Genomic DNA, 105,203 nt, shown 5'->3' with positions numbered 1-105,203 from the left:
ATTATTCTGACCCATGTTCAGTGATTTCCAGAGGGGTTTACACGCTTGAAGGATTTATGTTAGTATTTTCGCTGCGGCACAGCTGAGGTTACTTTAAATTTATTGCTAGCAATTTTTGTTTGTGTGAGCAACTCTCACTTAGCGAGCAACTTCTCGCTTAACGAGCAACTTCTCGTAAAACAACAGGCAACTTCCTGTGTCTTTCTGCTTTTAATGGACTACTTGCACTAACACTTCCGCGTTCTATGTAGTCCTGCCCCAGTGCTTCCGGTGCGGTTAAACCATGGCGACGTTCTACACTCGCTGCCTACAAGAGCTCCCAAAATTGAACATCACCGATGTTCATCGGATTTGCAGAGTGACGACTACCCCCGCCAGCAAATTAGATAAAGGATTTAAGTTATATGCTGCATCATATATACACAACTACGAAGGTAAGAAAACGTAAATTAACCGACAAAGAAACGCTAGCTAACGTCAAATGCAAACACTACGTTACTCCGCTATGTCCTTCATTTGATGTCAGTTCTCTACATTACATGTTTTCTTAAACGGTGTTTTATGTCGTCCTAAACTATAGTTGAGGTTTTCTTAACTAATGTCACTTTTGTAGTTAGACACTGTTATAATGGCGTTAGGTAGTTGGCTAACTATGGAGGTAGTTAACTACCTAATGCTACTCTTGCTAAGTGTAAAATATATATGTTTAAGACATGCTGAAATGAGTAATACAGAAATAATGCTAATGGTACTTGTGTGGAGGTATGTAACAACGACAGGAGAGGTCTCAGTGTCTCACTCCAACAACTTTATTAACTGACAGTACTTCACATATAGTCAGCGCCAAAATCTCCACCCCCACACTTCCCTTCAACTTGTGTGTGAGTGGAGCCACCTGGTGGTCCGCCACACATACCCCCCCTTGAACACACAGTCAGGTCTCCATTCAGTCCAGGACCCTGGGTCTAAGCAAACGACCCGCACGACTGAACCTGGGAGGGAGAGAACAGGCAGAGGAAGGTCCATCCTGTGAACGAGGCTGGTGAAGGCGAGCAGGAAAGGCAGGAGGAGGCTCAAACGTTGGTGGTCCGGGGGTAGTCCTGGGGGGAAAACCAGAGACTGTCAACCCCAGCGCAGGAGGTCGGCCACGGCGAGGGGCCTGGGCCGGCACTACATCACTGTCCGGAAGAACATGTGCTGGTTTAAGTCTGTCAACACACACAGTCTCCCTTCGACCCCCAAAATCCAAAACAAAATGTTTCTGGCCCGGTTCAATAACCCTGAACGGGCCGTCATACAGCGGCCGCAGCGATGTCCTGTGGGCATCGTGCCTGACAAAAACAAACTTAGCAGTCTCTAAAGTCTTTGGAACAAAGGTGTCAGGCACGCAATGGTGCACCGGACCAGGAACCCGAAGCGAGTGCAAAAGCGGGGTGAGAGAGAGCACCGATGGATCGAAGCAGGGAGGAGGATTTTCAGGCAAGAATTCTCCAGGCACGCGGAGGGGCTGACCAAACACTAGCTCAGCTGGGGAAGCGCCGAGATCCTCCTTAACCGCAGAGCGCAGCCCAAGCAAAACCCACGGGAGGCGGTCAACCCAATTGCCATCCTTTAAGGAGGCGCGAAAGGCAGCCTTCAGCGACCGGTGGAACCGTTCACACATCCCATTAGCCTGCGGGTTGTATGCAGTTGTGCGGTGGACTTTAGCCCCCAGTCCATCAGCCATGGCCGACCAAAGCTCGGAAATGAACTGGGGGCCTCTGTCTGACGTAATGTCCGCGGGTGGGCCGAAACGCGAGACCCAGGTCGACAAAAACGCCTTGGCCACCACTGCTGCGGTAGTGGACGCCAGGGGGACCGCCTCCGGCCACCTGGTGGTCCGGTCAACAACAGTCAAAAGGTGCGTAAAACCTTGTGACTGCGGCAAGGGACCCACCAGATCGACATGCACATGATCGAAACGTTTGCCGGGTATGAAGAACGGCTCCAGGGGCGCCTTGGTGTGTTTATGAACCTTCGCGCGCTGGCAGGGAATGCACGCCGACGCCCATTCCTTAACAGATTTGCGAAGGCCTGGCCAAACAAATTTAGAGCTGACCAGTTTAACAGAGGCCCGGACCCCTGGATGAGAGAGAGCATGTACCGAGTCAAAAACTTGACGACGCCAGGAAGCGGGAACCACAGGGCGAGGGCGGCCGGTGGAAACGTCACAGACGAGGAGGGGACCACCGTCCTGCACGGGTCTGTCCTCCAGTATGAGGCCCGTCTGGGTGGATTTAAGCGCGAGGATGTCAGGGTCACCGCTCTGATCGGCAGCCATGGCGGAGTAGTCTATGCCGAGAAAGACGGGAGAAACCAGCGCACGGGACAAACAGTCAGCCACATGATTGGATTTACCAGCCACGTGCCGAATGTCCGTGGTAAACTCAGAAATGGCTGCCAACTGGCGCTGCTGGCGTGCACTCCATGGATCGGAAACCTTGGACATGGCAAACGTCAAGGGTTTGTGGTCCACGTATGCGGTAAAGTGACGACCCTCGAGAAAAAACCGGAAATGACGAGACGCCAGGTGGAGCGCCAGTAGCTCCCTGTCAAAAACGCTGTAATTGCGTTCGCTGTCACGTAGCGTACGGCTGAAAAAGGCGAGCGGTTGCCAGACACCCGAGATTCGCTGTTCCAGCACCGCACCCACCGCTATGTCCGACGCATCAGTGGTCAACGCAATCGGCGCTGAGGGGGATGGGTGGGCCAGAAGGGCAGCATTAGCTAACGCTGACTTAGCATCAGAAAACGCTTGGATGCTGTCCGGAAACCAGTCAACGGGGTCATTAGCTTTTTTACCCTTTAACGCCCCATAAAGGGGCTTCAGCAGATGTGCCGCTCTGGGGAGAAAACGGTTGTAAAAATTCACCATCCCCAAAAATTCCTGCAATGCCTTAACAGTCGTGGGACGCGGAAATTCCGAAACAGCTCGGACTTTGTCAGGCAACGGAACCGCGCCCTCGGCGGAAACACGGTGCCCAAGGAAATCGAGAACGGGCAACCCAAACTGGCATTTAGACGGATTAATAATCAGTCCATGCTCCGCCAAACGCTGAAAAACCTGACGCAGATGGAACATGTGCTGCTCCTTCGAGCTGCTGGCCACCAGTATATCATCAAGATATACAAAAACAAAGGGCAGCCCGCGCAAGACCGAGTCCATCAACCGCTGGAAGGTTTGGGCGGCACCTTTCAGGCCAAACGGCATGCGCAGAAACTCGAAAAGGCCGAAAGGTGTAATTACGGCGGTTTTGGGGACATCCTCCGCGCGCACGGGAACCTGGTGATATCCCCGTACCAAATCGATCTTAGAAAAAACCGAGGTCCCCGCAAGATGGGCGGAAAAATCTTGGATGTGGGGAATGGGATAACGATCGTTCTCCGTGACATTATTAAGACGGCGGAAATCCCCACAAGGTCGCCACCGACCATCAGATTTAGGCACCATGTGTAACGGAGAAGCCCAGGCACTGTTCGAACGCTGCACGATGCCCAGACGCTCCATGGTAGCAAATTCTTCCCTAGCGACAGCCAGTTTGGCGGGGTCGAGGCGGCGCGCGCGCGCGAACACCGGGGGCCCTACTGTAGTTATGTAATGCTCTACCCCATGCTTCGTCACCGTGCTCGAGAAAGTGGGGACAGTGAGTGAGGGAAACTCAGAAAGCAAACACTGAAAAACGTCACCCGAATCTACTGAGTTAGCATGCACCACGGGCTGAGCACCCCGAGTCAAACAGGGTAATGAGGAAAAGGACACAGCATCAATTAAACGTCTGTTAGCCACATCAACCAGTAGTCCGTGAGCACAAAGAAAATCAGCGCCTATTATAGGCACAGAGCTAGCAGCAACAACAAAGTTCCACTGAAAGTCACGGTCGTGAAAGCAAACAGTCACCAACCTTTCACCGAAGGTTTTAATGGGAGAGCCATTAGCCGCTGTTAGCAATGGCCCGCAACCCTCAGCTAGCCTGTCCGAGCCAGCCGGGGGAAGAAGGCTCTTCTGTGAGCCGGAGTCCACCAGGAAACGCCTCCCCGAGCGTGAGTCCTCTAAGAAAAGCAGCCTTTCCTTGTTGCCAGCGGTCGCGGCTGCTACAGAGCGCTGACATGCCCGTTTCCCTGGGTCTGGAAACTGCAAGGCGGGAGGCAGCGCCGTGCCTTCGCTCCAAAACGCTGGTGATAAAAACAAAGCCCCTTTCCGCGGTGCCGCCGTGCAGCGATTCCGGCCACAGTGGACGAGTCGGAGGGCCCGTGGAGCATCGGTGAGGGGGAGGGGGAAAACGCTGGTGGGTCCTGAATAACCGTCTGGACGCCGAAAGTCCTGGTAGCCAGGAGGATGCGATCCGCCTCTTCCGCAAGGGAGCGGTAATCCTTCGTGGCCAATAGCGGGGAGTTGGCAAGGCCAGCGCGCACTGGAGCCGGCAGCTGTCGAAGAAAGAGGTGGGTGAAGAGAAATCCTCCGTCCTCCGCGCCCAGCAAGGACAGCATGCTCTCCATGAGCTCGAGGGCGGTGCCGTCGCCCAGGCCCGCGATGGAAAGGAGTTTCTCGGCCCGCTCAGCATCAGAGAGGGAGTAACGCCGCAGCAGCAGCTCCTTGAGGGCGGCGTACTTGCCCTGGGCTGGGGGATCCCGGAGGAGAGTCATCACACGGCGGGTTGACAGCGGGTCAAGTGAGGCCACCACATGGTGGTATTTAGTGTCGTCGGCTGAAACTCCACGAAGAGCAAACTGAGCTTCTACGTGCATGAACCATGAAGGAGGATCGTGAAGCCAAAAATCCGGCAATTTAAGCGCCACAGCAAACGCAGCCATCGGCGGAGGTGAAGGTCCGGCGGCCGCCGATGCTTCCAGGCCAGAGCTGGCTTCGTCGTCGAGCCTTAGCATGTTCACTACAGGGGTCACCAATGTGGAGGTATGTAACAACGACAGGAGAGGTCTCAGTGTCTCACTCCAACAACTTTATTAACTGACAGTACTTCACATATAGTCAGCGCCAAAATCTCCACCCCCACACTTCCCTTCAACTTGTGTGTGAGTGGAGCCACCTGGTGGTCCGCCACACTTGTATCTTTATTCAGTGTCCAATAAAGACAGGTTGTCAGGGGAGGTCGGTGTGAGAGCCCTGTGCTACAGGTCGATGAGGAAGAGTGAGGCACCACACAGACTAAGTGTAGGCAGGAAGCTGTGTAAAGTTGTTAATCCCCGTTCAGTGGGGTTCAGTTCATTTAAGCATTAGTTAAGTTCATTCCTAAAGGCCCATCAACTTGAATGTTTTCCTTGTCTCCCTGCTTTATCACTCCTAATTTGACTAGTCAGATAGTTAAATCAACGTGTGTTTGGGTGATCAGAAACATTTGACAACAAGTTAATACTGCAAATATACACAATCTAAGTTATTACAGTTATCAAGCATGGTTAAGTTGTTTTAATAGGGAGAGAAGGAAACACTAAGCATTCAGGAGGGTACGTAACCATAACACTGAACTATGTTCCTGTTCGGCTCTTCCATGAAGATGTTACATTTTTAATTTTCGTTCTTTCTTCTTAGATTAAGCTTCTGGATTCATCGCCGGTGATACTGACACATAGCCAGTGCTCCTGTGTGGCAGGCGCTGTTATGTGCAATCACACAGTGGCACTGCTCTTCCAAACAGCACACTACTCACAACTCAGAGTGCCGGTTGTCCCCCCTGTGCATAGCTGCACGGAATCTGAACAGCAATGGCACAAGCCACGGACAGTGGTAATTTAAATGAGGTTAAAGTTTTTGAATTAGTCCATGTTTACATATGAACAGCAACACCATCCATAGTAAATGTGTCTTCTGTTAGGGTGTGAGGCCAGGACCCATCAACTCCATGATCTTCACTAAGCCAGTACCAAATAGGATGGCCCAGACTGGAGTACGGTAATTACATTTGTAAAATTTGGTTTCACGTGTTACAAATGTATGTTGCTATTTTTTTCATACATACATGTGTCAGAATAGGTATTAATTTACATACAACATTACACTTTCTGAAGACGGCTAACTCAGTCATGTACATATACATCCCAGTCTCTAACTTATGCACCACTGTTTTACACCTTTTAGTTTAGTTGTTGTTCAGTATAACAACCTTCTTCCTTACATTATTGTCATTGATGTTTTCTTTAGGAGTGGCTTCTACAGAGGCATGGTGGGTCCGTTACCAGATCCCTGCTTGTTCAGAATAACGGAGGCATATGCAAAATTTAATATTGAGGACAGGCCACTTGTGACCACAATGAACATGAGACCTGACAAGCCCCTTGTGGAAAGTGCCTTTGGGCTGGTGCAGGAGGGCAGTGTTCTGTCATATCAGCAGCCGGTTTTGACAACCCGGTACATCACACTACACCGCAATGCACCACCAACACCGCACTTGCCTCTGGAGGGGTATGACATCTTGCCATCAGATTGTGTGTTTGTGTGCTCAGAAGAAGAGCTTCTGCATCTGAAAAGCTTGTCTGTAACTCTGGAAATGGCTCACAAAATAGAGGAAGCTACACGTGAGCAAAGCTCTTCGTCTGAGTGGCATCAGCTCCGCAGGCCCAGAGTGACTGCCTCTAGGTTTCGGGAGGTGTGTCACGTCAGAGGCCAGAGCTCGGCCGAGTCACTAGCAGAGCGTATATTGAAGGGAACAAGGCAGACAGCAGACATGAGGAGAGGAACTGAGATGGAGCCTGCAATAGCAGCAGAGTATAGTAGGCTAATGAATGTTAACTACTCACCCTGTGGTCTGGTCATTCACCCCATTGCTTGCTGCATGTCCTGATGGTGTTGTTTTTGACCCCAATGAATACCCCCAGTTTGGCTTCGTCGAATTCAAATGTCCCAATGTACAAAACTTTATTGACTGCAAATATGTGCAGATGGAATGTGGTACCCCTAAACTAAAAAAGAGCCACGCATATTACTGGCAAGTGCAAGGACAACTGCTCATCAGTGGGATGCAGTGGTGTGACTTTGTTGTGTGGGCACAAGAGGACTACCTAGTGCAAAGAATATACATGGATACAGATGTGCACAATGCAATCAGAGAAAAGGCAGACTATTTCTTTTTTTACATATATATGCCAAGATACCTGTGTTTGAAAAAATGAACAGTGAAAACATAGCAAAAAGAAAAACAGATCCTTCAGGCTGGCTGGAACAAAATAACTGATGTTTTATTTTCAATATATTTCATGAATTCTTTTGTTGTTACATGTTACCTTTATGTGACATCAATAAACTGTTATTTAAGCAATGGCATCAATTTAATTTTTAAAAACACACATTAAAACGTTGAATTTGTGCAGAACTTATTTACATGGTAAGTATTTAAAACTCCATGCCTAGCATACTGATATACATTTAGACAATAACACAACTGAACTGTAGAAAATGACAAATGGTATTTTTGATGTTCCAAAAGCTCAATGTCACTTATGATTTTAAAACGATTTAGTGATTTACTTTATAATTTTGATAAACAGTTTTGTTGAATCTGAATAGTAATAATAGTAGTATAATTAAACAGTATTATTAACATTAAACATTTGCAATGAATTTGAATTATCAATAACTGAAACTCAACTATCAGCACTCAAGTACCAGTTCTGTAATCAAGTATTGTCAGCTGAGAAGGAAGAAATGCAACTGTAGTGGCCTCAGCTGCAGGTCATTTTCCATAAGTTACTGGCACTGGTGTCTTGGGAAAAATCCATCTTGTCTCACTTAACCCATTTTTTAACTAATGCTGTGTTCTGGTAATTTGACAGCATACATGCCACTGCAAACAGTTGGTTGATATTATAAACATGTGACATGGTAATGATGCTATCAAAAAGTTTGTTCTGTTTGATCCTCCTAATGACTCGCTCCACATGTACCCTGAGTCTGGCTATGGCCTGCGTCTCCTTAACCTGGTATGCTGGCATCTGCTTCTGCTTAGATAGAAAAGGTGGGCAGCACACTTTGCATTTACAACAATCAGTGATTAGGAAGCCCTTATCTACCATCACTGCCATGTCTTCAGTCAACTTCTCAGCAATGCCTGATTGTTTGAATAGTTCCTTGTCACTAACCGAACCAGCATACAGATTAGAGATGAAAAGTAAATATCTATTTTGTTTTCATTAAGACTGGAAAAACTTTCGAAATTTAACTGATGGTGACCTTGGTATATTTTAAACAGTTAGCTTGAATAGAACTTAGGTGTACCTGGTATAGAATCGGATGTCAGTGTCGGAGCCAGCAAAACGCTGTAACCCAAATTCTCGCTGGACACGTAACTCCTGTATTTCCTTCCTCAGAGTCTCCACGTCTTTGGACAGGTCTTCTGCAGCTGATGCAGATATGTCCAATGCAGACGGCTCAGGGACTGAGCAGTAGTCATGATCTCTTGTAAGACTTTGCTCTTCTTGATCGTCAGGAGGAACTAGTTCAGGGCGTCGCTCCGTTCTCTCCCAAACACTACGCCGCGGTGGTTCAACTTTATAGCCATTCCACTCAAAAAGTGTTGGTACAGCACCTTTAATAAGCCTCCTTCGACCATCGAGGGTTGTTGGCTCTATGAGTTGATCACTGGCAAAGTGTCTGCAGCAGACCCTGGTGTGAGAGGTGATCGTGAAATGATCCCGGCGTATGTTTACCGGCCATTGTCTTCTCAAGTCGGAATGGGTCGGAAAGGCATGAAAACTTAGTATGCCGTTAAATTTGGCTGAAGCTGAACAAAGTGGGACACAGCAATGCTCGGAGTATTTCTTCTCCTGTTTTTGAAAATGTTCTGTTTTAAATACTTTCCTTTTTATACTCATTCTGAAGCGACATTAGCATAGCTACCGATAGATAAGCAAACGTACCGGAAACGCACAAGCGGTACTATTTGGAAACGGAAATACGTCACATGCCCTAGTGCAAGTAGTCTATTTACTGCTTTTAACCCTTGTATGGTAATCGGGTCTGTGAGACCCGTTTTCAGTTTTCTTTCGTTTTTTTTTTTTTTTTTTTTTTTAACAAAATTAAATTTAATTATTTACTAGCTTTCTGTGAGTGAGCAACTTCTCACTTTTTAACGTACGTTTCAAGATAACAGGCAACTTCCTGTGTCACTCTTTGGTGAGCAACTTCTCACTTAACGAGAAGTATTTAAGACAACAGGCAACTTCCTGTGTCACTTTTTCTGAGTGAGCAACTTCTCACTTTTTAACGTACGTTTAATTAAACAATTAATTATTATTATTATTTTTTTTTTTAAACAAAATTAAAATATTCAAGACAACAGGCAACTTCCTGTGTCCACCAACACCACACAAGGGTTAATTTACTTTATTCGGGGACTGAGGAAGTCGTCAGTGTATCTCTCTGGATCACTAAGTGAAACTTCGTCAGCATATCCCGTTTCTTTATGGATCGATCACTGAGAGAGGTATAATACGGTCTCTATATAAATATGAAAGACGCATATTTACCTTCTGTCAGTCATCCCACTTCTGACACCAAAATTGAAGGAAATTGCCGTCCCGGGTTTCCTCCGTGGCGTGAGCGATAAGCAGAGTTCTGTCCTTTCCTTCTAAGATTCCTAATTATTTAAAGTAACACTCAGGTATGCCATTCAGCGTGTTAGTACGAGCTCGGGAGCAGCTTGGGAGAACAAGAAAACAGAGACTGCTTTAGGTTGCCTTCCCAATCGACTCAAAGGTTTATTTAGTACATAACAGCTTATATAGAGGAAAAAAAGGTTCGTGTGTCAGCAAGTTCTCAGTTCAAACCAGTACAGACCAAATAAGGAAACGTCTTCCTGCCTTGTGAGCAAAGAAGTATCCTGTGTGTAGTTTATCAGTTCAGCTACAATTTATGATCATCCCAGCAAAATACACAGAATACAGAGTTCTTTCATTAGTGAATTCTGAAACAAACCACCTGGCCTTTAACGAGCCTTTTTCTAAGAGATAAGGAAGGGAGGATGGGAGTAAGGAAGTGGTCTCGTCTCTGTGGTGTTTTCGACCTTGGGGTACCAGCCTGTGAGTCTTACACATTAATTCTTGGGTCAGAGAGAAAGAGAAAAACAACTAGTAGATGGACCTTATTGAGTAACAGTTTTCCTGTATAAAACAATCTTCTGTAAATGCTAACCGTGGTATCAAAATATCATAACAATGACCTTTCTGCTTCCTAAATAACAAAACATGTAGTGAACTGAATCAAGCCGTACATGAACTGTTAATTAAACACAACATATATTCCGAAAATATTTTTAATTATGTTTCCTTAATATACGCAACATATTTGTCAATAGAACTTTCCTCTTGTATGTTTTCATTTGCCCTGATGTCATTTGCGTTGTTTTTTAACCGTATAAGATGATTTTCTGACAGATGTTTTCTGCATGACTCTGCTGCCCTCTAGTGAGCAAGAACAATAACGCAGGTGTAATGATAAAATTTAAACTCAGACCAGAATTCAAATCTTTTTTTTGTTGTTGTTGCTGTTTGTGTCTTTATATTTGTTGTTGCACTGAATTTTGTGAGATCTGTAATAAGACATTTATCGCCAAATTTATCAGTTAACCAAATTTGCAACTTTTGAAATGCTATACCGAACACAAATATTTACAATAGTCTCTTAACTGGTGCCCTTAACTTGTTTTATTTTACATTACTGTCTTAAGTAAAAGTCATAATCTCCCTGTAGCAATCGAGCAACAGTTGTATCCTAAAATCATCCTTAAAGTATTTAAGTTGAAATACTCAATATGCAGAATGGAACATTTGTGAACATATTTTATTATTGGATCATAATTGCTGAATTTTTTAATCTCACAGCTCGATATGAATTTATTATTTAGCTTAAGCTTTGTCAGTAGTGATAAAGTATAGTATATGGCCATTTTATTGTGTACATCTTGCTAATACTGTGTTGGACCCCTTTTTGCCTTAAGAACTGCCTTAATTCTTCATGTCGCAGATTAAAAAAGGTTCTGCGAGCATACTTCAGATATTTTTGGTCCATGTTAACAGGATGGCATGACATACTTGCTGGAGATTTGTCAGCTGCACATTCATGATGAGACACTCCTGCTCTACCAGATCCCAGAAGTGCTCTATCATTGAAATCTGGTAACTGTGGAGGCCATCTGAGCACAGTTAACTCATTGTCACGTTCAAGAAAACAGTATAAGATGATATGACACATTTCCCTGTAGGAAGCAGCCATCAGAAGATGGGTACTCTGGTCACAAAAGGATGGACATGGTCAGCAACAGTAGTCAAGTCAGCTGCGAAGCTTACATGATGCTAAATTGTCGAATTTCCCAGAGGAACCCACCCGAGGGATTAATAAAGTTCTATCTTATCTTAAATTGATACTAAGGTGTCCAAAGAGTGCCAAGAAAATATCCCCACACCATGACACTACCGCCGGCCTGAATAATGTTGTTTATACCACATTGTGACTATCTGAATGTTGCATCAGAATCAGTTTTACAATCTTGTCTTTTCCAGTTTTGATAAGCAGTAACTGTATCCTCCGTTTGTATTCTTAGCTGAGGAACGTAGCACACCGTGTGGTTTTCTTCTGATTCTTCTGCTTCAAGGTCCAACATGTTGTGCACTGAGTGGTGCTGTTCTACATAACTCAGTTGTGTTTATTTGAGTTACTGTTGCCTTCAGCTCCATGCAGTCTGGCTATTCTGCGCTGGCATGAACAAGACCTTTTCACGCAAAGCTCGCTGGATATTTTGTCTTTTTGTACCACTCTCTACAAACCTGAGGTAGTTGTGCAGGAAAATCCCAGCAAATCATCAGTCTCTAAACTAACACTATTCTGATTTTCACTTTGAAGGTCACCGGCAGGTTGTCTTTACAATCTTTCAAATCTAAATACACCAAGGTTCTGCCATTTACTGGATAATTAGATATTTGCATTGATGAGCAGTTTTCCAATGAAGTGGCAGTATAAGAAGGTTTATGTTTTAAAGTCCACAAAATAAAGAGTAAAGTTTTCAAATAAAACAGTATGGAGTACAAAGTACAATGCTGGCATAAAGAAATAACAGGTTAGAGGCAGATAAACACCTTCAGTAATTACTTGATTAACTCTAATAATTAATTGCTCAACAGGTGCTATTCATGCTCATCAAAGGTGTTGGGCACCATTAGATTACTAGGGGTCAACCCACACTTCTCCTAACTTTTTAGTTTTTAGTTTAGTTTCAACCTTGCGCCAGTTAGTTGCACTTCCGCTTCCTTCCAGCAGATGGTGCCATTGACTCACAACTAACGCTCCACTCTCGACGTCAAAGAAGAGCTGCAGCCTCTCAGCAACCAGCAGAGACGTCTCTCTCTCCTCTCTCCTCTCCTCTGCTCAGCTCTCCTCTTCTCCATCCACTGCGGAACATCGGCCTGTTTTCCTCCCGTCCCTCCTCCAGCGGCAGACACCCAGCTCGTCATGGACAACTCCGGGAAAGAGAAGGAGGCCATGCAGCTGATGGCTGAAGCCGACAAGAAGGTCAAAGCGTCCGGATCCTTCCTCGGAGGGATGTTCGGGTAAAGGATGCTCTGATTCTCTGCCTCTGTTTACCAGCTCGTCGTGGTGGTGGTGGGGAGGGGAGGGGGCTCTCTGCACACAGGGCCCATCTTCTCCACGGACAGGCCGCTTTATTATGTCTATATTAAGCCTGTGATATACAAATAACGCGCCTGACGCTCAGAAGCGAGCGGCACATGAGCCTGCATTGCACGCTTTTGTATTTTATCATCACCCTTTAATTTATTCCTTATAAATCCCACCGGGTGCGCCTAACTTTCACTATGACATTGTGTCCTTTTTTAAACGTTTATAAACGAATCATGGAGTCGGCTTCATGCCAGAAACACTGGCTGGCACCGCAGATTGTGCATCTTGGCAAATGTAAATGTGGCACATCTCTGGATGGTGCTGATGCTGAGGATGCTGGAGGTGAGCGAGTTTGGATGAAGCGTGAGACCGAGGCAAAGATGCAGGGAGGCGGGGAGAGCAGCGCAGGCAGGCCGGTGGTGATGCGGTGTTTGCGGGGGATGGTTTTCTTTTTGGTTTTTTATTTGCTCTGTGTGTGTGTGTGTGTGTGTGTGTGTGTGTGTGTGTGTGTGTGTGTGTGTGTGTGTGTGTGTGTGTGTGTGGGAATGGGAGTGAGTTAGCTTATTTCACGCGTGTGGGAGGGGCGGATGTTTAGCCATCATTTTTGATATGATGTAACCATTGATAACAAACAGCCGGTTTGCTTGAGGCAACTTATTAACTGAGGGCTCTTTGTGTAATAAAGAAAAAAAAAAATAGAAAAACATGTATTCTGTGCAAAGCAGGCCTCTCCAAATTCAAACTGACCCGATGGCCTCTGAGATTAGTCTCTCCAAATCTGACTGTTTACTATCTGAATCTGATAAATTTGGGTCAGATGATTGCAGCCAGCTTCAACTCAAACAGATATGTTTGAGGTTGGTATAAGGAAACACTGTGAACATGTGCATTTACCCTAATTATCTTTAAGGTTTAGATTCTAAAATCAATTAATCTGCATGTCCTGAGTATCTGTTAGAGTCATGTCGGTTTTATAAAGTTATACATAAAGTGTATTTTCAAGTGATTTTTAGGAATTTATCGTTATTTAAGAAATAAGAAAAGAAAAATAATGCTGGCTAATATAACTTAATATAACTAACTTAAAAGAGAAATCATCTGAGTTGTTTTGAACAGGATCAATGAAAACCTTTCTTACTACACAACGGAGACGGATAATAATTTTATTTGTTTGGGTTTTTTTGTTTTTTCAACTAATGGACTACTCTGAATATTTCAATTTTTGGTCCATTCAACTGACAGCTTGCATATTTAGAGATATAACATGGGGTTTTAGGATTTTATGATTTATGATCAGCCATTTTTTAAGGAACATCTAATTAACTAAAATCAAACATAAGATTAAGCAAGTAATATGAACCTAGAAGCCAATAAAATAGATCACACAGAACAATAAGTGGGCTGTCCAACAAAGCAGAACTGGTTATTATTAAATAACCATGAAAGAATAAGGAGGAGTAGCCACGATCAGACACTAAATCCCATATAGTCTTTTATGGTTAATACCAGAGTACCAAGTCTGGCATACAGTATCAGAAAATACAGTTATATTATAGGTCCTAAATCTTTGTTTATATATGCATATTTATAAAAGAATAGATAGATAGATAGATAGATAGATAGATAGATAGATAGATAGATAGATAGATAGATAGATAGATAGATAGATAGATAGATAGATAGATAGATAGATAGTGATTGTGACACAGTGTTAATAATTTTCCTTCTAACTCTACAACAGTTGTGTCCACACCTCATTGGACTATAAACTGAGACAAAGCTCTTCTAAAAGCAAATCATCCTGATAATGCATAAAAACACTTTTTCTGGCAAATATTTTGAAGCATTATCCTAATTAACTTTCATTTTATTGACCACTAGGACATTAAAAACTGCATGTCAGAGATCAAAGTTTTCTCATCTCTCCCAAAATAAGGTTTTAAAATGTGTGTTTTTTTCTGGCACCATCTTTACTTTTAAAAAAGTTTCCCATAGTTTCTGCTTCAGGATACTTTGAGTGTCATGTACCTCTCGAATAGTGTCTCTGATTGAGTTTGATTTGTCATGTAGTAACAGTTAAACCCATCAGTCCTTTTTGAACCTAATAGTTTTTGAGTCATTAAAATGAAGAAACCATATAAAATTTGAGCAATTTCTAGATAGTTAATGCACTAACACTTCAGACACATACAGATTGCTTCATTTCAAATTCATTTTGGTATTGTACAGTGACAAAATGTCAAAAATTACATTGCTGACAAAAAACTGAGGACTTGACACAGAGCTATTTATTTGGTGTGCTAAAATTGAGAGCTAGGTCACTCAATAAGCTATACCATGATTATTTGATGAGTTTCTCCCCTGCGTTGAAAGATGAGACGAGTTAAGCTGTGGCTGTTTTGTGACCAGAGGTAGGTTGTAGATTTGTGATGCCATATCATATCATACATCTAATTAGTGTTGATGTATAATTTAAAAGCTGCATTTATTTTCCTACAGAAAGGTGCAGATGTTGTTGCTGAACAAAGCCCCTTCTTTTTTTTCATGATTTAGAGCTACTTGCCTTTTATTTGAAATCTTTTGTGAAAGATTTTCTTCAAGACTCTTGTATAAATATTGAGGGAAGTAGCAAAGCCACGAAATGTCAAATGCTGAACAAAATCTACAGTTTTTATTTATCATTGAGCTTGAGAAGGATCCTTGTTGGGTTTTAACTTTGTCTGTTTGTTGTGGTTTGCACGCAAAGAACACCGTGCGATATCGCTTTCATTTTTGCTCCCTAACACTGTTTTCCACATTGTTTTTGCATTTTTTTACAGAAAATAAATCATTGAGTTGTTTTTTAAGATAAAAATGTTTGCAAAATTGAGGAAATGGTCCTTATTTAAATCACATTTAACAGATTACATTTCTCATTGCAAGAGAAATACGCATCTTTTATCCATATCTAATCAGCAAATTAGCAGCCTGCCTCTCTCGTTTTTATGGTTGCTTGGTTTATTGTCCTCCTTTTTTTCTAGATGCAAACCAGTCCTCTGTCCTGTGGAGTGTGACGTAAATACTTTGTGATCTAGTTCAGGCTTCATGTAGTAAACCAGAAAGAAATATGATGCACAGATGAGCACGGTTATCGAACAGGAACGAAAAATATAGTTTGAGTTGTGCAGCAAGTATCTGTGTGCACAGCAATACAATATGCAAGAGAAAAAGGATTTGATTTGAGACTTGAGAGTGTGTCAGCTGGAGGGGTTTCTGTCCTCTCAGCACGTATGTCCTTAAACTGGAAGAGCTGTAGTAATAACTTGTAGTGTTGAAGTAAATTTACATTAAAAAATAACATTTATGTCAGGTTCAAAAATGAGGTTGATGAAAACAGACAAAAGAAATTATACATTTTGTTTGACTTTGCTTTTTATGTGCATCCTTGTTGTGTGTTTTAGGGGGAACCATAAGGTGGAGGACGCCTGCGAAATGTACGCCAGAGCAGCCAATATGTTTAAGATGGCAAAGAACTGGAGTGGTGGGTGACACACACTTATCTACACACACACAAACACACTATCTACACACAAGTACATGCGTCACATTCATTAGACAGTAAAAAAAAATGCTTTACAAAAAAAAGATAAACTCCCACACAAACACCCACATGCAGACACGCACATGTATCTGAATGCTTTTACCCTCTGCATTTTAGTAACATATGAATGATTCAACAGCCTGTAGAAAACATCATGTTACCACATACAGCAATGAGATCTTTAAACATGGACTGATCAGTGAGATTTTGTCTGCAGGAGCCACCCTGTGCTCTACATATGCCAGATGTGCCAATAATAGCTCACGCTGTGCAGAATTTAGCTGTTTGGATGTGTGTTTTGATGCAGCCTGATGTGTGTCCGTCCACACAGTCAGTCGTGAGCATGGTCGTGTAGTGCAGCAGGAGTAAAAAAATGAAACTTGGATGAAGTTTTTCTCATTCAAGATGTGACACTGTGTGTGTGTGTGTGTGTGTGTGTGTGTGTGTGTGTGTGTGTGTGTGTGTGTGTGTGTGGTTTGTGTGCGTGTGTGTGGTTTGTGTGCGTGTGTGTGTGTTTTTAGCTGCTGGGAACGCGTTCTGTCAGGCCGCTCGGCTCCACATGCAGCTTCAGAACAAACTGGATTCTGCCACCAGCTTCGTCGATGCAGGAAACGCCTACAAGAAGGCCGACCCACAGGGTGAGTGCTTCTGTCACACAGACACACACATCTGGCTGAGTGACCACTACAAACTTACATTTAGGCCGTGCATTATGTCTCCTTTAAGTGTTGCACCACAGATTTACACATTTGCCTAATAACAGGACGATGGTTGGTTGCTGAGAGGAGACACAGGTCTGTTTGGGGCTGTGTCGGAAAGGTCTGCTGACATAAAACATGACTTTTGTTATGTAAGAACAACATTGTGGTGCACCGATGTTTGGCTAGAAGCTGCTTGGTTGATACGCAGATAATTGCCTTGATTTTAATCAGACCAAACTCACTCCTCTGAGATGAGCCGAGTGAGATCCAATTTTAATAGGTGCTGTTGACGTTCAGGAGATAAAACCATCCATTTATGTCAGCCCGGAGATAAAATCAGTGTGTTGTTGTTTTTTTTGTTCAAGGACTCTTATCATTTACCTCCTGATCTGGCTTTATTCAGATTTCTGTACTTCAAACCTGTCGCTTTAACAAGTGGAGAAGGGAGGAGCAACAGAAAAGGCACTAGAATTAAACTGACCATCTAAACTGTCCCCCTCTAGCCACAATTATACCCAAATTTGTCAATTTTCTTGGATTTCTTCACCCTTTATTCACAAAGTGCAACATAAGTAAAATGTTTAATGAGAAGTATCCAAATGTGCCTCAAGGTGCTTTATGTTTGTGAGGTAAAGACCCTACAGTAGGGGTGCCCAATCCCGGTCCTCGAGAGCTACCGTCCTGCAGCTTTTAGATGCATCCTTGTTCCCACACACCCGAATCAAATGAATGGCTTGTTATCAGGCCTTTGCCAAACATGATGGCATGCTGAAGAGGTAATCAAACCATTTGATTCAGCTGTGTTGGAGTAGGGATGCATCTAAAAGCTGCAGGATAGTAGCTCTCGAGGACTGGGATTGGGCAGCCCTGCCCTACAGTAATACAGAGAAAACCCTAACAATCACATGACCCCCTATGAGCAAACACTTGGTGACAGTGGGGAGGAAAAACTCCCTTTTAGATGGAAGAAAGTTCCAGTAGAAGCAGGCTTAGGCAGACGGGACTGAATATGGGTGTGTCAGAACTTTAATCTACGTTCATTATGCTGATTTTCTTAAGCTGGTTGTAGAATATGTGGTAATCAGTCTTCGTAGCGTTTGTGCTGGAAACCAACATTTGATTAGATTAGAAAAGCATTATATGAATGCCGGTGCTCTGTTGTTGTGGCCCATGCAGAAAAAACTTTCCACATCCCGTCAGAGGAGTGAGTTTGGAGTTTTAGAGAAGGTTGAAAGTGCATCATTGTAATGGAAAGACATTGCAGTGACATTACAACAAGATATGCTTGTTTTTATAATCAGTGGAAGCCATAATGGTAATTAGATTAAGATTGGATTAGCTGAGCTGCCCTAACTGTTTACTGTCCTTCTTTATCCATTTTTTCTTACTTGTTTGTGGGTTTACATGTTTAAAGCTTCTCTGAACATTGGGCAGCAAATTCTGCTGTTTAAACATAGCACAGGGTCCATTTAAACCAGCCTGGCTCCATAAAAACATTCATTCAACACTTTTTAAAGTAGTAAAAAGAAGATTTTAAAGAATTTAAAGAAACAGGAAAAACAGGAGCCTCTGAACACTGTAGCTGAAAGGGCTCTACAATGGAGCTCAATGAGGCAGGATGCATAAAATGTCTTGACAATTTAACCAAAAGAATAGTGTTTGCTGTGTTTAGGTAAAGAAAAATACATGTAAAAACTGGTTAAACAGTTACTATTTGACAGCACTGGTTCATTTCTTTGCCTCTATGTAAGATGTTCAAAGCAGGAAAATCCTGTTTCTGGTGGTTGCTGCTTCCCATTCCCCCCAAAATGCAGTAACAGTTTTATCAAATTGCAACAGTTTTAACTGAGATATTAAAGAGGTTAAAGCTGACTCCACAGATGTGCTAAATAAATGTGCTGTGTTTACACTTCCTCAGTTTCCTCAGAACAACTACAAAAAAGTGTAAAGCTACACGGTGAAAGGGGAAGCCTCTGCATCACTGCATTTCTCCGACTGGTTCGGGCCCAGGGGTGGGATTGTTGGAAGATTAAAATGGGTCCCTGGTTTGCTCTAGGAAAATTAATATCTGGGTTGTGTTGTGACAGACTTCCTGCTTCCTGGTGATGAGCTTAATAAAATACAGCGGGTTATCAGGTTAACAGTCACATAGGGAGGAAACTGAAATTGGAGATTATTAATTTGACTTCGGGGCTTCAGCACACTTTCCATTTTCTTTGTATTTATAAAAGCCCTCCTTACCCTCTCATCTGTCTCTTTCCAGAGGCTATCAACTGTTTAAATCAGGCCATTGACATCTACACTGACATGGTAAGACCTCTGCCAGCCATTAGATCTCACTCTCTGACAATGATCTCAGTCTTTCCTTTGATTAATGTCCTGTACTGCCTCTTCTATCTATGTGTGTGTGTGTGCTGACTACAGGGTCGGTTTACCATTGCAGCCAAACATCACATCACTATAGCAGAGATTTATGAGTCAGAGCTGGTGGACATTGAGAAGGTAAAGTGGGGAGTAAAAGGACTTCCTCCCTTTCTTTGGGATGAAAAGATTTTGGATCTATGTGCGACGCTCTGAATGTCCTCGTCTGTGTGTGTGTTTTCAGGCCATTGCCCACTACGAGCAGGCAGCAGACTACTACAAGGGAGAAGAATCTAACAGGTAAATGAGCTGTTTAGCTAAAAGCTAAATAACTATATAGTACATACATAATGCTAAAACCGACATTTATTTATAGAGTCAGGTTTGTTTATTATTTTTGCAATCAAGCAGTGGGGCAATTTAAAAAACAGATATAAGAGCAAAACATTTACGATTATTGGATGTTGCTGAGCTGTGACTCAGCATTGAAAATGGCCACTAGAGATTTGTCTCACATCTTTCAATCTTAGACACATTTTTCATGAACTCAAGTCAATTTTAAACATATTTGAGAAACTAAACAATGCACAAAATATTTTTTTTGTTTTAAGTAAAATCAAGATGTGATTTAAAGCTGATGTGATCACAGTAAATGATCGAGGGAGTACACAGAAACAGCAGAAAGTCTCTGTGTGGGATTACACAAATCTTCTGACTTGGTAGATCACAATTACTGGAATTTTTGACATAATAATGGGTTAAAAACAACACATTACCATTTGCAGGTTGATAAATTAGAATATTAATAAAAAAAACTGTTCTAATAAACAATTATTTCTATTACTAAAAGTAGAAAGACCATTTTTTTCAGGTTACTCAAATGGACTCAGGCGCAGACCAGGAATCCTTTGCAAAGCAGTGATTTTATTTACAGTAAACACCAACTGCAAATATGTACAACTTGCAGGGGTTGGGGGGGCGCGGGGACCAGGGCTCCAGGGTCCGTGGGAAAGGGAGAGATCCACACACACGCCACACTGTTCGGAATTCCACTCCACTCTCTTCTGTAGGCACTCGCGCTTCTAAGCACTTTGCCACTCAAACGCTCTCAGGTCCCTTGGGTTTACAGGGACGGGTCCAGGAAGATCTATTCACACAAAGGACTCGGTTAGAAACAGACTAAGATAAATACACAGGTTCAGATCAGAAATTGCCAGCCAGACTAACATAGAATACTCAACAACCCAGTGACAATCTTAAATAGTGCTCAGGATTGCAGGAGATGAGCAGCAGGTGTTGTGATTGGAGACAGGTGCGTGGGCCAGAGGCAGGAGCCTGTGATGAGCTCACCGCAGATAGAGGAGAGAGAGCGAAAGACAGAGCGCATAAAACAACAAAAAAACATGTTGCCTAACACAGAGCCAGCCAGGGAGACACGGGGACCATGACAGTTTCTGTCTTCTCTACCCCTGTTTGTTGTCTCCTGGAGGTGCTCTCTCTTAAACTAACTGTGGATGTTAATGCTATTTTTATACATTTTTTTGCAGACCTATTGTGTTCAACTACTAAATTTACCCCATATTCATCAGCATACTTATGAGACTAGTATATGTCATGGTCCTGGGTCGGTGACCCAGCGCTTTTAGTTTGTTATCATTTTCTAGATGCTGATTGTTTAGGTTCTGTGTTATATTCGGTCTGCCTCTGTGTCTGCGTCTGTATCTGTCTGTCTATGGTGTCACCCCATCTGTTTGTGAATCTGTCTGTTTAGTTCAATGTCTTGTCTGGTTCCATGTGTCTGAGTTTCCTGTTTTATTGTGAAGGTCCGTGTCGTGTGTGAGTGTGATCAGTTTACGTTTCCCCTGTCCCGTCAGCCCAGATTCCTCCCAGCTGTGTTGCCCTCCTGTCTGTCATCCCCTGATTACTGGTGTGTGTATTTAAGCCCTGTGTGTTTTCCTGCCTGTTACTCGGTGTCCTGCTCGTCTCGCTGCCTCTCATCCCTTTTTGTATCCTCTCAGGTTTGTCATTTAGCTTTCCCAGTTCAGGTCTTTAGTTTTGTCTTCCCTCTTGCCTGTTTTGCCTTCTCACCACTGTGTAAATAAATCATCACCAGCGTTATCATCTACTGCCTGCGTTTTGGGTAGTGATGGGCAGATGAAGCCCCATGAAGCACTGAAGCTTTTCATCCAATTGGTTCACCCCAACGCGAAGCTTCATGAAGCTTCATTTGCTCTAGCAGGACACCTACTGGACGTAAAAATAATAGCTGGCATGAATTTGAAGAGTGTGGCATTTTGCACACAGCCTGTAAATGTCAACAACAAAAGGAGTGTGTAAAACATGTATATTGTAGTGATGGCAGTACACTGTGTATATTTATAGTGGCAGTATGGAAAATGATTATTTGGAAATGCTTGAAATGGAAATGATCATTTACTGTGAGGTGAGGTGTGGACAGTAGTTGTGCTTTTGTAACGTTGAGGTATGGACAGCTACACACTGAGCCTCAGTCCTGCCTGTTCACATTTTATTCTGTAAAAACTAAATTTTCACTGCTTTTATGACCTTTAGTGGGGAGAACATAGCTAGGATTTAATGATTTAACAAATCTTATAAATCCTTTGTCCTCCACAATGCTAAATGGCTGGGAGTCCTCAATCACCATGCTGACCAGGTCTTCATCTATTTGAGATTGTTCTCCTGAGGAAAGACAACAAAAACAAAGCACAAATATAAATATCACACACGTAACTTATAACAGTTGTATAATATTGTTATATCATTTAGTAACATTACTGCATGCTATATTATCATTGCATTTGATGGCTCACCTGGTCTTGCTCCACAATCGGTGTTCCCCTTATTCTCATGCAAAGCTCTGTAGTGCCTAAGCATGGATGAGGTGTTGTTGTTATATCCCAGCTCCCTGGCACATAGCAAACACTTCACCTTGTACAAAAGTACAGACAGCTTAACATAGGTTTTATTGCACCATCAGTATCATGACAATACATCTTCTTTAGAAATTTACATACCTTGTTGGGAGGAATAAGATCAAAATGTTCCCACACAGCGGAGGACATCCTCTTCTTCTTAGCTGGCTCCATTCTCTCCTGACTTTCTCTCCTCACTCTCATAAACCTCCAAACTCTCTCCAACTCTCACTAACCGCAACTCTCCATCAAACACCCACATTTTGATTGAAGTCTGAGGGGTTTATATCGCTGTCATATCTCGCAGCAAAGTTCGAACCACTTCATGAACCAGTCACGTGGTACAGCCGGGCAGCCAGGCTTCGGACGTCATCATTTTCAGCTCCTCCCATAAATGAAGCAAGCCTCGATACGCGCTTCGCGGAAACGCCCCCTCCAGTACTCGACACACGCTCCGAAGCCTCGATACAGAACGTCACATCACTAGTTTTGGGTCCTTTTTCCCCTTCAATACCACACGGCTCGTCTCAGCAGCCGTGACAGTATATCATTTTGTGAAAACTTGGAAGGAACCAACCAGATTATGATTACAGACAACTGAACAAAGGACAAAGGAAAACATAAGAGTTTACACAGAGGGTTAATCTGGAAGTGGGGTTGCTGATTTTATTGCTTATTTGGTATTTTTGTGTTATGGACTCTCTTATTTCTTTTGATTTGGGGAAAGTTGTGTTTCTTGGAGTTTGATGGATCACTCTTTAGTCTGATTAGTGAGAAAAAACTGAGAACCTGATCTGTAATTAAAATATAAGCAGTGGTTCTAGCCCTTGTAGGGGAAAATGTATAACTATACATGTATAAATGTGACTGTGATATTGTTGACACTGGTGGAGTGTTTCATGATAAAGCTGCCACTCGTACAATATGATGAAGTGGTCATTGAGTGATGCTCACTCAGCCAAGCCTGATGGTCTTTACAGCTGGATAATACGCTTTGTATACAGTCTGTGGGTAAAAAACTGTCAGTCATCTGTAGGAAGATTCAGTATGAAAGAAACAGCAGATGTTAAAGTAAAATTTCTTGTTTGTGTCTTTTCAGCTCAGCTAACAAATGTCTTCTGAAGGTCGGACACTACAGCGCTCAGCTGGAACAGTACCAGAAAGCGATTGAAATCTATGAGCAGGTAACAACTGATTGTTATACCCATTTTGCTTTTATAAATGCAATAATGTTAAGTTTTTATTGTATTTGAAAAGAACCCTTTTTTATAATGTTTCATCCCATTTCAAAATTTATTGGTTTATAAGTGACCAAAAATGTAAAAATGTATCAAGTTAAAGAGAGGGTTTTAAAAACTGGTCGTTTATGACATTTGCCCACTTCGGTTAATGTTTGTGCCTCCATGTGTGTTTTAGGTTGCAATGAGCACCATGGACAATCCCCTACTCAAGTACAACGCAAAAGAGTATTTCTTTAAGGCATCGCTCTGTCATTTCATTGTGGATGAGCTCAATGCCAAGGTAACACAACAAACAACAACTATAGCCAGCCACTGAGTCCGCACAGACACATGCACACTGAATCTGATGTATTTGTGGGTCGGGTTTCATGCTTAATTGTTCATTGCAGAAATCAGTTTACACGTACCGTTAACACTAACGCCTGTGTGTTTCAGTTGGCCATCGAGAAGTATGAAGAGATGTTTCCAGCCTTCTCAGACTCCAGAGAGCTCAAACTGTTAAAGGTAAATTACCTTTTCTTGTTTTTTTCAACGTAACTTTCTAAGTTTGCATAAATATTTTATTAAAGGTTTTAACGGTTTATAAAATCTGTTACGCTGAAACAATAATTTTATGAAAAATAATATAAACACTCTTTACAACAAGCAGGCAGTGATTTATGAAAGAAATTCCTGGAAAATTTAAATGTAATTTGTGTTTTTAACCTCTGCAAAGGTTTAGACTAAACTTTTCACCGAAAGTGAGGAGCTGTTTATTAGTGGATGCATTGAAATGTTTTCAAATGTTTGTTGTATATTTTTGTAGCTCTCCATCTTTGACTTACGTGATTAAATAACAATTGCATTGACTTAGTGCACCATCTTGTGGTTCAAACTGGCATTACACAAAGGTACAGCCCAGCCTTACCCCAACTTCAGTTGATATGTCTTCAGATATTGCACCTTTAGTTAAGTTTAGACACTGAAATCAAACATGTAGATTTCTTTCAATAGTATTTAATGTAAATAGTCATAAGAACATTATGATGTAAAGGAAAGCCCACAGAATATGATCATTAAAACACTGCTGCTACTAATCAGAGCTTAATTGTGCCATTTGTGTGTTTTTTCCCATGAACATTTTTGCCTATTCGCCACTCCTCTGTGCAACAGAAACTGCTAGAAGCCCACGAGGAGCAGAACAGCGAGGCGTTCACGGAGGCCGTGAAGGAGTTTGATTCTGTGTCTCGCCTGGACCAGTGGCTGACCACGATGTTGCTACGCATCAAGAAAACCATCCAGGGGGACGCTGGGGACCTGAAATAGACACACTTAGAAGGGGGAGAGAACAAAGGGGGGGGAATAGGGAAAGGGGCCATTGAAGAGAGAAGGAAGATGACAGTGGAGGGGATTAAATGATGGGACAAGAGACAGGCATGTATCTTAATGGATGTGCAAAAGTAGAATAAAGTAAAGGCAGAAAGATGAAAGAGGGTGGGAGGTGAAGGAGTTTACAGTTGTACATATCAGTCTGCATGTGACCTGCCCCCCAATGAGCTAAGCATCACCTTTAAATCACCTTAAGATCACCCTGTGTCTCCCGGTCCTGCAGTATTGCTCTCGTAACACTGGACAGAATTGTACTTAAAAAGTAAGAGTGGAAAGAAAATGTGTGTGTGTGTGTGTGTGTGTGTGAGAAAGAGTGTGTGTGTGTGTGTGTGTGAGAAAGAGTGTGTGTGTGTGTGTGTGAGAAAGAGTGTGTGTGTGTGTGTGTGAGAAAGAGTGTGTGTGTGTGTGTGTGAGAAAGAGTGTGTGTCCACACCAGAAAGGTAAATGAAACTGTCTGATGGGAAAGTTTGCAGCTTACATGAGATATTATTTATGAGATTTCTGATATTTATTGTCAATACTGAACATATGTATTGTTTATTATGGTGCTCAGTGTTATGATTTGTCTTACTATTTTAGGTATTAGCCCCTCAGCTCTCTCTCCTTCTCCTTTCTCCTTTACTTCTTCTCTTCCTCCTCCTCTTTCTCACTGTCCTCTCCGCATCCCCACACCCTGTCAAATCAGAGAAATCACCCATTGTGATTGGTTGGCTCTTTGTGTTCAGGCCAGTGGTGGTTCGGCACAGTAAGCCACCAGTGGTGACTCCTGTCACTGCCTTGTTTTGTGCATGTCTACTGTCATGTTGTTGTAAGTGTTTTCCGTGTTGTGCTAATGTGTGAAGAACATACATGTAGCCTCGTATCATTTGTGTGAAATCGGTAAATATGTACTTCAGAGACCGAGTTGAATAAAAACATCAGCGCTCCAAGTATCTGGGTGTTTATTTAGAATATGGAAACAGACCACAGGCCAGAAGATGAGAACACTGAGAAAGTAGAATATCTCATGAAAAGAAATATAAATAAAGGAAAATAAATACACTACATTCACTTTAATAACATAACGTAGACGCATTCCTAAATAGAACTGGTGTCTCTGTGGTAGTTATTGCTGCAGTTACAGATTTTGGAAGCTAGGATCTGAAATGGATTTTAGTCATAGGTGAGAGTGAGTCAATCAGGTTTCTCCCAAAGGCAGGTGGATACACCAAGATGAATTCTGCAACACTCAACACAGCTCAACAAGGAATGGTGAGGAGGTTCATATTTAGCTTTTGTGTTCAGAGAATATTTGTTTCATGTATATATACAGAACAGGAAAAGGAACTGCCATAGAATACCAAGCTTTTACATGTGATGTGCTGTTGACTGATAGAGGAAATGCCTGAAGCCAAGAAGTGGCTTGAAAAGGCCTGCTTAAAGCACAGCACAGAAATTCTGATCATGGCAGCAGAAGAAGAGGCCATAAGTACTGCTTCCAAAGAGGCATGAGTCTACCATACATGACAGGACCCAAGTTGCAAACTGTGCAAAGTGTGCCCTGCAGACTATCAAACACATGTTGCCAGACTGTAAGATGCAAACTGAGACCGCATGCACTGAGAGGCACAACCAAGTGGTGAGGAACATCTGTGCCTTTGTGACTATGGGAGACACCACCACAGGTGACTGACAACAACAGAGGTAAAGTCCTGTGGGACTTTGAGTTCCAGACAGCAAGCAGCTCTGTATTTATTCATCCACTCACCTAGTCAGCAGGACACTGCATCAGACCTTGTGTCTCAGCTGTACTCTGCTGACCATCCTGCACATTTCTTTTGATTGCCTGATAACCTTGAATGACATAATGACAGATGCCATCTAGTGTTGGTGTTTTAAAGTTAAAATGGTTAAAACCCTTCCTTAATAGTAGATCATTATTTTTGGTTTAACAAACTTTATTTGTTTTTTTATTTCAAAATTTAGGAGGAATAGACTTTTTATTCTGATTTAATTCAGGAACTTACATATCAATGGTTCCTATCTAGCCCTGCGACAGACTAGCGACCTGTCCAGGGTGTACCCCGCCTCTCGCCCTATGACAGCTGGGATGGGCTCCAGCGCCCCCCGCGACCCTGAAAAGGATAAGCGGAAGCAAATGGATGGATGGATGGATGGATGGATGGTTCCTATCTATTCGAAACTGGTTGAGAAACATATTTTCACGCTACATGTAACGCCAATATGGAATAATAGATATGCTCTCGTTAAATGAAAATGTGTATACACAGAGGATGTGTTTTCCAACGGTGTTTTTTAAAATGAATTATTTTTTCCGACAAGTTATTTATGTTTAAATGTTCAGATGTATCTCATGTTATTTTTTAACATGTATTAATGCTATGGTGTGTGCTTTTCATAGACTTTGTCTGTTTAATCAAGTTCCGAAAGAGGGGGACGGGGTAGGAGGGGTAAAGGAAACTGTCATCGATTTTCGTCATTACTCGTCGACGACATTACCCACAATTCAGTTGGTGGACCCGTTCTGAGTTTCCGGTATGGTGCATGTCGCCTTTTCCCTCGCAGCGCTTGTTCTGTAGTTGGATTTTTGTTTTGTTTGAATCTTAAGCTACAAAACACCACAACTGGATAAGAATCACTTATAGCATTTCACTGAAGGAGGAGATACAACGAAGCCGCCAAGATGCCGCGAATTATGATTAAAGGAGGCGTCTGGCGCAACACTGAGGTACGTGTTTACATGGCTAGCTTGGTTAGCATGATGCTAACCTCCGAAAGCAAACCTGTGGTCTCGAGTTAGCATAAAGCTAGCTACTCACTTAACAAATTTATCCCGTGTGACATTTTAAGTTCATTTAAATTATCACCAGCTGTGTTTAATACTTTATTTCGTGCTTGTGTTGAGTTGCATGAACGCAGCTTTTTAATTTGCACTTAAACATATATGTTTACAGTTAGCGAATATTTGGCAGTCTAGATGGCCAAAATAATAAACCACAAGACTTCATAAAAGTTTATAAGTGAGCAAAAGATAGGGGATAATATAATTGTAGTTCAGCACTGGGATGAAAATTAATCAGCCCTCTGCGGATTGAGGATAAAAGATTTTGACATGTTTAGTCTTTATAAATCATTTGTCATTCAGTACATCCATTTAATTTATGGACGTCTGTTCCTTTTTAAAAAAATTTTTTATTCAGGATGAGATCCTCAAGGCAGCTGTAATGAAATATGGGAAAAACCAGTGGTCCCGTATCGCCTCCCTGCTGCACCGAAAGTCTGCCAAACAGTGTAAAGCCCGATGGTGAGTTTTGAGTCAGAGATGTGTGATGTGTCAAAAACATGAGATTAATTAAACGTCTATATACATTGATGGTTGTTTCTTCTGTCTGTGATTTTTTTTTTAGCTTTCAAATCTCTCTTTATGAAGAGTGAAATAAAGACCTTCTCCTCTGGCTTTGTTTCTGTCTGTAGGTACGAGTGGTTGGACCCCAGTATCAAGAAAACAGAATGGTCCAGAGAAGAGGAGGAGAAGCTGCTTCACTTGGCCAAGCTGATGCCCACCCAGTGGAGGACCATTGCTCCTATCATAGGAAGGACTGCTGCTCAGTGTCTGGAACACTACGAATACCTGCTGTATGTTTATCTCTAAGGACACATTTATTCACTATGATTTGTAATTCTGTGGCTTTTCACCTTGTATGTTCAGGAGCATTCATTGTTGCTAATCACTGTCGATTTGTAATTGAGATGTATTTTGTGTTTTATTCAGGGACAAAGCAGCTCAAAGAGACAATGAGGAGGAAGTGGGAGATGACCCCAGAAAGTTGAAACCAGGAGAAATTGATCCCAATCCTGAAACAAAACCTGCCAGACCTGACCCTGTGGATATGGATGAAGGTACAAAAACACACTGTCAGATGCTGTCAGATTTATTTGAGCCAACAAAAGAATGTATCCTGATATTAAGAATGGATTTGCTTCCTAGTTGTCTTGTACATTTTTATATTTAATTATTTAAAAAATTTCCTTTCTACTTTGTACTTTCAGTCGAGTCATGTGAGAGTTTAAAAATAAGTTTAATCATAACACAGTCACATGTGGTAACTAACCAATGTGTTGTGTGTCTGTCTCTCTTCATCGGTCTCTAGATGAGTTGGAGATGCTTTCAGAGGCCAGGGCTCGTTTGGCCAACACTCAGGGCAAGAAAGCCAAGAGGAAGGCCAGAGAGAAACAGCTGGAGGAAGCCAGGTTCAGCTAATAATGTTTTTACAATTGCTCTAAGACAAGCTGTCTTAGAGGTCCATAACTGGACCTCTTACAGAGCAGTTGACATGTAATAATAAAATGATCATATTTGACTATTTTTTCCTGATGTCATACTGTAGACGGCTGGCTGCTCTGCAGAAACGCAGAGAGCTGAGAGCAGCAGGAATCGATGTTCAGAAGAAGAGAAAGAAGAAGAGAGGAGTAGACTATAATGCTGAAATCCCTTTTGAAAAGAAACCTGCACCGGTAACCACAGCTTTATGTGTTGTATCCTTAAAAATAACCCACAACATCAGCAGTGAGATTAACTTAATCTTACAGTACTAATTGTTGTCTTTTGTTTACTTTAAGGGTTTCTATGACACCAGCATGGAGCAGTATGATGCTCAGGAGCCTAATTTCAAGAGGCTCAGACAGCAGCATTTGGATGGAGAATTACGCAAGTTAGTATAACTTTAAACTTCTGGTGCTTTTCTGTATGCTAACAAGCTCCTTGTTTATGTCACTTGAATATTTTCCTTGGTTCTTGGCTTCTCCCAGCGAAGGCGTGAGATTGTCACGCTAATGTTATATAATATAAATAATAAGGATCAAAATGTGTTCGACATTTTTTTTTTGTCTTCATCCATTCATAAGCCCTATTGTGTTTTTTTTTTTTTTTTTTATAGTGAGACTGAAGAGAGGGAGAGGAAGAAAGATAAACAGAAGATAAAGAAGAAGAAGGAGAGTGACTTGCCATCTGCCATCCTGCAGACCAGCGGAGTAGCTGAGTTTACCAAAAAACGTTCCAAACTAGTGTTACCCGCACCACAGGTAACCACTTTGTTTTGTTTCTTTTGTTATTACTTCTTGATTTTATATATCAATATAATGTACTTGTTATATTGATAACAGGTAGTACATTCAGTTTTTTAATTTGCCTTTCTTCACAGATCAGTGATGCTGAGTTGGAGGAAGTTGTCAAATTGGGTGTCGCCAGTGAGGTCGCCCGTCAAGCTGCCGAGGAGAGTGAAAGCGCTAACTCCGCCTCCTCCACCCTCCTCTCAGAATACAGTGTCACCAATACCATGGCAACAGGGCTACGGACCCCACGAACCCCTGCTGCTCAGGACAGAATCATGCAGGTAATAAAGACACTCAAAAGCAAAATGTCTCACATATGTTTTGTTTAATCTCATATGTGTGATTTCTGCATATCTGTGATATTTTATATTAATTGATCCATGTAATTACAGCGATGCTAAGCTAAATTGTCCCTCATGAATAAAGAATAAAGTCAATCAAAATTAGAGGGCCAATGTGAAATCACAGTCCTGTCTGCACATTTGAATGTCATAAGATAAGATAAGATAAGATAAGATAACCTTTATTAGTCCCACACGTGGGAAATTTGTTTTGTCATACAAGTTACATCAGAAAAATACCTTATAGTCTGCTGTTTGATCAGTTATTGCCAATCCAGATAATAATAAACTTAAGTTAGTAGAGACAGGATAGTGCTTAAAAATGCATGTACATATTATGTGTTGATCACTTGGCCACCAATCGTTTTGCATCATTTATGTATTTGCATTTATGTATACATTAAGGAATATCGTTGTCAGTAAAAATGTAACTTTACAAAGTTGATACCAATTTCCTGCTTCTAAATTCAGATGAAAGAGGTAATTGTACTTGGCTCTAAAAATCTAGAAATATGGTGGGTAACTAGATTCTTACTCTGGATGGCATAACTTTGTCCTCCAGCAACACTGTGAGGAACCTTGAAGTCATTTTTGACCAGGAAATGTCCTTCAATGCACATATAACACAAATATGTAGGACTCCTTTCGTCCACTTGCCTAATGTCTTAATGTATTTAGAAATATCCTGTCTCAGAGTGACGCTGAATAACTAGGTAATGCATTTATTACTTCCAGGCTGGACTGCTGTGATTCATTATTATCAGGATGTCCTAAAAACTCCCTGAAAAGCCTTCAGTTAATCCCAAATGCTGCAGCAAAAGTACTGACTAGAAAGAGAGAGCATGTTTCTCCTATACTAATGTAAAATTAAATTAAATTGAAATTATACTAAATTCCTTTCTTTTTGTTTTTAGTATTTATCTGTAAATTAATTTTTACCATCTGTGTGTGTGTGTGTCTGTATTTTCAGGAAGCTCAGAACCTGATGGCTCTGACTAACATCGACACCCCTCTGAAGGGAGGCCTCAACACCCCGCTGCATGAGAGCGATTTCAGTGGAGTGACGCCTCAGCGCCAACAGATACAAACGCCCAACACTGTTCTCAGTACACCATTCAGGTAAGAAACCTTTAATCCGTCACATAGCATAAGGTTTACTCTCTGTCACGTAAATAGAGTTCTGAATTCTTTTTTTAAATTTACTCTCTGCATCAAGTTAAGATGTAATAAACACAAAAGTGGTCTTTGTCAAGGCTCTAACAAAAAACCAGATGCTATTATCCTTTTACATTTTGTAAACAGTGTGAACAAAGAATCTTAAAGAGACATGTGTTACCATTTAGTACTCAAGCCTCAAATGCTGTGTCAGATTTGTTGAGCTGCATTTGTTGAATGTGTGGTGCACTATTCCATGTCACAACTCAACCATTTTCACCAAAGAGAAAGGATTTCCTAGACTTGTTTCTATACTTGTTCCTATACAGTTTACTAATTCCAATAATTTTGTGTATTTCAACTACAACAGAACTCCTGGTCCAGGTCAGGGGTCAGATGGCATGACACCTCAAGTCGGAGGTGCGATGACTCCACGTGTGGGAGGGACTCCAGGTTTAACTCCCGGCCGTACACCACTGAGAGACAAACTGAATATTAACACAGAGGAACAACTGGCTGACCCTGCATATGCTAAACACACGGTAAAATAAAAAACACTAATACATATGTGAATGCACAACAAACAGATTTGTAATGATCGGTTAAGAATCTGTGTAACGTGCCACAAATCCTGAATGTTGCAGAAAAGTTCCAAGTTTTCTGTTTTTGTGTCTTGAATAAAAATTAAATACAATGAAAAAAATCACAACTTTAAACAATTAGTTTTATGTTTTGGCAGCAGATGCACAGTTTGTGTGTTAAGAAACAAACAACACACCACAGAATGAATTACCTGCTGTTCTTCTCTTCACAGCAAAGGGAAAGCTTGCAGCACCTGCGACAGGGTCTGATGTCACTTCCTGTTCCTAAGAACGACTTTGAGATCGTTCTTCCTGAAAACGCTGAGAAAGAACTCGAAGAAACCGAGGCTGAGACGGGATTCATAGAAGACTCTGCAGATGTAGAAGCACGCAAGCAGGTGCGTGTACACACACACACACACACACACACACACACGTAGTTTGAATAAGATATATCCATTATGCCATTTTCCAGGCTCAACGAGACGCTGAAAGAGAGAAGGAGTTGAAATTGCGGCACACTCCTGTTCAGAGGAGTCTCCCCAGACCTACTGAGGTAAAATTACAACATTAAAATAATTTAAATAAAATGCAGGAAAATGTGTATTTGAATGTAATCACCAAATCTTTCAGAAATCAAAGCGAGCAAAGAAAAAACTAATTTCGTCTACTTTAGCTGGCATTAAAAGGATCCAGTTGTGCTTATGATCCTCCGTGTCTGCAGGTAAACGAGTCTGTTCTCCGTCCCGCCTCCATGGAGCCACTCTCTGACCTCCAGCAGGCCGAAGAGCTCATCAAACAGGAAATGATCACCATGCTGCATTTTGACTGCTTGCATCACCCTTCAGCCAATGCTGCCAATCAGCTGCAGCGCGGCAAAATCCGAGGCCCCACGTCTACGTCTAACAACGCGTCACATATTGCTTACCTGGAAAAAACCTCCTACAAGCCAATTAGCACAGAGGAGATGGAACAGGTAACCCGGCAGCACTGATGTCTCTGCTTTAAAAAAAGAAGTCCCTTACACTGTTTACACTCAGTAATTCTGTTTACCTGTGTGTCAACAAACAGGCAAAGTTAGTCCTGGCAGCAGAAATGGAGGTGGTGAAGGGAGGTATGGGTCACGGTGACCTCAGCATGGAGGCTTACAGCCAGGTGTGGGAGGAATGCTACGGACAGGTGAGCACCCATGGACCAAAAATGAGAAGTCAGAGAAGCATAAACAGGTGTAGAGATTTGTTACCACCTTTTGGTCAGTATATTTGTCATATTTCTAAATTAGAAGCTTCTAGTGTGTAGAAATACACATGGATGGAGTGTAGTGCAGTCTAACCCAACTACCGTATTTTCACGACCATAAGGCGCACTTAAAAGTCTTAGATTTTCTTCAAAAAGTACGGCGCGCCCTATAGCGCAGTGCGCCCTGTGTGTTGTAAGGAGGACGTAGTAGAGAACACCATGAGAACGCTAAAGGGTGAAGTGTGGGCGCAACCCTGAAAATGGCAAGGAGACACGCTTATGAAGCACAGTTTAAACTGAAGGCCATCAGCTACGCGGAGGAACATGGAAATCGAGCAGCGGCGAGAGAATTTAAGATTAACGAATCGATGGTTCGCAAATGGAGGAAGCTGGAAAACAAGCTCCGGCAGGTCAAGAAAACGCAGCTGAGTTTCCGCGGACATAAGGCGAGGTGGCCCGAGTTGGAGGAAAGACTCGAGCGGTGGATCATCGAGCAAAGAACGAGCGGGAGAAGCGTTTCGACGGTCACCATTCGGCTAAAAGCAGTTTCACTTTCACTTTTTATGAAACGGTGCCATTTTTCCATCCGGACCAGGACTACGGTAGCGCAGCAACTTCCAGCGGATTATAAGGAAAAGCTGGCCATCTTCCGCTCCTACTGCAGCAAACACATCGGCGACAAAAACATCCAGCCCAGCCACATCACAAACATGGACGAGGTCCCGCTCACTTTTGACATCCCGGTGAGTCACACTGTGGAGAAGAAGGGGACCAGCACGGTAGCGATACGCACAACGGGGCACGAAAAGTCTTCTTTTACTGTTGTGCTTGACTGCCATGCTAATGGACAGAAGCTGCCGCCTATGGTGATTTTTAAGAGAAAGACTTTGCCTAAAGAGAAGTTTCCAGCAGGAATCATCATTAAGGCAAATGAAAAGGGCTGGATGGATGAGGAAATGATGAAAGAGTGGCTGAGGGAGGTGTATGTAAGGAGACCAGGTGGTTTTTTCCACGCATCACCATCGCTCTTAATCTGTGACTCTATGCGTGCCCATCTCACAGCCGATGTGAAAAAACTAATGAAACAAATTAACTGTGAGCTTGCTGTCATTCCGGGAGGCCTGACAAAGGAACTCCAACCGCTGGACATCGGTGTGAACCGCCCGTTCAAAGTAAGGCTGCGAGCGGCCTGGGAGCGATGGATGACCGATGGAGACCACAGTTTCACTAAGAGTGGAAGGCAGCGCCGGGCGAGTTACGCCACAATTTGCGAATGGATTGTAGATGCTTGGGCTAACATGTCTGCTGGCACTGTTGTTCGAGCTTTCGCAAAAGCCGGCATCATTTCCGAGGAGCCGCACGGCACGGAAAGTGACTCTGACAGTGAAGAAAGTGAACCTGGCATGTTTGATGGAGATTTAGCGCAGCTGTTCAATTCAGACACAGAGGATGAGGACTTCGATGGGTTTGATTGATGATAAAAATGTGAGTACCAAACTTTGTTTTGCTCCTGCTTTATTGTTAAATATGCACACTTGTATGCTTGTGTGTTGTTGATGATGACGATTACTGGTAATAAAAATGTGAGTAAGGTACCGAACTCAGGTTTGCTCCCGCTTTATTTTTAAATACGCATACGGTACTTGTATGCGCCCTATGGTCCAGTGCGCCTTATGTGTGTGTTAAATACAGTAAGGGCACACATAACTGAGACTGCGCCTTTTAGCACAGTGCGCCTTATGGTCGTGAAAATACGGTAGTTATTACACACCCAGTCTGCCTTTGATGGCACACAGCTGAGGTGTTGACTCTCGATCATTCTCCCCGAAGCTTAAGTGTTTTGAAGTGAGTTTCCTGAGGTGTGCAAGTTCACTGTGATCTAAAACACTAGTCTGGGCCTTGTGTGATTCTGTATCTTCTGTTTTTCACCCCCCCCACCTCCCCACTGGAATAATATGCGTTTTAGCAAATTGGGGTAATAACAATTTGTTTTCATGCTATACTTGAGCAGTCCAAGCTCTACTAAAGTAACACCCTCACCTAAACCAAAGGAAGAATATACAGCAGTGAGGATTAGGGCTGGGCCATATTATACCGTTCACGGTAATACCGGTATAATGTTAGGCAACGATAGGAAAATGAAATATCGCGATAGAATGGGAGTAAAACGCGCATGCGCAGTGCCTTTGTTTTCATACGCACATGGCCGATTGTTGAGTGAAACAGATGAACCAGAATTGGTTTGTAAAAATGGTGCAACTTCCGTGATGTGGAACTGGTTTGGTGTTTGTCCGTCAGATACACAACAAAGCACATTTTTTTGCAGAACATGCAAGCGGCCGTTATTGTCGTATTTGTCGGACTAAGATGCTCTTAAATCTGGGAGTAATCTGGGTCCTAAACTCCGTATACTTCAGGTCAAACAACACTGCAGCATCACTTAGAGTTAAAAACTGGCTAAATTCTTTCATCTTTAATAAAACGATCAGCATTGCTGCTTTACCAGGTGTAACTATAAAGTTTAACTTCCAGGCATCCATGAAAACAAAAGTAATTACATTTAACGGAGTTAGAAGTTAGCAGGAAGCTAGCGGAAGTTAGCTCGCTAGTTTCGCTAGTTACCTAAGCACGATATTGCATGTTCTGACTGAGAGATTTCTGAAAAAAAATCAAACGTACAGCTCTGCTATCACTTCCAACATAAATGAAGACAGGAAACTAAACAGCAGTGACGTTTGTAGGGTTACTGAAGTTGGGCTAGCTGGTATATAATGATGTGCTACGTGATCGCTAGCGACACAGCTATGTTAGCATAACATAAACAGTGAAGCTGGAAGACGAACACTAACACTTTTCCACTTATAAAAGTTAACGTGAAGGTTCTTCATGGTTAGAAACAAATGCAATCGCATGGCAGGATGCTGTAAACGGACCAAACTTCAGTCAGGAGAACAACTGAGATAATCCATCCACAATACGAGGTTAGTCATTAATATACTGCAACAACATGGGAATAGAGCAGCTGCCAGAGAATTCAACATTAATGAATCAATGGTACAGAAGTGGAGGAAGCAAGAAGAATGAGTTTAATAAAGTTTGATTTATCTGACTGCTTTGTTTCGCTTAATGTGCCTTATAATCCCGTGCACCTTATGGTCCGAAAAATGCGTACTGCACACTGCAGTTTAATGTTGCAAAGCACCTCTTTTTAACTTCAGTGGATATTATACATGGTTATGCTCAGGATATGTCAGCCCATTTCTACTGGAAATGCCTTTTGGTTAAACTTTCAGCAAGGAATTTGCATTTGCACTGTTACATTTTTATAAAGCTTTAATGTACATAAAAACCAGCTTCTTGTTTAAGTGAAAATAAATGGAAGGTTGTCTTTTTGCGCTAGTAATGTTGTGGAGTTGTATTTTGTCTCACATCAATTATATCGTCGGTTATATCGTTATCGCAAATTTTCAAATATATATCGTGATAAATATTTTTGGCCATATCGCCCTGCTCTAGTGAGGATGCATCTAAAGCAGAGTAGGCTTGCTGTGTGCCACCTTTAACAATATGCATTACATACACTTCTTTACGGTATGTGGGGAAACTGTTGTACTCGTGATCTCACGATATTGGTACCAATTAAATTTTTGTCTGTTGTTGAAACTGTTCATATTATCTGCGTCTGCACAGGTGCTGTATCTGCCTACTCAGAACAGGTACACCAGAGCAAACCTGGCATCAAAGAAAGACCGTATTGAAAGCCTGGAGAAAAAGCTAGATGTGAGAATGCACACAAAAAAAAGCTCTCAAACTTGACTCTTTCATCTTTTTGAGCTCTGGTCTAAACACTGACATCTCTGTATTTGTGGACCCTATAGGTGAACCGTGGTCACATGACAGCAGAGGCCAGGAGAGCAGCTAAACTGGAGAAGAAACTGAAAATCCTGCTTGGAGGATTTCAGTCCAGAGCGCTGGGTCTCCTGAAGCAGCACAGCGAACTCTGGGAACAGGTACTGAACACATTTTCATTGGACTGACAGGTTGTGTTGTCACAGGCTGTAAATTATTATGGCGCCTGAAACAGTGTGCAAGTCAGTGTCATAGTTTCTATAACAATCATGTTATTCATAATGTGTCCACCAGGTGGAGCAGGCAGCCACAGAGCTCCAGACCTTCACTCAACTGAAGAAACAAGAAGACACAGCCATTCCCAGGCGCCAAGAGGTAAGACATTACACACACAAACCTGTGTATCACATTGCAAGGTGTCTCCTTGCTTTTGTTCCATTGGTCACACAAAGTTAGTAACTTTAACACTTTGAATGTTAGAAATTCAATCACAGACCACTTACAGCACTACACGCCCACCCAAATAAAAAGTGGGGTTAAAATTATCCAGTTTAAAAGCAGCGGTGTAACTGAGGTTATTAAAAAAAAAAGCTAGTTAACACATCTCGCTGGTGTTTACAAGTGTTCAACTTGTGTTTCAGGCTCTGCGGGAGGACGTGGAGAGGCAGATGGAGAGAGAGAAAGAACTTCAGCAGAGATATGGAGAGCTGCTGATGGAGAGGGAGTCGCTGCTCAACAGTGCTCAGAAATACTGAGCAAACTCATCACAGAGACATCGACGTCGAACTGACCGCTGCCGCGAGTGTTGAACCTTTTAATTTCCCGCAGCAAATCCTACAGATAAGCCCTCCATGTGCTCATGTTGTTAAGATGTCACAGGCTGAGTTTTCAGCATGCTCAGTGGTCCTTTGTGTTTCTGTATTAGTGACCAATAAAGTTTCTTTTCAACATAACTTAGTATCACTGGGGTAGATTTTTATCAAGTGCAGCAAACAGTAAAGTTTAATGTATTTTAAGAAAACTACCTTGGGTCTGTAAAAATCAATAAACCATGAATCTGACACCGGCTTACTGAAAAGTTTTTATTACAATAGAAATTGAAAAAAAAATGTATAGAACAAAATCCAAGAATGTGCCTAAAATAATTGATGCGTCCTCAGCAGGTGAGGAAGGTCATCCCACTCCTGGAATAGGCACTCTGCCAGAGAGAGAAGATGGACGGCATGTTGTTCAGTAGGAAAAAACACATTTAAATTCCTGTCCAGAGTGTATTTCTGACACAAGGTACAGAGAGATTTGCTTCAAATAACTTTTTTTTTTTCTGGGGGGGTCTGGTAATAACTGGTTTGGTAGCAGAGTAATTGTTCTTTTCCTGCAACAAAACAGCGATTCACAGACGCTTTCTTGTGACAACCAAAATCACAAACATGACTAGTTACTCAGTACCAAAAAAGACCTAATGGTTTGTTTAAAATAATATAAAAATACCTCCCCACAACCCACATTTGTGCACAAAAAAACGACGGCTGTGGGAAAATCCTACCTTTGTTAACTTTTTTTAAATGTCACATTTGCATTCAACTGAACTTTGAATCCTATTTCACAAAAAGCAAGGAATGCTCGTTTTGACTCCGATCTGGATCGGTGAGCATGAAGGACAAATTAAAGTTATTGATTCAGCAATCACTAACTTTAATCTTACAGGTTAAGACATGTACAGAAAAAGTAAAACATCTAAACCAACACTTTAAATTAAGAGTATTTTATGCATTAGTTATACGACTTTTAACCCATGAATTTTTAAAAAAAAAAAAAAAGAAAATAATCAGCTGTGGAAAAGTTGTGTAAGTTTCTCATTGTGTACATACTGTGTGTCTGTAGTTGTATCTTCTAATAGCCTCTCGGATGTGACAGGGCTGGATCGCTCCGCTGGGAGGCTCCACTGTAGCCGGACAGCTCTGAAGCACAATCATGAGTAATAAGTATTAACACAAATACAACAGAGGACGCAATGGAATGTTTTGGATGTTTCCTTTAGGAACGTGGAGTTTTCCATGAGCTGAAAATGGTCACCTTGTCTTGTGTGTTCAGAGACTTACATTTAGCAATTAGCAATAACATCAGTTATTATGTACATTAAGAAAATTAACAGAGGAGTTCATACTCTACATCTGCACAGAAGACTTTCTCCTAAAAAGACACATTAAAGTCTGACTCGTCAAAAATTAGTACAATCAAGAGATTAATACAGCAAAATGTTTGTTATTGTCAGAGCATTTATTCATTATTTATCATAAGTCCTTCTAAAAATATGATCAAGCAAATAAATGTACAATAAATCACAACAATTATTGGCTACTTTAGTTGTACCTGGGGTCCAAACTTTAGACCCATTTAACCCAGACACTCCTGCTTAGATTCAGGACTATTAACATGTGTTTTGATCTCTAGAGTTATACTGAATCTCAATGCGTTTCATTTAAAATGAAAACCACTGGTTTGGAATCATACCTGCAGTGACTTCTCTGACAACATTCATCATACAAAACAAACATTTATGCACCAGATACTTAATAATAATTTACAAGTTAAAAAGGATGTTTTACAGGGTGTATTTGTGCAGCCAAAAGCCCCTTAATCCCCCTACTCTGCGGCATCCTTTATTCCACGGTCGTGTCGATGACGATCTTTTGTTAAGCACACTTTATATAGATCTCATGTAAGGTTGTGATTCCATTCTGTTGACAAAACCTATCCAGAGGCAGACAAACGCCTTTGCTGAAACCTGCCGCCATAATTAAACTGCCTTTGTAATTTCTCCTGTGCCTTCATGATACACACAGACATTAAACTCATAGGAAACTGCAGCTGGGACTCACCTTTTTACGTTTCCTCTGCCTCGCCCTGCCATCCACACTGCCGTTACCTTGTAGGACGGGCTTTGACGAGTGTGAGGACCCTGGGGTGGAGGGAGGGGTGGCTTCAGGTGAGTCTGGATCCTTCTTCACCTGCTGGGGAGGAAGACGAAAGACAGATGATATTTACTCAGTAATATTATGACGGTAGCTTTAGCGATTGATAGGTCTCAATGTGTGATGAAGTGTGTGTATGCACCTCAGCATGTGTGTTGTAGTGGATGTAGCTGGCAGAGATCACATGACTGACTGGATTAGTCTTTGCTGTCATTTCCTGCTTCACCAAGAGCGACAAATCCACGATCTGAATGAAGGAAAAGCATTTTAAAACAGGGGAAAGCTTTTAAATTACACGCACATATGTGAAGTAATGAGTAAGTTACCTGGGCAACAGTCTCATAAGCGAGGTATGACAGGATCTCCATGGCCATGCTGTTGGGTTTCAGCTCCAGGCTGCTGCAGTCGAGCCAGTCCCGAAACTTTGAAGCTTTCTTAGCTTGGAGTGAGCACAAGTAAGCACACACGACAAGAGGTCAGACGGGCTTAAAATGCTGAAACTGATCCTGAATCAGGTTTTTACCGTACGTACCTTACGTTTTTAAATTTAGAAGTGAAATAATCAGCTGATTATTCAATTGGTGAACTAACAGGATAAAAACACAGTCCACAGCTTTATTTGCTTATTTATAAGATGCCCATAAACCATGATTTAGAGCACAGGTAGAGTCCGCATTAAAAAAATATACGCAACATCAAACCGACATGAAAGCAAACATTAGCAATAAAATGTAATCCTTTACTCCTTTTGTACCTATGACAGAATCAACTTCCTGAGACAGATACTAAGTGGGCCGTTTAAAATCTTACCAAAGCTGAGCTGTCGACTCTCACAGAACTCGGCGTACTGAGCCGGGTCCATATTCCGAGTCTGACGCTCCAAACGCTGAAGATTCAAATACACATAAAAACACTTAAAGTTAAATCTATAATCCCAAAAAGTTTCTCCCACTGAAAACATCCAGATGAGCAGAATCAACTTTTTGGGAAATCTTTATCCGGATGATTGAGCATGCGTCAAGGCGTTTTAAATCTATAAGTTCATATATGTGTCATTTACTTTCAAAACAGCCCTACTAATCAATCATTTTCATGCAGACATCGATGGGCTCTGACCTCCATCCTCTCCTGTTTGATGGGGTCTATTTCCTGACGTTCTGCTAATGACAGGAGTTCACCGGTCTGATCCATCCACACCAGGAAGTCCTGGGCCAGTCGCTGCCTCCGCTGGTTAGCACCAGCAGGACCTACAGCACCCCATTTGTTCACAAAAGACAAAAAAAGAAAGAAACACTTAAGATGAAAACCAGAGCTCAGTATTCACTTGGGTTTTGACTGTAGCATTTGAAGCTTTTTTTTGTACAGTGGTTTCTGAAAACGTTTGGATGCTGTAAAAATATATTTTTTTAAAGATCTGCAAATTATTTAAAACCTATATGTAATTTAAGGTATTGCAAAAACAACATATCAAATGTGGGAACTAAGGTGAATTTTGTATTGTGCAATGTGCAATATGATAATGTTAAATTTCGCCTCTGTCAGTGCGCCCCAGGGCGGCTGTGGCTACAATGTAGCTTGCCATCACCAGTGTGTGAATGTGTGTGTGAATGGGTGGATGACTGGTTGTGTAAAGCGCTTTGGGGTCCTTAGGGACTAGTAAAAGCGCTATACAAATACAGACCATTTACCATTTAAGCCAACAAGACGGGACAAGACCATGTTTTCCAGTGTGTTGCATCACTTTTTTAAACAGAAACGTTTGGGAGCTGACGAGACCCTTATGTCTGACACATAATTGAAGTTCTTCAACTTAAAATTGGCTTTTTTTTTTTGTTCCATAATGTGACACAAGTGTACACAAGCTTAACACCCGGACTTTTTAACTATAGTGCAATGCTGATACGATTTGACATCGCCTTGCAAATGTTAGTAGTAGCAAATGTTAAGCATCAATGGTGCCATTACAGATGTGAAGCCAAACCATCACATATATCACTCAGCCTGTGTAAGAGGAGAGCGACCACATTCATAATGAGCTTTAAATTTTAACCAATCAGGCCACAGCACAATTCTGCATCAGTCCATGTGAAAGAAGTGTGAGCCAAGGAAAAAAAACAAACAAGTTTTTTCTTATTTAAACTATTTAAATGCTCTTTTCAAGAGTTTTAAATTCTATTTGTGGATGCAACAACAAGCTGAATGACTCAGAAGTGCTCTTGAGCCCACGCATTGATTTCCACTCCAAAACAGGGTCACAGGGGTTTTATAATAACATTTAAAAGGTCACTGTGTGTGTGTGAGGCTCTGTGTATACCTGATTCTGCCTGTGTGTCTTCATCCTCAAGAGTCTTGAGTATTTTGGATTTATAATCTCTAAACTGGAGATATTTTAATAATCTCGCCAACTTCCTCTGGTCAGTAGATTTTGAGGCATGAAGATAAAGAACAGAAAAAGGGGAGAAGAATTAGTTATTTCAAACCTTAAAAAACAATAAAGGAAGAAAAGATTCATGGACATACAGTTTTGAATATTTAATGTTTTTTTGTTCACGTGTGCATTTTGTACCTTGTCTCGCCTCATCAGGAATAAAATGTCCTCAGGTGAAATAACCCTCGAGCCACGCAGAGCCGCTCCCTCGCAGGCCTGATGCAGCTGAGAAATAAACCAATTGCTTCAGTAAAGTCAGAAATGAATTGCACTTATGCTTTAATATAATTACATTTAGGTTTTTTTGCTATTCAGAGGCTCCGAAATGAGACAGAATCGTGGATTTTTACAGCCACATCAGTTATACATGTAAGGGTTTTATTTGTCTGATGTGCTTTACTATTGTTCAGCCTGTAATTACCTCTTCAGGTGGTTTAGGCTTTGATCTTGAAGTTTGAACAGATAACTGTTACAGCGTTATATTTGTTATGTTGTATGTTACCATAGTAATGAGTTGTGTGTGTACAATATCCTCCACCAGCGCTGCAGTCTCTTGCAAAGGCCTGCGAGCGTCTCCCAGAGCAAACCTGAAAATCAAACACAACTATAATCATAGTTGTGCAGAGCCTTGCAGAGCTTCCAGTGCGTCAGTCGAATCTAATTACACTGCCACGTGCTAAAGAGCTGCTAATTGTTAAAGTCTAAAGTCATAACTCATTAACGTTTCTTAAACATAGCGCCGGTTGTGCTAACAGCACTCATTTTAAACTGCTGCTCTGAAAGATCACTTCTAACGGGTTACTTCTATCATTTTCCATTAATGAAGCCTGCCTCTTACCACCTTCACAAAATTAAAATTACTGTATTTATACACTGTTATTTAAAAGGTAAATATATTACATAATTAATCATAATAAGTAACAAAAAAGCTAAATATATGGTATGGATTTTTTTAAAGAGTGGATTTCCTGCAGAGAAACATACTTATATATTCTAAGTATATATTTTGTACATTATAACAGCTATAAGAATAGTTTTACAGCAGTTATATTTATTCTATCATCCATCCCTTTTTAAAAACCATTTATTCACCAAAGGTTTCAGGGAGGCTGAAGCCTCTTCCAGTTGGACAAGAAGCAAAGTACTTTATTTACCAAACAAGAAAGAAATGCCTTATAAAAACACAGAAATTTACCCAAAATAAATAAATTATGAATAACACATCGTTACTAACTATACAACAGCTAAAACCTGTGAATGGTGAGATATTTTATTAGTAATTTAAAGAGGCATACAAAGATGCTCACATTCAACACTGTCATTACAGGACATTACCTTCATTTTTATTCTCACCATAAACCACTAACACTTGCAAATAATTAGAAACAGACTGGCTTGTTTGGAAGGGTTACCAGGAGAAAGCCCCTTCTCAAAAAAGAGAACATGGCAGTCAAACCACAAGACTGGAACAATCCCGTTTGGACAGACAAGACCAAAGTGAAGATGTTTGGCAATGACGCACAGCACCACGTTTGGAGAAAGCCAAACAAATCAAGTACGGGGGTACCTGGGCACCTTGCAGCCATTGAGTTGACTGTGAACTATTTCAAAGTATTCTGGGGTTAAGTGTAAGGTCATGTCAGATGGCTAAAACCCGACTGAAACTGGGTCATGCAACAGGACAATGATTCCAAGCACAGCAGCAAAACTACAGCACAATGGCTGAAAGAGACGAGAATCAAACTGCTGTAATGGATCAGACCTCAACTCAAGTGAAATGCTGTGAAGAATATGACAGACGGAGGAAGTCATACAGAAATCAATTAAATCAAGTTATTGCTGCTAAAAGTGGGGCGTACTTACTTTTTTACAGGTACTGTAAAACGCGCTGTCTCAGATGACTTTAGTCCTTTAAAGGATGCGTCTCACACATTACTTTAAATACCTTTAATTGCATCCAAATTAAATGTAGCTGGATATTAAAACTTGTTTTGGTACTAACTAAAACATAGCAGGAGAAAAATTAGCAGATACTTTAAGTTGGTAGTGAGATTCAGTTCAGCTCAGATTTGTTAAAAATCTGGTGTGACTGCTTGTTTATAAACATTTTACATAAGTAAAGGAATCTTCATAAGATGAAAAGCAGTTCTTAATCTGTACGGTATTAAAGTTTTAAAATTTTTAACTATTAACTGTTACTAAACTAAACAAAAACATGATTTATTGTCTAAAAACAAGGCAGAGCTGAAGTTTTGGTTACTTTCCAAATAAACATGCAGCTAGTAAATGTGTCTGTGTATGTCTCTGTTTCTCTCTCACACACACACACACACACACACACACACACACTAAGGTCAACAGGCCACACATACACCTTGACCACAATTTGGTCAAAACCTCAATTTGCATCCAGAAAGCCACTTCCATGATGGCAGACTAACGTAAACCCACATCCTGGAGCGCTTTCCTTCTCTCATTTCTTCTCTTTCCCACTCTCTCCTTTTATTTCTCTATGAAATACAAACACCTGATCGCCACCCCCACCATTCCCCTTGCTTAATCTCTGCCCCCCGGCCCTTTAACCTGCTCCCTGATTGGTTGTTTGTTGCTCTGTCATACAGGTGAGAGAGGTTTTGGTTTGGGGTTGTGGGCAGGTTGGCCTCAGGTTCGGAGGTTGGCTTCAGACTTTAGGTTGATTTTAGGTTTTGGGGTTTAGTCTGGTTTTAGCCTCTCTGACCACCAGCATCACCTCTCTGCAGCCCACACAAGGTGAGTACAGCAAAAGACACACAACACAAAGGAGGCTGCAGCAGGCATGTGGCTTCTTTAGAAAAAAAATCCTTCAGTAAGAATTTAAATATGACAGTTTTACGTGTAGTACTTCTAAAAAACCTAAGCAGAAAAAGTGACTTCATATTAGAAACTAAGTCAAAAAGTAATTTGTTATGGTACCGGAGTTGTCCAGTTGTTTTTAACTTTAACTTTAACTAACAGTTTTAACTAACAGTTGCTTTTAACAGTTGTTTTTAACTACATTTTTATTTTTAAAGATCTTTTTCCACTTTCACTGATTTATCCACTAATTATTTCCTCGACAGGATGATTTCAGAAAATGGTGAAAAATGCCGATTATTTATTAATGCTGAACCTTCCTGATTATTTCTTCTTTTCTAACTAAAAGGTCCAAAATCTAAATATATGGAGTTTCTTGTCACTTAATACAAGAAAATGTGATTATTTTAACCTAAAAATAAACTAATAATGAAAGAGTTGCTAATAAAAACTGATAAAACATTACATTCTGTATATACTGACCTACTGTCACTTACTGTGAATTTGTAGGAATGTTAATTAGATTTCTTTTTTTTTTTTCTTTTGTGCAGAGCAGTACTTTTTTCCATCAGTCATATTGACTGGTTGTGAATGTAAAGGTTAACTAAATGTCTAGAGACTTCAAGTCTGAACTGATTATCACTCGTGGCTCATGCCTCTGGATATGAGCCATTTAATTTCATACTTTTATGTTTTTCGTTTGTTTTGCTTGACATAAAACCAAATGTTACTTAAAGTTATACTTTAGCAATTTAAAAAATTAATTTCTTGAAATTCTTCTGAACTCTTTGTACAAATGTGTTATATAAAATATTGAAATGAAGGGCTATGTGCTGTTTTCAGGCATCTGTTTTGGATTTGCAAAGTGTCATTAACCACAATGCTAATATTGTGGCTCTCTCCTTTAAAAAACAGGTTTCCATGGCTTCAAACAGTCTGTTCAGCAGCCCCAGCCCAATGCTGTACTGGGGTGAGACTCCTTCTCTTTGTTTGTTTGCGTGTGTGTGTGTGTGTGCGTGTGTGTGTGTCTTACATCATGCTCTGTAGCTCTGGGATAAAATTGATCCTGGAAGCTGGACGGTCTTTAGAGCTGGAGGGGGCGGAGCCAGCCATGGGACTGCTCATAACCACACCCACCTGATGAGAAAACCAAGACAGAACCACATTAAACTAGAGAGCAAAATTAATTTACAATCTTTTGAGTGAAGAAAAGATCTAACAATATTTTAACTTTTGTTCTCTCTTTAAATATACTTTATTGACTATAAGGTATACTTTGACTATATATAGTCAAAATATACTATATCTTCTTATATCATCTATTGACTGTACAAGAAGAGAACACCCCCAATATAAATGTCTGTGTAGGTTCTCAGTCATCAATGTCATCATAAAAGGCAGCTGGACCTCTTTAGGATTTAAAAGCAGTTTCGCCTCTCAGCCTCCTGAATGATTTCTGATAGCAGTGTTGAATATTCTACTAAAATCAGAGCGTGTTATAGTTTTCTTCTTTCCCCCCCTCCTTAATAAGGAATGAAATAAGGAATCTCGGTTAATTCTGAAAGCCTGCTTTGGGTCATTACTGCAGACTGAAAAGTCATTCTGTAAGCTAGTGTTCTGGTGTATCCACAGGCATGCTAACATTCATGCAGCTCCAAACACTCTGTCTGTTAATGCCGATGTTCCAGATCTACTGGCGTTTAGATCAACTGGCGTTGGTCGAACAGATGTGTGGCAGACTTGCGTTTCAGGAGCTGCTACCGACAAACCAGCAAAAAAACGCCAAATGTGTCACCTGTGACACTTGTGAGGTTGTCTCAAACACACTCCGTCAGTCTTGATGCTGTTGAACAACAAAATGTTTAAAAATGTGGCGAGTTCACCTGGTGATATCCTCATGCGCGACGCGATCGCGAAAACAGCAAACAAGTAACACCACGCCGTTGTTGTTCACAGGACACAAAGAGTAAACGATCGGGAGACTCTTGTCGTCGTTATCGTTCCCCTCGCACGGTTTATTCCTCCGAATTCAGCGTTTTTGCTTCACAACTACAGCGTGCTGTTTACTTTGTGCACTAACATGGAGTCGAGTCAACCAGCGCCACCTCTGGCCAAGTGCCACAGCCTACAGCCAGATCAACCTGTGACACACATCTGCACCACGTTTGAATTCGTGTCATGCACATTTGTACCTTTCAATTGTGTCTGTTTGTGCGTCATGCAAATAAACCTTTGAAATGAATGAAATGATATCATATATTTATTATCAGCCTACATTTGTACAAAATGCCAAATGACATACACATAAGAATCACCATCCTGATATCAATACTTTTGCCCATACGAAAAATGTCGTGAACACACTAATATTTCACCAGTGTTGTAACATCACATGTCGTTAGCGTAGTCTGTCTGTGTCTGCCCTCTGCAAACAAACATGTTAGAGTTGGTTGTGATATACAGTCTGCATAAGTGTGGTCAATCTAATAAACATTTGTAAGGAGATGGCAGTTACTGTGAATGTACAGCAGGTGATTAGTAATAAACAGCCAGACAATGACTCTGACAATCTCATTCAATCTTGCAGATTGCACCTTCTGTGGAAAGTGGTACCACACGGTGTGTGTGGACTTCCCTTGTGCAGAAGGCGACTACAAATGTTGTGGGTGCTAAATAAACAGAAAAAAGTGATCCCTGTTGTCTTTGCTTACTGATTGTTTTTAGTGTTGACAATCCACATTGCTGGCATTGCATCTTTCAACATGTTTGTGGGCAGATTTGGATGTACCAGGGGTAAGTGCAGCCACTCAGCCTCTACTCAATGTGATCATAGCAGCAGGTGCAGATGTGTCACAAGTTAATCTAGTAGTGGGCTATGGTCATGTGTTAGTGGTGGGAACAGTCATATCCACTCACTCTCACTGGCTGTTTATTACTAATCACTGTGTAACTGCTGTGAATTCACAGTAACTGCCGTCTCCTTACAAATGTTCATTAGATTAACCACACTTATACAGACTGTATATAACTCCAGCCATGTTGATGAATTGCCTATATTGGCTGGAAATATTCATTTTCAGGGAAAAGACACAGACAGACTATGCTAGCGACATGTGATGTTACAACACTAATGAAATATTGATGTGTCATATTTGTCCAAGGCGTATTTCATTGTTATGGAAAAAGAGAATATCAAAATCATGATGACCAATTGGAGTGGTGATTTCTATGACTTTGTGTATATAATTTGGAATTTTGTACAAATGTAGGCTGATAATAAATATATGATATCATTTCATTCATTTCAAAGGTTTATTTGCATGACGCACAAACAGACACAATTGAAAGGTACAAATGTGCATGACACGAATTCAAACGTGGTGCAGATGTGTGTCACAGGTTGATCTGGCTGTAGGCTGTGGCACTTGGCCAGAGGTGGCGCTGGTTGACTCGACTCCATGTTAGTGCACAAAGTAAACAGCACGCTGTAGTTGTGAAGCAAAAACGCTGAATTCGGAGAAATAAACCGTGCGAGGGGAACGATGACGACGACAAGAGTCTCCCGATCGTTTACTCTTTGTGTCCTGTGAACAACAACGGCGTGGTGTTACTTGTTTGCTGTTTTCGCGATCGCGTCGCGCATGAGGATATCACCAGGTAAACTCGCCACATTTTTAAGCATTTTGTTGTTCAACAGCATCAAGACTGACGGAGTGTGTTTGAGACAACCTCACAAATGTCACAGATGACACATTTGGCGTTTTTTTGCTGGTTTGTCGGTAGCAGCTCCTGAAACGCAAGTCTGCCACACATCTGTTCGACCAACGCCAGTTGATCTAAACGCCAGTAGATCTGGAACACCGGCCAAGTTAATGCCAATAAAGTCCCAAGCTGAACAAAGTAACATTCATCTCATCTGCTTGAAACTTCTGAAAAGTTTCATCTTCAAGTTTAGTGGCAACGACCATAACTTCATTCACGCATGTGGATGTTATGTGCCGTCCTTTTCACTGTCTGAATAGAGACAGAAACTCAGGTACCCTCAGTATAGAACAGCTAAAGCAGCTCCAATTAGAAATACTGCAGCTTTTTTAGCTTCTTTTTTTATCCTGATCGTTGCTGCATCTGAGATTGATCCTCCTGCATCATGTTTTTATCTATGTGAAGGAACCTGCTGGTTCATGTTACGGCTTTGTTGCACTTAGTCTCTACTTTGACAGATGTGTATGTGTGTCTTCTTTATACAGTGTGTGTGTGTGTGTGTGTGTGTGTGTGTGTGTGTGTGTTTCAAATGAAATAAATCACAATGCTGCACTTGTAGTTCACTTTCATGTGGTTTTAGTATTTTGGGATCACTTCATCTAAACAAATCAGAGCACAACAGAAGCCGAGCCAAGAGCCTAAAACAACAAAATAGCAGAACAGAGCTCGGGAGAATAAACACAACGTCCTAACACACGTTCACACACATACATAAATATAAAAACACACATACACACTCCTACAGTTGGACAGGTGGTGTGACCGCAGTAACTTCCCCTCCGGCAGTAAAATATGAATAATAATACAGCGCAGTTCCCTCATATTCAAACACTGCGGCGGCTGAAACACAATGCAGAAAAGAAACAAAGGAGGGAAAGAGGAGGGGAGGCGAAGAGGAGAACCAAAGACACATAGAAAAGCATAAAACAAGTAAAAACTCTCACCAGAGTCTGTCAGAGAGACGCTATTACTGTTAATGTTCTGGTTTTCTTCTGTTTTCGGCGCGATTTGATGACGCAAGGGACCGCGAGGGTGTGGTAGTTGTAGTTTTCTACATGTCCTGGTCGAAAGGCGCTACACTCCAGCTATGAGCTGTTAAATACAAGGTTAGCAGCTGAGATTACAGTTGAAGAAGATACACAGCTTAAGGGGGAAGTGTTTATACTCTAATCAGTACTCAGAATTTTAACATATCCACCATAGCGACACAGCTTTAACAAAATATGCTGTATATCTTTGAGCGCTCTCCTGCGGCAATCTCACTTGTATGGAGGACCAAACGGTCCAAAATTAAAAAGAAAATAAATGTATATAATTAGTAATGATTTTACAATACACATTTATGTATACAAATATAACTGGTGTTGGAGTGCTTTAGATTGAGGCAGTAGCTACAATAGCTAACCCTTTATTTAAATTGCCATCTAATATGACTCTTAATAAAGTCTGAATCTAAGACTGACTTCAGGAAATAAAAATATATTCAAGTCTAAAATGCATGTAATCTCAGAGAAAAGAACAAAAAATGAAAGACAAAATGGGATAAAAATGGACTTCTTTATTCCTATCGTTAAGATCCTGTGGTGAAGTGCCGCCTGTCACCATCAGCCAGCACTCGTCAACTGGATGAACAGGAGCTGAGGTGTCTCCACCAGTGCAGTACAGCTCCACCCAGAGGACTGGTCCCGACCGACAGCCCAAATTTCCTCTGCAGCAGCCTGCCTCAGCACTGGAGGTGTAATAAGACACTACCAAGAGCCTTTACTGTGAGTAATCTACATATACACTGGTGGTCTTTTTAAACCAAAATACAGTTTATTCATACTGAAAGAGTAAAAATCCTCTGTTCACAAAGATAAAAGACCTGTTACAATGTTTTTTCATGTCTCAGGTTGTTGCCCTGGGGAACGATGTGCCTGATGGCGTGGTTGTGACAGTGATGGCTGGCAATGATGAAAATGTTAGCGCCGAGCTACGTAATGCCACAGCCACCATGAAGCAAGGCTGTGCCCACTTCAACGACCTCCGCTTCATCGGCCGCAGCGGCAGAGGTATACAAACAGATACATGCAGCACTGTTACAAGTTATTCATACTTGTTTGTCAATAAACAAGAGGAAAGACTGCAGCCTGCCATCTTTACCACCTCTGTCTACACCAGTGTTGGGACTAACGCGTTATTAAGTAACGCGTTACAGTAACTACGTTATTATTGTGGTAACGAGCACGGTAACTAGTTATTATGCCAAAATCAGGAACGCGTTAGTCGTTACTGGGATTTAGATAGGGTCGTTACTCGTTACTTCGTGTGGTGGCTATCGCGGAGCTTCCACAGATTCAGTAACATTAGCAAGTGGTGGAGGCCAGCAGGTGGATGAAGGAAAAGGGACGCAGAAGGAAAAGAGACCCGAGGCGGCCGCCGGTCCAAGTGTGAACTGAACTTCAGGTAAGAAGTTATGACCTGCAGTCTCTCTGGGTCAGATATAAACCAAGTTTAGGTGGAGTTTATTTTCGTTATTCTGACTTTTTCCGTACTGCATGCTAGCTAGCATGATGGAGTTTCTATACAGCTGGGTGGGTGCTATGAAGTTAATGATGTTGAACTTTATTTTGTTCATAAGTTATTAGAGTTGCCAACCGTCCCGTCTGGTATTCAGAGAAAATATTACGCGTTTCTTATTGAGGTGAAAAGGAACAGTTTGTCCCGTAATTCAGCTACAATGGAAAAGGCACAAAGCTGGAGTTATTCTGTGTCTTTGCTGCACAGCTGCCTCTTCTTCTTTCATTCTCCCCCCTCCCTCTCCCGTTTCTACTTCAATCATGAACCTGATCAATGATCAGCTGATCGGCTCTCTTGTTTGTTTATCGCTCACTTTGCGCCGAAAGAGGAAACCAGCGGATGTCGCACTAAACAACAGCAGCACTTTAAGCTTGATCAGCTGTTAAAATTTATTTAATATTAATTTCTAGTATCAGCTGATGTTTGCTGGAGCCACAGCTGTAAACCTGCTGGTCATGATATGGTTTGGTTATCTGGTGAGAGGGAAACATGAAGATGAAACCAGGAGATGTCCTTACTGAATCATCAGAGCTGAACAGGTGATGGAGAAACAGGTTTACCTTTTAGGTGACAGGAATGAGTTGAAGGGAAGTTATGAACTGTTTCTGAGAGACAAATAACCCCAGGATCCTTTTTTAGGTAGCTGACAGCTGGTAACTGTGCAGGGGCGGGTCTAGCAAAGTGTGGCCAGGGGGGCAGGTAGGGCATTAACAGGGAGAGGGGGGCACAAAGAAATACTTTTCTTTCTTATTCTCATTTAAAATGTCTAGCTTTTAAAAAATAATTATCTGAATCTTACAACAAACGATTGATAGATTGATGCATATATACCATCAAGACAGTGAACATCACTGTCACAACAGCGTTTATTTTCATTCAAAGGCTTTATGATTTTTCCTATAATGGTCAAAATGCCCGGGACAATTTTCTGTCCCAGTCCAGCTCTGTATGCAGCTCATCTGCAGTCTGGTGTTACCTACATCTTCCTATTCAGAAGGCAGAATTTCCGAGTTCTGAGTACAATTGAAAGCACCACGACTGCAGTTTTTGTGTTGGATGTAAAAGGCGCACATGACGCTGTGACGTTGGCTAGAATCATGGCAGCAGTCAATGACGGTCCAGGCGTGGGATTTCTCTCGTGGAAATATGCACAATATCTTTTCCTTTCTATTGGTAGGTGGCACAGTGCACTTGTGGCAAGTAAGCAAGCTAGAAGACTGGCAAAGTTATGGAAGAAACACATTAACAAGAGAATTCTGAGTAAAACCAAAGTTACTTTCCCTAGTAACTAGTTACTTTGAAAGTAACGAGTAACTTGAAGTAACTGAGTTACTTTTGAGAGAAGTAACTAGTAATGTAACTAAGTTACTGTTTTTTGTTTTTTTTTTTAGATTTTGTTTTAAATATTTTTATTACTTTTTCAACAACATTCAAAGGTAGTTTCCCATAATATGCTGTTGTAATAGAAACCCTTTTCCCCCACCCTCACCTCCCGCTCTGCTCTCTTCCGACCAAAGAAAAAAAAAAAAAAAACAAGCTCAAATGAAATATATATACAATTGTACCATATGTGGCATTTATACATAATTCAAGAGAAAAAGAAAAAAAAAGGGAAAGAAGAAAATATAATCAATAGGAACAAACAAAAATAGCATGCACAATGCTAACAATTTCCTCCTACTCCACTCTCCTACATAAGTTGTTCTATATTTACTACTTTTAAAAAATGTTTAAATGGCTTCCAAATTTCATCAAAATATATTAACTTATTTTTCAGAAAGTACGTAATCCTTTCCATTTCCATACACTGTGTCAAGGAGTTTATCCAAGCGCCAATAGCAGGAGGAACTGATGTTTTCCAATTTATTGCAATCATACGTTTTGCCTGTAATGTACAGTAATCCATAAACTTAATTTGATAGGTTGTTAATTTAATATTTTTAGGATACACTTGTAGTAGCATCATTTCTACGTCTAAAGTGATCTTTTTATTTAAAATTTGGTTTATTTTGTTCATCACCTCCTGCCAAAAGGCACAAACAATTCTACATTCCCATATACAATGAAAAAATGTTCCACGGGCTTCTCCACATTTAAAACATGTATCTGGTATTCTATTATTATATTTATTCAGTTTCACCGGTGTTACATATGTTTGCATGATCCAATTGTATTGTAATAATTTTAAATTACTATTAATCGATTGTTTTTGTGCTTTTAAGCAAATTAACTTCCATGTCTCCTCAGAAATATTGATATTTAGGTCCTTTCTCCAAGCTTCCAACTTAGAAACTGATGTTTCTGAAGAGGCAGAAACTATCCAATTATAAAATGTTGAAATTAAGCCTTTATTACCACCTTTTTTCACCATAAACTCCTCTAGCTTACTTAATTGGGGAAAATTAAGGGATTTATTTTGCATAGATGAAATAAAACTTCTAATTTGTAAATACTTAAAAAAGTGTTTTTGGGGGATTTGAAATTTTGAGACTAAATCCTCAAATGAGACCATTACTCCATCACAAAACAGATCACCCACTTTCTTAACACCTTTTACTGCCCAATCCTGAAACCCTGCATCCAACTTTCCTGGTACAAATAAGGCATTTCCCCAGATGGGGCTAAACTGAGAGAGATTGTTCTTAATATTCATCATTTCTTTTATTGTAAACCAGACTTCAATCATGTTTTGAACTATAGGATTATTTGTTTCTTTCTTTAACTGTTTGGATTTCGCAGAATATAAGTACAAATTTAATGGCATTTTAAGAGCATTTGCTTCCATCCCCACCCATGACGGGGTATTTTGGGATGAAAAATAAAATCTTATTGTCCTTAATTGAATAGCCAAATAGTACCAGTAAAAGTTGGGGCATTTCAACCCCCCTGTATCAAAGGGAAGGTACAACAAAGACAAACGAATACGTGGCTGCTTCTTGTTCCAGATAAACTCTCTGATTAGTGATGTTAATTTAGTAAATAATCCAGCAGGAGGAGCCAGTGGGACATTTTGAAACATATACAACAGTCTAGGTAATACATTCATTTTAATAACGCTTATCCTTCCAATAATAGATAGTGGTAGACTTATCCAACGCTCCAAATCTTTGGAAATTTTCTGTAGTATTATATTATAGTTAAGTACCACCACATCTTTTAATGAAGGAACTATTTTAATACCTAGATAGATGAATTCAGAGTTAACAGTAAAGCCAGATATATTCTGACTTACATTTTGAATGTACCCTTGATTAAGTAACATTAATGACGATTTTGTTACATTAACTTTATACCCTGAGAAAACCCCAAACTGATCTAATAAATCCTTTACAGCGGGCACAGAATTTTTTAATTGCTTTAAAAATATTATGATATCATCAGCAAATAAAGCAATTCTATGTTCCTTTCTACCAATCCTAACACCTTGTATTTGTCTGCTGTTTCTAACAGCTATTGCCAGAGGTTCAATAGCTAAAAGAAATAAGAGTGGAGATAAAGGTGAACCCTGCGGGCACCCTCTTTTAATATCAAATTGTTCAGAGATTATCTCATTTGTCTTAACCTGAGCCACAGAATGACAATGTAATAGCTTGATCCAATGCAGAAATACGTTTCCAAACCCAAATCTAACAATGACATCAAAAAGATATGACCGTTCAATTCTATCAAAAGCCTTCTCCGCGTCAAGCGAGAGAATGGCTGTATCGTCCTGCTCACTTTGATTATGAAGAATGTTTAAAACTCGTCTTACATTATGAAAACCCTGTCTATGTTTAACAAATCCATTTTGATCATCCCCTATAATAACTGGAAGAATACTTTCTAATCGTTTAGCAAAAATTTTACAAATAATTTTAGTGTCTGTATTGATTAAGCTTATAGGGCGCATATTTTCACACTTATTATTTAGTTTTCCAGGTTTAGGAAGCAGTATTATCAGAGACTTCCTTAATGAGTCAGTAAGATTGCCATTATTAAAACATTCTATATACATATCTAAGAGGGGCTGTGCTAATTTATCTTTAAAATATTTGTAAAGGTCAATTGGCAATCCATCTGGACCAGCTGTTTTGCCAGCATTTAAGGAGTTTATTGCATCTATAATTTCATGTATACTAATTTGCCTATCAACATTTACTTTGTCTTTTTCTAAAATTTTTGGTATTTCAAGTTTATCTAGAAATAAAGATTGCATTCTAGTTACATTATTGAATTCAGAGTTATATAGCGTTTCATAAAATCTTTTAAATGCATTATTTATCTCTAATGGGTCTACTATAGTATTACCATTTGAATTTTCTAATTTTGTAATTGCCCTTTCAGATTCCATCTTTTTTATACGCCATGCCAGGAGTTTGCTGGGTTTTTCACCTTGGTCATAGAATTGTTGCTTTAATCTCAATAAATTAACAGCTGCTTTTTCACTTGTCATTTCATTATATTGCGTTCTCAACAGTAATAGTTCTTTTACAATATACTCATTGTTTTGACCTGATTGAAAGCTAATCTCTTCTAACTTTTTTATTCTTACTTCCAGATATTTTATCCTTTGATTTCTTTCTCTTGTTTTATTACTAGTATAGCTTATAATTTGCCCTCTTAAGTATGTTTTAAAGGCTTCCCATCTTACACTTGCCGATGTTTGATCTGAGTTATATTCAAAGTATTCATTAATTTGCTTACCTAAATAATCAAGAAACTGTTTATCCTGCATCCACTTCAGTTGAAACCTCCATTCAAATCGAGTCAAGTTACTGTTTTAAAGTAACTTACCCAACACTGGTCTACACTGCTTACACTATTTGCAATTGCAGTGCCCTGCAATCACACAGTTAAAACATTTAGTTGTTGTTATATGTTTCTTTTAAATATTTGAATACCTGTAAAGTTAGATCAATAATCAAGCTATGGAGCCAGAATTAATTAACTCTAGTTAATTAATTAGTTTCTTAATCAATAACATCAGAGCAAAACTGAGTAAAAGAAAGCAAATCATGTGTAATCATGAGCACATTTAAATAAATTAAAAAGCCATAAGATTTAAAAGAAATAAAGAACACACTAAATACAATTAAGAGTATTAAAAATACATTTAAATATAATAGAAATAACGCTGGATAAAGTACATTAACAAGTGAAAAGTTTTGAGCAGTCAAAGCAAAACAGTGAATAAGACAAAAAATTTGATTCAGTTAAGTAAATAAAAACAAAGTAGGCAAATGTATATAAAGTATACTCAACTAGTTTCATGTGTACATATGTTTTATTATCGTTTTAAAGGTAAGAGCTTCACCTTGACGATAAACGTGCTGACATCACCTCCTCAGATCGCCACCCTACACAGGGCCATCAAGATTACCGTGGACGGACCACGGCTGCCCAGACGTTAGTAAATACGAGTGAAAACAGTATGATTGGATCAATTCTGAGGTGATCCGGGCAGGTTTTAACATTATTTCTTCTGATCTCAGGTCAGAGGCAGAAGGAGATGAAGGCTGGAGTTTTTAGGCCCACCAGCAGCATCAGTAGCAGCACAGCTTCATCAGGTAAGACATAAAATGTCACAGCAAGAATGACACAGCAAGGCCACTGAAAATCAAAAACTATGTTGTTCATTTGTAATTTTAGTTTTTAGAAAGAAAACTTTCTCTTATGAAACAGTAGTGGGGCGTGGTCATGCTCATGTCACATGACAGCTGAGCAAACAACAAAAGAAGACAACGAGTTCTGGAGAAACACTGATGTTGATGCTTCTTGTCTCGCTTCAGAATGCAGATCCTTTCCTTCCACCTCTCTGTGGATGAATGAGTCCTTTCTGAGCCCAATGACCTCTTTGGCATCTTCATTCGCTCCTACTCCCAGAATGCACCACCTGCCTGCTCTCCCTTACTCTACCCAACCTCCTCCATACAGTTCCTATCTGTCTTCTCCTCCTCCTCCCCCCGCTCCGCTCAGCCACAGTGGTCCATTCCAGGCCGGCAGCTTCCACTACGGGCCCAACCAACCATTCCAAACCACAGGGGAGGACCGCAATGTTGTCACAGCACTGACCAATTACATTGAAGGGGCATGTCTTTCCATGAGAGGGGAGGAGCCTGTTTGGAGACCTTATTGATGATTGGATTTATTATTTTAGCATAATGTAAGCATTTAACCCATTTTAATGTTTTTCTATCTTTTTTCTTTCTTTTTTTCTCAGAATAAATCCTTAAACCTACATTCTTGATATTTTGTAAACTGTTATTTATTAAAACAACATTTGTATATATTGTGTTGAACAATGAATAATAAAAAAAAGAATTCGATAGTTGCTTCTCACGCTCATTTTTATTAGATAAAAAATGATACAAAAATAGCTTTCACTATCAAAACAGTTAAAGTAGTATCTCATTACAAACCTCAAGAAAACAAACAGCATTGGGGGCTGTTTGTTTGTTTCACTGATCATAAGAAATTAGATGTCATAAATACTTGTTCATTAATACAGAGGGAAATCAAAGTTTAGACAGAGTTATCAATCAAAAATTGAAAAAAACAAAAACGTGCTCATGTGTTCTTCAAAAGCCAGAAAATATAATTCCATTCTTTAAAAGTATAAAGCAATCAATAACAAATTAAAAACATTTTTTAAAAACTGGTTGTGAATTAGCAACCAACTTCAGTGCATTAAATTCAGGAAGTAAAATAAGAGGTAGAATAATGTTTAGAAGTGATTTAACAGTTCACACAAATAAAATGTGTTGAATCATTTATAAGAATAATAACAACAGCTATTTAAACTAAACCTGTTCCTCATGTTTGGAGCGGAAGGCCACTCAGTTGATGACTGGCTGTTGCGACCTCAGTTCTCCATGGTGACAGATGCCTGAAACAGGTAAAAGAGACGTTCATTGACCTGTAGGTAGTGTTTAAACTTATACCAATCATGTGTGCATCACATTGCTACAGAAGAATTTTGTAGTTGTACATTTAAATGACTTATTTAAGTGAATAGTTTTAATTAATAAAAAATATTCAATCAAAAATTATTGAAAACCTGGAAGTGGAACTCTTTCTGGTTGTGCCTTTCTGTTAAACTCCCTTACTCTGCAGTTTAATGCATTTATTTATTCAGAAGAAATAAATGTATTTTTGCCACTCTGGTCTAAATTTGAGTAACTTTTATGTTGAGATTAAACGTCTCTGTGAATAACAATTTAAAGGTTAATAATATTGTTTCAGGAGAGACTGTCGACCTGTAAAGCATTGAGTTCAGCCACCCTCCTGCTCCACTCTTCTTCGGTCATTTCTTCATCTTCTCCTCCTTCATCAGTATCTTCATCAACCTGATGCTCTCCTGAAACACATGTTGCAAAGATAAACACAGCAGCGGGCAGAAACAGAACAAATGCAGCAGTCATACAATACGACTACTGTTTTTAAGCGAACTCGCACCATTGCAGGTCAGAGCGGTGCACACCCAGTTTCCACAGGCGCACACACACTTGTTGCACTCCATCTGAGTTTCAGCTCCATCCTCAAAGACCTCGTCTTCCAGAGCACACTCTACACACATAAAACACAATGTAATAAACACAAGAACAGCTAACTTTCTTGTCCTTAAAAATATAAAAAGTTTCAGTTTTCAGTTTTTAATAAAAATTCTTGTAAAAGGAACAGATGCTGTAAAATGTGTGAAAATACATTGAAATAGTCCAAAATATGTGCTCTTCTTCACATTATCCAAAACTTTGCTTGGCTGATTCTAGCCCGTGAGTCTTGTGTTCGACACTCCTGATGTAGATCATACATTGAGTTAAACATACTTTGCCACTAAGTATGTGTTTGTGTAATTATATGTTCCTTTTTTGTTTGTTTATACATACATCCCCAAGTAGTAAACTCTTTGTTCTTGATTGTAAAGTGCAGTAAATAATAGTCTTCAAATGATAAACAGTGTTAGGATAAATCCAAAGCTGAATACAATGGAGAAAAGCAAATAGAAATCTTATAAAAATGTCAATCACACAAACACAAAAAGTGTTTGTTCAGTTTCATACTCTTATTTTGCTGCTTGTGTGTATGCATGTTTACTTCTCTCAGTTGGGTGGTAGGTGGGCGTAAGACAGTTGATAAACTCAGTCAAACTCAGCTTCCAGTCAGCATTTTCATCCGACAGCTCTATCAAAGCATCGACACACAGAGATCTAAGAAAAAGAAAGAAGTAAGAGACAAATGACTGGAGAAGTCTGGATATGGAGTTTTAACAGCCATTTAATTTCTAAAATGATGTGCAAAATGTGTGCTGCAATATACAAACAAAACAACAAAACAAAACGCGAAACAATTAGAAGAACAAACTCCCAGCGATGAAAAAACGAATACCTCAGCAGCAGGTTAGTCTGCAGAGTGTCTGAGTATGTGATGTTGAGTGCCGTCTCATTGTGCTTCAGGAATCGCAGAAATTCATTCGAATCAAGCTGTGAATCCCCATCATCATACGCCTGTGACACAAAAACACCATCAACAACTGCATTCAAAATCTTTTACCTCTTATTCACAGATATTCTCATATATTACTCCTTCTCTAACTAGGAAGTGAATATATTAAGAATGACTATGCAAGCAGTCAGTGTCAGAATCCATGTAAGTTAATAAATGGTTACAATAATGGTATATCATAAGGCTGAAGCTATGCAAGATAATAAGCTAAAATGTATCATTTCTTCCTACAAGTGACTAACAGATACATTTGTAATTATTATACAGTGTATGAAGTATTCACACCTGAAAATATGTCTGAAGGATGTCACCGGCTGATGTGTTTGAGGCCAGATCTTCAGCTTCTTTCTGAATCCACTGGATCACTCTCTCTCTCATCCAGTCACGATCAGATAGGAAACACACGACTGCAAGCGTGAAGCATGAAAAAGAGACCGGCTTTAGACAGCCACTCAAATTTGCTGAATTGTGTAAAAATGTGAAATATTTCGTGACTTACTGGGGCTCACATTGGCCTTTGTTGGTTTCTCTGCAAATAGAAACACACACAAATCCTTCATGACTGCACAAGCTTCACTCAAAGCTTAAAGAGTTTGTGTTTGTGGAAACTGACCCAGACAGTGTCCTCTGTGCTCCACGTGTATCTTGGTCTGGGTGATGCAGGCGTCTCTGTGCAGTTCACAGTGATTCCTGTAGGATTTTCCGTTGCTGCCACACACCCAGTGCTCTGACATGTCACACTGCTGCAAAGGAAACAGGCTCGTCAATAGAAGATTACCAAAAAATGGTAGCTGCAGAAATATTACCTGCAGCCTTTCCCTAAACTAATACAGACGTACACATTTACAAGTACACATGTTTGCTAGTTATCAGTACCTTTACCTGTAAACAGCGACAGACTGGTTCTCCTCGGTCAGTCGATACACACTCTCTACCTGCACCGCAGAAAGTCCTGGCACACACCGACTCATCCTAACACAGAAGAACACGCAGGGACAAAGACATTGTCATCACAGTGAAGAGAATTGGGAAGAGTGGAGGAATAATTTGGGATGGGTGTGCTCCACATTCCAGATGGTGACCTTTGACCTTCGTCTGAAAGGCCACATGGCACGTTGAATGACCATGACTTTCTCCCTCTCTCGCACACACAAACACACACAGACAAAATGTATTGGAGCAGCTGCGAAGCGATGCATCTCATTTTAAATTCTGTCTTCTTCAGGACTTTTTCATTGTTTATAATTTAAAATTTAATTTCACCACCTCCATTTCTGACTGAGACAAAAACTGATTTATCAACAAATGTCCATTTAAACCCAGTTACATATTAAAGGAACTGAAAGAATTAAATGTGAATGTATAGAAAATAATATATTAAACACCAAATTAAGATGCAGTTGATAAGATACAGTTGATAAGTAAAATGTTGTTATAACCAATGTAAATATGGGCAAAGCACTGTTATAATATATTGTAATATTATTAAATATTTATATAAATATTATATAAATATTATTTTAGGCAATTTTAATAAACTTATTCAAAAGCCAACATTTTGGAGGCAAATGAGAAATGCTGAACAAAAATGATTATAATGATAAAAAAAATAAAAATAATAATGATTACCTGTGAAATATTTTGTTTTCTTTATTATATTCAGAGTCTTGTGTTGTATTTATTTCCATCCCTGCACTGATTACCTGCTGGCAGGTAATCAGTGCAACATAAACTCACTAAAAGTTCAAAAAGCTGAAAAACAGACGAGATTCAGATGATAATTCTCAGTAAGTTCATCATGTTTATGATATGACAAGCCAAGATTTCCTTTTCAAAGTGTTCTTAAAGAGACAGTGAATTATATGAAGCAGCAATAAATACTCAATAAACAGAAGAACAAAATTACACTCTGATTCCTGACATTCCTCTTTATTAACAGGATGGAAAACCTGAAAATGAAAAACATTTTTGAAATCATGTATTCCCAAAGCTCTACCATAAGGACATCTTAACTCAGGCTCCAGCAGTAATCTTCACTTTGATCTCAGGACAGTTTTTTAAATGACAGAGGACTGCACAAACTCGTCACTTTAAAGAAATGTTCTCACTTTAGTGAAATGTCTTCACTCCCAGATTGTTCTACACAAAGACACAGAAGGGTGCACACACACACACACACACACACACACACATACACACACACACACACACACACACACACACACACACACACACACACACACACACACAATAGGTACATCTGTCGCCTGTGGCTGTCCAGCTGACACCTGCTGCACTGAAAACCTGCTGTTAGCAACCAGCTGACGGTACGGAACACACACACACACACACACACACCGCAGTAATGTTTTCGGTGTAATTATGAGTATATGTCTTATTTACTTTGTTTGGCTGCAAACCAAGTTTCTGGATTTGTTCTTTCGTTCTCTCGTTCTCTCTTTTATATTTTCTCTTCTCTTTCCTTCCCTTAGTCAACCTCATTATTCTCTTCTCTAACAATCCTGTGCTTCTTCTGCATGAACATTGTGTAGATTTTCAATTCTGCAGTAATCCATTTTTCCCTTAAAAGTCCTTTTGGATTCTGTTCTGTCTTTTTTGTAACATTTCTGATTTATTGTATTTTTTCATTTTTTATCCCGATGTATTTTTATTAATTGGCTGTTGTGTACGACATATACATTTAAAAAGACATGTTGGAGTTACTCTATTCACATTTTTCAAAAAGTGTTTTTATCTCATGATTGTTGAAACCTTTGAAGTAAAGTAAATTTTAATGTGTGTCACCATATGTTTTTAATCTTCTTTCAAAGGTAACTTAAAAAAAGTTTCCATTGAAACTTGTTTTGAAACAAGCTTACTCATAGCAGAGTGTGTTTTCACCAAAATTACAGGTGGAGGGAGTGCGAGACACACCTGAGGACCTGTTCTATATTTCTGTGGGTTTCTATGTTACCTTAAAAACATTTGCACAAAACACATGCAGACACTTTCCTAAATCATGATTACCTCAACATATGCAAGCACACACCTGCCCGTAAACATCAGCTACTAACTAGTGAGTATTAGCAACAACAACAGTAACAACAAAAGCTTTTTTTAGTGTAATATTAAACATATTCTCATTAGTACTTAAACATAATAGAGCACTATAATTATTCCGCACACCTCTCAATTTCCATTTTATCAAAATAAAAACAAAACGACATATCTTCAGCAGTGAGTTTACCTTGGAAAGGGGAGAGGAGGACACAGGATGAAAGAAGAGGAGGAACTGCAGCAGGAGCACAGAGATGGTCAACATCTGAAGTGGACAGGAGTGGAACAATCATGATGCTGTCCAACAATGACAGAAGTAAAGCGGCACTCTAATGCATGATACCATCAGTAATGCTACTGTGAAAAATAAAATAGCAGTGAAGACTGAGTCTGATCATACTTTGTTCAGTAATTGCTGCAATCAGCCTGTAAGAACCAACTTGCCTGTACCCAAATTTCACTTTATAGCGAGTCTGTTCAAAGCTAAACACCCAAACTTCCAAAATATCCTCATGTACCTGCATAGATGATGAGTTTATATCCAGCAGTGATCGGTGAAGACTCCTGCTTTGTTCTGCTGAAAAATGACAGCATGGTATGAGGAGAGAGAGAGAGAGGGAGAGAAGAGGAGGAGGAGTGATGCAGGAACAGAAAGAAGACCAGCTGTCCAGAGTCACCCCCACCCTTCTACCCCCCCAAGCCTCAGAAACACATAAAAACCCACTTGTCTTCTGTGGTAGGAATGATGAGTTAAAGGCACGCAACATGTTCAGACAACTTTAAACAGTGACTGACAGATGCAGGAAAAAAAGAGTCACTGCTGACAAATTTCAGTAAAAAAAAAGTGCCACTGTTTTTTTCACAAATTATATTTATATGTATTTATGAATATAGATTTGTTTTATATAATCTAGTTTTAAATGTTTATTTATATTTATTATATTTTTATGTATTTATATTCTTTATTATATTTTATTTAGTTATTTATTATTAGATAATTAAACTATTTCTCTGGACTTAAGATACAAGGTCTTTGTGTACAATCTCGATTCTAATTATCCTAATTAATAAAGAAAATATTCTCCAGCTGTTAGTTTTTACTATCACTGACTTTTCTGCCCTGTTTGGCCTCTGTACCCTTCAGTTTCTCAGTGCTGTAGCACTGAGACCACCAAGTGAAGTAAAGCATTTGCATTTTTTAGTGCTTCTATATCTAAATGCCATCAATAACAACACAGGTACTGCATGCTGGCTTAGCTTTTCAAACCACTATCAGTAGTTACATTAGTAACACCTCTGCCCTCACTTTTACAACAGACAAAAATGTTTATAACACAACAGGAACACATAAAATGTAGCTTGTGCGTGATGAGGTAGTACCACATTGTGACCAGCAGAGGGCAGGCTGTGTGTCTTTCACTTGTCAGGCAAATGTGTGAAGCAGTACACTAGGCATCCACATATTACATAAAAAACAGGATGGTGAATGAAACAAACAGTCCCACACAGACTATTTCTACCAACCTGCCCTCATAGATAAGTGTAAACCCTACGACTAAATTTATACTCTTACCAGCACACTGAACAATAATGAATAGGATTCGGGAGGTAGATGTGCTAATATTTAATCTTAAACATAAACACAAACTGTCTACATGCAGAAAAACTGTGCCCAGGGGCCAGAACTGTAACTGGGGGAGAGTCATGAGACCATAGATGGATCCATTCTTCTTTATGTAGTAGGTGTCATCATTAGTTCCAAATGTTAATCACAAAATATCAATCATGTCATAAACAATCTTCAAGATAAAGATAAGATATTTAGTGTGTGCTTTTAGCTAAGAACAGTATCATGTGAACAACACTGGAACAAACTTGGATCATCTTGGTCTGATCAGCCCATATAACAGCAGCAAGCAGCTTAACCCTTTAAGACCTACCATAGAACCAAGTTCGCCAGAGCTTATATTATATTTTTACATGCTGTGGAGCCATTTTTGGGAGCATTTCAAGTTGCTATACATCAATACAACCATTATAGCCCAAACTTTAATAATATGTCTGCATTAGGTGCATAGTAATTACATAAATTGCAAAAAAGTGCAATAAACTACAAAAAAATTGAAAATCGTTTTTGTTTTTTTAACATATATTTCTAGTTAGAGAAATTTAAGAGGCTTATCCCTCAAAACTGTAAATACAAAAAAGTTACACAAACTAGTTTCCCACCACAGGAAATTTATTTTGAGTGTCTTCATAGTTTTATTTTTGAAATACACCAATTTTTATATACTGCAGGAAAAACGAAAATAAATATTATAGTGCAAATTTGCAAAATAACAGCATATGCATCAAAATAAACTATTTCCAGCAGTGCAATATGAGTCTTAAGCATCCCAGAAACGACACAGAAAGTCATAAAGTCAAACATAACTTTTTAAAACACATAACAAGTAAAACACAAGCTCATAAGGCCCCGAACGTAAAAAACTACATTTCCGCAAAATGACGTCACTTCCGGTTTCGGGCGTAGGAAGTGTTACAAACAGCTGATGGATCGGCGAAGCGTGTTTCTGGAATATCATGTTTTTGTTGCTGCAAGTGATTTTTATGCAGTTTTTGCAAAGCTATATGTGGAAGGAAACTGTGACCTAGGACAAGCTGATGGCATAAGATGTAAGTATAACTCCTCCAGTTTCATATGCAAAAAAAATTATTGCGCTAGCTTACTTGGTTGCAGAGCTACCGGGATTTAAAAATAGTTACGCAAAACAGAGCGTGCCCGCTCCGATCGGCTGTAAAGGGTTAACAGTCACATGTGTTTCTAGACTAAGATAAGGACACAAGGTTAGACAGTAGGCAGCAGCTGTTTTAGTGGATAAGCGTTTGAAAATAAATATTAATTCATCTGAAAAGTTTGGCCATATTAGAAAAAAAACTATTTTTAGTTGAATTGCACTTAGTTTTTTTAAATATTTGATTCTGGAAATGATTGTTGTAGGCTTCTGTTCACAGTGTGACCTTTCCGATAACAAAACTCTGTAGCTCCAGCACTGTGTTAACATTTTGCTCGACTTTGTCATCCCTCTTGGAGCTTCCTCTCTCTCTCGGGTGTGACAGTCAGCTGTTTGTCAGAGGAGGTGCTGAGGTTCAGATAAACCCAACCTCCCGGTGTGCGCTGCCACACCACTGGAGTGCTTCTTAAAAATAGTTAGGAGCAGTCAGCCAGAGTGTTAACATCATTTTTCTGTGTGCGTGTGTTCTTTTAATGGAAGGTATGTTATCGTTGTTCCCATTAGCTAAGAGATAGCAGAGGTGTGATGCATCCAAAACACTCCAAAATGGATACACACCAATATGCAGTTCACACACAGCCACACATACAGACACAATTTAAAGAGGAGGAGAGGAGATGATGATAGGAAGTAAATGTTTGCCTGTACTCTTTCTGCATTTCATCATTGAGTCTCTGAGAGTTTATTGGTTCATTTTACAGTTTTAAATAGGCCTGCATTCATTATACGGACCACTAATAACACCTATCTAGTTTTTATACCTTCTCAAATATTGACTATACAGGAATTCAATTTAAATTTTCTGCATCAGTGTCTTGATTTTTTTCATTTTAATTATTTTCTCTTCTTCATATGTCTACATATAATTTGACACTTTAGAGATATTCTTCTTTTTCTTAAATATATACATCTCCTTTTTCAAGCTAAGAAGAAATCCTTGTTTCTCTAGAGGCTAACGTGAGGTGATCACTTTTACTTGGTAAACTGTGATGACCTCACATTAGTCGACTTTCTGTGTGAGAAAATTTAGGAAAACAACTGCTTGTTGGGTGAGTAACGACAAAGCACCAAAAGTGGAAAAGAGTGTAATTATGCTTGAAGTTGTCTTTTTAGTTAAATTCTTTTAATTTTCTTTTAATTCCTTTATGAATAAGGTGACACAAACATGTATCACATCTCACAACTCCACAGCAAGTTTCTTACCACCACCATGTTTTTGGCCACATTTGCATGTATGTCATTTTGTCCCATGAACACAATAGCTAAAAAAGTTTTGAATTGATTCTGATAAAAGTTTATTGTGTAGAGTGGGGTCATGTTACTGTAATAATCCATTACAACTTGCCTTACATCCACTAAGGTCGTCACGGCCAGCTTGATGACTTATTGGTTGAAAATGGACAGAAAACCTTTTAGAAACTTAGGAACTATGATTCATCTTAGATTTAACCTCTGACCTCTCCTTCAAGGTCAATAAACTTACCTCAAGGTCAAAGGGATAGAGAACTATTTAAAATGAAAACAGGCTTTCAGACTGACGCAAACATGTTGGTATTGGATACTTTTTGTGTACATTACAGAAACAGGTTTCATCACGATTTAAATGCATAAAAATTTGAAGACATGTACAAAGTACTAATTTCTTTTGGAAAACAAAATAAACGTATACTATTTACTTAGCAAATCCATTTTCCCTACTATGTATCTATTGCTAAACATTTAAATTTGTCTAAACACATAAATAAAAAATAATAATAAACATTTATGCTCAAATGCATTTGTTTCACGTCTTAAACTTATTAAGTTACTTTTAAAAAGAACAAAGAAGGCAAAATGAATATACAGAAAATACAAAACTATTTGCATAAAAGCAAATAGTGTGCAGAGAGTGAGCTGCCATGGTGGAGGTTTGTGTTCTCAGAGTGCTTCTTAATCTGATTTATGATGACACTTAAATGAATTATTCATACTTTTAACTGATGCAAAACAGGTGTAGGTTATAAGTTAAGGTATACGTTGCATAAATAAATGAAAAAGAACACTAACATCATGCAATTCATCTAGTTTACCCAATGCACAGAAAATCTATAACAATACCAAAGTATCAATATGGTATGAAATCTCAGTCACATGTGCATGATTGTATTCTAGATTAGTTAAATATGGTCGCCTATTCAATAAACATGTGAGCAAAAACAAGGAAATAAACAAAAAATCAACAAGTTCAAAAAGTTTAACAAGAAAATTTTCTATTTATTATTTTAAAATTCTGCAGAACTTTAATCTCCTGAAGCTATTTGGAACAAAATAAAGAGTTTTTTTTATATCAAAGGGTGTGCATGCTCTGTGAAGCATTAAAAGTTGATCTTTGATAAAAAGATCATACGTTACAGGAAGTTTTTGGGGGATCTGTTGTTTTGTCCCATGGAGATTTTTTTTTTTTTAGGACAAATGGTCTGTATTTATATAGCGCTTTACTAGTCCCTAAAGACCCCAAAGCGCTTTACACATCCAGTCATCCACCCATTCACACACACATTCACATACTGGTGATGGCAGCTACATTGTAGCCACAGCCACCCTGGGGCTCACTGACAGAGGCAAGGCTGCCAGACACTGGCGCCACCAGGCCCTCTGACCACCACCAGTAGGCAACGGGTGAAGTGTCTTGCCCAAGGACACAACGACCGAGACTGTCCGAGCCGGGGCTCGAACCAGCAACCTTCCGATTACAAGGCGAACTCCCAACTCTTGAGCCACGATCGCCCCAAGTAAACCCAGAAGTAAATGATCACTCTGCTTCATGTGACAAAAAGCCAGCAACTAGGTTTTTGGATTCCAGCTGAAAATGTGTCAGAAGTTATTCCAACTTTTAGAATTTTTGAAGTGTAAATGCAATAAGGAAATAAAATATTCAATCGTTTAAGAATCAAAACGCTAGCAGTAGCCTTTAAGCAAACTACACTACAGTTATATTACATACAATAACTTCCTCAGTTTCCTGTTCTTAGCTGACAGGTGTGGCCACGCACCCATTGTGGTCTGTAGCCCAAGGTTCAAAATTTGATGTGTTGTGCTTTCAGAGATGTTCTTCTGCATACCTTGGTTGTAACAAGTGATTACTAGAGGTACTGTTGCCTTCCTATCGGTTCAAACAAGTCTGACTATTCTCCTACGACCTCTAGAATCAACAAGAAATTGTAACCCAGATAGCTGCTGCTTTCCTCTTTTTCTAACCATTCTCTGCAGACTGTAGAAATAGTTATCCCAGGTCATCAGACCACCCTGGCATCATAAGCATTCTACATTGAAAGTTATTTAAATGACCTTTTTCCCTCACTCTGATGATCTGTTTGAACAGAGGATCATCTGGACCATGTTCGCACGAGTGGCTGTGTAGGTATTTGCATCAACAAGCAGCTAAACAGGTGTACCTAATGAAGTGAGCAGTGAGCAGAGTTGCATGTTCGAACAATATCTGGTCATTTTAAAGCGAGAGACCTTATTTTATCTACCCACTCCATTCAAGAAAATCCCCTAACTGTGAAACTACATAATTAGTGGAGGAATCATGTGTTTGCATATCACAGACCGAATTTAAGAAAACGTCGATGAATTCACTGAAATGAAGCCGAATGTCATCACTTAATTTTTTAATGGCAGTTCAGCTGGTTCAAAACAAGAAAATTACCTTGAAAATTTCTGACATTTGGTGTAACGTTTATATCCTCTGGCTGTGCAGTGTTGTTCGCCACATTGTTTTAAGTGTCACATGGTATAACCACTGCTTTAGATATACTGAGGAAAAGACACGCTGATAAGAGCCTGGAGGAAGCCATGGTGCTTTTTATTCTATCACAAGTTCTCTGAAAAGAAGACACAGCTGCTAGAAAGTGTTTTCATGCTGATTAAAAAAACATGTTGCATCTTAGCCTACTTTTTATTTTGAGCAAAGATGTTCACTTTTACTTTTTGATTATATTTGGCAAATTTCAGTTTCCATTAAAAACAAATAAGTAAATGAAATGAATGTAATTCACTGAAATCACAAAAACGAAAGACTTAAGAAACTGAAACCAGCTTGTGTTTATCTTCGGAAGAGTCTCAGTGCAGGAACTTAACCAGCGGTTTTCCAAAGAGATTCCATAATAAATCCTGTGGAATTATACTTTAAGCTTAAGTCACTTACCAGAGCTTAAGAGAAGCAGAGAGATATATGTCAAGAGAGTGACATGAAGGAATGCAGGACTGGGTCTTTTAGCTATTGTGTCTTAATACAATATGTGACTTCCTTCAGTGCCAAACACTACAAACAAACACATGCACCTATATTTGAGAGTTGAATAGCAGGCAGCGAGGCACCAGGCCCACTTCCTCTGGAGATGTAGAAGGAGGAGAGGGAGCGAGAGGGGGAGAGAGTGAGAGAGAGAGAGGGAGAGAGAGAGGGGGGTATAAACTACAGCTTCACACACATTTCATTTCAGTTCAGATCTCTCTGGACACAAATTGCTCCAAACTGCTGGATTGACTCCTTTTTCAATCCCCTGAATCAACTTGACCTTCTCCGTCGATCCGTCTTTGTGTCAGTCTCAACCTGTCTGTCCTGAAGTTTGTCGGGTTCATCAAATTCACGCTGACATTCAGTGACTGAGGCTGAGCAGGAACGCTCACACTCACAGCTGGAGAGTGGCCGTCATTCATCACAGATCATCTGAATACGTGCATCTGTCAGCTGTTAAATCTGCTGCTCCTACATCCTGAGGATCAACTCTGAAGAGGAGGAGTGCCTGGCTTACTAGCACCTCACCAACAAGAAGAAAGCATCCATCAGTTTAACTTCAGTCTACAATCATCAGGCTATCACTGGATTAGAAGTTTCCTTTCTCTGTATCCTAAATCAGGTAAAGTATCTGTATGTGGCAGAGTTTTAGTGCAACATGTTTACAGTATGGCTAATGTCTTCATTTTAAGATTAAGATGTTAAATATTTAATTAATATCAAAAGTGTAAGCATCTTTTTCTGTTTTTATGCATTCCAGTGTTAATAATGACCACATCAGTGCTAAAAATGACCACAAAACAGCATTTTCAGACCGCAAAACCTTAAATAAGATCACAAAGAAGTGCCAGAAATAAAAGGTGTGTGTGTGTGTGTGTGTGTGTGTGTGTGTGTGTGTGTGTGTGTGTGTGTGTGTGTGTGTGTGTGTGTGTGTGTGTGCATGCCAGTGTGCATAAAGATAGAGAAATCTTTGAGTAAATTCTAAAATAATTAACAAATTAAACTTCTTTTGTTACTTGAGTTTGGAATTTAGTTTGTCTCTAAATGAACGCCCATGATGTTGATGGATGTGGCAGAATTTTATCACGTTGACCTGTTAATACTTTCTATTCAGCTTATTATCGCATTGAAAACATCCTCATGTCTGACCGATGTCAATGATTCATCATTTATTATTGTAAACCAGCTCGAGAAAGAGGGGGCCTTTGTATTTGTGTGTTTGTGTGTGTGTGTCTGTGTGCCCATTATCAAGACAGGATGCAGAACAATACTGACTCCACATATACACACCCAGTCTCTCTCTCTCTCACACACACAAAGAGAAACACACATGCATGCAAAGGTCAAGAGAAAGTCTATACAAGGAAGTAATATTGTTATTAATGATGCTGGGATCACTTGTGAAAGATATGAATGGGAGCACACAGACACACACAACACAGAGACACACACACATGGTTTGTTCGAAGCTTCTGGGCTTTACAAAAACAGGAAGGGATGGGCATTTAATAAATAAGTTGCCAAAAAAGTTGTAATCTGATTTTAAACTTTTTTTTCTGGTCAGATTTTTAAGTTCATCTTCGTTTCTCATCTGAAATTAGTGCTTCTTGCATAACAACACGTCTGAAATAGACTTTTAATACAAGTTTAATATGAGTTCCAAGTTAGGGACAAAAACAGTCACATTTGCCCACTGGTTCGAGAAATGACATCAATCAAATGACAGAAGGGTGAGAAATTTGGCATGTAAAGCAGTCCCACTCCACCCAGAAATGCTCTTTATTGTTCCCCCTGTTTTGGAAGTCTGTACAGAGTCTGGTACTCATCAGAATCACATTTTGTGTAACATCAGAATCCATAATCCAAATACCTAGGTATGTCGTCATCAGTTACCTTGTCTGTGTTTCCTTTTTATTATCTTGTCATGTATGTATCTACACATACATGTATTTAAATAACAAAGATAAATGCAAAATCTCCTCAAACTTTAAAAATTGTGACACAAAATCTCATCCCAGGCAGTCAAATACTGCCACGTGTAATGCAAAAATAATTTAACAAATAATGAAATGAATTACTTTCTCAAGTAACTAAGTAATGTACTCTATGTTACATGTTACTTTTAAGAAAAGTAAAAAGTAATGTGAAATGTTTAACTTTTTTTTAACCCCAACACACCCAGTTGAGTCCCAAGTGGGATAAATGTAGGTTTGCTCTGCGCCCACACAGCCCCACAGTTCACCCACACCTGCCCACTGTGGGGTCAAACAGGCATGTTTGCTAGCACATTCTTTATGATAAGGAATCACCATGAAGGAATAAATGACTCTTGAGGAGAAGATTAAATGAGGCTGAGAGAAGGTCACTGATTCAAAACCTCAGTAAAATAGAAGTTAAACTGGTTCTTATTGATATACTGCAAAATAACTCAAGAAGTGAAAGATATCAGGTCATATTCCAAGAATTTGAGAGTTTTGGTTTTTGTCTTTAAGGGTAAGTGCCTCTATTACGTAGAGACTTGAGTATTTAACAAGCAAAAGATTCTTGGTTCAAGCACAAGAGACATAAGACCTGATGGTTGTGTCAGGCCAGGTGCCTGGTGTGAAAATCTCCAGCATTGTGCATTGATGCACATTGTAAATGAGGGAGTGCTTAAAGGAAGCACAGATTTTAATCAACATTCCATACCAGCTGGTGACAGTAATGCAACATGGGGCATATGTGGGTCCTACACTCTTGATCCTGGTACTGGTATGGAATGTGTGTACTTCTGGGCTCCATACCATTCGGTCCAGATGCCTAGTCCCCTACACGCATTGGCATGGTACTGGGGCCCATAATGGACTGCCCACACTGGCCCCAAGGGGGCATGTTTGCTGGGAAGGAAGATTTGTATTCATACTGGTACAGACTCAACCAAACATAGGAACAGACTGGATGTGTGTGTGTGTGTGTGTGTGTGTGTGTGTGTGTGTGTGTGTGTGTGTGTGTGTGTGTGGTAGCAGTGTTTACAGTAGATCTCTAGTTTTCCTTCCCCAGTGACAGGCGGAGGGGGAGTGTGGGAACAGAGAGGAAGCTAAACTAAACCATGGGCACAGACATTTTTATTAATGGGGTCGTGGCCGGGCTGGAGAGAGGCTCACACATACACACACGAACACACACACACACGCACACACACCTACACACACACACACACACACACACAGCAACAGCCAGTCTATTCCTCAATGGTTTATCCACTCATCAACTAAGGTTTTTTGAGCAAGAGCATGGAAAAAAGATAATAATTGCACCAAATTTGGAATTTTAGAAGGTGCACTAATACTCCATGAATAGAAAACAAGGAGAAGCACACACAGTGAGATATTTTAAGTAACACAGTTTGCCCAATCCCCAAATGAAAGAAAATAATACCAGAAGAATAACCCCATCTTTTTCTCCCCAGCCAACCATAAAACATTGTGCATTAAAGGCAGCATGCATACAGCATAATCACTGTAGCTGGAGAATATTTCTAAATGTTTTGTGGTTAATCACGAATTCATGAGAAGTGCAAATGAATATCATACAAAGATATAAAACATTTTTTTAAAGATTGCCCCAAGTTATTCTCAAGATATGTGTTTAAATCAGCCCACCTGACCATAACATACATGACAAAATCTTCCACTGAAATATTTCAAGTCTTTTAGCTCTCCAGATTAAAACACTACAAAGTGATATTCTATTCTCAGTATTTCTCCTGGATGAATTATTTAAGTTGAAATATTTTGAAAAATATTTTAAATCCGCTTTATATACAGAACAAGGAAATGTATATATATATTGAATATAAGACTGTTATACTATAATTTTAGTCATTACATGGCATTCAGTTATGCGTTTCACATTTCTTCACATTCATAGCCCTAAAATCTATTTATAAACAAGATGAAATGTTTTTTTAAAGGAAGATTAAAAAATTGCGCCAAACAAATGTTAACAGTTGATGTTAATTTAATAGATTTTCATGCTTTTTTCTAAGCTAAAGACATTTTCTCACTTGTACATTCCCTGCTTTTGTTGAAAAGCATTCTCATGAAGTAATAAAAAAGAAGCTACATCTCCATAAATGTAGGAAGTCCTAAAATCTATTGAAAACATAAAATTCTGTCTGATTCAGGGAGGATTATTCTTGGTACCTCATAGATTTTTTATTAAACTTTGTTATAAAATTAGTTTGTAAGATGTGCCTGAATGCATCATGTGACCCACCTGTTACTCATGCAAACCTTCCCATGCTCTTTGTTGGTGTGTTCAGGTGGATATTGCCCAGCTCACAGTTTAGCAGTGAGTAAGGAATTTGAGTTGTAATCAGTCATGGCAGACTGGAGCCTACTGGGAAACTTCCTGGAGGAAGTACAGGAGCACTCTACCTCTGTTGGCAAGGTAACATGCAAACACAGACACGTATATGTACACACACATTGCATACTAACACACAAGACTGGTCCGACATCCTCTGTTCATGACAGACAAACATATACACTCAAAATAGAACATTCATGTATTTCTAAATCATCCTGTTTATTTTGTGTATCCCGACTCGTGGTTTGTGGTTTCAGAGTCTTGTAACACTAGAATGAAATATCATACAAACATCTGTTAGTTTAACCATTTGAAACTCAACTCAACAAGTCTTAAAAGAAACCAAAAACAAATAACTTCACTTTCAGAGATTTTATGGAACTAATGTTACTTACAACTGTAACGATAGTAACCTCTGGTTTTCAGTGCATGTCCATTGTTGTAAAATGTGTGCATGTACTGTGTGCGTCTTCTTTCTTCAGAGAAGCTAAGTAGTAGTAGTCCTCAAAGTAAGTTGTTTACAGAACTGTTGGCAAAGCTTAGGAATCCAGGAGCACAATTTATAAACCAAGATAACAAATTTAGACATGGCACAAGGTCAAGAGGACTGGAATTCACGTTCTTTGTGGGACTGTTTCTTTTAAATCTTTGTTTCACTCGCTTGGTTAGGTTTAGGAAATGATGACGCTCTTGGTTTTAAAACCCCCCCCCCAATAAACATTACATATCATTGAACTTGTGAGAAGGCTCAGTTTTCTAGTTTAGATTCTTTCTTAAATAACTAATTGTAATGGTCAATTCAATCAGTCAGCACTTTGTGTACTTTTTCTAAGGCATTTTTAAATCTGTTTAGAAGTACTACAAAGATAACCAGCTCCTAAAGTATGTAATAACTTTAGTTCAGGGTGGCCATGAAGTCAGTACTGGCAGACCAGCTATTCTCACTGCCAGCCAGCTGATGGCTCAGTTAGAAGTTGTCAAGGCATCCAACTGGCAAACCTCATACAGGGAAAACTATTTAAATGGCACTTTACAATCCAGCTAAACTCCGAGTCCTCCTTTCATGGTGCACCCGACCTAATCACTGACCTATTGTTCTCACTGCTCTGTGCAGGGTCTTGCTATTGCTCTCCCTGCTTGTCCATGGATGGAGGTGGAGTTTCCATAACATAAATATACTACCAAACACAAATAACTGCAGATGAAAATAACAATTTTCATTCATTATAGTGGCCCTCCCCTCTGGGCTGGAGTAACCTTTAAGAGCTGTTTATACCTTTATTGTTTTAAAAAGGGTAAAAATGGGAATGTCCACAGTCTAGACTTTGATTAAAGGATATTTTAATTGAAGCAATTCAGCAGAAACAAATAATTATAGTAACACTTAAATTACACTTGTCCAATTAACCTACTCTGAGCTAATGCTGATTTTGTTCTAATCTTTGGAAGAAGAAGAAGACTGGAGGTCATAATTGCTTCATGTTTTTTCTCCACAGGTGTGGCTGACCATCCTGTTTATCTTCCGAATCCTTGTTCTCGGGACAGCAGCTGAGTCATCGTGGGGAGATGAACAGGAAGATTTTAACTGTGACACTGAACAGCCAGGCTGTGAGAACGTCTGTTATGACCGAGCCTTCCCCATAGCACACATACGATACTGGGTAATGCATTGGCAGTCAAAGATTATCTTTTTGTTTTAACCAACTGAAATCAAAGATCATAAAGAAGTCAGCCAATCCATCTTAAAGCTTGACATTTTATTAGAAATATATTAGAGTTACTCTATCACATCAACCAAAAGAACTTCTTTATACCTGTTGATGATTTTTAAACATTTTCTAAAACTGTAAATACAATATGAACTCTAATTAGTCAGTTGGAATATATCTGTGTCTGTACATCCCTGTTCATTCATCAAACATTTCAGGCATCATACCATAAGTCTTTATGGTATGATGCATACCATAAAGACTTGAATGGTATGAAAGGTTAAGTTTCCAATTACAACGTAGGTTATAACATAGTCGTTGCAGTCGTTGAAGAAAAAGATTTAATTTTAAATCTATCACGTGTTAAGATTGGTTTGCCACCTTCCTTACAGCTATTTACTTCCATTTATTTCAGTGCAGTGTGAAAAATAAATTGCAGTCACTTGATGTCCTCAAGGGATTAATTATGGTGAAATGTTTCCATTTCATACAGGCTATTCAATGAGATTATCTATGCTTGCAGCCGAGAGCAAGGGCTGCTTCAAAAATGCCTCCCTGCAAATGAATCCTCCCCCCCCCACCCCCCCCCCACCCCACACACACACACAACAACAGTTCAGATCAAACAATAAAACTCTTTTCAAAATCTCAGAACCAAAAAAACACAGAAACTCATTTCCCAAGAAATGTGGCAACACTTTGGGTTGATGCATACCATAAAGACTTGAATGGTATGAAAGGTTGAGTTTCCAATTACAACGTAGGTTATAACATAGATTTCCAGGTCTATCAAGCTTAAATCTTTGCATTCTACTGCATTAGTCTGACCTAAATTTAACAGCTTCCTAGAAAATGAATAATCTTCAATGGTGGAAGTTAAACTCTTGCAGATATCAGATTAGTGAGTTAATCTTTTAATTTTGCGTCACTATCCTTTGTGTAAACCTAAAAAAATAAATGTTCAAGTAATATGTTCAAGCAAGCTCCAAAGCCTGCAGTGGCAGCTGCCCCAGTTTGTCCCCCTGAGTACAGACTAATACTCAGGACTGAGCCATAGCTTCAGTTCAAAAGCCCTATTTAAAAAGGAGAGCGCCACCTGTTGCTGTTCAAGCACTCAACTGCTAGTTGAGTCATTCTGTCAAAGACTGCAGGAAAATAGGATCCAAATGCATTCTCCAAATGAGACGGGTTTGAAGTGAGCAAAACCTTTATTGTGGCCGATAATAAAACAGATCATAATATAACAAAGTCCAGAAACACAGCAGACAACAGAAGGGAACACACTAGAAACTATAGACATGGGGGACGTGGAAAATGGGTAAAAAGAGACAGCTGAAATGAATCAGGAGGACTTGACACAAGGAAGTAAAATTAAAAGCAAGGAACAAGCAAGAACAGATTATCAGATAAAAGAAGATTTAAGGGGAAGAAAGAGAGAAACAAAGAACTAAGACACTAAGAAACATGGCAATCAATTATAACGGAGAACCAATTACAACATCAATTATGATTCTAAAGTTCATGAAAACACATAACTGGGCTAATGGGCCAGAACAATGACACATCTCTTGCTTTTCATACTTTCAATCACTGATGCCTGATCTGCTCTGGATGAGAGTTTCGTTGTTTCTCTCCCCACCTAAATTGTTTAAAGTATAAAGTCCTGGGAGTCCATACTGAGAAATATCTCACACTGCTGCAGATGAAAATAACAACTTTTGTTTTACTTTTGATTATAAATCTTATTCATGTCTTTCTAGGTGCTCCAAATTGTGTTTGTATCCACTCCCAGTCTGATCTACATGGGCCACGCTATGCACACTGTCCGCAGAGAGGAGAAAAGAAGGAACAGGGAGGAGGAGGGAAGAGAGGAGGGAGGGGGAGAAGAAGACCCAGGAGGAGGTGAAGGAGGAGGTGGAGGTGGAGAGAAACAAGAGAGGAAAGGGGAACGAGATGGAAATGAAAAAAATGAAAGTCACTCAGCAGGTCGAATTCGCCTGAGGGGAGCGCTGCTGCAGACATATGTTCTGAGTATACTGATACGCAGCATCATGGAGGTAAATGTCACCATTTCTGCCTTTAACTTAAACATAACTTGATAGCAGGTCAAGATTTCAAATCTGTCTAGTTCAAGCTCATGTCTGTCCTCCAAAGGCTGTAGGTGGGTCTGAAATGCCAAGAGAAGTAAATTAATGAAAAATTGCATTGCAGAGTTTGGACCAAATTGCTCATGAAAGTTTAGGATTTGTAAACATTAAAGGACTCGTATTTGTATTGTGCCTAAAACATGATGTCTACCTGTAAAAAAAACAACAAAAAAACCTGTCCTTCCATCCAGGTGGTGTTTCTGTGTCTTCAGTACTTCCTGTATGGAATCTTTCTCAATCCTCTGTACGTCTGCAAGGTAAAAATCAGACATAATTTTGATTTCTCTCTATGCTATTAACCACAATATTTGGGCCTATAACAGTAATTCTCTTGTTCCTTTGCTCTTTTAGGCATGGCCATGTCCACATCCAGTTAACTGCTATGTCTCCAGACCTACAGAAAAAAATGTCTTTATAGTGTTCATGTTGGTCGTGTCAGCTGTCTCTCTGGTCCTCAGTGTGCTTGAACTACATCACCTGGCATGGAAACATTGTTGCAGGTCAGAAATTCATTGTATAGTTTTTTAGTTAGAAAGGATTTTTACATGACGACATAGACGAACGAATTCAGAATATTCTTTTGAACTATGATGATAATTGATGATTATTTTTTTAGGTAATTAATGATTTGATTTAATGATTGTTATGTTTATTTCCTATTTAACTCATTCACTGCCATTGACGTCTATAGCCGTCAATGGCAGTGAATGAGTCAATGGGTTTAACTCATTCACTGCCAATGGCTGGCAGTGAATGAGTTAAGAAGCTTAAGGTTGATAAAGTTACTAAGACCTATTTGAGCATTTAGTCATTAACAAAGATGTAATTTGTTGCCAGTTTGCACAAACAAAAATAGTGGTGAATTATGTAACAGTTTATTTCATATCAGGTACGACTGTGTTAATCTGTTGTTTTGTGACCCCCAAAGTGGCCAGAAAAAAGTGGAGTTTTAACTAGACAAAACTCCACTAACTCCACTAAAACTCCACTAAAAATGAAAAAATAAAGGTGGCTTTTTTTCTGAAGAGTAAGAGTAAATACTGCAATGCGGTAATAATATCCTAATATGTTACTAGACACAGGTTATTCTCCTGTATTCAGTCTAAACCTGATTAAAGAAAGAGATAAAGATAACGATTGCTGATGATTCAGATTTTTGGTCAACAGTGAGACATATTCATATGGATTTTAAAGTCTTGTAAAATTAAACAATGCAACTTTCTCACGAAATTTCATTTCCCTCAAGAGATTCGATTCCAATAACAATTTTAAGCCTTCAGTGATTCAGATGTACTTCCTGGAATTTACCATTAGAACAAATGGAATGAGGAAAACAGGGAATGCTTTCCATTTTGTGGTAGTGAATTCTTAAAGAAGTGTTCACAGCGGGCAGCACGGTATGTTGTGGTTGGCAGCATAACTTGAAATCTTACATTTTCCCACTGGTTCACTCTGTTTATTGCAGGCGATTCTTGTGCTCTACAAAAGCCAACAAAGCAGCCAACACCTCTCTGAGCCGACAGCTCTCTTTGTCTCCTCCACCACCATCGACACCACCCCCAGATTTCAACCAGTGCGTGACTGGCTCCACACACTTCCTACCCCTCCCCTTCCCCAACCACCGACTAGCAAACCAACAAAACTCTGAAAACATGGCTACCGAGCAGAACAAAATGGCAGCAGCAGTGGAAGAGGTAAACTTCCTCCAAATGAGCTGCTATTCGCATGGATGGCAGAAGACCAATGACGGTCAGATCCAAGATGGGAGATACCTGAGACCCGATGCTAACTGCTATACCCCCGAGAGCAGGGACGTCGGCTGTGTTCAGATCCAAAATGGTGGCCCAGATGTGCTGCTGCATAAGGACAAGCGAAGATACAGCAAAGCCAGCGGAACGAGCAGCCGAACTAGAGCAGATGACCTCGCAGTTTAGAAAAAAAAAAAAAAAAATAGATAATAGATTTACAAACCTGCTGAAAAAAACCACACATGCATAAAAGACAATCTAAAGCTGAATAAGTCCGTTCACCTTAGCTTTCATAACATGATTCATTTTATCTAAGGAATTATGCAAATGATGACTAATTCCTTTTATCTTCTTCCTTCCAACATTATACGGCTCCTAATGACTTAAACCAGGGGTGTCAAACTCAAATACACAGTGGGCCAAAATTCAAAACTGGGACAAAGTCGCGGGCTAACGTTAATATTTATTGAAATATATTTGTTCCTCCAGATATAAGAATGAATCTTTTCTTATGGACAAGTTTAGCTGAAAAACTGAATATGGAACAAGCAAAGCTTAATACTAAACAATATATATATATTAGCTGTATAATGCCAGTAGGCCAGCTCTGATAGTAATTTGGTATGGCTTCGCGGGCCAAATGTAATTAGGCTGCGGGCCAAATTTGGCCCACGGGCCAGAGTTTGACACCTATGACTTAAACGATGGTCTTTACCCAACATCTGAGTAATCGCCCTGCACTAGGGATTGAACAACTGGGCAGCAATGTCTGGAGTTGTGGTGCTACACAGATTGCTAAATCCATCAAGAATAACTGGATTGTGGCTTCTTCTTGAACTGAAACAAACATGCACCTGAAGCTTGCACTGTTTATATGCTGAGACTTAAGTCACCAAAAAGGCCATAAAAGGTGAAAAAAAAACAAAGTTTGGGTGACACCATTGAGGGAGTCTGCACTGTAGAGCATAGATGTCTTATTCTTTTCTTTATTTACTGGTGTGACTCAGTTGGGCACAAATTAATTCATGACTTTAGTCACAAGAATGCTGACAAAGCCTTTTTTGAGAACAGCAGCAGTGACTGTATCTGAAAGCTTTTCAAAAACATGCTCTTTGTGAGGCTCCGGTCCATTCGCACCAGAACCTCTCGCCACAAGAACAGTTTCTTCCCCTCTGCTGTTGGACACATGAACAATAACCACATGACTGTCCCCGCCACTAACACATGACCCTACGCTGTGTCACTGCATCATTTCATGTCTGGCACTGATCACCACCTGCACTCATGTATATATCTTTCTACGTAGCACTCATAATTCTTATTCTCATGTATATATGTTTGGCACTGATCACCACCTGCACTCATGTATATATCTTTCTACGTAGCACTCATAATTCTTATTCTCATGTATATCTCATGCACATATCTTTCTTTCTACATAGCACTTTAATTCTTATTGTCTGCACTGAAGCACCGCAGCAATTTCCTAATGTTGTAAACCTCAACATCTGGCAATAAACCCATTCTGATTCTGATTCTGATTCTGATTTTATCTCCTGACTAACAGCAGCTTGTGCAGGCTAGAAGAGATCTGGTCCAAGTCACAGCTGCCTTAATAGTACTAATGTGTTTCAGGACCTTAAAAGGCCCAAATGGAAAAGCTAAAAAATGCACTAAAATCCTGACTGTGACGTATTTGTTATATTTCAAAGCCCAAAGAAAAAGGCATGAGGCACATTTATTTAAAGCTTTATTTTTAACATCATGTAAAGGCAAACACCTCTTAAATATATATTTTTCTGAGATTTTACTCCCAAAATTTGTCGCCTATCATTGACGATAAACTTAAGATAGAGATGAAGATTTCCTCCAATGCTAGTGCATTTACCTGCTTGCCAGGTATTTCACTTAAACCTATAACAAACTTACACTGTGTTTATTTCACTGTTACTTCTTCACATTTTTTTTTTGCAGAAATGTTTATTCTAGCTCACCTGCTCTATAATCAGTTGAATTTCGTTCTTACTAGGTGCCATTTGAATTAAATGAGACTTTAAAACAATACATTTACATTTCAGTATCACATAAATATTGCATGAGCAGTGTTTTTTATAGTTCTTGCTGGTTTGCAGTCCTTGAGTGTGCCCAGGAAATACAAAATTGAGCCTCATGTCTTTGGAAGTACCAGCACTGGACACACTGGGGACTTCTATGCTACCTGTAGACTGAGCCTAAACTCTGTGGCTTATTGGCTGGACTTATGACTGACTCATTTAACATTTTGCACTGGAAATTTACGATGTGATTTTGTGAAACCGCTTAAAAACATTTTGCTAAATTTTTTTCTTGTTTGAACTGCGCTCTGTTTTCAGCCACATTTGATACCATGTAGATTATCTTTTCACACCAGCATGTCTTTTATCATTTCTTCTCAAAGATTTCTTGCATTTCCTAAAATATGACAGTCTGGATGATACTGATGGGTTTCTAGTACATTATATTATGGTCATTTTAGCTATGAACACACATAGAATGAAGCATGGGACTACTACTATATCTAGCATAATGTATATGATGTGTTTTGTTTCAAATTGTTCGTAATGTCATTGGACACACACACAAAAAAGGTTGGGTATTAAGCAGTGACCAATGCTGTTAATGACAATTTAAATTTGTTTTATATTTATTATTACACTTGAATAATGTGAATGCTTTATACATTTTGAAAATAAATGCATCATATGCAAACCATTAGAGTTTGTGCTTGGAACCACAATAGCCAGAAACTGTTCGTGTTCATGCAGCAACTATGTGGACTAGTTCTGCAGGATATTATGTAGAAAGTTAAGACCTGTTTGCTACAAAGCATCATAGACTGTATATACAGGACACACATGATGCTTTCAGTCAGGAATGCAAATTGCAGCCTCAGAGTCTTTGAAGACTCAGAGTTGCTTGACATGTTGATTTTTTTTTTTTCTTAGAGCCATAGGCAGCCATATTTGGAGCTGGGAACATCCTGCATTCATAAACTGTACTGGTGCAACATGAAGACAGCAATATCTGCTGATTAGCGCTGAAATTAGAATTTCACTCACAGAATCTGAAGCACACACTTTTATCCCTCACAGCAGGCCATATTATTTGTCAGGTAATTCCATTGCATCTGCAAAAATGCTAACAAAAGCTACAATTAAAATATTAAGCCTTAAAAAAATCAGTGTTGTGAGTTGTAAAAGAAATCCAAGAAAGAAGGAGTTCTATGTAGAACGGTGGCTGTAAATATGTTTTTTTTTTTCGTTAATGTAAATTTGGTTATTTTAACATAGGCAATTTATTCATTTTTGAAGTCAGTCTCGAATAGACATTTAAGTAAATGGAGTTATTGGTACTTCCAGACCTCAAGGTCAATGTTTGTTCAATATCTCAAGCAACACATCACCACACATCTGTTGAGCTTCTGTAATAAAATTTAAATCAGCAGACAAGCAGAAAGAACAGAGTCATCTGAGCACCAAGGATTCCTGTGTTGTGTTGTTACTATGCAGGAAAAGTTAAATGTATAAATACACAAGTAAAGTATTTTAATAGTATCTAATAGTATACTTAGACTAGTCTATGTGTTTCTAACTGTAATTGCACTTAATACTGCTAAGTTCACACAAATTGATAATATGTGCACACAGTTTGCTTGGTAGAGAAATGACCAGTCATTATGACAGTGTAATCTATCTGCCATCATTATGGCACATGTTTTCACTTTGGGCCAGCAGACTTGATTTCTTCCCATGAAAGACAGAACAGTAACGATGGACAAAACAGGCATCAAGATACATGAGAAATGCTAGATAGTTTAAGGAAGGGGCACTTTTATACATTTGTCCTGATTCCCATGGCCAACTTCCAGCATGGACAGGAGCTGATTGGAAAATTTCCATTAAGGTCATTTAAGGTCCAGGAATGTTTGGGAACTGCAAAAAAGAAGAGCTTCATGTTTTCTTTTCCCCTCTCTTCTCTTGTCCCATCTGTGGCAGCCATGTTTAATCTGTGGTAAGTTGTTTAACTTCAAGATATCAAGGCTCAGCTTATTATCTAAATATTAGATAAATATATGTCCTTTTTAATAGTATACTACTACTACTTATAATAATAATAATAATAATAATAATAACAAAAAATAAAGACCAATTAAATAAAAAATATAACCACGCCACAGCTAGAAGTGAAAGTAGATGCTGTAAGCTGTTACTTATAACAAACTTGTAGCATTACAATGATGCAACATGCAGTCACAAAACTGCACAGGTGTGTAGTTGGGAAACTGCTGAAATCAAATCCAAGTTAAGTTATGAATACAGGTTCCTCTTTACAGTTAACTCACTGTGGTGTGATCCCATCACAAGAGGTTCTTGTGAGAGATGTAAAGCAATAAATGACCATTATGAACATCATCATTATATTGTATTTCAAAGGAATTGTTAAATAATGTTAGATGAGTAATTAATAAATCACAAGTCACTGGGAGGGTAAAAGTCTTGCTTCTGGGTTGTAGAAGCATATTGAAGGGCACTTAAGTCCCACTTAATAAGCATTGTGAGCTTCATTATATGAAATAGATTTTTTTTTAGCTGTTTTTGTTGTTTGTTTGCTTTTGTTATCTTTTGGTAGTAAAGTTTGCCAACCTTCTGCTCTGGGAGATAGTGGAGCTGGAAAACAGTGGAGAGACAGCATCCCCATCTGGTGAAACAGGGTAATTTATGAGAGATATTAAATGGTACTTTTTAACCATTGACATGATGGTTTAGTGAATTCCAGAATGTATCACACACTGTCAGTCTGGATATGGTTTAGGAGTCCAGACCATAGTGCCTAGTGGCTCATTAAGTTTTTGATAATAGAAAGTGGGACTAAACTTTAACTCCTTTAACTTTAACACCTCTCTGGGCACTGAGCAAAAGATAGACATTTATATTAAATAGCAAAAATAAAGTGAGTATAACGAGATAATGCCTGTGCCTCAAAAATTTAGCTTGCAGTTTGGTATTCCTTTGACATAAAAAGTGTGAAAACTAATGGCATTTCATCACATTTCAGTATTTTTGCAGTTATAGTTATATGTTTAACGTGTTGAATACAAAAATAACTCAAACTAAATTCTGTCTTCATCTTTTTATTTGTCTTCATATACATAGAAGGAAGAAAATCAGAGTTGTCAAGAGTGTCAAATTTTAAAATGGATAGTTTGCTTTAAATGTTGTGTTTGTCCTGATCATCCTGGAGAAGTTTGTGGAAAAGGAATTTAGACATTCATACGTGGTAATTGTTGTTGCATAATAACGGTGAATCTACACAAAGATGTCTGCATCGCCCCTGCTGTTGGATGATCCTGCTGTTCTTTGATGGCCGATATTATGCTTGTGCAATGATTGATTGGTCAGGCAGGTATGTAACTGCTGAAGAGGCTGCTCAAGAAAAATGGTGTGAACCAGGTAACAGTACCTTATCAGAAGAGCTATCGGCAAAGTCCAGAAATCGTTCATAACATAAAATAATGTTTTTTTTTATAACTCATTAGCTTTCTACAAAATGTGATTTATGTTGTTATACAACAGTGCTAATGACCAGCTTAACTAAATACATTTTTTTGTCCATTCTTTATTGCTAATCTGTGATTTAGTGGATTGGACTTATTCTTCACTATGTGTCACAGTCAGTGCCATTGTTACATTCTTCAAATTTGTAATCAGCAAAACGCAAAATAGAATATAACAGAGAATAGAATAATCCTTTAATTGTCCCACAAGGGGAAATTTGGGTGTAACAGCAGCAAGAAAGACACATATACAAACAAACAGTACACAAGACACAGAACAGAAACATACACAATTTTTACATATTTACATCAAGGACAATGGTTACCAAAAACTGAGTACCATACTGTTATTAAATTAAATAAAATTAAATACAGATAAGGGGCAAACCCTGGTTATAGTGTGAATCGGTTGATAAAATAGTGCCAAGTTACAGCGCAGATGTAACCATCTGTTTGTTGGGAGCAGTTCTGATTGTACAGTCTGACAGCTGCAGGGAGGAAGGACCTGCGGAAACGCTCCTTCATGCATCTAGGATGCAGCAGTCTGTCACTGAAGCAGCTCTGCAGTTCAGCAACATTTACGTGCATGGGGTGGGAGACTCTGTCCATCAGAGATGTTCTTTTGGCCAGAGTCCTTCTGTCTCCCACCACCTGCACTGGGTCCAGGGTGCATCCCAGAACAGAGGTGGCCTTCCTAATGAGTTTATCCAACCTCTTCCTCTCAGCTGCTGATAAACTGCTGCTCCAACATACAACACTGTAGAAAATGACGGATGCCACCAAAGAGTCATAGAAGGTCTTTAAAAGTGCTCCCTGTACTACAAATGACCTCAGCCGCCTCAGCAGGTAGAGTCTGCTCTGACCCTTCCTGTAAAGAGCATCAGTGTTGTGGCTCCAGTCTAGCTTATTATTCAGGTGAACACAGGTACCTATAAGAGTCCACTATCTCAATGTCCACTCCCTGGATGTTCACCGGTGTCAGTGTGTTGGGTCTGCGTCTCCGGAAATCCACCACCAACTCCTTGGTTTTCCCCGCGTTGATCAGCAGGTGGTTCTGCTGACACCAGTCCACAAAGTCCAGAGTCCACTGTCCGTACTCTGAGTTGTCCTCACCTGTGATGAGGCCGACTATGGCAGAGTCGTCAGAGAACTTCTGTAGGTGGCAGCGTGGGGAGTTGATGGAGAAGTCTGCAGTGTAGAGGGTGAAGAGGAAATCTGCATTTCATTGCAGAAAAGTGGACAGTGCAAGACAAAAGCAGCAAAAATAAAAACTGTACAAAGAGTACAGTATAGAAAGTGCACTATACAAACAATCTGGAAACATAAATATGGACACGTGCCATATATATATATATAAAGAATTCCTGCTTGCCTTCAATCCTTCAAGCTTATATATATATATATATATATATATATATATATATATATATATATATAAAATTCCCCACTCGCCCCTGTGGGCGGTCAATCCTTCACGCTCGGGTCCTCTACCAGAGGCCTGGGAGCTTGAGGTCCTGCGCAGTATCTTAGATGTTCCTAGGACTGCGCTTTTCTGGACAGAGATCTCCACTGTTGTTCCCGGGATCGGCTGGAGCCACTCGCCTAGTTTGGGAGTCACCGCACCTAGTGCTCCGATTACCACTGGTACCACCGTCACCTTCACCCTCCACATCTTCAGTATGTTGGATGTGCCATGCAATGCTCAATTGCATGGGTGGGAACTAGTGTGTTAGCGCAGTTAGCTCGTTAAAGTGTTGGCCGTCTAGCCCCATGCACGGGGCGATTGGCGGTAGCTCGTTAACGGAGATTTGCCGTGTTGTGGCGTTAAGGTCATTTCAACGAGATTAACCTGAAAGCACTAGTGGGAACACAACGAATATGACTGCACATTTACGCCGACATCATCCTAGTGCAAAGACAAAAACAACTAACTAACTTTAGCCGAGTCATTTAGACAGCTGTTAGCACATGATTCTCCTTATGCTGCTGAGAATATAGCCCAGAAGAAGCGGATAGTATAGCTTTTATTTTGGAAAGAGACATTTCTCTGTAATAAACTCTCTTTTCCAAAGATGAGTGATTCCTCAATCAGATACAGGGCTTGCAATATCGCTAGCCCGACGTCCTGGAGCTAGCGATTTTTTCAGTCGGGCTACCAAAATCTATCTCTTCCCTGCCCGTCGGGCTATTGTAGGAAGGAAAAATATATGTCAATGCTTTTGCATTCTTTCAGAAATGTAGCTGGGTAATTATGTCATTGGCATCGGTGAGCCACTGTCAATATGTGACATATTGAAATTAAGTTTGAATTTGCGCTTGTTTTTTTTGCTTTCATTTTGCAATCGTGCGAACTGTGTATAGAGAGCGACAGCACTGATCTGTGAGTGATGATAATTTGCGCACCAATTCCTCTGAGATCGTCTTATTAATCGTTAGCTTACTACGCAAACATGACAAGTGAAATCTCCTGCAGCAAGCTTAAACATGTGAGAGGTTGATCGCGCAGAGAATCGCTGAGCTTATGTGAGTGTGTGTGTAAAAGCAGCAGGATTTATATTTCAGTTCTGCTGAGCCAAATAAGACAGGTCAGGGTGAAGAAGTGACAGCCAAAGAAAAGCTTACCACAAAACGGAAAAGTTATGACAAATCAGACTATAAGGCAAAAAGAAAGTGCAGCTTTATGGTTTCATGGACAAAATAATTTCTGTGGCTGCAATATGACGAGCTAAATAACCAGGGCTGCACATAAGTGGTCCGCAGGTGCGCATTCGCTGTCAAAATAAAAAACACGCACAAGGGTTAGGGTTAAATTTAAAAACTGTACTTTTGAGTTAAAATATATATTTATAATTTTAATAAATGACAAATTAAAAAGGCATGAACATTTTTTTTGTATCGAAAAAATATCGAACCGTGACACCAAAGTATCGAACCGAACCGAACCGTGAATTTTGTGTATCGTTGCACCCCTAATATATATATATATATACTATCTATAACTAGACTTTATGTATATTATGTAAGGTGTGGATATATAAATATATGTACAACTCTGTGTATATATGTTTATGGACAGGTATGCAATGTAGTGACAAGGATTGACAAGAACTAATATTGCATATGAGAAATACTGCACATAAAAACTACCATGGTGTATTGTAGGCTGCAGGTACTTTGTTGTTGAGTCTGACAATGATTGGAAGGAAAGACCTTCTCCTGGTTCTCTCCTGTCTCCTGAATCTCTCCTGGTTGGGGGTTGGGGGAGGGTATGTTTGCACAACAAAACCAGGAGAACAATAGAGCTGAAGGCCTCTCAGCAGGGTGCTAGGAGGTGTTAGGTTCAGGGGAATTTAGGCAAATTTGCACGGGGTTAGTAAATCTAGTAGTAGGGACTTGCACCAGGAAAAAACAAGGGCCAGTAATTCTAGTGTTAAAAGTTCATAATGTGCTAATGTGGTCAGACACAGCGACGACACCACAGACAAGTTGTTTGAAAACTGAAACCTACAGATGAAGGTTAAACCTACCGTGACCTAAGTTTATGTGAGGTTCAATCTGTGGTCACTGTATCTTGTTCTCAGAGACAGAACATAGAAACACATCCTGTCTCGGAAAATGTGTGACAGCACAGCGTGTGAATTTGTACTGTGTACTGAGAGATTCAAGTGCAATAAGTAATAGTAATAATATTTGGTATACATTTAGTTAGTAAAGGTGACTAAAAGATTTCTGGGTAAAAGAAATACTTCAAACATTACCTCTGAATAAATGTCACACATTAAAATATTAATAAAACGATCAAATATTTTTGCCACACTATATATTATGATTAAAAGGCACTGAATACTATGTGGATATATATGAATACTATAACATGCAATATTCATATTAACATTAGAAAAGGGCAATTTTTAACAATTCGCTCTAACAATCCCTCCTTTTTGCTGTTTTTGTACTTAAAATGTCCACCCATGCACCATGTGCACAATAAACCCCAAAACCTCTCCGACAACACCACTAAACAACAAAAACGAAAAACTCAGTTCTTTAGTCCAACCCCCGCCCTATTGGCAGCAAACGTAGTTCTGGCGGCCAACCCGGTGGGCGGCAAAACAGGTGAGACCCGCTGTGGGTAGGCAGAGGCTGACAACAGTTCAGGAGGCCTACCTCTAGTCCATCGGGCAAGGGTACCTAGACCTGGGGGCTTAGAGTACGCTTGGGGAGTGTGATTGTGTGTACAGTGTCTATTTATGTCTGTCTCCACGTTAGGAATGGATGTTTGTATGTGTGTCTATATGTCAGGTCAGGTATCAGATGCCACCTCTCTGGGGATATCTCAGGCCCTCCAAGGTATGGAGGCCTATCTCCCCCCACCACTTCCCCTGCCTGTAGCAGACGCCCTGAGACATCGGTGCATTGGTGGTTATTTGTGTCTTGGGATGGGCATCCAGGTACACACTGGCTCACTCCTGGTGGCTGCTTGTCGGGGCCTGGAGCCTGGGGCTCGCTCGGGCCACTTCGGGGGTGGGGTGCCCTCGGCCTCTCGGCCTGGGGCTCGGTCACTCTGGCACAGCTGGCTGCCGGCGGAGCTCACGGGCACGTCACTGCAACCCCCCCCGGCTTCTGCTCCGCGGCTGCTGAGTGAACCCTTATCTGGGACTCTCCTCAGCTCTTTCTGGGACAGTGGCGCGGCTGCCCCTCTGTTGGTCTTCCTTGGTCTCTGGTGTTCTGAGGGCCTCTGGATGTCTGGAGTCTTGATCTCCTCCATACCTGCTTCATGCCCTGGAGGACGGGGCTGTGGCCCCCCACCCCCTCTATCAGATCATTACATGAAGGAACCTTTTAAATACAAGCACGTCCATGCTCACAGGTGTACACACGGGTGCTCACACACACAAACTACACCCTTTTTGGCTCCTACCTCAAAGCACACTGTGTGCTGTTGATCTTACGTACTGCACAATAATGTTTAATATTTAGTATTTACTGTTATATTCCCAGATCATCGTGATGATGTTGTTTATTATGTTGCTCATTTTTTCTGCTTGTTTTCTCTTTTTTCTTTCTCAACAGGTGATCCAGGTGATTGATAGGTATATGTATTTTTTGTCTGCTTATTTTGTTGGCTTTTGTTTTTTGCCCTTTATCACCGTTCCTCTTGCACACTGTTTTTTTCCCCTCATTCTTTCTCCCCTTTCTGTCAAGTCTGTCCCGTATTTAACAAATGAAAATAAAATAAACAATAAAAGGTGAATCAAATAGACCAATACGGCAAGGCTGGTTTGGTCCATTTGGTAAAGTAAATTCGTTGGCCATCTTTCTTTTCCTTTAGACAATAATTCTGATGGCAAAAGAGCCAAACGAGACAGGCAAAAAAAAAGAAGACTGTGGTGTCATTCTCTGTTTGGTCTCTTGTGCTCACCATTGGATGAGCGTGGACCTACGTTTCCCGAGTGTTGGGATCCAAACTGGAAGCTGGTTCCACAGAAGAGGGGCCCTAAAACTGAAGGCTCTGCCTCCCATTCTACTTTTAAATACTCTAGGAACAACAAGCAGTAGTGGTTGTTGATATGGGCGACATGGGCGTCTGCCCGGGACGGCATTGTGGTTGGGAGTGTCATCACGGGCATCGGCAAAAAGAGAAAAAAAATGCTCGTTCTCATGCTGCCCCAACGCCATGCTAGCGCATATTGGGAATGGCATAGGCACCGATCGGTTTTCTATCGCCTATTTGCTGGGAGTAAGGGCACCCTCCGTTTGCGAGGTGCGCCTGCTGCTTGCTGCACAGGGAGGAGAGAGCGGGGCGGCGGGGGATTCTCTGGCTGGCTGGAGCGGCATCTAATAACCAACTCACAAAATAAAACAAAAATAATAACAAACCAACAAACACGAAAACACCAGACATTATGATACAGACTTATAATTTGCAGTTTTTTCAAAGTTCCATATGGGAAAAGTGAGCGCAAGAGCCCTTGGTGCGCCTGCTTGCTGCTGAAGTCAAAGTAAACTTTATTGTCAACTCTGCTACATACAGTCCAGTACATATAGAGAGACGAGACAACGAGGCTCCAGTTACAGCAGTGCAGGTAAACAAACAATATATATAAGAAGAGTAAGAAAATAAATATACACTTTAGGTCTTTGGGTAAAGGGATCAATAACAATTTAAAGTTTATAGTTTGATGATTTAAAGTCTCACACACAACCTGTCGAAAGGGGAGGGAGACCTGCTGCTTCCAAATAGAGCACATTTCATTCATAATGTTGTAAATCCAAGCCCATTATGTATTCATGATTTGAATCCTGGGTTGTGCGAAATCCCAGAAATGCACCCTAGACAAAGTGAATCTGTGAACTAAGATGTAGGTCTATTAGGTTATGTTGTGGCCATCCTCGAGTTGGGGGATGGGTGTTCATACTGGAGTGCAAAATTAACACCAATGGAAGATGGACAAGAAAAATTCAAAGCCATCAGGTGCTGAGTTTAGAAAAAAGACAAAAGAAGAGGAGGAGAAACAAGCAAAAGACACAGGTAAGCAGATGTGTCATTGGATAATGGCAGGTCATGTGTCCTGAAACAATCAGAATCAGAATCAGAATACTCTATTAATCCCTAAGGAAATTATGTGGGTTACAGTTGCTCCAAGAAGAAATGGTAAAAATAGTAACAGCAACAGACTAAACTCCTAACAATACCTTACGTTACAGATTTTAATATTAATTAGTCATTGTCAATTGTTGATTTGTCCTGTTCTCATTGCATGACGAATTATGATGGCTGTTTGGTAGCCGTTTGCATACTATACATACTCTCTCTCTCTCTTCATATGTGTGTGCATGTGTGTGTGTGTGTAAAACAATATATGTAAACAATATAAAACACATGCACACACATGCATATGTGTGTGTGTGTGTGTGTGTGTGTGTGTGTGTGTGTGTGTGTGTGTGTGTGTTTCTCTGGTGAAATTCAGTATGGTTCCAGGGAGTGGTCGCCCAGGGAGCTCAAACAGGCTTTGTTGGGGAGAAACTTACAAAAATACAGTACAGCATTTCAGAGTCACACTGCTAGCAATCAAAGATTTAAGTAAATTTAACAAGCTGAACACATTTTGTACTGGACAGGAGACACGGCATGCAATTGATTGACAATGCTCTACAGCCAATCATGATGCAGAACACAATGCGCTGTAAAAAAAAAAAAAAAAAAAAGCACTCAAAATTGCATAAAAAAAATCTGTGAAACTGCGAGGCCGCGAAAGTAGTAGTTTTATGTGTCTTACTTTTGTTTCATTTTTTGTAAGTTTTCTTTTCCACAATTGTAAAGTGCCTTTAACCTGTGCTTGTCAAACCTATGGGTTATTTCACTAAAGTCGGCTGGTTCTTTTGAGTTACATTCCTGTCTCTGTTTCTCATTTAAACACACCACTGTGCTCCTATAGTCGAACCTATTGGCCCATTGATATAATCTTTTCAACAATTCCCCTAACTGTGTTACATAACAGTAAACTAAAAAGAAAAAGAAACTATAAACAGAAGAAGAAGAGAGGCGTGTCTTATTATGACTGAGATGAAAAACTGAAACTCAGTTTCAGTTTTTTGTATACTGTGTCAGTGTTCAGTGGATAGAGCATCTAACAAGTAGTAGAATATATCTGAGATGGATCAAACATTACCAGGTTGGTGCAACTTAATTTTTATAAATATTTAAGAATTTAAATATAATGCTGGTTGTAACGTCAAAGAATTAAAAAGCATCAGAAAACTGTAAGGCATATCATTTCATTCAGAAATTAATAATTAAATCAGAATTAGTACTATACAAAATTGGTGAAAAAGAAGTATTTGTAATATATTTATCTCATCTGAGATTTTTTACAAAGCTCTTTGTCTGTTTGCTGCTCATGGACTGACATGGACTAAAAGTACAGAAGTAGGAAGTAACAAAGTAAAAATACTTTGTTACTGTACTTAAGCAGAATTTTCAGTAGTTCACTTGATTATTTATTTTTCTGAAAGCTTTTTCCTTTTCCTCCTTGCCTACTTTACAAACAATCTACTCCGTACTCCTTACTGTTGACATAGAAAAATTTATGGTCTCAACTAAAAGAAAGACATCTTTAATTAGTATTGGTGACACAGAAAATGTTTGAGTTAATGCAGAAGAATGAGTATACAATGGAAGGTGGAAACACACACACACACACACACATATGTATGTATATATATGTATATATTAGGGGTGCAACGATACACAAAATTCACGGTTCGGTACTTTGGTGTCACGGTTCGATATTTTTTCAATACAAAAAAATTTTCATGCCTTTTTAATTTGTCAGTTATTAAAATTATAAATATATATTTTAGTGGCACATCCGACATACTGTTTTACTTTTGTCCATGACGCACTTACCATCAGGGTCATGCTTCACATGAAAACCAAGATAGTTCCAAACGCCAGATTTGAATGAGGGTGGTGGAGGTTCAACTTCGGGTAGCGTTGAGGCAGTTGCCATGTTGCAACGAGCTTAGCTTCTGTCTTGCTAGCTTGCGCTGCGCTCAGTGGATCTGCACGCGACAGTGCAGCCTAGGCAGAGTAGTCGAATGCAGATCCACTGAGCACTTAACATAGACAGCATGTCAGAAGAAAAGTTGATAAAATAAATAAAAAAATTTGTATTATTCGATACATATGCGAAACGAAAGCACTGTATCGAACAGTTCAATGTTGATACGAGTATTGTTGCACCCCTAATATGTGTGGGTGTGTGTGTGTGTGTGTATGTGACCATCAATAAAGCTTCTCTCTCAGTGTTTTTTGTAGTTTATACGGTGTGCACATTTTTTTTCCATTATCAGGTTGACATTGAAGGCAATTTGTAATCCATTGTGGGAGTAATTGTTTATGATTAGTATTAATATATCACAAAAAGTATCTTTGGAATTATAAACTTGTTATCTCTCTGACTTTAATTTTTGGTTTTGTCTATGCCTGCAGGGTGGCTGAAAATATTGAAAACAATATTTCAAAATGGCCCAATTGCATCAAATGTTTTGTTTGCACTTGTTATGATGGCCGTCGAAAAGTTAGTGGAGCTGGAATTTGAGTGCCCCTGTGAAGGGCCATACTTGAATGGTGGTTTTGTTGCTACATTCTTCATCATTCCTGGAAGTTTGGCCTATGTGCTGATGGCTTTATTGCAAGGACAGAAGTTCTCATGTGACACAGACAATAAAGAGACAATCTTACGCCGATCTATCCCTGCATTTTTGTGGACAATCCTGCTGCTCTTTAATGGCAGCTACATTACTTGTGCAATGACTGATTGGTCAGGCAAGTATGTAGCTGTTGACACAGCTGCCCCACTGAAATGGTGTGAACCAGAAAATGGTACCTCATATCAGGACAGACTGAAGAAATCTCAGGACTGGTACGTTTACTCTCAGGTACGTAAAATTCTGTTTTTTAAAATTTTAGAGTGAGAATTGATATGTGAGATGAGGTCATTTGCTTTCTACAAAATGTGGTTTATGAACAGCATTTATGACATATTTGATTTTAATGTTTTGTTTCCTTTCTCTGTTCTTCATTTTAGTGGGCTGGAATTGCCTTTATCGTGGTCTTGATCTTACTGATCATAAAATACATCCTGAAAGAGCAATCCAGTCCTCCTGCAAAAAGTGAGAGTCACCAAGTTCCCCCAGGTATCTGTTCACTTTAACCTGCATTCAGTACAGATTATAAAAATGATTAATAAATTACAATCCACAACTTGTTTTTGTCTTTCCATTAACTCTTTACATGTCAAATATTTTTTGCACAAAAATATTATTGGAATGTTAAGACACAGTATTAGTTGTATAAATCTAGCATGAAAAGAAACGTGTAATTACAATGCATGTTAACCTGACCTTGTTGTCTGTATTCTGAGTTTATATTACTACAAGTGATAATGAGAATTAAGTGATTGTGCTTTATACCTTGTTATGCGCAACTGTGCTAGCAGAGGAGAAGGGAAGAAAGGTAATGATGATTCTGGGCCATGACTAAACTTCAGTTATTATCATTATTATTATTATTATTATTATTATTATTATGAAAATGTATCCATTATCACCATAAAGTAATGTTTGTTTCACATGGTACTTATGAGCATATTTGTTTCCCTGCGTTAGTTTTGTTTTCTGTCAACAAAGAATAAAATCTAGTCAGCCTCTGACCCTGCCCCCCCTGTACATATGTCTACTTAAATACTTTTTCCTGCATCTGCCGGCCTGCTGCCAGGCCAAACAGCTCAACCCTGTGGCTCAGACTCAGCTGTCACGCTCACTCTTCTCCGTACCAATACCACTGACACCAACACCACTGATATTTGAAGAAGAATAGGTGAGTTATTTTATGTCAAACAATGTGTCTAATTGGCAGAAAGCCCCTTGGAAACTAAATTTTTATTCTACAGACTATTTATTTTTTAATACATAATAATACATTATAATTATAACCCACATGAGCAGAGCATTTTTGGACAATATTTTGCACACTTCAGTAAACTAAATCATATTGAAACCTGAATTTTGCTAAGTCTTATTACAGGGACATATTTTTGTTGGCTATACCTTGTTTAAAAATTGACATTCAAAGAAGTATATGTGCCAGTACTTTACATTATAAATAAAAGAGTTTAAACTTGTGTTTTACACCATTTTAAAGTCAAAAATATTTGTAGTTGGTGTACAGTACTAATCAATGTTAAAAAAAAAATGTAACAAATGGCATATCTCATCAAGCTTGCAAAAAGATAAACAGGGGGTCCTGAAAAGCGCTATATAAATGCAATCCATTATTATTATTTATTATTATAAATCTATTTATCTAAATATGAATTAATGTATGCACAGTTTTATATTTTTAGGGCTGGCAGTGTCTGCAGTATTAAGGTGGTGGCGCCTGACCTGGCAACCTGGCTGCCCCTGGGTGGGTCCGGGATGGGCGTGAGGTTCTGGGGGTGCTCCGTCTCTGGGCGGGGGCCCGGGCCGGGCCTCGGGGGCTCGGGTCCTGGTTGGTGTGTTGCCGGGGTTGTGGGCGGGTGGGTGCATGGGGGCCCGGCCCTGGAGCAGGGTGCCGCCGGTGCATCGAGCCGCCTGGGGGGCTCTTCAACTGGTGGGGGGGATGGTCACATCTGGCAGGAGCTTTCTTCTCTCAGGAACTCTCTGCAGGAGGGGGAGATACAGGAGAGGTGGAGGAAGATCTCAGCCTGGGCGTTTACCGTCTTATGTAGTCTGGAAGATGTGTGGTTGGTGGGGTGGGTGCAGTTTTCTCTGTGGTGGGGTTGGGTGGACTGTCCAGGGCTCTGTGGAGCCGGGGGGCGCTACTGCACTGGGCCCCGGTCTGATGGGCCTGGGCCCCCCTTCCCTGGCGGGTCGCGGAGGGTGGGAGTGCCTACTGGGGTCAGCGGGGGAGCTGGCCCCAGGGAGGGGTTACCTGCCCCTCCCTTCCTTCCCTCCCCATCTCCAGCTGCCTCCCTCTTCCCGCTCCTCCACAACCACCCACACATGCAGGGCCTTGGAGTGGGGGTATGTCACCAGGGTGCAGAGGAGGCTACCCCCTCCCCCTGTCCCCTTCTGGCTGCCTCTGCCTCAATTTTATCCCACATCTTAGACATTCACATTATTCACACTCTCATTACACATACATATAGGATCTTGGGGGTGGGCACAATCACGGAGTCCAAATCACCATCAGGGTGTATACCTCACCCCTGACGTCGTTGCCCACCTCTCAATTTTAAATACACTTAGTCATTGAGGGTTAGCAGGAGGGACTATGCGCTTACCTGCTGCTCCTTGGCAGGTAGCTCCATGCCCTCCTGGGTTTTAATTGCACCTTAGAACACATATGCATCAACACTACAATGAGCGGGTGGAGGGAGGTTTGGAGTCTTCTCCCACCCCCATTCTCTGCGGCCTGCTGGAGCGGGAGGGCTAGTAGGAGGAGTTGGCCGTCCGACTGCGGTCTGGGGTGTGGGGCCTCCCTGCTGCTGCGGAGTCGGGGTGGTCTGCCTCTCCCCACCGCAGGGAAAAGGGTAACACCACCTGGGTCTGGGTGCAATTCCCCCCTCCAGGGGCAAGGGTACCTAGACCCGGATTGTAGAGTACGCTTGGGGAGTGTGATTGTGTGTACAGCGTCTCTTTATGTCTGTCTCCACGTTGGTTGAGTGTGGAGTGAGTGCATATGAGAGCATGAGGGTGGGAATGGATGTTTGTGTCTGTGTGTGCCTGTATGTCTGTGTCTATATGTCAGGTTGGGTATCAGACGCCACCTCTCTGGGGACACCTCAGGCCCTCCAAGGTTTGGAGGCCTATCTCCACCCACCACCACTTCCCCTGCCGGTGGCGGACTCCCTCAGGTGTCGGTGTGTTGGTGGTTCTTTGTGTCTGGGGGTGGGCGTCCGGGTACACACCGGCTCACTCCTTGGCGGCCGCTTGTCGGGGCCTGGGGCCTGGGGCTCGCTCGGGCCCCCTTTGGAGGTGGGGTGCCCCCGGCCTCTCGGCCTAGGGCTCGGTCACTCAGGCGCAGCTGGGGGCCGGCGGAGCTCACGGGCGCGTCACTGCAACCCCCCCTGGCTTCTGCTCCGCGGCTGCTGAGTGAGCCCTCATCTGGGACTCTCCTCAGCTCTTACTGGAACAGTGGCGCGGCTGCCCCTCTGTTGGTCTTCCATGGTCTTTTGTGTTCTGGGGGCCTCTGGATGTCTGGAGTTTTGATCTCCTCCATACCCGCTTCACACCCTGGAGGACGGGGCTGAGGCCCCCCCACACTCCCTAGCAGATCATTACATGGAGAAACCTTTGGAATGCAAGCATGCTGATCCACACAGGTATGCACACATGGGTATTCACAGACGCGGACTAAAGCTTTCTTGGCTGCTGCCTCAAAGCACACTGTGCGCTGTCTATCTTGCGTGCTGCACAATATTGTTTATTACTTAGTAAATACTGATATCTATGACTAGCTAGTTTATTGTGATGGTGCTTTGTTTTCTCTATTATTATGTTGCTCTTTGTTGTTTGCTGTCTCCTCTGTTTGTTTGTTTGTTTGTTTGTTTTTTTTTTCTCCATACAGGTGACCCAGGAGTTTTTTTTTTTTTTTATCTCTCTTCCCCCCCCTTCTCACCGTCTCTTCTCCCCTTTGGTTTTCTTTCTTTCTCTCCCCCTCTCTCTCTCATTCATTCCCCCTGTCCTATTTATTAAAAAAAAAAAAAAAAAAAAAAAAAAAAAAAAATGACAAAGGATGAACTGAAGCTCTGCCATCACGTAATGTCGCATACTGCTGTTTCTGATGTCATTTAAAAAAAAAAAAAAAAAAAAAAAAAAAAAGGTGGTGGCGCCCAAAGTAATTTTTTTTTCCCCCGCAGGTCCCCAGTTCCTGTCTGGGATATATTCATTAACATTATGTCACGATTGTATTAGATTATTCTGGTGGACTCAAAAATCTTATGCACACAGATGTCTGGATGTGGCTTTCTCATATTTCACAAGAGTGAAAAAAATGAAGTTGTACTAGCCACCAGTGCCACACCGATGTCAAATAAGAGCCAAAGGTTCCTTAGTTGTATCATCCTTCATCCAATGGTCAAGACAATATTGCAGACTGAGAGATAAGAGTCCACATTTTGAGGTTGTGCAGGTGGAGGTGGAAAGGGTTAGATGCTTATCAACTAGGAGACTATAATTTGTATCCTGCTTAGGAGGGGTGTGTTGTGGACTTTGATTAACTTTTACTTACTTTTTTGCAGGATCTGCATCTGTCCGCCCTGCTTTTTCTTTTCTTATTTTTTCTGTTTGATTAAAAAATGCAAAGTTTGTATGTGTGTTCACCAGTCTTTTCATCCTACAAGTTAACAAACTTTCGATACCTTTCAAAGTTTGTGCTTTTTAAAAAAAAACTGTTGTGGTTGAATTCCTTTGCCAAGTTTAAGTTAATTCAAGAACCTGGGAACAAACCAGGACAAAAAAGGGCACCTGAAAGCAACGCTTAGAAATGGAGAGGAGAACAGCAAGAAAATAGGCTGTTGACTCTTCTTGCATGACTGGTGAAAGATTTTTAAACAGTTGCTAAATATTTGTTTTGTGTATTTACCACACAACATATACCAGTGAAACTGGGAATTGCATTGAGGATTATTTAGAAAATACAGAAATGGAAAGAACATTTAAAAAAAAAGTTTATTTATCTAACTGAGGAATCCGTGGTGCTCCTGGACGTTGGTAAACACAGACACCTCCTATCAAATCTCCGTGCTTGCCTGAGTTGCTCCTTGTGAATCTCCCTGCAAAGTAACTGTACAAACTGTAAAATAAAAGTATCAAGGGCATTAAAAAGTTATACATTACATAAGTCAAATGTTAAGCTAAATAACCAGTGTCACTGTTTTTTTTTTGTTTTCACCTATGTGAGATATATGGTGTTTACTTTTATGTGTTGTTGGATTTTACTTCTTCAAATGATTACATGATTTTTTAATTTTTCAGTAGCTTAATCTGTAGCATTCTATATTTTATAAGGGTCTTATTTGTTTATGCCATCTGTTTCCTGTCAGACCCATTTCTAAAAAAATCTGTCTGTTTCCTGTTCTGAGTACCTTATACATCTAACTTAAGACCCTTATGTAATGGCAGGACTTTCTCATCCCATAAAGGCATGTTTAATACTACAGTGTATCCTTGATTTCATCAGAATCATACAAAATGATAATTTTCGTTGGATTGTTTGTTTGTTCTTTCTTTTGTAACAGTATGCCATTTTGTATTTAAATCTAAGTAAAATGTAGTCGTTGCAGTACATCAGTATTTGTCTGTAACATAGTGTAGTAGAGGTATACTGAAGCATTTGAGTCAACTGAGCTAAATTCCATCACTTGTCATTTTTAACGACATAAATACAAAATACATTTTATTACATATAAGATATATTTCATCCATCCATCTATTTTCCTTCACTTATCTAGTGTGACTGATGAGCTGGAGTCCATCCCAGCTGTCACAGAATGACAGGCAGGATATACCGGTCTGAATTGTAGTAGTGTATCACAGAAGATTACTTATCTTTATCATTGGCCACCTTCTCTCTGACACGTATTTTCTTGTTAGGGTTCATTTGTGGATTTTCTTGCCTTCCTAATGCGGTTGGGACCATCACCTGTGTTTGTCAGAAGTCAGGTTGGTGCACAGCTGACATCCCTATTTGACAAGATTCAACTTTGCTGCTGAGGATAAATTCATCTCAGTCACCAGCCTCAGAAATTGCATGTTAATAGCATGTCAGATTAGAGCCCAGACAAATGCTGCACAGAGTTCCAGTAGCGGACATATTTCTACTGCTCAACTTTTCAGAGAGTCTGTGCAAATCAGACCTTTATGGTGAAATAGATGCTAAGAAACCACAACTAAGGAAAAGCAGCAAGCAGAAGAGATTTGTTTGGGCCAAGAAACACAAGGAAATCTATGCTTTGGTCTGATGAGTGCAAATTTCAGATCTTTGGTTCCACCTGCAGTGTCTTTGTGCAACGCAGAAAAAGTGAACAGATGGTCCCACCGTGAAGCATGGAGGAGGTGTAATGGTGCTGTTGTAATGGTGCTGAGTTGTTTTCAACAAATTGCATTGCATCTACTTGGAATCTTGTTAAGATTTAACCATGTAAAATATGATTTTTTTTTTTTTTTTTTTTGCCATTTTCTAAGTGGTCTTAAACTTTTGATCAGGGCTGTATTAACAATAAAAACTGTTAGTCTTCACCTGTCCCTCCTGCAATTTCCTGCTCATTTTGTCAGATGTTTAATTACTCCTCACCCTCCTTTAGCAGTAATGATACTTGTAATAAATGTAGCCTATTTGCAGCTCTGGAGGCTGAATTGGCTTCGCACCCTTGAGACACCGTTGAGACACCCATAGCTAGCCAGGCCCCTGTAGCTGGAGCAGGCAAAGGTAGCGAAGTCCCCGCTAGCTGACATGTGAAGCTAGAGACACCGGCAACCATAGTCTATTGTCTTCCAGGGGCCAGAGCAGGCGACATTGAAGGAAATTTAAAACTGCTGGCTAAGGGTAAACGTAAAATCAGTAAAATCATAATTCACGTCGGCAGTAATGACACCTGATTACGCCAATCAGAGGTCACTAAAATCAATATTGAATCGGTGTGTAACTTTGCCAAAACAATGTCAGACTCTGTAGTTTTCTCTGGTCCCCTCCCCAATCAGAACAGGATGTTTAGCGGCATGTTCTTCTTAAAAGTTCATAATGTGCTAATGTGGTCAGACACAGCAACAACACCACAGACAAGTTGTTTGAAAACTGAAACCTACAGATGAAGGTTAAACCTACCGTGACCTAAGTTTATGTGAGGTTCAATCTGTGGTCACTGTATCTTGTTCTCAGAGACAGAACATAGAAACACATCCTGTCTCGGAAAATGTGTGACAGCACAGCGTGTGAATTTGTACTGTGTACTGAGAGATTCAAGTGCAATAAGTAATAGTAATAATATTTGGTATACATTTAGTTACTAAAGGTGACTAAAAGATTTCTGGGTAAAAGAAATACTTCAAACATTACCTCTGAATAAATGTCACACATTAAAATATTAACAAAACGATCAAATATTTTTGCCACACTATATATTATGATTAAAAGGCACTGAATACTATGTGGATATATATGAATACTATAACATGCAATATTCATATTAAAATTAGAAAAAGGGCAATTTTTAACAATTCACTCTAACAATCCCTCCTTTTTGCTGTTTTTGTACTTAAAATGTCCACCCATGCACCATGTGCACAAAGCTTCTGTCATGTCATTCACCTCCTATCGCTGAAAAAGTTCACTCTTGATAAATGTACTAAACATGCTTGCGATTATCTTCTCATTGATCTCACACACAGTAAACTGCATCCTACAAGTGAGCAAATCAATGTTAACAGTCAACGCAACAGGAATAACCATTTTCAAAAGAATATGCCACCACAATCCAGAGATCAACCAAGCTATCCAGCCTTGTGGTGCATCTCCTCCCGGTGTGTAAATCACACATTTCTCTGCAGACTATTTAAAATTACTGTAAGCTTGCTACAGCTGTATGTACGAACATGTGTTTCTGTGCTCATAGTCCAATTCTCAAGAACCTGCAGTTCATTTTTAGTCTACTTTAAACAGACCTCACAATAGGCTGATGTGGCTGGTTCAGTAGTCTGATTTAAGTACGATACCGTTGGCCAGGGATTCATCCGAGCCCCAGGCCGAGAGGCCAGGGGCACCCCACCTCCGAAGTGGCCCGAGCGAGCCCCAGGCTCCAGGCCCCGATAAGCGGCCGCCAAGGAGTGAGCCGGTGTGTACCCGGACGCCCACCCCCAGACACAAAGAACCACCAATGCACCGACACCTGAGGGAGTCCGCCACTGGCAGGGGGAGTGGTGGGGGGAGATAGGCCTCCAAACCTTGCGTACTCTACGAACCGGGTCTAGGTACCCTTGCCCCTGGAGGGGGGAACTGCACCCAGACCCAGGTGGTGTTACCCTTTTCCCTGCGGTGGGGAGAGGCAGACCGCCCCGACTCCGCAGCAGCAGGGAGGCCCCACACTCCAGACCCCAGTCGGACGGCCAACTCCTCCTCCTAGCCCCCCGCTCCAGCAGGCCGCAGAGAATGGGGGTGGGAGAAGAATGTTAGTTTTTTACTATTAGCTTGTCACATGTGCTTATGTTCAATCACATTTTTTATTTCTCCAGAAAAACGTCACATTTTTCGTGAATTTTTTTCCTTTAGTTTATTGCGGCCCTTTGCAGCTAGTCAAACAGCAAAGAACCACTTACTGCTTAGAATAGAATAGAATAAACCTTTATTATCCCACGAATTAGAAATTTGGGTAAGATATAAGATATCTATATGAGATATAGAAGGAAGACACAAAGTGGTCCTATATACATAAGCAAATGAAGTTTCTATATACAGGTAACACTGTACAGAAATATTAATAGAAAAAATTGTACGGAGACATGTATACAAGTGTTTAGAGATATGTACACGAGTGTGTGTGGGGGGGGTAATTCTGGTGAAATTTACAGTGAACAAACAAGCTGATGAGTAACATAACAATAAAAGTAAAAGAGAAAGAGGGAGAGTGGACAGCATACCCTTTGTTTCTTAATAGTTGTTGCACCCAGGAGCAGTACAAGTGACACCTTTAAACTGATGTGTGCAGTTATTTTCCTCTGAATTATTGGTTCTACCTCTAGTTTGTTACCATTAAAAACTGTTTTGTGTCTATTGTTGAAACAAACCAACTACCCAACCAACCCAGTGATGCCACTTTCTGTATTGGCACAAGAAAGGGCCAAACATGTACTAAACACTTTGAGTGCTTTTTTTTTTTTTAAATCCAGCTTCACAGACATTGTCATGTCATTTATTTAGCAGGGCTGCATACTGTAAATTGGCCTTTATACATCTAGTTTCATGACCACTTTGATAATGCATAGAGAAGTTTTCTTAAAGATAAAGAAAACTACAAAGAAACAGAAGTACAAACAGAAGAAGAGAGGCGTGTCTTATTATGCTTGAGATGAAAAACTGAAACTCAACCAAGCAGTTGTTTCAGTGTTCACAGCGAAGAGCATCTAAAACGTAGCAGAGTATATTTGGGATGGATCAAATGACTAAAGATTGGTGCAACTTGTTTTAACCTTTGTAAATACACAAACATTTATAAATACTGTTGGTTTGTAGATCAAATAATTAACAAAGCATCAGAAAAGTGTAATGTATATAATTTTATTGAGAAATCAAAATCATAATTAGTATTAAAGAAAATTGGTGAAAAAGAAGAATTTGTAATGAATTTATCTCATCTGATATTTTTTACAAAGCCCCATGTCTGTTTGCTGCTCGTGCACTGACATAGACTAAAAGTGCAGACGTGGGAAGTAACAAATCAGAATTTTCACTTAGGCTATCTGTACTTTACTTGAGTATTTATTTTACTGACAACTTCAGACTTTTCCTCCCTATAATTTAAAACAAATATCTACTTTCTACTCCTTACATTTTCAGAACAGGCTTGCTACTTTTAGTTTAGTTATTTCAAGAAAAAAAGATTTCATAAATATGTAAAATCATAAAACTCTAATTCAGGCACTTCATCCTACAGTTCCCTCAACTTCTATCTTGTTGCAATCTTATACTCTCATAGGTCATGACAGGCTTAAAATTATAGACTGTGTATTAAAGATTCCTTTTGACAATAACAGGGGCTGAAATTCATAAAATTAACAAAATGATTAAATGAGATATGAACTGGCAACAGAGCAGATCAACTCATGA

At 40.0% G+C, this 105,203-nt stretch overlaps 7 protein-coding genes across 7 annotated transcripts; 5 read left to right on the top strand and 2 right to left on the bottom strand.

The window, feature by feature from the left end:
* Positions 1-227: 227 nt before the first annotated feature.
* LOC146619666 (uncharacterized) lies at positions 228-7,209 on the top strand. The gene is made up of 5 exons (XM_085369613.1): positions 228-434; positions 5,118-5,209; positions 5,588-5,782; positions 5,871-5,947; positions 6,197-7,209. Exons 1-5 carry the CDS (start codon positions 284-286, stop codon positions 6,834-6,836), a joined length of 1,155 nt encoding a protein of 384 aa, XP_085225739.1. The 5' UTR covers positions 228-283; the 3' UTR covers positions 6,837-7,209.
* Positions 7,210-12,493: 5,284 nt separating this feature from the next.
* napba (N-ethylmaleimide-sensitive factor attachment protein, beta a) lies at positions 12,494-24,782 on the top strand. The gene is made up of 10 exons (XM_085369011.1): positions 12,494-12,591; positions 16,102-16,181; positions 16,763-16,879; positions 19,206-19,252; positions 19,367-19,444; positions 19,548-19,603; positions 23,336-23,420; positions 23,653-23,757; positions 23,913-23,981; positions 24,630-24,782. Exons 1-10 carry the CDS (start codon positions 12,494-12,496, stop codon positions 24,780-24,782), a joined length of 888 nt encoding a protein of 295 aa, XP_085225137.1.
* Positions 24,783-27,370: 2,588 nt separating this feature from the next.
* Positions 27,371-38,177, top strand: cdc5l (CDC5 cell division cycle 5-like (S. pombe)). Its single transcript, XM_085369612.1, has 19 exons — positions 27,371-27,573; positions 28,046-28,149; positions 28,320-28,481; positions 28,618-28,745; positions 28,997-29,096; positions 29,234-29,360; positions 29,466-29,557; positions 29,783-29,927; positions 30,047-30,238; positions 31,269-31,417; positions 31,824-31,995; positions 32,268-32,432; positions 32,510-32,590; positions 32,759-33,010; positions 33,106-33,213; positions 36,964-37,053; positions 37,152-37,283; positions 37,417-37,497; positions 37,764-38,177. The coding sequence occupies exons 1-19, from the start codon at positions 27,529-27,531 to the stop codon at positions 37,875-37,877; spliced, it is 2,439 nt and encodes an 812-aa protein (XP_085225738.1). The 5' UTR covers positions 27,371-27,528; the 3' UTR covers positions 37,878-38,177.
* An 81-nt stretch (positions 38,178-38,258) lies between these two features.
* On the bottom strand, positions 38,259-47,508 carry supt3h (SPT3 homolog, SAGA and STAGA complex component). Its single transcript, XM_085369009.1, has 12 exons — positions 47,238-47,508; positions 46,388-46,491; positions 43,025-43,109; positions 42,661-42,747; positions 42,409-42,505; positions 41,211-41,341; positions 40,905-40,980; positions 40,421-40,533; positions 40,237-40,341; positions 40,002-40,133; positions 38,991-39,080; positions 38,259-38,320 (listed from the first exon to the last, which is right to left on the bottom strand). The coding sequence occupies exons 2-12, from the start codon at positions 46,477-46,479 to the stop codon at positions 38,279-38,281; spliced, it is 1,050 nt and encodes a 349-aa protein (XP_085225135.1). The 5' UTR covers positions 46,480-46,491; positions 47,238-47,508; the 3' UTR covers positions 38,259-38,278.
* On the top strand, positions 46,183-57,790 carry runx2a (RUNX family transcription factor 2a). The gene is made up of 6 exons (XM_085369010.1): positions 46,183-46,324; positions 50,692-50,882; positions 51,008-51,167; positions 56,956-57,060; positions 57,147-57,221; positions 57,444-57,790. The coding sequence occupies exons 1-6, from the start codon at positions 46,183-46,185 to the stop codon at positions 57,788-57,790; spliced, it is 1,020 nt and encodes a 339-aa protein (XP_085225136.1).
* A 726-nt stretch (positions 57,791-58,516) lies between these two features.
* On the bottom strand, positions 58,517-63,478 carry LOC146619661 (follistatin-related protein 1-like). The gene is made up of 10 exons (XM_085369051.1): positions 63,404-63,478; positions 61,039-61,128; positions 60,770-60,899; positions 60,656-60,685; positions 60,442-60,563; positions 60,040-60,158; positions 59,749-59,861; positions 59,110-59,220; positions 58,911-59,011; positions 58,517-58,540 (listed from the first exon to the last, which is right to left on the bottom strand). Exons 1-10 carry the CDS (start codon positions 63,476-63,478, stop codon positions 58,517-58,519), a joined length of 915 nt encoding a protein of 304 aa, XP_085225177.1.
* Positions 63,479-70,508: 7,030 nt separating this feature from the next.
* On the top strand, positions 70,509-81,694 carry LOC146619660 (gap junction alpha-5 protein-like). The gene is made up of 7 exons (XM_085369008.1): positions 70,509-70,909; positions 74,591-74,718; positions 76,134-76,298; positions 78,107-78,403; positions 78,685-78,750; positions 78,845-78,993; positions 79,959-81,694. Exons 2-7 carry the CDS (start codon positions 74,650-74,652, stop codon positions 80,425-80,427), a joined length of 1,215 nt encoding a protein of 404 aa, XP_085225134.1. The 5' UTR covers positions 70,509-70,909; positions 74,591-74,649; the 3' UTR covers positions 80,428-81,694.
* Positions 81,695-105,203: the final 23,509 nt, after the last annotated feature.

This window comes from Diplotaxodon limnothrissa, linkage group LG13, assembly GCF_057381915.1.
Source record: "Diplotaxodon limnothrissa isolate DT_005_m linkage group LG13, D_limnothrissa_male_GT1.1, whole genome shotgun sequence".
In the NCBI taxonomy this organism is placed as follows: domain Eukaryota; kingdom Metazoa; phylum Chordata; class Actinopteri; order Cichliformes; family Cichlidae; genus Diplotaxodon; species Diplotaxodon limnothrissa.
The sequence above is the reverse complement of the archived record's forward strand: the minus strand, read 5'-3'. Positions and strand labels throughout refer to the sequence as shown.

Coding starts and splice junctions, on each gene's coding strand:
- cdc5l (XM_085369612.1), top strand. CDS start 27,529: ATGCCGCGAATTATGATTAAAGGAGGCGTCTGGCGCAACACTGAG. Junction 33,011..33,105: donor GCACAGAGGAGATGGAACAG/GTAACCCGGCAG, acceptor GTCAACAAACAG/GCAAAGTTAGTCCTGGCAGC. Junction 37,498..37,763: donor CCATTCCCAGGCGCCAAGAG/GTAAGACATTAC, acceptor CTTGTGTTTCAG/GCTCTGCGGGAGGACGTGGA.
- napba (XM_085369011.1), top strand. CDS start 12,494: ATGGACAACTCCGGGAAAGAGAAGGAGGCCATGCAGCTGATGGCTGAA. Junction 16,880..19,205: donor CAAGAAGGCCGACCCACAGG/GTGAGTGCTTCT, acceptor GTCTCTTTCCAG/AGGCTATCAACTGTTTAAAT. Junction 19,604..23,335: donor AAGGGAGAAGAATCTAACAG/GTAAATGAGCTG, acceptor GTGTCTTTTCAG/CTCAGCTAACAAATGTCTTC.
- supt3h (XM_085369009.1), bottom strand. CDS start 46,479: ATGAGCAGTCCCATGGCTGGCTCCGCCCCCTCCAGCTCTAAAGACCGT. Junction 42,748..43,024: donor ACACACAACTCATTACTATG/GTAACATACAAC, acceptor TTTATTTCTCAG/CTGCATCAGGCCTGCGAGGG. Junction 40,342..40,420: donor CTTATGAGACTGTTGCCCAG/GTAACTTACTCA, acceptor TCCTTCATTCAG/ATCGTGGATTTGTCGCTCTT.
- LOC146619666 (XM_085369613.1), top strand. CDS start 284: ATGGCGACGTTCTACACTCGCTGCCTACAAGAGCTCCCAAAATTGAAC. Junction 5,210..5,587: donor AGGCACCACACAGACTAAGT/GTAGGCAGGAAG, acceptor CTTTCTTCTTAG/ATTAAGCTTCTGGATTCATC. Junction 5,948..6,196: donor ATGGCCCAGACTGGAGTACG/GTAATTACATTT, acceptor TGTTTTCTTTAG/GAGTGGCTTCTACAGAGGCA.
- LOC146619661 (XM_085369051.1), bottom strand. CDS start 63,478: ATGTTGACCATCTCTGTGCTCCTGCTGCAGTTCCTCCTCTTCTTTCAT. Junction 60,900..61,038: donor CAGTCTGTCGCTGTTTACAG/GTAAAGGTACTG, acceptor TTTCCTTTGCAG/CAGTGTGACATGTCAGAGCA. Junction 58,541..58,910: donor CTGAACTCAATGCTTTACAG/GTCGACAGTCTC, acceptor TACCTGTTTCAG/GCATCTGTCACCATGGAGAA.
- LOC146619660 (XM_085369008.1), top strand. CDS start 74,650: ATGGCAGACTGGAGCCTACTGGGAAACTTCCTGGAGGAAGTACAGGAG. Junction 78,404..78,684: donor TGATACGCAGCATCATGGAG/GTAAATGTCACC, acceptor CCTTCCATCCAG/GTGGTGTTTCTGTGTCTTCA. Junction 78,751..78,844: donor ATCCTCTGTACGTCTGCAAG/GTAAAAATCAGA, acceptor TTGCTCTTTTAG/GCATGGCCATGTCCACATCC.
- runx2a (XM_085369010.1), top strand. CDS start 46,183: ATGTGCTGTTTTCAGGCATCTGTTTTGGATTTGCAAAGTGTCATTAAC. Junction 50,883..51,007: donor CACTACCAAGAGCCTTTACT/GTGAGTAATCTA, acceptor TTCATGTCTCAG/GTTGTTGCCCTGGGGAACGA. Junction 57,061..57,146: donor CGGACCACGGCTGCCCAGAC/GTTAGTAAATAC, acceptor TTCTGATCTCAG/GTCAGAGGCAGAAGGAGATG.